Source organism: Eschrichtius robustus, chromosome 2 (assembly GCF_028021215.1).
Source record: "Eschrichtius robustus isolate mEscRob2 chromosome 2, mEscRob2.pri, whole genome shotgun sequence".
NCBI lineage: Eukaryota > Metazoa > Chordata > Mammalia > Artiodactyla > Eschrichtiidae > Eschrichtius > Eschrichtius robustus.
In genome coordinates, this window is record NC_090825.1 from 164,451,407 (window position 1) to 164,589,465 (window position 138,059).

A 138,059-nucleotide genomic window follows, 5' to 3' on the forward strand; every position below is an offset into this window, starting at 1 on the left:
ACTTCCTGAGTTCAAAGCTGTAGTAATTCAAGGAGATCAAGATGGCAGAATAGGAGGACCTGAGGTTCACCTCTCCCCACAAATACATCAAGAATACTACTATGAGTGGAAAAATTTGCACAGAGCACCTGCTGAACACTAGCAGAGGGCCTTGGAGACCTAAAAGGACAGGAAAAGATCCCAGCATAACTGGGTAGGATGAAGGAGAGAAAGGGAAGAAAAAGAAAAGAGGAAACAGGATGGGACCCACACCCTTGGTGGGAAGCTGAAGGAAAGGAGGGGTTACCACACCCAGAGAGAACCCCTCATCAGTTGCGAGATATGCTGAAATAGAGAGGGGGCTTTGGAGGCTAGTGTAAGAAAGTACAGAGGCCAGTCTGTGGCAGGCAGGACAGAGTGAGACATGCACAGGCAGTCTGTGCCACAGCCCTAGGTGCCCCAGCCTGAGATGGTTGTCCACCAATGCTGGCAGGGGCTGGGTGCTGAAGTGTGGGATTAGGAGAGTGGACCAGAGAGAGGACTGATGTTGGCAGCACGGAGAGAGCCTGAGGGGTCAGGAGTGAGGAATTCCACAGCTGGGAATGCTCCTGGAGGAAGCAATGTCTGCCTTGGGAGTGAGGGACCATTGTTGAATGCTGCACAAGGGATGCAGCCACCACTGCAGACTCTCTCCCCACACGCCAGCCCCGCCTCTGCAGGCACTGGGAGAGATTTCCACCAGAGCGAGCACGCCTCAGTCTGTCTCAGCCTCCAACCAGCCCCTGCCTCCTCAGGCACTAGAGGCGGAATCCCATTGGAGTGAGTGTGTGCACCTCAGTCGTGGCTGCCTTATCCCTCTCTCACCTGAGAAAGCATGCACGCCCCCGTGTGTAGCAGCCTCTTGATGCTCACACCTAAGCAAGCAAGTGTGCCCCAGTCATCTGCTGCCTTTGACCCCTTCTCGCCTGGGCAGGGAAGAGAGGCCTGAGGGTGACCCACATGCAGAGGTGGGGCCAAAACCAAAGGTGAGCCCCAAGCTCAGCAGCTGTGCAACTAAAGAAGAGGAACTAAAATCTCTCTGTACCACTGCACAAGCCACAGGTTAAACCCAAGTGATCGGCCTGGTAAACCCAGCGTCTGCTGAATATATGAATGGACAATGAGTGCTCTCACAACTGAGACTGGTCTAGCTTTAGCAGCTGTGGATTTTGGTGGCACATACATGCTGGAGTTGGGTCAGGTCAGAGTCTGAGCTGCCCCCAAAGTACCCACAGTGGGTCTAGACACATACGTAGAGGTCTTGGAGGGTGTCGTCGGGAGGCGGGGGTTGGCTGTGGCTCCTGTGGGGTCAAGAACACTGATAGCAGAGGCCCCAGGGAATTTTTTTTCTTATTTTAAAAATTTTTACTTTTTGGTTTTGTTTTGTTTTGTTTTTCTGTGGTTGTTTTATTTATTTTATTTATTTATTTTTAAATATATTTTTTATTTTTCTATTTTTATTTTATTTATTTGTTGTCTTGTTGCTTTGTTTTTTGGGTTTTTTAATTTTTTGTATTGTTTTTTGTATTTGTTTTGTTTTCAATTTTTTTGTCGTTTTTGTGTGTTTGTTTTTTCTTTGCTTTAAAAATTTTTTGTTTGTTTTTTTAGTTTTGTTTTTATTGTTTGTTTTGGTTTTTGTGTTTAGTTGTTTGCTTGTTTTTTGTTTTCTTTTTTGTGTGGTATGTTTGTTGTTTCTGTTTGGTTGTGATTTTAGTATTTGTCTTGGGTTTTGTTTTTCTGTTTGTTTTCTTTTATTTTTTGTTGTTTGTCTCTGTTTTTGTTTGTTTAGTTTGTTTTTATTATTTGTCTTGGGTTTTGTTTGTCTCTTTGTTTGTTATTTTATTTATTTATTTTTTTTGCCATACTACATAGCTTTCAGGGTCTTTGTTCCCTGGCCAGGGTTCAAGCCTGAACCCCCATGGTGGGAGTTCTGAGTCCAGGCTGCTGGACCACCAGAGAATTCCTGGGCACAGGTAATATCATTTGGTGTGAGCTTTCCCAGAGGTCCTATCTCAGCACCAAGACCCAGCTCCTCCCAACAGCCTGCAAGCTCCAGTGCTGGATGTCTCAGGCCAAACAACCAGCAAGACAGGAACACAGCCCCACCCATCAGCAGACAGGCTGCCTAAAGTTGTACTAAGCTCACAGACACCCAAAACACACCCCCTGTTGTGGCATTGGCCCCAGAAGGAGAAGAAACAGCTCTACCCACCAGAACATAGGCACCAGTCCCTCCAACCAGGAAGCCTACACAAGCCCCTTGACCAACCTCACCCACCAAGGGGCAGACACCAGAAGCAAGAGGAACTACAACCCTGCAACCTGTAGAAAGGAGACCACAAACAGAGTAAGTTAAACAAAATGGGATAACAGAAAAATATTTTGCAGATGAAGGAGCAAGGTAAAAACCCACAAGACAAAAAATGAAGAGGAAATAGGTAATCTAATGGAAAAAGAATTCAGAGTAATGATAGTAAATATGATCCAAGATCTTAGAAACAGAATGGAGGCACGGATGAAGAAGATACAAGAAATGTTTAACAAGGACGTAGAAGAAGTAAAGACAAAAAAAAAAAAGAACAATACAGTAACTGAAAAGAAAAATACACTAGAAGGAATCAATAGCAGGATAACTGAAGCAGAATGGATAAGTGAGCTGGAAGATAGAATGGTGGAAATAAATAACGTGGGACAGAATAAATAAAAAGAATGAAAAGAAATGAGGACAGTCTCAGAGACCTCTGGGACAGCATTAAACGTAGCAACATTAGAATTATAGGGGCCCCAGAAGAAGAAGAGAAAGAGAAAAGGTCTGAGAAAATATTTGAAGAGATTATAGTTGACAACTTCCCTAAAGTGGGAAAGGAAATAGTCAGCCAGGTACAGGAAGCACAGAGAATCCCATATAAGTAAACCCAAAGAGAAACACACTGAGACACATATTACTCAAACTAACAAAAATTAAATACAAAGAAAAAATATTAAAAGCAGCAAGGGAAAAGCAACAAGTAACATACAAGGGAATCCCCATAAGGTTATCAGCTGATTTTTCAGCAGAAACTCTGCAGGCCAGAAGGGAGTGGCATGATATATTTAAAGTGATGAACGGGAAAAACCTACAACCAAGATTACTATAACCAGCAAGGATCTCATTCAGATTTGACAGAGAAATCAAAAGCTTTACAGACAAGCAAAAGCTAAGAGAATTCAGCACCACCAAACCAGCTCTACAAAAAATGCTAAAGGAAATTCTCCAGGATAGATCACAACTTGGGACACAAATCAAGCCTAAGTAAATTTAAGAAAATTGAAATCATATCAAGTATCTTTTCTGACCACAACGCTATGAGGCTACATATGAATTACAGGAGAAAGTCTGTAAAAAATACAAAATTATGAAGGCTAAACAATACACTACTAAATAACCAAGAGATCACTGAAGAAATCAAAGAGGAAATCAAAAAATACCTAGAAACAAATGACAATGAAAACACGATGACCCAAAACCTATGGGATGCAGCAAAAGCAGTTCTAAGAGGGAACTTTATAGCAATACAGTCCTACCTCAAGAAACAAGAAACATCTCATATAAACAACCTACCTTACACCGAAAACAATTATAGAGAGAAGAACAAAAAAAACCCCAAAGTTAGCAGAAGGAAAGAAATAATAAAAATCATATCAGAAATAAATGAAAAAGAAATGATGGAAACAATAGCAAAGATCAATAAAACTAAAGGCTGGTTCTTTGAGAAGATAAATAAAATGGATAAACCATTAACCAGACTCATCAAGAAAAAAAAGGAGGAGACTCAGATGAATAGAATTAGAAATGAAAACGGAGGAGTATCAACTGACACTGCAGAAATACAAAGGATCATGAGGGATTACTACAAACAACTATATGCCAATACAATGGACAACATGGAAGAAATGGAAATTCTTAGAAAAGCACAACCTTCCAAGATTGAACCAGGAAGAAATAGAAAATATAAACAGACCAATCACAAGCACTGAAATTGAGACTGTGATTAAAAATCTTCCAACAAACAAAAGCCCAGGATCAGATGGCTTCACAGGCGAATTCTATCAAACATTTAGAGAAGAGATAACACCTATCCTTCTCAAACTCTTCCAAAATATTGCAGAGGGAGGAACACTCCCAAACTCATTCTACGAGGCCACCATCACCCTGATACCAAAACCAGACAAAGATGTCACAAAGAAAGAAAACTACAGGCCAATATCACTGATGAACATAGATGCAAAAATCCTCAACAAAATACTAAGAAACAGAATCCAACAGCACATTAAAAGGATCATGCACCATGATCAAGTGGGGTTTATCCCAGGAATGCAAAGATTCCTCAATATACGCAAATCAATCAATGCGATAAAACATAGTAACAAATTGAAGCAGAAAAATCATATGATTATCTCAATAGAGGCAAAAAAAGCTTTCGACAAAATTCAACACCTGTTTATTATATAAACCCTCCAGAAAGTAGGCACAGAGGAAACTTACCTCAACATAACAAAGGCCATATATGACAAACCCACAGCCAACAATGTTCTCAATGGTGAAAAACGGAAACCATTTCCTCTAAGATCAGGAACAAGACAAGGTTGTCCACTCTCACCACTATTATTCAACATAGTTTTGGAAGTTTTAGCCACAGCAATCAGAGAAGAAAAAGAAATAAAAGGAATCCAAATCGGAAAAGAAGAAGTAAAACTGTCACTGTTTGCAGATGATATGATACTATACATAGAGAATCCTAAAGATGCTAACAGAAAACTACCAGAGCTAATCAATGAATTTGGTAAAGTAGCACGGTACAAAATTAATGCACTGAAATCTCTTGCATTCCTATACACTAATGATGAAAAATCTGACAAAAGACCTGTATGTATAAAACTATAAGACATTGATGAAAGAAATTAAAGGTGATACAAACAGATGGAGAGATATACCATGTTCTTGGATTGGAAGAATCAACATTGTGAAAATGATTATACTACCCAAAGCAATCTACAGATTCAATGCAATCCCTATCAAACTACCAATGGCATTTTTCACAGAACTAGAACAAAATTTCACAATTTGTATGGAAACACAAAAGACCCTGAATAGCCAAATCAATCTTGAGAAAGAAAAACAGAGCTGGAGGAATCAGGTTCCCGGACTTGAAACTATACTCCAAAGCTACAGTAATCAAGACAATATGGTACTGGCACAAAAACAGAAATATAGATCAATGGAACAGTATAGAAAGCCCAGAGATAAACCCATGCACATATGGTCACTTTATCTTTGATAAAGGAGGCAAGAATATACAATGGAGAAAAGACAGCCTCTTCAATAAGTGGTGCTGGGAAAACTGGACAGGTATGTGTAAAAGAATGAAATTAGAACACTCCCTAACACCATACACAAAAATAAACTCAAAATGGATTAAAGACCTAAATGTAAAGCCAGACCCTATAAAACTCTTAGAGGAAAACATAGGCAGAACACTCTATGACATAAATCACAGCAAGATCCTTTTGACCCACCTCCTAGAGAAATGGAAATAAAAACAAAAATAAACAAATGGGACCTAATGAAACTTAAAAGCTTTTGCACAGCAAAGGAAACCATAAACAAGATTAAAAGACAACCCTCAGAATGGGAGAAAACATTTGTAAATGAAGCAACTGACAAAGGATTAATCTCCAAAATTTACAAGCAGCTCATGCAGCTCAATATCAAAAAAACAAACAACCGAATCCAAAAATGAGCAGGAGACCTAAATAGACATTTCTCCAAATAAGATATACAGATTTCCAACAAACACATGAAAGGATGCTCAACATCACTAATCATTAGAGAAATGCAAATCAAAACTACAATGGGGTATCACCTCACATCAGTCAGAATGACCATCAACAAAAAATCTACAAACAATAAATGCTGGATAGGGTGTGGAGAAAAGGGAACCCTCTTGCACTGTTGGTGGGAATGTAAATTGATACAGCCACTATGGAGAACAGTATGGAGGTTCCTTAGAAAACTAAACACAGAACTACCATACGACCCAGCAATCCCACTACTGGGCATATACCCTGAGAAAACCATAATTCAAAAAGAGTCATGTACCACAGTGTTCATTGCAGCTCTATTTACAAGAGCCAGGACATGGAAGCAACCTAAGTGTCCATTGACAGATGAATGGATAAAGAAGATGTGGCATATATATACAATGCGATATTACTCAGCCATTAAAAGAAACGAAATTGAGTTATTTGTAGTGAGGTGGATGGATCTAGAGACTGTCATACAGAGTGAAGTAAGTCAGAAAGAGAAAAACAAATACCGTATGCTAACACATATATACGGAATCTAAAAAAAAAAAAAGGTTATGAAGAACCTAGGGGTAGGACAGGAAAAAAGATGCAGACGTAGAGAATGGACTTGAGGACACAGGGAGGAGGAAGGGTAAGCTGGGATGAAGTGAGAAAGTGGCATGGACATATATACACTACCAAATGTAAAATAGATAGCTAGTGGGAAGCAGCCACATAGCACAGAGAGATCAGATCGGTGCTTTGTGACCACCTAGAGGGGTGGGATAGGGAGGGTGGGAGGGAGACACAGAGGGAGGGGATATGGGGATATATGTATATGTATAGCTGATTCACTTTGTTATAAAGCAGAAACTAACACACCATTGTAAAGTAATTATACTCCAATAAAGATGTTAAAAAAAAATGTTTACCAGACTCCTGAGTTATGAGGCAAATGCAAATCTGTGCACAATGAGATGACATTGTACATCAATTCAACTGGAGTATTAGGGAGAATGTGGATCAATAGGATTTCTGAAATATAGCTACTGGGAATGTAAATTAATACAATCACTTTAGAAAAACAATGTGGCTTAACTGTGTAAAAGTGTACATTCATGCACCTTGGAACATTTGCACTCCTAAGGTAGTTCCTATGAGTCACTATGCAAAAATTTACAGGGGACATGTAAAAAGTGTTTCTAACAGCAGTCTTCATAATTGTGAAAAAGGAGAGGATAGCCATTGCAGAGAATGGATAAATAAATTGAGTTCTACAGCATTGAAAGGAATGATCCATTTTTATAAATAAATCTTAGTAACACAATACTGAGTTTAAAATAAATAGAATTTAGTAGAATTAGTAGAAAAAATAGTAGGAAAAAGTAGAATACTCTTTAAAGAAATCTTCAAGAAAATACAACAAAATATTGTTTAGGCATGCATATGTAAGTGATAACACAACGAATGAAAGAAAGGAATCACAAATTAATACTTCATGAAGTTGTTACCCAAGGGCTGGTGACAGACCATGGAATAAATAGGAACACATTAGTAGGTATAAGTCATTGAAGATGTTCTATTTCTGGGCATGGTTTTTCACTGTGTAGGTGATCATTATATTATACATATAACTAAAGTGTTTTCTTTTCTTTTTTTTTTTTTTTTTAATCTAAGTATTTTCCAAATGTATATATATTCTTTTGTCAGCAGCCAGTCATACATCTCTCCCTCCTGCGTTAGTTTAGCGACATCAGAGAAATATTTGATCTGACATGTAGAGACAATATTAGGATGGGAGAAAAATTGAGAAATCCTTAAGGGTGGAGGTGGGCACAAGAGAGACTGGCATTCCAGGTAGAAAGAACTGCAGGGCAAAGACAAGCTCACAAATGAACTTGACAACTAGCTGTGGATGCAGATGAACACTCACAGACACCCAGTTAAAGATCTTAGTAGTAAAATAAAACATACCACTAAATCTAGGGGACTCTTGCAGTGATGAGGACATTTGTGGTGGGTGACAGAAAGCTCCACCCATTCCTGGGTTCCCCAGGGTTGGGCTGTTCCCCATGGTGAGGGTCACTCTGAGTCTGGCATCCCATTTGATAGGCTCTGGGCTGGAGTGGCCACAGTGCCCAGTGTGGGCTGAGGCCTGATGCCCTTGAATGCATAACTCACAGTCAGACATTTTGGTCCTAGGTCCCCTGTGATCACGTGAACCTTTGTCAGGACAGGAGTCTGAGAACAAACCTGGGATGGTCACTACAGGGCCAGTAAAATTGGGTGAAAGTGGTCAAAAGGTACACACTTCCAGTAATAAAATAAATAAACCATGGCTATGTAATGTGCAGCATGGTGACTATAGTGAATAATACTGTATATGTATTGGAAAGCTGCTAAGAGACTAGATCTTAAAAGTTCTCAACAAAGGAAAAAATTGTAACTGTGTGGTGACACAATGTGGTGATCGTGTTGCAATATACAAAATATCAAATCATTATGTTGTACATCTGAATATTATGTGTCAATTATAATCTCAATAAAATATAAATTATGTAAAGTTAAATAAAAGATCCATCTTGTTGGGCTCACAGGAGAAGGAAGTGAGTTCAGAGGGGAAAAATAAACTTTGATATATTTTAGGGAAGTTGGTGACGGGCATGTGATCACGACGACATACAGCACAGCCTGCAGGACAGTTCGCCTGGGGGCCCCTTGGGTGATACTGAGCCTTCTCAGGGCTTGTTAGAAATGTGCAGCTGAAGGAGGCGAGTGGCTCTCTGCAGGGGGAAGCAGCGTCTGTAGATTGTGGCCATGAAGGGATGCCCGTGCCAAAGCACAGCCCAGAGGTTTGCCTGGTGGACTCTGAGAAAGGAAATGCCCACTGGCTAGGTCAGAGTTCAGCTGGGTTGTTCTAGACCCAGTTTCCTGGTGGCTGAGGGAGAATGTAAAGCCAGCATTAGGAGCAGTTGGGAAGGAGTGGACAATTGACAAAACCTTCACCTAGAAACAATCATGGAGAAGTCCTGTGAAATTAGGGATTTCTCCACATGTCACTTTCTGTCTGCTTGTTGTAAAATTTATTAAAAAAATTTTTTTATTGAAGTATAGTTGATTTACAGTGTTGTGTTCCTTTCAGGTGTATAGTAAAGTGATTTAGTTATACATATGTATATGAATATATATTCTTTCTTTACATTCTCTTCCCTTATAGGTTATTACAAGTTATTGACTATAATTCTCCATGCTATACAGTAGGTCCTTGTTGGTTACCTATTTTGTATATAGTAGTGTGTATATTTTAATCCCAAACTCCTAATTTATCCCTCCCACCCTTTCCCTTCTGGTAACCATAAGTTTATTTTTTATGTCTGTGAGTCTATTTCTGTTTTGTAAATAAGTTCATTTGTATCATTTTTTAGATTCCACTTATAAGTGATATCATACGATGTTTTGTCTTTGTCTGGCTTACTTCACTTAGTGTGATAATTTCTAAGTCCATACATGTTGCTGCAAATGGCATTATTTCATTCTTTTTTATGGCTGGGTAATATTCCATTGTGTATATATACCAGATCTTTATCCACTCATCTGTTGATGGACATCTAGGTTGCTTCCGTGTCTAGGCTATTGTAAATAGTGCTGTTATGAACACTGGGGTGCATGTATCTTTTCAAATTATGTTTATCTCTGAATATATGCCTAGGAGTGGGATTGCAGGATCATATGGTAGCTCTATTTGTAGTTTTTTAAGGAACATCCATACTGTTCTCCATAGTGGCTGAACCAAATTTAAAATTTACTTTAAATTGGTGTATCCACATGTTAGTTTATGAACAAACTCTTAGATGGTGACCAATCCTACTATTTCAAGAAAAATTTAGTGGAGGCTTAGCTCTCAAGTGGTGTCAAAGATGACACTGGTGCTGTGAATGGCTCTGAGCTTACTGAAAAGTCCTGTATCCATGGCTCACATTGAGACTGACTGCAAACCACAGTTATTAACTTGAGACTCTGTGTGGCCTCAATTTAACTGCTTAAACAGAGAATAACTGTGTTTAAGGATATTTGTATTCCATCTCACTCTACTGACTAAAACCTAGCCTTTCCTCCCCTCTACTGTGAAGGCTCTGTGATTTGTGAAAACATAGTATCAGCAATATTGAGATCATATCTTCAGAAACTATCACTTGCTTACAAAGGGGGTCTCAATAAGCTCAAAGCAATCACAGGGGAAATGAAAACAGCATGTGAACTGTCAAATAATTCCTTCCTTTACTTCTTTATTCTAGAAGCAAATCCTCCCTTTATTCTCTGAGCAAAATCATTCTCTATTCTTTCCTTTATTCTCTAATCAAATTCTTACTGAGTGTCTGCTCTGTGCCAGGCACTGTCCCAGCCCTGGAGCTCCAGGAATAGAAATCCTTGATTTCATAGAACTTGTTTTCCAGGGGAGAGACAAAGGAGTGAGAGAACCAAGTGAAATGTGGGCCAAGCTTGATGTGATAATCAGAGAAGATTAGATTGCTCCCCTAGAGACAAGCACACAGGTGGGGACAAGGGCATGGAGATGGTGGATTGTGAAGATGGGAAGGGCCTGAGCTCTACCTGACCAAGACGAAACCAGCACCCGGCTGTGCAGTCTGCTAACCTCTGCACTGCCCTCAGAGGGAGGGTAAGGCTTCCCTGGTGTTCCATCTCTGTGTTTGGGTCCCTCTTTTACAGCAGCTTTGCCTGTATTCTAGGTAATATCGTGTCCTTTTTATAATTAATAAATAGTGGGATATACATTTGACTGACTGCTGTGTCAGAGAAAATAAAATAGACATATGAGCATCAACATAGATGCCCTAAATAATATTGAGTTTAGAAAGTCAGAAACTGATCTTGTTAGGGGTTTTGTTACACAGGCATGGTTGATTAAGCCATTGACCATTGATGACTGAACTCAATCTCCAGCCCTCCTCCCCTCCCTGGAGGTTGTGGGGAAGGAAGGGAAGGAAGGGGCTGAAAGTTCCAACCCTCTAACTCTGGCTTGGTCTTTCTGGCCCCCAGCCCCCATCCTGGTGCTCTGTAGTCTCCCCACCCCAGTCATCTCATTAGATTAACAAAGAAATTCCTATCACTCTGGAAATTTCAAGGGTTTTAGGAGCTCCTTCCAGGAACTGGAGACAAAGATCAAATAGGTATTTTTAGTATAACACAGACTTTAAGCTCAATACCTTTTGTGGACACCTTAAGGGATCCACATAAAGCTTTACTATATAGTTCTCATGGATACATGTATACATTAATATACACCAATAAACATATTGAAGATGAATTGTGGAGAACTATGTTAAATTGAAAAGACTGTGGTGGTCTGTGATGGGGAGAGTAATGGGCTTAGGAACAGGAGAGAGAGAGTGTCAAGGTGGGATTTAGAGTCACAAAAACAAGGTAATTTGAAAACGGGCACTCCTGTCATTTCCCTAGAAGAAACTAACCAATCCAGGGGCTAAGCACAGCCTTCCCAACAGCCCTTTACAAACAATGTCTCCCCTTGGGAACCCTAAAGAGAGGTGAGATGTGCAGCCTTAGGGAAGTGTACTTGTTCCGTATACCCACCGACAACTTCTAGGTTTGCATGCACATCCCACACTTCTCTCATCAACTCCACACTCCAGACTGGTCCCTCCTGCAGGTAGCCCTCTGAGAAGGACACTGAGGTGACCCCACACCAGCTTTCTCCTGCGTGTGGCCTGGATCAGACGTATGGGCCACACATCACACCCTTCACCCTAACATAGTCTCTGCCCAGCTCCTTCTTGGGCTTGCCTGCCACATCTTGCTAACCTGACTTGCTAACCTGACTTTCACATTTAGATTTCTCAGGCTTGTGACAAACCCAATTCCCTGTCCTCTAGCTGCTCTCCCTAAGCTCCTGCTAAAACCCTCATTCTGAGTTTGAGGTGAGGGGCAGGCACCACCCTCCATCTTTGCCCTGGGGATCCCATACCCTAACATCTTCCTCAAAATATCCCTTCACAAATTCCCTCACCCCAACCCTTTTGTACCTGCTATACAGGTGAGAGCTTTGACAGTGGTCTAACTAGTTTGTGGCCGCCTGATTTGAAATATCTATGTGGTGGTTTACCTTGAAATGGCGCAGCAATTATTGCCATGTATCAGCCAATAGGGAGAAAGAAAGAATGCGTCCCATTCTGATGTTCTGTTACACTTAGCATCAGCGACCTCAGCGTGGAGAGAGGGTATTTTGAATGTATTTGAAATGTGACCTTTAAGCCAGGAAAAGGAAAGATACCTTGTTACCAAGGCTGTTGCCCCAGAATCATATCCCTGCCCCTCCCTTGAATGGAAACCAATTGCTCTTATTTAAGTTTCTGGAGGAAGCTGCAAAGAAAATTTCAAGATCTGGTTAGAACCAACTAGGCCCAAGATGGCAAAAGATTTGACTTCCAATGGACCTTGAGCCTCATTATATGCTCATTGTAATGCATTAGCATGCTAAATGACACATCCACCAGCAACAGGACAGTTGACTATTGCCATAACAACAACCGGAAAAACCCATACAAGGACTGAAAAGGAGTGTTGCCTCAGTTTCCCATCCAAACCACATCCCTGTTCTCTGGTAAGTAATGAATATTCCTCCCTCTCTTTCCCGTTCCCTCCTGTTTATCCCGACCCTCCAAAACATATGGCATCTCCACCCAAATTGGGTTGAGAAGTTGATTTGCAAGCTAAAAGTTGCTGCTTCTCCATCCTTTAGCCCTTGAATAAAGCTTGTGCTGTTCAAGGGGTCTCACCCAGGCTAGGGTCCAGGCAAGCAATTCAGTAACAAATTGAACAATGAGAAGCCATTTCATTTCAAATGTGAAAGAAAAATCAGAAGAGTGACCAGTGTAGGGGAGCACATATTGCCACCCCAAAATGTTTCTCTGGTGTAAGGATTATTTGGGGTTGGTTAGTTTTAAGAAACAGAACACTCAGAAAGTCTTCCTTTTTACCTCCCCCTTAAATACTTAAAAGCATTTAGATGGCGGGCTTGTTCCAAGAAGGGAGCTGTCACCAGAGGTAACTAAAAAGAATATGAGCTAGGCATGTAGACTGTGAAATTTACCAAGGTCTATATTTTCACATTCCTGTCTGTGTCCCATTGTCTCCACATGGCAAGGCAAATACTTGTTTACCAAGCATTTGCTCTTCCCATTACCCTGTGAATTGTCTTCCTCTGCTCTGAAGTCCTAGACCCCTAGCCTCAGCTCTTTAGCTCAGAATGAATACATAAGCCTTGATTGCCTGACTGACTCTGGGCCTCATATTCTTCTGGAGCCCCCTGACATGGGGACAGTAATTAAATTTGGTTTTTCTCCTATTAATCTGTCTCATGTCAATTTACTTCTTAGACCAGCCACAAGAAACTAGAAGGGGAGAAGAAAAACTTTTCCTCCCCAACATCATTTTATGAAACTAAAGCAGGAAGTGGATGTGGTTGACCACTCCTTGCTTTGTGTGCACCTTCCCCGCACAGTGACATCTAAAATTGGAGTGTCCATGATGTAAGGGAACAAAATTTTTTGCCCCAAGTGTGTCTGTTTGGCACAAGGATTATCTTAGGATGATTATTTTTAAGAAACCAAAGACTCAGAAAGAGCTTTTACCTTCCCCTTAACTGCATAAAAGAACTTAGATAAAGGGCCTATACCGAGAAGAAGAGCTATCACCAGAGATTTCTACAAAGACTATGAGCTAGTGTGGTAGACTTGGGGAAACCTAGCAAGGCCTGTTTGATCAAAGTCCTCTCTGTTTCCCATTGTTTCTGCCTGGCATGGCAAACATTTGTGTACCAAACATTTGTTTTTCCATCTTCCTGTAAATTGATTTTCTCTTTCGTTGTCCCAGACTCCTACCCCTTCTAAACTCCAAATGACAAATTAGCCCTAATTGCCTGAACTCCTGTTTACCTCATATTATGGAGGTCCCTTACATATGAAACTAAATTTGGTTTTTGCTCTTATTAATCTGTCTCATGTTATTTTAATTCTGCAACCAGCCATAAGAACCTACAAGGGTAGAGGAAAATTATTTCCTCCCCTATGACAGACTCAGTCGGCCCTTCTGCACCTTTAAGTTCCTTAACCTGTCCCATGTTGTCCAGCACCACCTATGTGCTGGCAACTCTTAAATTTATATCTCTACTGTAGGCCTCTCCTCTGACCTCAGACCCAAATATCCCATTGTTTATACAACATCTCCTGCTTGTATATCTAGGATGATCTTTAGTAACTGAACAAGGCCAAACCTGTCTCAAGCCCCCATCCCTCTCTTCCCATAGTCTTATCCCTTTCAGGTAATATCAATGCCACCCCTCATTTGCACATGGGGCTGTCCACATAATCTTCTCTCTTACACTTCACAGCCCCAATCCTGCAACCTAACAAATCTATCCAGAATCCAGTCATTTCTCTCATTCTCACCACTATTGCCCTAGCCCTGGGCAGTTCTTAGCCCTCCCTCACTCTCTTAACCACCTGAGACGGATGACCAGGCCTTCTGCACCAAACCACAGCTCTCCACCAGCCAAGGCTACCTCTCAGACCTCCAAACACAAAACAAGCATCCCATCACTGCAAGTGCAAAGAGTTTGCTTACTCACCAGTGCCAGAGAGGAAAGACATTTCTGGTGTCAGAGATCAGATTGGAATGTTTTCACTAAAACAGCAGAAAATGTTGAGTCTGATGAAGTGCTCCCTGCAGCCCCTAGCACAGGACACCACACAGAACTCTTCTCATCCAGGGAAATGCAGACACAGTAGAGAGCAAGGACTGGCAAACCTCTGTCCTGCCTGGGAAATGAGGCCCAGGGTGGGAGGCAGCAGGGAGTACAACAGCCTCTGACTTGCACCCCTCTTGCAAGAAGATCTGGTTGAGAGTTCAGAACTCACATTTCCAGGAAATGAGGATGAAACCATAGCAACCATATTTACATCCTTCTCTACAGCACAAGCATTTCCCAAAAAAGAAAAATACAAGACTGTGACTTCCAGAGGCTCAGTGACTAAGGAGAGGGCAGGGAGGTACTAGGGGTCAGGAAAGGCTGGTCTCCAAGGACCCCTGGGAGGTCACCTAGCCAAGACACCTAGGGGAGTACAGAGGACAGGGAAGGAGGAAGGCTGTGAGCAACTTTTCAAAGCTTCCAGTGAATGAGGGAGAAGCATTTCTCTAAATTTTCTTTGTCTTTCTGATTTTTCATTGTTAGGAGAGTTATACTTGACTGCCACATTTTCAACCTTGGGCATGGATCACTCTGGTGGGTCATGGGGTCACATCTGATGAGTGAATCAAACTACCAGAAGGGGCTCTGGGGACACAAGGCAAGACAGCAAGGAGGGGGACACAGAGAGGGAGGAAGGAACCTGGAACCTTAAATTTATATGGAAGATCAAGGGGAAAATACCAAAGTTTCTTTAGAAGAAGAAGAAATGGGAGGGTTTCCCATACCGTACATGGTATATTTCATACATTATAAAAATAAACAAAATATCCTTTAATGCTATAGTTGGGTCCTGGCACAGAGCCCTGTGTTAGAGTCTGGCATGAATGAAATTCTGTTGAATGGAAGAAGTACATAGCGTGTTAGTGGGTAAAGAAGGCACTGTCTAGTAAATGGAGCTGGACAAACTAGTTATCCATATGGAAAAAGGTTACTGATTCTCTATCTATATCACTTTTGACAATCAACTCCAAAAGGAGAGTAAAGACCTAAACTTCAAATGGAATATTCTAGAAGAAAATATAGTGAATCTTAGGGTACAGAAAAATTTCTTATATGAGATATCCTGATGATAACTGTACAAAAAAGGAGTGCTTCTGACTACATTAAAATGAATAGCTCATGAAAAGAAAAAAAAGCTCATGAAAAGAAAAATAAGTTCATGAAAAGAAATACCTAAGGAAAGTAAAAAAGGTACACAAGTCTGGAGAAGATGTTTGCACAAATGTTGTCAACTAAGGATCAATGGAAAGGAGGTATTTAAAAAATTTTAGAAATTGCTAAAGAGATGGGAAATAATCCAGGATGGAAGTGGGCAAAAGACATAAACAGACCTTTCTCAGAAAAAAACAAAAACAAAAACACGTGTGGCCCGTAGGCACACAGAGGTTTAGCAGCCTCCTTATTAATGAGGAAAATGCAAATCTGTGCACAATGAGATGACATTGTACATCAATCCAATCAGAAAAATAAAAGTTGCATAACACTGAGTATTGATGAGAATGTGGATCAACAGTATCTCTGAAACATGGCTGCTGAGAATGTAAGTCAATACAATCACTTTGGAAAAGCAATATGGCTTAATTGTATAAAATTGCACATTCATGAACCTTGGGACCCAGCATTTCCACTCCTAAGAGGGTACCTATAAGTCACTGTGAAAAATGTACAAGGGACGTGTAAAAAAGTGTTCCTAATAACAGTCTTCATAATTGTGAGGAAGGAGAAGATAGCCATTGACAGAGAATACATAAATAAATTGAGCTCTGCAGCACTGAAAGGAATGAGTCATAGCTATACATAGATAAATAAATATTAGTAGCATAATGTGGAGTTTTTAAATTAAGAACCGGTAAAATGACCTTTAAATAAAGCTTCAGGTGAACTCAACAAGATATTGTTTAGGGCTGTATATGTTAGTGATAAGACAACAAATGAAAAAAAGAAACATAAATACATACTTCATGAAATTGTTACCCAAGGGCTGGTGACAGGGCATGTGAGTAAATAGGAGGTATAGTTATTGAAGATGTTCTATTTTGGGGGATGGTTGTTCAGTGTGTAGGTAATCATTATATTATAGATGTAAAGATTTTAAAAAGAAAAATATCTCAGTTCTTTCCATACTGATGCTGCGTATATTCTCTTATCTGCAGTCAGTCATGAATCTTTCCCTTCTTCCATAGTTTGAGGACATGAGAGAAATACTCTGTCTGACATATAGAGACAATCAATGCTATGGACGAAGAAAGACTGAGAAATCATTAAGGGAGGAAGCAGGGACAAGAGAGACTTGCATTCCATGTACAAAGGAATGCAAGACAAAGATGAAAGCTCACAAATGAACTTGACAACCAGCTGTGGATACAGATGGACACACACAGACAGCCACTGAAAACCCTTAGTAGTAAAATAAGAAATAGTAAAATAAGAGAACCAAGTTCACACCTTCTCCTTCTCTGGTCTGAACTGCATGTGGGCTGGGACCTGATGCCCTGAATGCACACCTCACATTCCATAGTCTGACCTTCATTTCCTAAGTGCCCTGTGATCACATAAACCTTCTTCCGGACAACAAGTGACACAGACATGTCATGGTGACTACTGGGCACCTACCAAGTGGAATTATTCATTGGATACTAGCACAGCTGCTGCCTCTGCAGGAGAAACTCCTAACTGGCCCCATTGGAGGTCTGTGAACCTCTGCAAAGGGGTCTTCTCCCCACACAAGGTAGGAACCCAAAGTAGAATCTGGGCAGAGTCTACAAGAGACATAAAAAAGTTGCTGATTGCACTTTAGGGCCACACTTTGAAAAACTTTTCTAGGTTTGGGTTCTGCTTTCAGGATAATCTGTCTATCCGATGCCTGAAACAGGTTGGAATTGGGTTCAAAGGAATTCACAAGGTCCAGTAAGACAGCGAAATTCAGTATTTTTTGGTCGTACCACCTCCTCTCATGTTCCTCCATTTTCTGGCAGACCCTCAACCAATGTGATGTGTGCATGGTCAGACCTTCACCACCAGACACTGGGTAGGCTAGACTGTTGACCAAGAGGCTGAGTGCCAGGCCTCCATCTGAGACCAGACTAAGTCTGGGGATCCAGGTAAGCAAAACAGGGAACAGGAGAAAAGGGAAGGAAGACAGACATTAAATGTCTTGCCTAAAGCCCTCAGGCTGTTGTGTGGACCAGCAGGGTTCAGGCTGAGTACCTCCTGAAAACCCCCTGCAATTGGCTTAACTATAAAAGCAGTTGCTGAAGTTGAAAATGGGTGTGGTCCTTCTGTTACCCTGCAAATGTTTGCTAAGCTTTTCAGTTGCAGTTGCGCACTGATCTGTGGTGATTAACAAGACTTGGCCTCTCATATCTCGGTCTCCTTAGGGCATCACATGTTCAGGACAAGGCCGGTATTCCTGGACATCAATAAGGTCTCTAAAATGCACAGAGGCAAAGCACACATTTCCTGGTTGGAGGAGGGGAGGACTGGCTCAGGAAATAGTCTGTCTCCTGGTCCCACTCAGGTAAGCAAAAGTCCAATTGGTCTCATAAACAATCTCCAGACTCATAGAATTGTAATCTCCCCTCCTCTGGCTCCGTCCCTCCTCCAACTGAGATAGCTGCAGCAGGGACAGGAAAAGAGTTAGCTTCTCCCTCTTTCTTCCTCCCACTGACCCCATTATAAGAATTGGGGCTGGCTGAGGAGAGCTATAAAGTGTAGGAAAGACACACTCAGGTGAGACAATTACAGTCCTGCTGAGGCCCCTGGTGTGGTGAATGTCCCTCACATAGCAGGGACCATGGTAGGGGCTGGAGTGGCTCACATTGACATCCCCATTGGAATCTCATGGACAGGTACAGCCCAGACCCACAGGCCTCCTACTTCCTCTTCAGTGTTTACAAATGGTGAAGAAATCCACGTGTTTTTTTTGGATGAGGTCCTCTTACTCAGGAAGACTAAGCCCAGCTCTCATGGTTGACTTAAAGTGAAAGCACACTCCCTTGCATAGGGGTCACTAAAAAGTGATCCCTGCCTTCCCTTCTCCTCAGTCTGTCAGCCATTCTTTTCCGACCCAGGGAAGGAATCAAGGGTGGCAAAGCCAGGTTCACAATCTCTTAGCCTGGTAAGATTTTCCTAGCTTGTTATTGACATTGCAATCTCTGTCAACCTTGGAAAACAGACTCACTCTACCACGCTGTTACAGTAAAAGCTCTCAGAACATGTCCGGCAGCTGCCTGGGCACCTTTGGCTCAGGGACAGCCCCAAGCACTGCCACGGACCAGGCATCATTGGCCCACAGTGCTTTCAATTCCAGGGTGAAAGAAACAAGGCTCTGGTCCTGGTCTGGTCTGTGATACATCTCTGGTAACTGGTGGAACCTCACATGTGATGACACCAGGGTATTCTGACTTACCGGTTGCCTTAATTGGAGGTTTCCTTTTGGGGAAAAAGGCATAAGATTTGGTCATCTGGTTTTGAGCCTACTGCCACTTTAATTGGACTTTTCCTTCTGGGTCAAGGAGTCCCTCGCCATCTGACGCTGCCTGATTGGTAACTGGAAAACTCCCTGTTGGACCAAGTCTTGTTGGTACCCCCATCTGCAATGGTAGGTAGACAATCCTCCATTCTCTTGCTAGGGAACTGTGGCCCTGAGATACTACTGAGTATTGGTTCATCTGGTCCTGGTCTGTCTGTTTCTGGTAATATTGACCATAAATAAGAATAATGGATAATCAGAGCTCTGTTCCATCTTGTAGTTCTATAGGGTGTACCTTACACATTGGGAAATTTTCATCTATTCTTCCATGAAAAGAAAAAAGATGATTTTTTTTTTAACACTGTGTGACCAAAGTATTGTTTAGGCACTGGAAGAAAACAGCCAACATGACACTCTTTTGATATTCCAAAATATTTTTGCATATATGTTTAGAGAAAGCTGGCTTGATAAAGTATCTTTTCAAAATCCTGACCCTAAAAAAGTAAAAGTATTGCTAAGTTATAACTCTTATGTCATGTCCTTGAAATGCAAACACAGCCCACATTGCCTGAGACTATGGCCTTAGCTAAATTAGTAAAACTCTAAGAAAAAAGAATCCTTTTAAACTTGAGTGAGTAAACTTAACTTATTCCAACTATTATTTATAAACTAATAAGTTTTATATTAAAATATCTGGTTCATGACTAAGAGTTTTTCTTTTTTAGTTTAAAAATTTTTTTGAAATATAGTTGATTTACAATGTTGTGTTAGTTTCAGGTGTACAGCAAAGTGATTCAGCTATACATCTATATTCTTTTTTATATTCTCTTCCATTATAGGCTATTACAAGATATTGAGTAGAGTTCCCTGTGCTATACAATAGGCCCTAGTTGGTTATCTATTTTATACATAGTAGTGTGTATATTTTAATCCCAAACTCCTAATTTATCCCTTCCCCCTTCCCCTTTTTCACCTTCCTATACTGAAACACTGTCCCCATTAAACAAGTTTTTAAATGAAGCTACGAAATCTCTGGTTCTCTCTGACCTCATGTAAAAATTAATTTGTAAATGGGCTCTATTTAGTTGGCTTAAAGGAAAGTAAGTGCTTACAAATAAAATATTTCTAAGTACAACAGAAACTAACCCAAATTTTTAAAGGATCATGTGATCTAGGACTAATTTTTAATGAATAAAAACAAGTTTAAGATTGTAGGTTTAATTAATATAGACATGTTTTTATAGTCATCAATGTTAAGTATAATACTTTAATTGTACCTAAGTTTACTGAAATCAACTAAGTTCATATTATTTCTGTTGCAAATTTGTCAGCAAGAAAAATAACTTGATATGATGAAAAATTAAATGTATATGAGGTAAGAGTATTGGGGTGAACTCTTCGGGAATAATTATGTTTTAGGAATGTCTACTAGTCTTGTTACCAAATCAAACTGGGTTCCCTCACCCATGTGCAGTAAAGTCAATCTACTGACTCTGGGTTGTGGTGAAGAAAAGTGCAGCATTTATTGCAGGGCGCCAAGCAAGTGTCCCAGGTAGGTAGTGGTCAAAAGACCCAAACTCCCTGATAGCATTCAGGGAATGGTTTTTAAAGCCAGGGTGAGGGAGGGGCGTCTGAGGTGCATGATCAGCTAATGGACATTCTACTGATTGGTGGGTGGTGAGGTAATTTGGAGTCAACATCATCAACCTTTTGGTTCCAACCAGTCTAGGATCTACATACTTGTGAGCACCATACACTTAACTGAAAAACAATAGAGGTCATTACTGATAGTCCCTCATTATGTGCCCACCTGATGTTTCTTCTGGTCTCCTTTTGAATTTATGTTATTCTACAAGCCTGTGCAACATGAACATGAGCAGGACATAAGGTCAGAAGAAGTGAAGGGTGAAACAGAGCCAAGGGAAAGCTTGTAACTAGGGTACTGTGAGAGGAGAGTGTCTTTGGCAGGAAAGTAGCCTGGGAATCTTCCATATTAGAACCCTGGAAGCTATTCATCTGCCATCACCCATGGCTTCTGGTGATCAAGGCAGGGAAGAAGCCTATGTTGGAGAGAGTCAGGATGACTTGCAGATTCCTAACAGGGGTTCTCCAGTTTCAATCTGTTCACCAAACTGAGAGCCCTCTGAACCACATAATTTTGGGATTTTTATGGAGGCATCATCATGTAGGCATAATCAATTATTAACTCTATTTCCAGCCCCTCTCCCCTGTCTAGAGGATGGGGGGTGGCGCTGAAAATTCCAAGCTTCTAATAATGGCTTGGTCTTCCTGGTGACCAGCCCCCACCCAGGAGCCATCCAGGAGCCCACCCAGATTGCCTCAAAGTATTTAGGAGTTTGTGTCCAGGAAGGGGTCAAAGAATATATTAGAACAAGAGTTGCTCCTAGTGTTCTTATCACTTAGGAAATAACAAGGATTTCAGAAGTTCTGTGCCAGGAACTGGGTGCAGAGAACAATATATATTTTTTATTATCTCACAACCCTGGAACCCATCTGAAAACTAGCTCCAATACTGAGACTCTGTGTGTCCCCTCAGAGCCTGATGTTCTCTCTGGGAAGGGAGTAATCACAATACAGTCTCGAAAATGTCTTGATACAATTCGATAAGAAAGCACATATAAGTTACTTCATTAATGTATAGTGCACTATATGATATAAGGTCTTCTTCATATCAGTCCTTAAGAGGTAATCCATGCCTCTCACAGCCCCTGTCTCCTCCTGTCCTGCTGACTCCCAGCACTTGGGGGGACCCAGGTCAGTTGGTGATTATGGGGGAAGGAGAACTGACCCTGCCCGAAACCTCTTCTTCTGGGTCCTGGGCCACAGGCACCAAGCCAGCCACAGCTGGTCTCCTGTGTGATCCTCCTTCCCTTCCTCTTCCCCTTGGTCATGTGGGCCCCAAGCTCTCCACGTTCCCAACCTCCCAGTTAGTCAGATCACAGACTTTTGCAGGGGGTTCTCATTGCTCCAAAAACGACACTGATCCCCCAATGGTGCAAAGGCCACATGCAGTTAGTGCCTGGGTGGGGACCAGAGCTGGAGTTCCTGTCTCCTTGTCACATTCCTGACCCTTTGGTTCCCTCCACAGGGCCTCCTCCCTCAACACCCACTAGAACTAACATTTCAGAAGATCCCGTGTTAACCCTGAGGAGTTTCCAGGGGGGAAGCTGTGAGTAAGAGATAAAGGAGGAATCTGGGAGAGGAAGAGCTGAGGATGTGGGAGATGTGAGAACAGAGGAGCAGTTTATGACCCAAACCCACCCTTGCCCTGGAAGGGGGCTGGGGTAACAGAGTGGGTGGTCAGCGGGAATGTCCCCTCTGAGAATGCTGAAGGAAAGCCCATGTGCCCAGGCTCTTGGTTTCATGTTCGGTTTCATGACAGTTGACAATCCCACTGGCCACCTCACACAGAAGTCCTCCCAGCTCATAGCAGGGCTTTACATGCAGCCACCACTGGGCTTCACAGCCCCAGAGAAGAATCCTCTCCCTCCTTAACTTTTAAGCTGATTTTTTTTTTCTTTCTTTTAAAACTGTTACCAAATTAGGACATATGGACCCCCCCCACTCAGGCCATAGACTGGCCGAGGTCCTCTGTCTCGGCGGGGAACGTACTTTTTCTGTTTCAGTTCTCATAGCCAAAATGAAACTGAAGCTGAGATTGAAGCGGCGCAAGCTTTATTCAATGGCCAGAGAATAAAGAAGAGGGAACTTGTTTACAACTATCAACTTAGTTTACAACTATCACCTTAATGGTGAGAGGGATTTGCTTTTAATGAGTAAGGACAATGGGTGGGAGGAGTGAGACTAATGATGGGGAGGCATATACATTAGTTTTCTGGAAGAGAGGCAGGGCTTTCCTGGAAATGGGATGTCATCCCTTTTCTGTCCTTTTTGGTCCATGACTTCCCATCATGGCCGCTGGTAGGTGTGTCGTTTAGTACCTAATGCACTAAAATCAGGGTAGAATGAAACTCAGGGTCTGTCTGCTATCTATTTGACCTATGGTAGTGTATATATGTCAATCCTAATCTCCCAATTCATCCCACCTTCCCCTTCCCCCGCTGTGTCCACATGTCTGTTCTCTATGTCTACATCTCTATTCCTGCCCTACAAATAGGTTCATCTGTACCATTTTTCTAGATTCCACATATATGCATTATTATATTTGTTTTTCTCTTTCTGGCTTACTTCACTCTGTATGACAGACTCTGGGTCCATCCACATCTCTACAAATGACCCAGTTTCGTTCCTTTTTATGGCTAAGTAATATTCCATTGTATATATGTACCACACCTTCTTCATCCACTCATCTGTTGTTGGGCATTTAGGTTGTTTCCATGTCCTGGCTATTGTAAATAGTGCTGCAATGAACATTGGGGTGCATGTGTCCTTTTGAATTATGGTTTTCTCAGGGCATATGCCCAGTAGTGGGATTGCTGGGTCATATGGTAGTTCTATTTTTAGTTTTTGAAGGAACCTCCATACTGTTCTCCATAGTGGCTGTATCAATTTACATTCCTACCAACAGTGCAAGAGGGTTGCCTTTTCTCCACACCCTATCCAGCATTTATTGTTTGTACATTTTTTGATGATGGCCATTCTGACCTGTGTGAGGTGATACCTCATTGTAGTTTTGATTTGCATTTCTCTAATAATTAGTGATGTTGAGCAGTTTTCATGTGCCTCTTGGCCATCTGTATGTCTTCTTTGGTGAAATGTCTATTTAGGTCTTCCACCGATACACCCTAGGGGACTACAGGATGGAACAGAGCCCTGATTATCCATTATTCTTATTTATGGTCAATATTACCAGAAACAGACAGACCAGGACCAGATGAACCAATACTCAGTAGTCTCTCAGGGCCACAGTTCCCTAGCAAGAGAATGGAGGATTGTCTGCCTACCACTGCAGATGGGGATACCAACAAGACTTGGTCTAACAGGGAGTTTCCCAGTTACCAATCAGGCAGCATCAGATGGTGAGGGACTCCTTGACCCAGAAGGAAAAGTCCAATTAAAGTGGGAGTATGCTCAAAAACAGTTGACCAAATTTTATGCCTTTTCCCCCAAAAGGAAACCTCCAATCAAGGCAACCAGTAGATAAGAATACCCTGGTGTCATCACATGCGATATTCCACCACCTACCGGAGACATATCATAGACCAGACCAGGACCAGGACCTTGTTTCTTTCACCCTGCAATTGAAAGCACTGTGGGCCAGTGATGCCTGGTCCGTGGCAGTGCTTGGGGCTGTCCCTGAGCCAAAGGTGCCCAGGCAGCTGCTGGACATGTTCTGAGAGCTTCCACTGTAACAGGGTGATAGAGTGGGTCTGTTTTCTGAGGTTTGGGCAGAGATTGCAATGTCGATAACAGGTTAGGAAACACTTACCCAGCTAAGAGAATGTGAACCTGGCTTTACCACCCTTGATTCCATCCCTGGGTCAGAAAACAATGACTGACAAGTGAGGAGAAGGGAAGGCAAGGATCACTTTTTAGTGAGCCCTTTGCAAGAGAATGTGCTTTCACTTTAAGCCAACTATGGGTCTGGACTTGGTCTTCCTGGGTAAGATATCCTCATTCAAAAAAAGGTGGATTTCTTCACCATTTGTAAACCCTGAACAGGAAGTAGGAGGCCTGTGGGTCTGGGCTGTGCCTGTCCCTGAGATTCTAATGGGGATGTTAGTGTGAGCCACTCCCACCCCTACCATGGTCCCTCCTATGTGAGGGACAATCCACTACACCAGGGGTCATCAGTAGGACTGTAATTGTCTCACCCAAGTATGTCGTTCCTACCCTTTATATTTCCTCTCAGCCAGCTCTTATCCTTGTAATGGGGTCAAGTGTGATGAAGAAAGGGGAAGGAGCTGACTCTTTTCCTAACCCCACTGCAGCTATCTCAGTTGAAGGAAGGACTGAGCCAGGGCAGGGGAGATTTCAACTTTATAAGAGTCTGGAGATCGTTTATTAGACTAACTGGACTTTTGCTTACCTGAGTGGAACCAGGAGACAGGATATTTCCTGAGCCATTCCTTCCCTCTGTCAACCAGGAAATGTGTGCTTTGCCTCTGTGCATTTCAGAGACCATATTGATATCCAGGAATGTCTGCCCCATCCTGAACATGTCATGCCCTGAGGAGACCAAGATATTAGAGACCTAGTCTTGTCAGTCACCACAGAACATTGCCCAATGTCAACTGAAAAGCTTAGTAAACATTTGCAGGGTAAAGGAAGGACCACACCCATTTTCCACTTCAGCTACTGCTTTTACAGTTAAGGCACTTTCAGAGGGTTTTCTGGACAAACTCAGCCATTCTAGGCAACCCATTTTCTGCCTGTCCTCCTTCCCTTTACTCCTGTTCCCTGCTTTGCTTACCTGCACCCCCAGTCCTAGCCTGGTCTCTGATGGAGGCCTGGCACTCAGCTTCTTTGTCCACACTCTAGCCTGCTCAGTGTCTGGTGGTGAAAGTCTTAACATGCAAGCATCACATGGGTTGAGGCTCTACCAGAGGTGGAGGAACATGAGAGGAGGTGGTACAACCAAAAGAGGCTGCTTCGTGGACCTTGTGAATTCCTTTGAGCCCAGTTCCAAACCATTTCAGGCATCTAATAGACAGATTAGCCTGAAAGGAGAGCCCAAACCTAGGAAAGGTTTCCAAAGGGTGGCCCTAAAGTGCAATCAGCAACCTTTGTATGTCTCTTGTAGACTCTGCCCAGATTCTACTTTGGTTCCTACTCTGTGCGGGGACAAAGCATCTTTGCAGAGGCTCACAGACCTATGACAGAGCCAGTTAGGAGTTTCTCCTGCAGAGGCTGCAGGTGTCCAGGTGCCCAAGGAACAATTCCACTTGGTAGGTGACCAGTAGTAACCATGACAGGTCTGTGTCACCTGTGGTCCTGAAGAAGATTCATGTGATCACAGGGCACTTAGGAGAAGAAGGTCAGACTGTGGACTGTGAGATGTGTATTCAGGGCATCAGGTCCCAGCCTGTGGACACTTCAGAGCAAAGATGGAGAAGGCATGAACTTGGTTTTCTTATTTTACTTATTTCTTATTTTACTACTGAGGTCTTTAATTAGCTGTTTGGCTGTGTTTATCTGCATGCACAGCTTGTTGTCAAGTTCATTTGTGAGTTTTCATCTTTGCCTTGCAGTTCTTTCTACCTGGGATGCCAGTCTCTCTTGTCCCCACAATGATTTCTCAGTCTTTCTTCCATCATAGCATTGATCGTCTCTATATGTCAGACAGAGTATTTCTCTGATGTACCCAAATTATGGAAGGAGGGAAAGATTCATGACTGACTGCAGAGAAAAGAATATATGCAACATCAATTTGGAAAGAACTGAGATAATTTTCTGTTTAGAATCCTCTAGTTACTTACATAATATAATGATTACCTACACACTGAACAACTATCCCAAGAAACAGAACATCTTCAATAATTATACCTATCTATGTGGTCTTATTTACTCCATGCTCTGGCACCAGCCCTTGGATAACAACTTCATGAAGTATGTATTTACAATTCCTTTCTTTCATTTGTTGTTTTATCACTGACATATTCATGCCTTAACAATATTTTGTTGTGTTCTCCTGAAACTTTATTTAAACGGCATTATACTGGTTCTTAATTTAAAAACTTGGCATTATGCTACTAATATTTATTTATCTATTATATCTATGACCCATTGTTTACAATGCTGTAGAGCTCAATTTATTTATCCCTTCTCTGTCATTGGCTATCCTCTCCTTTTTCACAGTTATGAAGACTGCTGTTAGGAACACACTTCTACATATCTTCTGGACATTTGTGCATAGTGACTCTTAGGTGTCATCTTAGGAGCGGAAATGTTTGTTCCCAAGGTGCATGAAAGTACAGTTTTATAAAATTAAGCCATATCAGTTTTTCAAAGTGATTGTGTTTTTAAAATTTTTATTATTTTTTATTGATCAAAGTGATTGTGTTGATTTACATTCCCAGCAGCAATGTTTCAGAGATCCAATTGATCCACATTCCTCACCAATACTTGATATTTTCCAACTTTTAATCTTTCCAATTGAATTGATGCACAATATCATCTCATTGTGCCCAGATTTTCATTTTCCTTGTTACTAAGGAGGTGCTAAAACTTCTGAGTGCTTACTGGCCAGACGTGTTTTTGCTTTTGTTTTTTCTGAGAAAGGTCTATTTATGTCTTTTGCCCACTTCCACACTAGATTGTTTCCCATCTCCTTAGTGATTTGTAAAATCTAAAAACTACCTTGTTTCCATTGACCCTTAGCTGACAACATTTGTGCAAATATATTCTCCAGGTTTTTGAAGATTTTTTTTTTTACTGTCAATAAGCATTTCTTTTCATGAACAGAATCTTTTCATTTTAATGTAGTCAAAGTCACCCTGTTTGTTAATCTTTTCTATCCAGTTATCATCTGGGTATCTTGTTGAAGAAAATTTTCTGAACCCTAAGATCAGCTATAGTTTCTTCCAGAGTTTTCCATTTGAAATTTAGGCCTTTCCTCCTCTAGAGTTGATTATCAAAAGTGATATAGGTAGGGAATCAGTAACGTTTTTCCATACGGATAATTAGTTTGTCCAACTCCATTTACTAAACAGTGCCTTCTTTACCCACTGACATATGACGTACTTCTTCCATTCAACACAATTCTGTAAATCCTGAGTCTAATACAGTGTTCTGTGCTGTGTTCTGTGGGTCAGTTCATTCATCTCTGTGCCAGCAGCCAAGTACAGCATTAAAGTGTACTTTATTTTTACAATGTATAAAATATACATGAAAAATGCCATATATGGTACTGCAAACCCTCCCATTTCTTCTTCTTCTAAAGAAAATTTGGTATTTTCTCCTTAATCTTCCATGTAAATTTAGGAATCCAGGCTCCTCCCTCCTCTCTGTGCCCAGCTCCTTGCGGTTTTGCCTTGTGTCCCCAGAGCCCCTTCTGGTAGTTTGATTCGCTCATCAGCTGTGATCCCATGACCCGCCAGAGTGATCCAGGCCCTGGGTTGACAAAGTGGCAGTCAGGTATAGGGCTTCTAATGATGAAAGAACAAAAAGACAGAGAAAAGTTAGAGAAATGCTTCTCCCTCATTCACTGGACGCTTTGAAAAGTTTCTCACAGCCTTCCTTCTTCCCTGTTGTCTGTACTCCCCTGGGTGTCTTGGCTAGGTGACCTCCCAGGGGTCCTAAGAGACCTGCCTTTCCTGGCCTTTAGTACCTCTCTGCCCTCTCCTTACTCACTGATCCTCTGGAAGTCACACTCTTGTATTTTCTTTACTGGAAAATGTGGTGCTGTAGAGAAAGACATAAACATGATTTCCCTGGTTTCATTTTCATTTCTGGAAATGTTAGTTTCAACTATCAATCTTTTCTTCCTAAGGGAGGGGCTCAAGTCAGAGGCTATTGCACTTCCTACTGCCTCCCATCCTGGGCCTCATTTCCCAGGCAGGACCGAAGTTTGCCAGTCCTTGCTCTCTACTGTGTCTGCCTTTATCTGGATGAGGACAGTTCTCCGGATTGTTCCTGTGCTGGGGGCTGCAGGGAGCACTTCACCAGACTCTGCATTTTCTACTGTTTTAGTGGAAACATTCGGGTCGGAGCTCTGACCAGAAATGTCTTTTCTCTCTTGAACTGGTGAGTGAGCAAGCTTTTTGCACTTGCAGGGATGGGATGCTTGTTTTTTGTTTGGAGGCCTGAGGGGCAGGGCTGGCTGTTGGAGACCTGTGGCTTGGTGCAGAAAGCCTGCTCATCCTTCTCAGGTGGTTAAGAGAGGGAGGGAGGGCTGAGAGCTGCCCAGGGCTAGGGCAATAGTGGTGAGAATGGGAGGAGTGACTGGATTCTGGATAAATTTGGTCAGGTTGCAGGACTGGGGGTGTGAAGTGTGAGAGAAAGAAGATTATGCGGACAGCCCCCATGTGCAAATGAGGGGTGGCATTGACATTGTCTGGCAGGGAGAAGTCTATGGGAGGAGAGAGATGGGGGCTTGAGATAGGTTTGGCCTTGTTCAGTTACTAAAGATCATCCTAGACATACAAACGGGAGATGTTGTATAAGCAATAGGATATTTAGGTCCGAGGTCAGGGCAGATGCCTGGGGTAGAGATATACCTTTGGGAGTTGCCAGCACGTAGATGGTGCTGGACAACATGGGACAGGTTAGGATAACCTAAAGGGTGCATGTATCTGGAACAGGGTCAGGACTGAGCCTGTTGTAGGGGAGGAAATAATTTTCCTCTACCCTTGTAGCTTCTTACGTCTGGTTTCAGAATTAAAATGACATGAGGCAGATTAATAGAAGAAAAAAACAAATTTAACTTTGTATGTGCAGGGGTTCCATAATATGAGGCACACCTGCGTTCAGGCAGTTGAGGCTTATATGCTATTCAGATTTCAGGAGAAGGGGTAGGAGTCTGGGACTTCAAAGAGGGAAGTCAATTTACAGGAAGATGGAAAAATAAATGTTTGATAAACAAATGTTTGCCATGCCATGCAGAAACGATGGGAAACAGAGAGGACTTTGATCAAACAGGCCTTGCTAGCTTTCCCCAAGTCTACCACACTAGCTCATAGTCTTTGTAGAAATCTCTGGTGATAGCTCTTCTTCCTGAAATAGGCCCTTTATCTAAGTTCTTTTAGGCAGTTAAGGGGAAGGTAAAAGCTCTTTCTGAGTCTTTGGTTTCTTAAAAATAATCATCCTAAAATAATCCTATGCCAAAGAGATACATTTTGGGACAGCAAATTTTTGCTCCCCTATGCTATGGGCACCCCAACTTCAGATCACACTGTGTGGGGGGGACGTGCACACAAAGCAAGGAGTGGTCGGCCACACCCACTTCCTGCTTTAGTTTAACAAAATGGTGTTGGGGAGGAGAAATTCTTCCTCTACCCTTCTAGGTTTTTGTGGCTGGTCTAAGAATTAAATTGACATGAGACAGATTAACAGGAGAAAAAACAAATTTAATTACTATACCTATGAAAGAGGGCTCCAGAAGAATATGGGGCACAGAGGCAGTCAGACAATCAAGGCTATGTATTCATTCTGAGCAAAGGAGTTGGGGCTAAGGGTGTAGGACTTCAAAGGTGAGGAAGATAAGGCACAGGGTAATGGGAAGAGGAAATGTTTGGTAAACAAGTATTTGCCTTGCCACGTAGAGACAATGGGACACAGAGGAATGGGAACAAATAGGCCTTGGTAAATTTCCCGGTCTACATGTCTAGCTCATATTTTTTTAGTTATCTCTGGTGACAGCTCCCTTCTTGGAACAAGCGCCCCATCTAAATGCTTTTAAGCAGTTAAGGGGAAGGTAAAAAGGAAAACTTCCTGAGTCTTCTGTTTCTTAAAAATAACCAACCTAAAATAATCCTCATACTAGAGAAGCATTTCGTGGTGGCAATTTTATCCCCTACACTGGTCATTTATCTGACTTTTCTTTCACCTTTGAAACAAAATGTCTTCTCATTGCTCTAGTACCCTTCGTTTTTATGACTTAAAGGTCACATTTCAAATACATTCAAAATACCCTCTCTCCACGCTGAGGTCGCTGATGCTAAGTGTAACAGAACATCAGAATGGGACTCATTCTTTCTTTCTCCCTATTGGCTGATACATGGCAATAATTGCTGCGCCATTTCAAGGTAAACCACCACATAGATATTTCAAATCAGGTGGCCACAAACTAGTTAGACCACTGTCAAAGCTCTCACCTGTATAGCAGGTACAAAAGGGTTGGGGTGAGGGAATTTGTGAAGGGATATTTTGAGGGAGATGTTAGGGTATGGGATCCCCAGGGCAAAGATGCAGAGTGATGTCTGCCCCTCACCTCAAACTCAGAATGAGGGTTTTAGCAGGAGCTTAGGGAGAACAGCTAGAGGACAGGGAATTGGGTTTGTCACAAGCCTGAGAAATCTAAATGTGAAAGTCAGGTTAGCAAGTCAGGTTAGCAAGATGTGACAGGCAAGCCCAAGAATGAGTTGGGGTGAAGGGAGTGATGTGTGGTCCATACATCTGATCCAGGCCAAGTGCAGGAGAGCGCTTGTGTGAGGTCACCTCAGGGCATTTCTCAGAGGGCTGTCTGCAGGAGGGACCAGTCTGGAGTGTGGAGCTGAGGAGAGACGTGGGCAATGTGCATGCAAACCTAGGAGTCATCAGTGAGTATGTGGTCTTGTATCGTTGGGGCTGGAGGAGATGTGGGGGAACTGAGTAGATGGAACAAGGAGGTTCCCTAAGGCTGCACATCTCACCTCTCTTTAGGGTTCCCAAGGGGAGACTGTGTTTGTAAAGGGCTTCACCCCTGGATTGGGTAGTTTTACTTCTAGGGAAGTGACAGGAGTGCCCGTTTTCAAATTATCTTGCCTTTCGTGACTCTAAAGCCCACCTTAAAAATCTCTCTCCTCTTTCCCTTAGTTCATTTCTCTTCCCATCACAGACTACCGCAGTCTTTTCAATTTAATATGTGTCAGGATATTCATCTTGAACATATTTATTAATGCATATTAATGTATATATATATCCATGAAAGCTATAGAGTAGTGCTTTATGTTTATCCCTTTAATTGTCCACAAAAAGTATTGAGCTTGAAGTCTGTTTTATAATAAAAATACCTATTTGGTCTTTGTCCACAATTCCTGAAAGGAGCTCCAAAAACGTTGAAATTTCCTCAGTGATAGGCATGTCTTTTGTAAGATAATGAGATTATTGGGGCAGGGATCCTACAGAGCATCAGGATGGGGGCTGGTGGCCAGAAAGATCGAGCCAGAATTAAAGGGTTGGCAGTTTCAGTTCCTTCCTACCCTTCCTCCCTCCAAACTCCAGGGAGGGGAGGAGGGCTGGAGACTGAGTTCAATCATCAGTGGTCAATGACTTATTCAACCGTGCCTATGTAACAAAACATTAAAACCCCTAACAAGGTCAGTTTCTTACTTCCTAAACTCAATATCATTTGGGGCATCTCTCTATGTTGATGTGCATAGGTCTACTTTATATTTTCTGACACAGCAGTCAGTCAAATGTATATCCCATTATTTATTAATTATAAAAAGGACACAGTATTACGCAGGGTACAGACAACGCTGTTGTAAAAGAGGGACTCAAACACGGAGACAGAACATCAGGGAAGGCTTTCCCTCCCTCTGAGGGCAGTGCAGAGGTTAGCAGACTGCACAGCCGGGTGCTGGTTTCGTCTTGGTCTGGTAGAGCTCAGGCCCTTCCCATCTTCACAATCCACCATCTCCATGCCCTTGTCCCCACCTGTGTGCTTGTCTCTAGGGGAGCAATCTAGTCTTCTCTGATTATCACATCAAGCTTGGCCCACATTTCACTTGGTTCTCTCACTCCTCTGTCTCTCCCCTGGAAAGCAATCTCTATGAAATCAATGATTTCCATTCCTGAAGCTCCAGGGCTGGGACACTGCCTGGCACAGAGCAGACACCCAGTAAGAATTTGATTAGAGAATAAAGGAAAGAATAAAGAATGATTGTGCTTAGAAAATAAAGGGAGGATTTGCTTCTAGAATAAAGAAATAAAGGAAGGAATTATTTGACAGTTCACATGCTGTTTTCATTCCCCCTGTGATTGCTTTGGGCTTAATTGAGACCCCTTTTGTAAGCAAGTGATAGTTCTGAAGATATGAACTCAATATTACTGGTACTATATTTTCACAAGTCCTAAAGCCTTCACATCAGAGGGGAGGCTAGGCTAGGTTTTAGGCAGTGGAGTAAGATGGGGTACAATTATGCTTAAGCACAGTTACTCTCTGCTTAAACAACTAAATTGAGGCCACACAGAATCTTAATACCTGTGGTTTGCGGTCAGTTTGAATGTTAGCCATGGATACAGGACTTTTCAGTAAGCTCAGAGCCATTCACAGCACTAATGTCACCTTTGCCACCACTTAAGAGCTAAGCATCCATTCAATTTCTCTTGAAATAGTAGGAATGGTCACCATCTTAGAGTTTGGTTATAAAATAGCATGGGGATACATCAATTTAAAGTAAATTTTACAACAAGCAGACAGAAAGTGACATGTGGAGAAATCCCTAATTTCACAGGACTGCTCCATGATTGCTCCTAGGTGAAGGTTTGGGCAATTGTCCACTCTTTCCCAACTGCTCCTAATGCTGGCTTACATTCTCCCTCAGCCACCAGTCTTATGAATGAGCCCAGGAGTAAAAGATGCATTTTACACAGGAACCAAGTATACTCAACACACATGCACAGACACAGGCACATACCTGAAAAAGAGATTTTACCACAGAATTTGCCATCTCTTCACTTTATTCAATTCCAGTGGGTAACTTAAAAAAAAAAACAACTCCTGTTATAACCCACAAAATAGATTTCACAACTTCAGACAAGCAGAATGAAAACCACTCATTAGTGGATTTCCCATGCTGGTTTCTATATAGCTCCCAACATGCCCAATTATCCCAAGTCCCAACCAAAGGGACCCATGGAGAAGTGTGGCCCACCTTGCACCAGATGTGGAATCCGAGGCATCAAGGACTTCTGTGAGCCCAGAATCCAATGTACATCAAGCCCCAAGTTTGTCCCCCATTTGGTCATTATCATGAAAGGCTGACAGAAAATCAACATGCTCGTTTATTGCAGGAAAGTATGATAAGCCTCAACATCATCAAAGGGCCTGGTACTGAACAGGACACATCTGGGAAGATGGTGTTTGAAAAGTTCCCACCTCACTAACATCATCTGTAAAGGGAAGAGTTGGTGCCCTGCAGTAGACATAGTTTCTCCAATGCTAATACACAATTAAACTGAGGAGGACTGAAAAGTCCCATTAGACATCTCATCCTTGAAAGCCCACCTAAGGTCCCTATTCCATGCGAGGTCCACCCTGGGGAACTAGTGGACTCACAATTCCAGATGCCCCAGAAATGACCAGTGGCTCCTTCTCCAGTTTAGACACTAAGAGTGTATGAGTGGCACATCCTGCCCTCCTTCTACACATGTGGTCTCCATCAGAAGACCCCGAATGCCAGGAACATGGAGATGAGAGGCACACTGCCTCCACACTGGAGGGCTGGATGGGTTTGGAGCAGCAAAGTGTTTGTGTGCTGATGTGGTCCCTGAAGAATGTCAGAGAGGGGTCCTGCTATGAAAACTCACTGAAATGAGTAAGCCAGGTGTCAAGTTCTCCTGTCCTGGTGTGGGCTCCACCTTTCATGTCCTTACAGTAGCTCAGTTATCAAACACGTTCCATCTTAGGAGCCCTCTCACTTACACACTCCATGGAAGCAGAGGGTGACGGTGATCAGATAGATGTCAGTGGGCCTCCTGGCATGTCATCCCTCCCTGGGGAACAGTCCTCTCCTCAAACAGAGGCAATTCCTTCTGGGACCATCCAAGCTCAGGTTGCTCCAGAAGGAAGAAATGGAATTGTGGAGGGTTGGGGTTGCCCTAGGGAGAGCTGAGGGGAAGGAGGGAAGAGGAGCTGGGAAGGACAGTTGGTTGTCCTGCAGTTTTCTCCTTCAGCGACCCCTTGGGGACACTGGAGCTCTCAGCTGGGTTATTTCTAGATCTGAATGCTGGCAGGGTCCCAGCTCCAGGGGGACTCAGGCAGCGGAAGTTTCAGTTCTATTCCTGGAAATGACTCTAGTTGTCCAGGAAAGGGAGCGCCAGTTTCCTTTCTGCATTCCATAGTGGAGGGGGCACTGGCCTGAGCCAGACTCTAAGGCCTCAGTGTCAAATCAGTGCACAGAGGCCAAGCACAGAGTTGGGGAGTCCTGGGTCCAGCCCTGCTGCTTCCCTCCAGAGCCATGTCCTCGGATGTTGGTCCTCAGCTCAGTCTTTTTTTTTTTTTAAATTAATTAATTTATTTATTTAATTTATTTATTTTTGGCTGTGTTGGGTCTTCGTTTCTGTGCGAGGGCTTTCTCTAGTTGCGGCAAGTGGGGGCCACTCTTCATCGCGGTGCGCGGGCCTCTCGCTATCGCGGCCTCTCATTGCGGAGCACAGGCTCCAGATGCGCAGGCTCAGCAGTTGTGGCTCACGGACCTAGTTGCTCCGCGGCATGTGGGATCTTCCCAGACCAGGGCTCGAACCCGTGTCCCCTGCATTGGCAGGCAGATTCTCAACCACTGCGCCACCAGGGAAGTCCCCTCAGCTCAGTCTTATGTCCACATTCAGCTTCACCATCACCCAAACCCTGCCCCTTCCTGAGGCTCAAGACACTGTCTGCAGAGATGCTCTCTGGTGTTGCCCAGCTCACTCAGCACTTGGGTTCACTTGCTACCACCAGCTTTGCTCGGAGTGCATATTCTCCATCCATCACGGACCTCCCTGCCAACTCTAAGCTCTGACCCCTACCTGCTGTCAATGCACCTGCTGGGCGCCTGAGACCCAGCAATGCTCACCACTGGCCAGGTGACCCTGGGCATCTGCCTAACATCCTAGTGATTGTCATGTGCTTGCTCTCAGATCAGAAGGAAAAGATCTGAAGGGATCAGAAGGAAAAGCTCCCCAAGTCTTCTGTGGTCAGGAGAGAGGCCCCAGACAGAGGACTGTGTGAGTGTAACAGAGTTAGAAATTTTTCAAGGCTTACAATGCTTCCAAGGTTTGGGCAGAGATTGCAAACGTCAATAATAGGATAGGAAATTCTTATGCATCTAAGAGATTGTGAATTCAGTTTAGCCACCATTGATTCCTTCCCTGGGTCAGAAAAAGACAGTTGACAGGTTGAGGAAACGGGAAGGCAAAGATCACTTTAGTGAACTTGTTGCAAGGGGTGTGGCCAACAGTGAAGGCTGGATGTTCTTTTCTGGGTAAGATGATATCAGGAGGTAAGAGGCTGGGGCTACCCACCTTGCCCAACTCTAAGGAGGAGGTAGCAGGCCTGCAGGTCTGGGCTGTGCCTGTCCCTGAGATCCCAATGGGGATGTCAGTGTGAGCCACCGATGGTCCCACCTACGTGAGGGACAGTCACCGCACCAGGGGCTTCAGCAGGATTGCACCTGTCCCACCTGAGTGTGTCTTTCCTACTCTTTATTGTTCCCATCCTTGTAATAGGGTCCGTAGGAGGAAGAAAGAGGGAGAAGCTGACTCTTTTCCTGTCCCTGCTGCAGCTATCTCACGTGGTGGAGGGACTGAGCCAGGGCAGGGGAGATTTCAACGCTGTAAGAGTCTGCAGATTGTTTATGAGACCAATTGGACTTTTGCTTACCTGAGTGGGACCAAGAGACAGGATATTTCCTGAGACATTCCTCCCCTCCTCCAACCAGGAAATGTGTGCTTTGCCTCTGTGCATTTCAGAGACCTTATTGATGTCCAGGAGTAACTTCCCTGTCCTGAAGGTGTGATGCCCTAAGGAGACCGAGATATTAGAGGCCTAGTCTTGTCAATCACCCACAGAACAGGGCCGAATTGCAACTGAAAAGCTCAGTAAATATTTGCAAGGTGACGGAAGGACTACACCCATTTTCAACTTTAGCAACACTTTTATAGTTAAGCCACTTGCAGAGGATTTTTCTGGAGGAACTCAGCCTGAACCCTGCTGGCCCACACCCCAGCCTGAGGGCTTTAGGCAAGGCATTTAAGGCCTGTCCTCCTTCCCTTTTCTCCTGTTCTCTGCTTTGCTTTGCTAGTGTTCCCAGGCCTAGTCTGGTCTCAGATACAGGCCTGACACAGCCTCTTGTTCAGCTCTCCAGCCTGCCCAGTTCCTGGTGGTGAAGTGAGGACCATGCAAACCATCACATGGGTTGAGGGCCTGCCAGAAGATGGAGAAACATGAGAGGAGGTGGCTCAACCAAAAAAGAGGCTGAATTGGGCTGCCTGCCTGGACCTTGTGAATTCCTTTGAGCCCAGGTTCAAACGATTTCAGGCATCTAATAGACAGATTAGCCTGAAAGCAGAACCCAAACCTAGAAAAGGTTTTCAAAGTGTGGCCCTAAAGTGCAATCAGCAACCTTTATATGTCTCTTGTGGACTCTGCCCAGATCCTACTTTGGGTTCCTACTCTGTGCGGGGAGAAGGCACCTTGCCAGAGACTCACAGACTTCTGATGGGGCCTGTTAGGAGTTTCTCCTGCAAAGGCAGAAGCCATGCTTGAGTCCAAGGAACAATTCCATTTGGTAGGTGCACAGTAGTGACCATGACATGCTGTGTCACCTCTTGTCCTGAGGAAGGTTCATGTGATCTCAGCAGATTTAGGGCTAGAAAGTCTGACTATGGACCATGAGGTGTACATTGAGGGACATCACTGAGCAATGGCCACTCCAGGCCAGAGACTATGAAATGGGACACCAGACTCAGAGTGACCCTCACAGTGAGGACCAGCCCAGCCCTGGGGAACTCTGAGTGGTGTTTTTAATTAATACTGAGGTCTTTATTTATTTAATTTAATCTATTTTTTGGCTACGTCGGGTCTTAGTTGTGGCACGTGGTATCTTTGCTGAGGCATGCGAGATCTTTAACTGTGGTGCACAGTCTCTTCGTTGTGGCGCGCAGGTTTTCTCTTTTCTATCTGTGGTGTGCAGGTTTTCTCTTTTCTATTTGTGGCACACAGGCTCCAGGGTGCGTGGGCTCTGTAGTTTGTGGCATGCAGGCTCTCTAGTTGAGGTGCGCGAGCTCAGTAGTTATGGCACGCAGGCTTAGTTGCCCCACGGCATGTGGTATCTTAGTACCCTGACCAGGGATCGAACCTGTGTCCCCTGCATTGGAAGGTGGATTCTCTACCATTGGACCACCAGGGAAGTCCCAAAACTGAAGTTTTTAATTGGGTGTCTATATGTGTTCATCTGCATCTACAGCTAGCTGTCAAATTCATTTGTGATCTTTCATCTTTGCCTTGCAGTTCTTTCTGCCTGGAATGACAATCTCTCTTGTCCCCACCTCCTCCCTCAATGATTTCTCTGTCTTTCTTCCATCATAGCATTGATTGTCTCTATGTGTCAGACAGAGTATTTCTCTGATGTCCCCAAACTATGGAAGTAGGGAGAGATTCATGACTGACTACAGAGAAAAGAATATATGCAGCACCAATTTGAAAGAACTGAGATATTTTTCTCTTTAAAATCCTTTGTTTACTTATATAATATGATGATCACCTACACACTGAACAACCATCCCAAGAAACAGAACATCTTCAATAACTATACTTACCTGTGTGTTCCTATTTACTCCATACTCTGTCACCAGCCCTTGTTTAGCAACTTCATGAAGTATGTATTTACGATTCCTTTCTGTCATTTGTTGTGTTATCACTTACATATGCATGCCTAAACAATATTTTGTGGTGTTTTCTTGAAGATTTATTTAAAGAGTATGGTTCAGTGTTTTAGAGCTCAATTTATTTATCCATTCTCTGTCAATGGCTATCCTCTCCTTTCTCACAATAATGAAGACTGCTGTTAGAAACACATTTTACATGTCCCCTGTACATTTTTGCACAGTGACTCCTAGGTACCATGTTAGGAGTGGAAATGCTGGGTCTTAAGGTGCATGAATGTACAATTTAATAAAATTAATCAATTTTTTTTTCATAGTGATTGTATTGATTTTACATTCCCAGCAGCTATATTTCAGAGATTCTACTGATTCACATTCTCCCTAGTACTCGATATCGTCCAACTTAAAAATTTTTCCAATTGAATTGATGTACAATGTCATCTCACTGTGCACAGTTTTGCATTTGCCTCATTACTGAGGAGGATGTTAAACTTTCTGTGTGCTTATTGGCCACACCTGTTTTTGTTTTTTGTTTTTTTGTTTTTTGTTTTTTTTTTTCCTGAGAAAGATCTGTTCATTCCCCCCCATGCCCTGCACTTCCATACTGGATTGTTTTGCTTCTTAGTGATCTCTAGCATTTTAAAAATACCTTCTTAGTATTGATTTTTAGTTTACGACATTTGTGCCAATATCTTCTCCACACGTCTGGAGAATTTTTTACTGCCCTGAAGCATTTCTTTTCATGAACAGAAACTTTTCATTTTAATGTACTCTAAGGCACCCCATTTGTCAATCTTATTTATACAGTTATCTTCTGGGTATCTTGTTTAAAATTTTTTTCTGTACCCTAAGATCTGCTATATTTTCTAATATAGTTTTCTATTTGAAGTTTAGATCTTTACTCTTCCTCTAGAGTTGATTATCAAAAGTGATATAGGTAGGGAATCAGTAACATTCTCCAAATGGAAAACCAGTTTTTCCAGCTCCATTTACTTGATAGTGCCTTCTTTACTCACTGACATTCCATGTACTGAGTTGGCCAAAAAATGCCTTCGGTTTTTAAGTAAAAATAAAAGACACATTTTTCATTTTCACCAAGAACTTTATTGAACAACATAGTCACCCTTTTGTTCCACTACCTTCTGCCATTTTTCAGACAACTTCATAATTCCATCTGCCCAAAAGTTTGTCATCTTTTTGAACAAAGAACTGCTCCAGGTGTCTTTTACAGTCTTCCAGGGAATTGAAATTTTTTCCATTAAAAGAATTTTGCAAAGACCTAAATAATGGAAACCTGAAGATGTACTGTCTGGTGAATATGGCGGATGAATCAGAACTCCCCAGCTGAGCTGTAACAGTTTTTGCCTGGTCATCAAAGAAACATGCGGTCTTGCATTATCCTGATGGAAGAGTACGCGTTTTCTGTTGACTAATTCTGGACGCTTTCGTCGAGTGCTGCTTTCAGTTGGTCTAACTGGGAGCAGTACTTGTTGGAATTAATCGTTTGGTTTTCCAAAAGGAGCTCATAATAGAGGACTCCCTTCCAATCTCACCATATACACAACATCACCTTCTTTGGATGAAGACCAGCCTTTGGTGCGGTTGGTGGAGGTTCATTTCACTTGCCCCACGATCTCTTCCGTTCCACATTATTGTACAGTACTTTTACTGTACACTTTTCATCGCCCATCACAATTTACTTTTAAAAAGGTATGCTTAAGTAGAGAATTACATGTGGAAATATGGTCAAGAAGGTTTATTTTAGCATAAGTTATGTAAGGATCCTACACATCAAAGCGCTTAACATAACCAAGCTGGTGCAAATGATTTTCAACACTTGATTTGGATATTTTGAGTATGTCGGCTATCTCCCGCAGGCATAACATTGGTTGTTCTCACTTAATGTCTCGATTTGATCACTATCAACTTCAACTGGTCTATCCAACTGTGGAGCATTGTCCAGCGAGAAATCTCCAGCACGAAACTTCGCAAACCACTTTTGACATGTTCAATCAGTCACAGCACCTTCTCCATACACTGTACAAATCTTTTTTTTTTTTGCATTTCAGCTTCATTTTTACCCTTCTTGAAATAATAAAGAATAATATGCCAAAAATGTTGCTTTTTTCTTCCATCTTCAATATTAAAATGGCTACACAAAACTTCATCAATTTTGATGTCATTTTTAAAATGCATGCTGATATGACAGCTGTCACATGCACTCTAGCAAAATTTTTTCAAATGAAGTTAAAGACAACTAAGTGCTACTAGAGCCATTTTATGGAAAAAACCGAACGAACTTTTTGGCCAACCCATATGTCTCCCTTTCAACATAATTCCACACATGCCTGAGTCCAAGACAGGGATTGGTATTGTGTTCTGTGGGTCAGTTGGTTTATCCCTATGCCAGCACCCAAGTACAGCATTAAATATACTTTGTTTATTTTTATAATGTATAAAATATACATGAAAATATACCATACAGGGTATGGCAGGTCCTCCCATTTCCTCCTTGAAATGTGGGTTCTCAAATATCAATCAGATCTTCCAGAGGGAGAGGCTCAGGTTAGAAGGTATTGTACTTCCTGACGCCTCCCCCTTCTGGGCCTCATTACCCAGGCAGCAGAGGCTTGCTAACCTTTGTTCTCTACAGTGAGCACAGGAGCACACTGTGTCTGCATTTCCTGGTGAGAACAGTTCTGAGGAGTGTCCCTGCACAGTCTCAGCATTTTCTGCTGTTTTAGTGGAAACATTTGGATCTGATCTCTGTCATAGGAAGTCTGTTTTCTCTCTGGAAAACATGCTCTATACCTGCAGTGGCCAAGGCCAGCTTTGTGCTTGGAGGGCTGAGGACAGGGCTGGCTGGTGGAGAGCTGGAATTCCATCCAGCAGTTCATGCCAACCTCTTTGAAGAATAGACAACTCCTGTGTCTGAAGATGCCTTTCCTTTCTTTCTTTCTTTCTTTCTTTCTTTTTCTTTCTTTCTTTCTTTCTTTCTTTCTTTCTTTCTTTCTTTCTTTCTTTCTTTCTTTCTTTCTTTCCTTCTTTCTTTCTTTCTTTGAGAAAGTTGTAAGAAAATTTGGGGCAACAGAAGGTTTACTGGTTTCTCCAGTAGTAAACTATGTACTGTTTAATGCACACTCAGGGTTTTCTGATTCTAGCCTTTCATTACCATAAAGATATTTAAATCTCTTTGAGTTTTGGTAATTAATAGCAATGCAAAATAATTAGTTTCTTTGCCATTTCCCTACTCTGTGCAGGCTATAACCAAATACCACAGACTGGGTGCCTTATGAAGAAAAATCTGTTTCTCATACTTCTGGAGGATGAAAGACCAAGATCAAGGCACATGTAGGTTAGGTGTCTGATGAGAACACACTTCCTAGATGAATGTCTTTTCTGTTAAAGCTCACATGTCAGAAGGGTTAAGCTAGCTCTTTGGGGTCTCTTTTAATCCATTCATGATGGCTCTGCCCGCATGACCTAGGCACATTCGAAGTGTCCACTTACTAATAAAATCACTTTGAGCATTACATTTTATCTATGAATTTATGGGGACACATTTAGTCCATAGCCCATATAGAAATACAATCTGTCTGTTGAGGTTCAATAGTCTTCCCACTCTCTTCTTAGAAGACAGCACTCTTGTCTCACTTTGACATTCATTTCAGTATTCCTGAGCTATAAACGTGTCTCTTCTTTGGTATTCTCCTCTCAACTAGCATTAACATCTGCTTACTTCCTTCATTAGTGATCAGTTAAATAAAATCCTTAACATGTATTCATTTAATATTTTTTGAGAGTCATGATTTTATTTTTTTAAAAAAATTGTCTTTGCACAATATGTAGAATGGGGGTGGAGGGCATACAGCACACCCCTACTGGACAGAGCCCACTGGTAATACGTGAAACAATCTTATGGTATAAATATTCTTTAAATCACAGTTTCTTGGTATGACTTTCCTCACTCATAGTGAATGAGAGGAGGTCCCATCAGTATCATATTAATAATTTCTTTAAATTGCCTTGGTTTAATCAGATGCCCATGTTTCAAAACTGTGCTGAATTGGATAGGGAAAATTAGAGCTCTTATTTACTTCCTCTGCAACTTCCTGTCACATGTTTTAAGTTCCACCCAATGTGGTCCATAAAGTGAGGTAAATAGACATTAAGCTGCCATGGGGTAACTATTACCACAATGACTATGTTCTTGGTTGTCTGCCTTATGGAACATACATCCTGGCATACAGGCCACCTGGTGGGCTTGTCTCTGTCTCCTGCCTCTCCCACAATGCAAGTCCTGTCCTGATTTGCTGCAGGGTATTGGAAGTGAGGGTCTTTCTGGAAGTCGTCTGTGCTCACTAACATGTTGGCCTAAGTGATTCTTCCTGCTGAATGGAAAGGTGCTGGGCTCTGTATTCAGGTTTCAGGAAAATACAGACAGTCTATATTAGCTTCCCATTGCTCTGTAACAAATTACCACAAACTTAGTGGCTTAAGACAATATACGTTCATTCTTTTATAGTTTTGGAGGTGAGCAGTCAAAATGAATCTTAAGGGGCTACAATTAAAGTGTCAGTAGGACTGGTTCCTTCTGGAGGCTCCAGGAGGTAATTCATTTTCTTGTCTTTTCCAGGCTCGAGACGCTGCCTGGCATTCCTTGGCTCATTGCCCTCCCTCCATCTTCACAACCTTTGTTCCTATTATCCCATCTTCTTTTCTGCATTTGGCCATGCCTTACTCTTACAGGGATGCCTGTGATTATATTTAACCCATGTGGACAAACCAAGGTAATCTTTCCATCTGAAGATCATTAACATAATCACATCTGCAAAGTGCTTTTCACTATGTAAGGTAACATATTCACAGGTTCTGGGGTTCAGGATGTGGACATCTTAGGGGCCATTATTCTGTCTCTACATTGTCCTGACTGCTGGGACATATAAATCATCAGCTTAGAAAACAGGTAGTCTTTACTGTAGCAATGGAAACAAAAGTCATCAGGAAAAATAAATTAACTGTAGTAACATGAGTAAGTGTGAGAGATGGGACTGATCTGTTGAGACCAGTGTTTCCTCAGCTGAACTTGCCTGTTCTGCTGCTTCATTCACCTTACCTCCTTGTTCTCTTTCCTTTTCCACAGATCATCCAGAGTTAACTGGCATGGATTGGTTCACCTCATATTTCCTGTCAGGAAAGAATTTTGAGCAATTGGCCCAAAAATTTGTCCCTCACTACTCCACATTGATCAGCAAGGCAGGGGGGATCCTCACTCAGGAAAGCGTTGAACGTATTCGAAGAGTCTTTCAGGAGGGGACTTTAAAAGAGGTGGTTGAAGAGATTCAGGAAGCACTTCAGAAGTCTGAGAATGCTCCCTTGGATGTGGCTGTGATTGGGCAATCTGGTTCTGGGAAGTCCAGTTTCATCAATGCCCTGCTAGGTCTTGGTCATGAAGAGGAGGGGTCTGCTCATGTTGGAGTTGTGCCAACCACCATGAAGAAAACCCCCTATCAACATCCAAAATATCCCAGTGTGACCTTCTGGGACCTGCCTGGAACTGGGACTCCCAATTCCCTTCCAGATTCTTATCTAGAAATTGTGGGAGATGATGACTATGACTTTTTCATCATTATTTCTTCCTCACGGTTCAGCTCAAATGATGCTCTCCTGGCCCAGAAAATCAAGGAGAAGGGGAAGAATTTCTACTTTGTTAGAACAATGGTGGATGTTGAATTACATAGTGAAGAGAAAAGCAAACCCATAACCTTCAAAAAGGAGAGAGTCCTTCAGCAGATCCGAGATGACTACCTGGCTATTCTCAGCAACATCGGAGTATCTAATCCGTGTGTCTTCCTGGTCTCCAACTTTCACCCGGATAAGTTTGATTTCCCAAGACTGCAGGAGACACTGCTGCAGGATCTCCCTGCTCATAAGCGTTACACCTTTGTGCTCCAGTTGTCCAATTTGTCTGATGCTTTCATTGAGGTGAAGAGAGTTATCCTCAAAGAGAAGATCTGGCTGAATGCCCTGAAATCAGCCGCTTTGGCCATCATCCCTTTCATGGCCTTCTTCAGTGGCTTTGATTTGCCTAAACAGGAGAAGTGCTTGAACCTTTATCGAAGCTATTTTGGTTTGGATGAGCACTCAGTCAAAGAGATTGCCCAGAAGCTGGGCACATCTGTGCAAGAGATCAAGAGCTCCACAAAGTCCTTGGATTTCTGGTTATTTGTGAAGAATGACAGTATAGCAGCAAAGGCCATGAAATGTGCTGAATCCTTTTGCTCAGTGAACGGAGGACTCCGATCTTCTATCTTTCAATTTTTGAAAGTATATTTTCTACGTTTGAAATTCATCAATACTGTGGCTGATGATGTTAAAATGCTGTTGCATAAGACTTTAGAGAGCTGAAGTCTAAGAGAATGAGGCAGAGATGGGTATAGAGTTGCCTAACTGAATAACAAAAGGGCCTCAGGTCTTGTGTTCTCTGGGTGGGAGCAGGATCCTCTTCTACCCACCACCAAGGCCAACACTACCCTAAAGTAAAAAGATTGTCTCACTGTTGGAAAAAGACCATTGCTCCACATTGATGCTACACTGCTAAGTAAAGGGGATTTGGCCATAACCTTTTTTCTGTACTCTCTAAGCTATTTTGCTCTAATCATGACAGAAATGCACCATATAACTTTCATTAATCTCCTGGTGTTATAAGGTATTTTTCATTTGCAAGTTTTCCTCTGATAATAAACATTTGGTAATCATTAAGATAACTGTTATCTATTGGCTTTTTATGAATTATTATCCCCAGTCATCATTTCAATACCATCCTCACCAAAATAAGGGAAAATACACAACTGTGGGAATATGGCCAAGTGAATAGTTGATGATGTGTATGGGGAACCACAGCAGGTAGAAGAAGAGAGGATTAGAGAAATGGTTTAGAATGTAATATTTCTAGATACTGTTAGAGATTAAAGGGAGGGAAACCAAGTCAGCGTTTATATCTCTAGGACTTTTTCAACACTGGATAGGTTAAGAGACCAGTGAACAGGGCACAATGAGGGACAGGAGATTTGAGAGAGTGAAGTTGAATTAGGAAGGAAAGAAAAGATTAACTGAACTGGGATAAACGAGAGAATAGAGTGTTTTTTTCTCTCACCCAAAATTTTACATCAAACAGAAGCACACAACAACAGTACCTGTCTCAAGTCTTGGGGATTCTCACTCCTGCTGTAACTGTAATTGTACATGCGACTTTCTTCTCTTCTTCCCTATATCACTGGTATAGGGTGGATGCTGTACGGTCTAAGAGATGTACATGGCTGAGGCCTTGCCTTAGATCCCCACACTCTGAAGGCTCTCTCAGTGGGTGGAGGGCACTGAGATGTGAAGTAGGACATGAGGTGTCCACAATCACCCTACTCCTCCCTGTTCCCCCACTGCTCAGCAGAGGACTCCTGTAGGGCAGAAGCAGTCAGTGGGGGATGAAGCAGATCACTATGTGTGCTGCCTCATATTCAACAGATATGTGAAATGATAAAAGGGAAGGAGCTCTTGACTTTCTGTTATGGACAGATTGCATTAAAAAAATTTTGTTCGTCAGATGTGACCAACATTGGGACTCACACGACCTTCCCCTTCTCCAGAAATTATGACTTTCCACATTCCCCAGGCTTTTTCACTTCATTTCAGTGACTTTCCATCAAGATAGCAAAGGACAAATCAAATAGGTCTTGTGTGGGTCCCAGTGGAAACACCCTTGCTACAAAACAAGAGTTATCAAATATTTACATCTGTGGTTTTTGTTTTCAAAGTTCCCTTATTCCCAAATAAGACAGGCAGGGTTAATGAGTCTTTCTCTCTGGGAAGAAAGAACTAGGAGGAGGAAAATAGAGAATCTGTTCTGGTGCCTTGTTTTCAACATCCAGAGTGAACACGAGGGTTCATGTACCTAGGAGAACATTCAGGAAGTGCCTGAATGATTCCCCTCGCAGGGAAAAAAGTGGGGAAATGGGAGGAGGCTGTGAAGAAGAAGAGAGGTCTCAGGGTCTGGTAGGAGAGGACAGAACTGTGTGGTGCCTCTAAACTGAGACCTTTGAGCCTAGCACATCAATACGTGTGAGCATCAGGCTCTTATAAGAGCAGTTTCTGAAGTCCAGCCAGACTCTGTCAGCAGAAGCTTCAGAAGTTCCTGTGGGTGGTGCTGTAATGGTTAACCGCCACATTAGGCATTGGGTGAGCCTCTTTCATTCAGCAGTCTGCAGCCCATAGCCTGAAACACCACTTCATTGTGCCATTCACTTCCTTGGTCCCCATATGTCTTACCTTGTGAGCACAAAACTCCTTTTCATGACCACTAGAGGGTTGGTGTTACTGAGAAAGGGAAGCCCCTCTTTTCCCCTCATCCCTGCCCCTCAGGGTTACTGGTTGAAAGCATCTTCCTGGATGCTGGATCCTACCGCTGGATTAGTGGTAAAACAGTTCCTATCCTGTCTTCTCTCCCAAATCAGTGTCTAGTAGATACAAATTGGTTCTCTGCACTGGGACACTTTTGAAAAGCGTGTTGTGAATGGTACAGTTTCCTGGATACCTGACACTTGAGCAGAGACAAAAAAATGTGCATATATGTTGGAAGAGTGTCCCCAGTAAAGGGAACAGCAAATGTAAGGTTGTGAAAATGGGAGGAACTTGCCATGTCCACTGAGTAGGTAGTAAGCCCCAGTGGTGGAGTAGTGACCAATGGGAGAGTGGTAGGATATGAAGGGTGAGGAGTAATCAGGGAACAGGAATGTACGACAATGGTGGGCATGGTCTTTTCTTCAGAATTTATTCTAAGTATGATGGAAACACTGAAGGTGTTAGGCATGACTTAATTTAGGCTTGGCAAATAGATTACAGTGGAGGCTGAAAGGATAGGTCTAAAGCACCTAAAGGTGATTATTCATTCCTTCTTGTTAGAGATGATGGTGGCTTGGACAATAGTGAGAGAGACAGAGAGTGTGAGAAGAAACTGGGTTCAGAATGTATTTTGAAGATAGACCTGCCAGGTTTGCTGACTAACTAGATGAGGATGTTAGAGGGAGACGATAAGAATCACCTGATGATTCCTTCTGAGCAACTAAGTAAAGGGGGTGCCGTTCAAAGAGATGGGGAAGTCTCTGGGAGAGTAGACCTGGGGGTAGGGGTGGGGTTGGGGAATTAAGAGTCGAGATCTAAGAAAAGGACTGTTAGACTTGAGGTGTCCGTTGGAACTCTGAGTGGAGGTGCCATGTGGACAGGTGGAGGTTTGAGTCTGAGGGTCAGCAGAGATCATGGTTGTGCTGCTTTCTATCTGTCTGACGTTTGGCAAATCACTGAGAAGCACTTCCCTTTACCCTCAAAATGGGGATCAACTTATCCACTCAAGGACCTTTTGGGGAATACAAGTCCTGGGATGATTTAATATTTACATGAAAGGAGTATGGTGCCGTGAAAGTGCTCCACGGAGTGACAGAATTTATTAGGAGGTGAACCACAGGCAAATTAACTTGGGAGAGAAAAATTTATCATTATAAACCTGTCTCCAGGGAACAAATGAGGAGGGGAATGCAGGCAAACTGGTAAGGTAATCACCATACTTCCCCCTGAATCTGGGGCTCCATTAGGTTCCCTCGACGTCTCCGTTTTATTGACTACTTTTTTTCCTGTCAATGAGTTAATTTGTTCATTTTCCCCCATATTGATATTCACTTGTTGTAGCAACATTTGTTGAAAAGGCATTCGTTTTTCCATTGAATGTTATCTTAGCAACTTGTTAAAGAATTATATGATTATTTTTGGGTTAATTTCTGTCCTCACTATTCTATTTCATTGTTCTGTAGGTCTATCCTTTCTTCAGTGCCTCAGTGTCCTGATTATGGAAATTTTCTAGCAAGTTTGGAATAGGATAAGTTTACAGTGTGAGTCTTCAAACTTTATTCTTCTTTTTCAAATTGTTTAGTCTATTCTGTTCCTCTTGTCTTTCCTGTATAAATGTAGAATTAGTTTATCAATATCTATGAAAAAAGCTTGCTGGGATTTTGATTGGGATTTTTTTCAATTTATAGATCAAACTGAGGAAAACTGACACCAGCACACTATTGAGGCCGTCAATCCATGAACACAATATGTCTCTATGTGTATTTGAATCTTCTTTTATTTCTTTCTTCTGTGTTGTGTAGTTTTCAGTGTATATCTCCTGCATATATTTTGTTGTTTATATCTAAGTATTTTATTTATTTAGTGCAATTATAAATGATACTTTTTTTAAAAAACAAATTTCAATTGTTCTTTGCTGGAAAATAGGAGTACTTTTGTATACTGATCTTGTATTTTGCAACATTTCCACTCACTTATTAGTTCTAGGAGTTTTTTGTGCATTTGTTGGGATTTTTTAATGCAGAATATTACACCCTGTGAACAGAGACATTCCTATTTTTTCCTTTTCAACAAGTATATCTTTCTTTTTCTTGTCTTATTGCACTAGCTAGGACTTCAATATTATGTATCATAGAGTGGTGAGAGAGGGTATTTTTGTCTTGTTCCTTACCTTAGGGAAAAACATTCAGTCTTTCATTATTAAGAATGATGGGGCTTCCCTGGTGGTGCAGTGGTTGAGAGTCCGCCTGCCAATGCAGGGGACATGGGTTTGGGCCCTGGTTGGGGAGGATCCCACATGCCACGGAGCAACTGGGCCCATGTGCCACAACTACTGAGCCTGCGCTCTGGAGCCCGTGAGCCACAACTACTGAAGCCAGCATGCCTAGAGCCTCTGCTCTGCAACAGGAGAGGCCGCCACAGTGAGAGGCCCATGCACCGCACGAAGAGTGGCCTCCGCTCTCTGCAACTAGAGAAAGCCCATGTGCAGCAACGGAGACCCAACGCAGCCAAAAATAAATTAAAAAAAAAAAAAAAAAAAGAATGATGCTAGCTGTGGCGGGCAGTGGGGGAGGGGGGTTGTTTTTTAATATAAATGGTTTTTACTAGGCTAAGAAAATTCTCTTCTTAGTTTCTGTAAGTTTTTATCATGAATAAATGGTAAATACTATTGAAAGATTTTTATGCATCTATTGAGATGATCGTATGGTTTTCTTATTTATTATGCTAATCTAGTGAAATTACGATTGATTTTTCCATTGTTCAAACAGGTTTGCTTTCCTGAAGTGAATCTCACTTGGTTGTGATGTATTATTCTTTCCATATATTGCTGTAATTGTGTATGTAACCTTGTATTCATTGTTTTTGCAGATATATGCATATATATATATAGATAAATTACTTCTTTATGGTTTTCTGTTGTAATTGTGTTTACTTTTCTTTGTCAGGCTTTGGTATTGGAGTGCACTGGCCTCATGAAATGAATTGGAAAGTCTGCCTTACTTTTCTGGAAGAGCTTTGTAAAATTAGAATGATTTCTTCCTTACACGTTTGGTAGGATTCACCAGTGAAGCAATCTGGGCCTGGCATTTTGTTTCTATTCTATGGTGAATTTTAATAATTTCAATTTCTTTAATAGATGCAGAATTCTTACATCCTCTATTTTTCTTGTGAGTTTTGGTAGTTTATGTCTCCCAAGGAATTAGTCCATTTCACCTAAGTTGTTGAATTTATGAGGGTACAGTTCTTAGTATTCTCTTACTACCCTTTTAATGTCCATGGGATCAGTATTGATGTCCCTTGTTTCATTCATTATTGGTAATTTTTGTCTTCTATCTTTGTTTTTGGCCAGTGTGAATAGAGGTTTATCAATTTTATTTATCTTTCCGGAAGAAACAAATAAAAGAGTTGAAAATGGTTGTGTCTGGGTGTTGGAATCTATTGTGAGGCAGGGAATACTCTATCTGGTCATAAGTCTTTTAGAACCATTTGACTTTTAAAGTTACTCTTCTCTCTCTTATTCTTACATCCTTAGGTGTACAATGTATTGATTTGATACATTTATTTTGCAATGTGATTGCCATAGTAGTGTTAATTAACACCTCGTCACATCACACAATTATCATTTCTTCTAGTAGTAGAAAAATTAAGATCTAATCTCTCAGCAGTGTAATGTTTATAATACAGCTCTGTGTTTATAATCACTGTACTGTGTATTATATCTCCAACTTATTTATTTACTAGTTGTAAATATTATGTACCTTTAAACATCATCTCTTCCATTCCTCCACTCCTCAACCCCTGGTAACCACAATTTCACTTTCTGTTTTTTTGAGTTTGGTGTTTTTATTTTTTTTTTATTGTTTTTTTTAAAATTTTTATTATTATTTTTTTTTAAAAGGCTGCTTATTTTTTAAATTTATTTATTTATGGCTGTGTTGGGTCTTCGTTTCTGTGTGAGGGCTTTCTCTAGTTGTGGCAAGCGGGGGCCACTCTTCATTGCGGTGCGCGGGCCTCTCACTATCGCGGCCTCTCTTGTTGCAGAGCACAGGCTCCAGACGCGCAGGCTCAGTAATTGTGGCTCACGGGCCTAGTTGTTCCGTGGCATGTGGGATCTTCCCAGACCAGGGCTCGAACCCATGTCCCCTGCATTGGCAGGCAGATTCTCAACCACTGCGCCACCAGGGAAGCCCGAGTTTGGTGTTTTTAGAATTAAGATACATGATACATCATACAGTATTTGTCTTTCTCTGTCTCTTTTTCACTTACACTCGTGTCCTCAAGGTTCATCCATGTTGTTGCAAATAGTGGAATTTCCTTTTTCCACATGGCTGAAGTGGATTCCACTGTACCTACATACCACGTCTTCCTCATTCATCTGTTAATGAACACTTCTTCAGTTGTTTCAGTATGTTGGCTATTGTGAATAGTGAAGCAATAAACACAGGAGTGCATGTATCTCTTCAACAACCTGTTTTCATTTCTTTTAAATATATACCCGGAAGTATGATTGCCAGATTATATGGCAGTTCTGTTTTTAATATTTTCAGGAACCTCTACTGTTTTCGATAGTTGGTTACACCGATTTACATTCCCACTAATGATGCACGAGTGTTCCCTTTTCTCCAAATCCTCGCCAACACTTTTTATTTGTTGTCTCTTTGATAATAGCCATTCTGAAAGATGTAAGGTGATATCTCGTTGTACTTTTGGCTTGCATTTCCTGATGATTAGTGATGTGGAGCATCTTTTTTGGTGTCTGTTGGCAATTTGTATGTCTTCTTTGGAAAAATGTTTATTTAGGTCCTCTGCTCATTTTTAAATTCAGGTTTTTTAATGTTGAGTTTTATGAGTTCTTTGTATATTTTTGATATTAACCGCTTATCATATATATAATTTGCAAATAACTTCTCCCATTCAGTAGACTGCCTTTTTTGTTGATATTTCCTTCACTGTACAAAGCTTTTTAGTTTGATGCTGTCCTAAATGTTTATTCTACTTTTTTCCCCTTGCCTGAGGAGAGAGATGGAAAAAGAATGTTGCTAAAAGTGAAGTCAACCAGCTTACTATTTATGCTTTCTTCTAAGAGTTTTATGACTGCAGTTCTTATATTTATGTAATTAATTCATTTTAAGTTTATTTTCGTATACATTGTAAGAAAATGAACTAGTTTCATTCTTTTGCATGTAGCTGTCAAGTTTTCCCAACACCATTTTTGAAGAGGTTCTCTTATCCATATTGTATATTCTTGCCTTCTTTGTCATAGATTAATTGACTGTAGGGGCGTGGGTTTATTTCTGGGGCTCTGTATTCTGTTCCATTGATGTATGTGCCTGTTTCTGAGCCACTACCAGACTGCTTTGATTACTATTGCTTTGTAGTCTAGTTTGAAATTAAGGAGTGTAATACCTGCAGCTTGGTTCTTCTTTCTCAAGATTGCTTTGGGTATTCAGGGTCTTTTTTGTTTCCATACAAATTTTAGAATTATTTTTTCTAGTTCTGTGAAAAATGTCATTGGGTATTTGATAGGGATTGCATTGAATCTGTAGGTTGCTTTAGGTAGTATGGATATTTTAACAATATTTATTCTTCCAATCCCTGATCATAACTTTCCGTTTATTTGTGTTGTCTTCAACTTTTTTCATCCAAGTCTTCTAGCTTTCAGAGGACTTGTCTTTCACCTCCTTGGTTAGATTTATTCCTAGGTATTTCATTTTTTTAATGAACATATAAATGGGTTTTCTTCATTTCTCTTTCTGATAGATTGTTGTTATTGTATAGAAATGCAACCTTTTTCTGTATGTTAATTTTGTATTCTTTTTTTTAAAATTAATTAATTAATTAATTAAATTTTTGGCTGTGTTGGGTCTTCGTTTCTGTGCGAGGGCTTTCTCCAGTTGCGGAGAGCAGGGGCCACTCTTCATCGCAGTGTGCGGGCCTCTCACCATCGCGGCCTCTCTTGTTGCAGAGCACAGGCTCCAGACACGCAGGCTCAGCAATTGTGGCTCAAGGGCCCAGCCGCTCCACAGCATGCGGGATGCGGGATGCGGGATCCTCCCAGACCAGGGTTCGAACCCGCGTGCCCTGCATTGGCAGGCAGACTCTCAGCCACTGCGCCACAAGGGAAGCCCAATTTTGTATTCTTTAATTTTACTGAATTCATTTATTAGTTCTAATAGTTTTTGTTTTTGTAGAGCCTTTAGGGTTTTATATATATATATATATATATATATATATATATATATATATATATATATATAAAATCATGTTATCTGCCAATAGTGATAGTTTTGTTTCTTCCTTTTCAATTTGAATTCCTTCTATTTGCTTTTACTCTCTGATTGCTATGCCTGTAACATAGAATACTATTTTGAATAAAAGTGGTGAGAGTGGGCATTCTTGTCTTATTCCTGATTATAGAGGGAAAGCTTTCCTCTTTTCATCATTGAGTATTATGTTGGCTACGGGTTTGTCATATATGGCCTTTATTATGTTGAGGCTCCTTCTGTATTCACTTTGTGGCAAGTTTTTATTATAAATACATATTGAATTTTCTCAAATGCTTTTTCTGCATCTATTGAGTTTATTGTGATGATTTTTCACCTTTGTTTTGTTAATGTGGTATACCACATTGATTGATTTGTAGATATTGAACCATCCTTGCATCCCTGGAATTAATCCCACTCGATCATTCTGTATTATCTTATAATATGTTGTTGTTTTGTTTGATAATACTTGTTGAGGATTTTTGCATTTGTGTTCATCAGGGATATTGGCCTGTGATATCTTTTTTTGTGGTGTTTCTGTCTGGTTTTGGTATCAGGGTGATGTTGACCCTGTAGAATGAGTTTGTAAGCATTCCTTCCTCTTCAATTTTTTGAAATAGTTTGAGAAGGACTGGTATTAACTTTTCTTTAAATGTTTGGTAGAATACCCTTGTGAAGCTGTTCGGTCCTGGACATTTGTTTCTGGGAGTTTTTGGATCACTGATTTAATTTCATTACTAATAATTGGTCTATTCATGTTTTCATTTCTTTCCTGATTCAGTCTTAGAAGATGGCATGGTTCTAGAAAGTTACCCTTTTCTTCTAGTTTGTGTAATTTGTTGGCATATCATTGTTTGTAGTAGACTTTTGTGATTGTAAGTATTTCTATGGTAAGTTTGTAACTTCTCTTTTATTTATTTTGCCCTTCTCTTTTCCTGATGAGTCTGTATAAAGTCTAATCAATTTTGTTTATCTTTTCAAAGAACTAGTTCTTAGTTTCATTGATCTTCCTATATTTTGGTCTCTCTTTTTTTTTTTATTGGAGTATAGTTGCTTTTCAATATTGTGTTAGTTTCTGCTGTACAAAGAAAGTGAATCAGCTATATGTATACATATATCCCCTTTTATTTCTGCTCTGATCTTCATTATTTCCTTCTTTCTACTAACTTTGGGCTTTGCTTGTTTTTCTTTTCCTAGTTTGTTTAGGTGGAAAGTTGGATTGTTTATTTAAGACTTTTCTTGTTTCCTAAGGTAGGCCTGTATTGAAATGAACTTCCCTCCTAAAACTGCTTTTGCTGCATCCCACAGATTTTAGAAAGTTGTGTTTCATTTTTATTTGTTGCAAGGTATTTTTGGATATCCTCTTTGATTTCTTCATTGACCTATTGGTTGTTTAATAGCATGTTGTTTAGGATCCATGTGTTTATGTTTTTCCCAGATTTCTTTTTGTAATTGATTTCTAGTTTCATACTGTTGTGGTCAGAAAAGATGCTTAATATTTTCAATTTTCTTAAATTTATTGAGACTTGTTTTGTGACCTAAAATGTGATCTATCCTGGGGAATGGTCCTTCTGCAATTGAAAAGATTGTGTATTCTGCAGTTTTTGGATGGAATATTCTGTATATATCTCTAAAGCAATCTGGTCTATTTTGTCTTTTAAGGCCTTTGTTTCCTTATTGATATCTGTCTGGATGATCAGTCCATTGATGCAAATGTGGTGTTAAAGTCCACTACTATCATTGTATTACTGTCAATTTTCCCCTTTACACCTGTTAATATTATCTTTCTATATTTAATGCTCCTATGATCAGTGAATACATTTTTACAAAGTTTATATCCACTTCTTGGATTGACTCTTTTATCATTATTTACTGCCCTCTTTTTCTTTTGCTACATTCATAGTTTTAATATCTATTTTGTCTGATATGACTTTTGCTATGCCAGCTTTCTTTTAACTTCCATTTAATTGGAATATCTTTTGGCATCTTTCACTTTGTCTGTGCGTGTTTAAGATCTGACGTGAGTCTTGTAGCAGCATATAGATGGGTTTTGTTTGTTTATCCATTCATCCACCGTATTTTTGATTGGAACATTTAGTCCATTTATATTTACTTTTTTTTTTTTAGGCCATACCATGCGGCTTGTGAGATCTTAGTTCCTTGACCAGGGATTGAACTCTGGTCCTCAGCAGTGAAAGCATGGAGTCCTAACCATTGGACAAACAAGGAATTCCTTAGTCCATTTATATTTAAAGTGATTATTGATAGATATGAACTTATTGCTATTAAAAAGAGTTTTGTGATTTTCTTGTAGTTTTCCTCTTCTTTTAGTGTTTTCCCTTGTGGTTTGGTAATTTTTTTTTTTTTAGTGTTATAGTTTGATTGTTTCTCTTTATTTTTTGTGTCTCTAGTGTAGGTCTTTGGTTTGTGGTTACTGTGAGGTTCATACATATCAATCTCTCTCTCTCTCTATATATATATATATGTATATATATATATATATATATGTACGCACACACACATACATATACAGTTATATATACCTATATATATAGTTATAGTTACATATATTAGTTTACATTAGCAGATAGTTACTTGAGTTCAAAGACATTCTAAAATCAGTACATTTTTACTCCCTTATCCCACGTTTTTTATGTAATAGATGTTATATTTTACATCTTTTTACTCAATGTAGTTATAGTTTCTTTTACACTTTTGTCTTTGAACCTTTGCACTAGCATTTTAAGTGCCTGATCCACTGACTTTATTATATATTTTCCTTTACCAGTGAGATTTTTTTCTTTTGTACATTTTCATATATCTATTTATTGTCTTTTCTTTTCCACTTAAAGAAGATACTTAACATCCCTGGTTTGGCCTGGTTAGTGGTGATGAACCCCTTTAATTTTGCTTTTGTGGGAAATACTTTATCTTTCCTTCAAGTCTCAGTGATAACCTTGCTGAATAGAGTAGTCTTTGTTGTAAAGTTTTTCCTTACAGCACTTTAAATACATCATATGTCTCCATCTGGCCTGGTTCTTGCTGAAAAATCAGCTGATAGCCTCATCAGTTTTTCCTTGCATGTGACTAGCTCGGTTTCTCTGGCTACCTTTAAAATTCTTCCTTTATCTTTAACTTTTGCCATTTTAATTATGATATGTCTTCGTGTGGATCTCTTTGGGTTCGTCATGTTTGGGACTCTGTGCTTCTTGGACCTAGGTATTCTCCCCACATTAGGGAAGTTTTTAGCTATTATTTCTTCAAATAAAAATTTTTGCCACTTTCTCTCTCTCTTCTCTTTCTGGGATTTCTATAATGCATATGTTGACATTTTTGACATTCTCTCAGAAGTCCCTTAAACTATTCCTCAAATTTTAGTTTGGTTTTTTTTTTTTTTTCCTGTTCTGATTGGGGATTTCCCACTATTGTCTTCCAAGTAGCTTATGAATTCTTCCATATCATCCAATCTGCTGTTTTCACAGTGTATTTTTCACTTCAGTTATTATATTCTTCAGCTGGTTTGGTTCTAACTCAGTTGAAGTTCTCACTGAGTTCCTGTATTTTCTCCTGAGTTTGGTGAACATCTTTATGATCATTACTGAAACCCTTTATTAGGCATATTACTTATCTCCATTTCATTAGATTATCTTTTTCTTTTGTTTGGAACATATTCCTCTGCCTCCTCATTTTGTTTGACTTTCTGTGTTTGTTTCTATGAACTTGGTAAACTAGTTTCCTTTTCTAGTCTTGAAGGCATGGCCTTGTGTAGGAACACCCCATATGCAGACTACATGTTCCTGATTCTCATCAGGCTGGATGGGGCTGGAGCAGGCACAAGCCAGTGTTTCCTGGGATGTGCAAGGCCTGAGTCACCTTTGTAGGACAACTGTTTCTGAAGTGGTTACGAATGGGGGGTTGGTCACTAAGGTCACCTTTGTGGGATGGATGTAGCTGGAGTAGGTGCAGTCTGGAGGAGCTTTCTCAAGGTGTGCTGGAATGAGCCAGGGCTGCCTTGGTGGACATTGCATCTGGAGTGGGCACAAGTCAGGTTTTTCACGGGGTGTGCTGAGCTGAGACAGGGCCACATTGGCAGAATGGCTGGAGCTAGAATGGGCACTAGTTGGGGTTTTTCACAGGGTATACTGGGCCAGCCTGGTGAGAGTGAAACTTGGTTGGGTGGCTGTAGCTGAGCAAGTGCAGGCCGGACTTTTCTCAGAGTGCACTGGGCTGGGCTGAGTTTGCCTTGTGCACTCAGGTTGCCATGGCTGGAGCTAGAGTGAGCATGAGTGATAGAGGTCCCTGGATATGCCAGGCCAGCTGTGGTTGTCTTGATGGGGTGGCTGGTGCTGAAGCAGGCACAGGCTTTGAGGCGTGCTGGGGCAGCCTTGTCAGGGTTGCTGGAGCACCAGGAACCTTTCAAACTACTGCCTCTGTGTTGGGACTTGGAGTGAGTTGGTTTGTGCACAAGCCCTTTAATAGCAGGATCCTGGTTTCCTACAACTTTCTGGCTCTCCTGAGTGTAAGCCCTGCTGCTTTCAAAGCCAGGCATTTTGGAGGCTCAACTTCTGGGCCAGGCCCCCAGGGCCGGTATGCATGATGCAAACTTCCTAGTTCATGATATCCTCTCCTGCTTGTGGGTCAATGCACCAGGGATGTGCGTCCTGACTAGATTGTGCCTTTGTCCTTCCTACCTGTCTCCATGTGTTTTTTTCTTAATATCCTTAATCGTAGATATTTGCTCTACCAATCTTCAAGTCATTCTCAGAGACAGTCATTCTATATGTATTTGTAGTTTTGGTGTGTCCATGGGAGGAAATCAGCTCAGGATATTTCTACTCTGTCATTCAGATCCTACCCATATATGTTTCCTTTTCATTTTGTTGTTTCTTTTGCAGGGCAGAAGCTTTTTATTTTGGTGTAGTTCTACTCATTGATTTGTTTCTTTCATTCTTTTTACTTTTGGTGTCATAGTCAAAAAAATCACTGCCAATGTTGAAGAGCTTTCCCCCCATGTTTGCTTTTAGGTGTTTTGTGGTATCAAGTTTTATGTTTAAGTCTTTGATCTATGTTGAGTCAATTTTTGTGAGTGGTGCAAGATAAGAGTCCAATTTTATTTTTCTTCATGTTTTCACCACACCATTTGTTGAAGAGACTATCCTTTCCCCCTTGGGTGTTCTTCACTCTCTTGTCAAATATAGGTTGCCTGCATTTATTGGGGTTTAATTCTGAGGCCTCTATTCAGTTCTAATGGTCTCTGGGTCTATTTTTATGTCAGTACCGTGCTGTTTTAAATTCTATAGCTTTGAAAGCAGGAAGTGTGATATCTGTTTTTCTTCTTCTTTCTCATGATTGCTTTGGCTATTTGGGGTCTTTTGTGGTTCCATACACATTTAGCATTCTTTTTTTCTATTTGTGTGATAAATGTCATTGGGCCCTTTGGTTTTGGATAGGTGAGGTTGTCAGGGAAGCAAGTGATGAGGACCAGTTAGTAAGAAATTGGAGGCATGGCAGCAGAGACAGATGGCAAGAAGCATGAGGACAAGGAAATTTCCCAGGAGCTTGCTTTCCTTCCAGCCACCCATTTCTGGTTCTGACCCCCATGCATCCCTCATGACTATGTCCAGAGCTTTTCTAGTGACCACGGTCTGTGATTCTCATTTCCACTCAGCCTTAAGTCAGTGAGTTTTTCCAACTTGATCTTTCTCAGCTGCTCCTGGCTTGAGCTGGCTTGGCTCCTGGGGCTTGGATGTATCAAAGAAGGGCCTGGGATGTGATTTTTTTAGCCCTGCTTGGTGCTGAGGCCTCAAGCTGCATTCAGTCCAGGCTTCTTTCCTTAGGCTCCTGGGGAGGGCAAAGCCTAGAGGAGGCTACCAGGAGAGCCCAGGCCTAAGTGAAAGAAACATCTGGAAGAAATGCACAGGGAATTTTGAAGGGAAAAAAGAGGAAGAGGACAAAGCAAACAAAAAAATGATAGTGATTGCATTGAATCTATAGATGGTTTTGGGCAGCATGGATATTTTAACAATATTAACTCTTCCAATTCATGAACACAGATATTTTTCTATTTGTTTCTGTCTTTGGTTTCTTTCAACAAAGTCTTGTAGTTTTCATTGTACAAAACTTTTCACTTCTTTGTATTCCTAAGTATTTTATTGTTTTTGATGTTATTGTGAATATGATAGCTTTTTAAAATTTTTTTTTCAGATGTTTCATTGCTGTTATATAGAAATGCAACTGATTTCTGTGTATTGATCTTATATGCTGCAACTTGACTGAATTCATTGATTAGATCCTATAGCTTTTTCATTGAGTCTTCGAGATTTTCAATATGTAAGATCATGTCATCTGCAAATAATGGCAATTTTATTTCTTTCTTTCCGGTTTGAAAACCTTTTATTTCTTTGCCTTGCCTGATTGCTATAGCTAGGACTTCCTTCAATACTATGTTGAATAATAGTGGTAAGCCTGGGCACCCTCGTCTTGTTCCTAACCTTACAGGAAAATCTTTCAATTTTTCTGTTTTATAATTAAAAAATAAATTATACTCCATTGAGTATGTTAGCTCTGGCATTGTCATATAGTATTTATTATGTTGATATATGTTTCTTCTATATCTAATATGTTGAGGGGTTTTGTCATGAAAAGATGTATTTTCTCAAATACTTTTCTGCATCTATTGAGGTGATCCTGTAATTTTTATCTTTCATTCCACTAACGCAGGGTATCACATTTATTGATTTACATATGTTGAATTATCCTTGCATCCTAGGGATAAATTCTACTCGGTTATGGTGTATAATCTTTTTAATGAGTTTTCAAATTTTGTTTGTTAGTATTTTGTTGAGAATTTTTCATCTATGTTAATCAGGGATAATGGTCTATAGTTTTCCATTCTTTTAGTGCTCTTATCAGGCTTTGGTGTCAGGATAATTCTGGCTTTATAAATTGAGTTTGGAAGTGTTCCCTCCTCTTCAGTGTTTTGGAAGAGTTTGAGAAGGATTGTCATTACTTCTTTAAATGTTTGGTAGAATTTGCCAGTAAAGCCATCTGGTTCCGGTGGTTTCTGTGTTAGGAGGTTTCTGGACTGTTCTAGAGACGTTTGTTAGTTCCATTTATTATATTGTACAGTTTAAGTGTATTTTTTCCATTCTGATTTCTGTCGGGATGATCTATCCATTGTTGAAGGTGAGATATTTAAGTCCCCTACTATTTTTTTAACATCATTATTTTTTATTTATTTATTTATTTTTAATTTACTTTGTACACAGCAGGTTCTGTTGGTTACCGATTTTATACATATTAGTGTATATATGTCAATCCCAATCTCCCAATTCATCCCCCAACCATCACCCCCCACCCCTGCTTTCCCCTTTTGGTGTCCATATGTTTGTTTTCTACATCTGTGTCTCTATTTCTACCTTGAAAACTGGTTCATCTGTAACATTTTTCTAGATTTCACATATATGCGTTAATATATGATATTTGTTTTTCTCTTTCTGACGTACTTCACTTTGTATGACAATGTCTAGGTCCATCCACGTGTCTACAAATGACTCAATTTCATTCCTTTTTTATGGCTGAGTAATATTCCATTGTATATATGTACCACAGCTTCTTTATCTATTTGTCTGTCAATGGGCATTTAGGTTGCTTCCATGACCTGGCTACTGTAAATAGTGCTGCAATGAACACTGGGGTGCATGTGCCTTTTTGAATTATGGTTTTCTCTGGGTATGTGCCCATTTCCTGTCTCTATACTTTGTTTATACCACATTCTCTACCTAGAGGCCTGGAAGACCTATTGAAATCACCTGCCTTTCACATCCAGAGCAACCTGTTTCTGATGATCAGAGATAAAAGAGATCAGACTTCACAGTTAACATGACCAGTTTTGTTTTGGAAATTTGTGTCTTCCTAAATTTACAACTCTTTAGACATAACTGTAAGTTCCTTTAATAATCACTCTCTCTTTTCTAACCACTGCTTCTTAACTATCATGTTATCTCCATTCTTGGACTTACTACTTGACATACAATAGTACCTAATTGAGCAAATCTTTAAAAGAAGCTCTAAACCTGGTAGGTATAATGTCAGCATCCTTAGACATCTAAAAATATACTTATTTTCTTTCATATATTAATGATAATTGCCTGGATAATAAATTCTAGGTTCTTGCTTGCCTTTTTTAGGACTTTGAAAAGAAACTTCATTTTCTTCTGTATTCATTATTAAAGATGAGCTCTTTGAAGTCCACCTATTTTTTATCCTTTTAAAAAAGAAAAATGGTAGATAGCTTTCTGTATCCTTGGGGTTGTAACACTTTTTCCAGGGTCTGTATAAGTGCTAGTCTTTTCTCAGTTATGTTGCTCAATCCACAGAGCTCCTTTAAGTATAAAAAAGTATGTTTTCTTCAAAGCAAGAAGATTCTTTTCTTATTTTTTAATTTTTTCCCTACTCCTACCTTTTAATCTATTTCCATCTGCAACTCTCTTTAGGAAGAGCTGAGGCTCAGGCTTCGGAGTTCAGATCCCAGGGAGAGGACTGGGGTTGGCTGCGTGAACACCGCCTGAAGGGAGCTAGTGTGCCACACTTAGCAGGGAGGGAGTCCGGGAAAAAGTCTGGAACTGCCTAAGAGGCAAGAGACAATTGTTTCAGGGTGCACAAAGGGTGGGGATTCAGAGCAATGCCTAAACCAGCTCCAGAGAGGGGCGTGAGCTGCGGCTATCAGTGTGTACACCAGAGATGGGCATTAAACGATAAGGCTGTTGCTGCAGCCACCAAGAAGCCTGTGTGCAAGCACAGGTCACTATCCACACCTCCCCTCCCAGGATCCTGTGCAGCCTGCCACTGGCTGAGTCCCATGATCCAGGGACAACTTCCCCAGGAGAACGCACAGCATGCCTCAGGCTGTTGCAACGTAATGCCGGCCTCTGCCACCACAGGCTCGCCCTGCATCCTGTACCCCTCCGTCCCCCCGGCCTGAGTGAGCAACAGCACCCTAATCAACTGCTACTTTAACCCCGTCCAGTCTGGTGGGGAACAGACGCCCTCAGGTGACCTACATGTAGAGACGGGGCCAAATCCAAAGCTGAACACCAGGAGGTGTGTGAACAAACAAGAGAAAGGGAAATTTCCCCCAGCAGCCTCAGGAGCAGCAGATTAAATTGCCACAATCAACTGGATATACCCTGCATCTGTGGAATACCTGAATAGACAACGAATCATCCCAAAATTGAGGCTGTGGACTTTGGGAGCAACTGTAGACTTGGGGCTTGCTTTCTACATCTAATTAGCCTCTGGTTTTTTGTTTAAATTACTTTAGTACTTACAACTTATTATCATTGGTAGACTTATTTATTGATTTGGTTGTTCTCTTTATTTATATATATATATATATATTTTTTTTTTTTCCTTTTTCTCTTTTTCTGAGTGTGTATGTGTATGCTTCTCTGTGTGATTCTGTCTATATAGCTTTCCTTTTGCCATTTGCCCTAGGGTTCTGACTGTCCCTTTTTTTTTTTTTTTGATAGTTTTTAGTGCTTTTTATCATTGGTGGATTTGTTTTTTGGATTGGTGCTCTCTTTCTTTTTTTCTTTTTTGTATTTTATTTTTAATATTTTTTTCTAGTTTAATAACTTTATTTCCTTTTATTTATTTATTTGTTTTTCTTTCTTTCTTTCTTTCTTTCTTTCTTTCTTTCTTTCTTTCTTTCTTTCTTTCATTCTTTTTCTCCCTTTTCTTCTGAGCCATGTTGCTGACAGGGTCTTAGTGCTCTGCCCTGGTGTCAAGCTTGAGCCTCTGAGGTGGGAGAGCCGAGTTCAGGACACGGGTCCACCAGAGACCTCCTGGCCCTGCATAATACCAAATGGCAAAAGCTCTCCCAGAGATCTCCATCTCAATGCTAAGATCCAGCTCCACTCAACGACCAGCAAGCTACAGTACTGGACACCCTATGCCAAACAACTAGCAGGACAGGAACAAAAAACACACCCATTAGAAGAGAGGCTGCTTAAAATCATAACAAGTTCACATACAACCAAAAACACACCACGGGATGTGGTCCTGCCCACCAGAAAGAAAAGTTCAAACCTCATCCACCAGAACACAGGCATCAGTCCCCTCCACCAGGAAGCCTACACAACCCACTGAAACAAATTTACCCACTGGGGGAAGACAGCAAAAACAATGGGAACTACGAACCTGCAGCCTGTGAAAAGGAGACCCCAAACACAGTAAGTTAAGCAAAATGAGAAGACAGAGAAATACACAGCAGATGAAGGAGCAAGGCAAAAACTCACCAGACCAAACAAATGTAGAGGAAATAGGCAGTCTACCTGAAAAAGAATTCAGAGTGATGATAGTAAAGATGATCCAAAATCTTGGAAATAGAATGGAAAAAATACAACAAACGTTTAACAAAGACCTAGAAGAACTGAAGAGCAAACAAACAATGATGAACAACACAATAAATGAAATTAAAAATTCTGTAGAAGGAATCAATACCAGAATAACTGAGGCAGAAAACAGAGAAGTGACCTGGAAGATAAAATAGTGGAAATAACTACCACAGAGCAGAATAAAGAAAAAAGAAGGAAAAGAATTGAGGACAATCACAGAGACCTCTGGGACAACATTGAATACACCAACATTCAAATTATAGTGGTCTCAGAAGAAGAAGAGAAAACAAAAGGGACTGAGAAAATATTTGAAGTGATTATAGTTCAAAATTTCCCTAATATGGGTAAGAAAATAGTTAATCAAGTCCAGGAATGGCAGAGAGCCCCATACAGGATAAATATAAGGATAAACACTCCAAGACACATATTAATCAAACTTCCAAAATTAAATACAAAGAAAAAATATTAAAAGCAGCAAGGGAAAATCAACAACTAACATACAAGGGAATCCCCATAAGGTTAACAGCTTATCTTTCAGCAGAAACTCTGCAAGCCAGAAGGGAGTGGCAGGACATATTTAAAGTGATGAAAGGGAAAAACCTACAACCATCATTACTCTACCCAGCAAGGATCTCATTCAGATTCAATGGAGATATTAAAATCTTTACAGACAAGCAAAAGCTAAGAGAATTCAGCACCACCAAACCAGCTTTACAACAAATGCTAAAGGAATTTCTCTAGACAGGAAACAAAAGGGAAGGAAAAGACTTACAATAACAAACCCAAAACAATTAAGAAAACAGTAATAGGAACATATATATCGATAATTACCATAAATGTAAATAGATTAAATGTTCCAACCAAAAGACACAATCTCACTGAGTGGATACAAAAACAAGATCCATATATATGCTGTCTACAAGAGACCCACTTCAGACCTAGGGACACATACAGTCTGAAATTGAGGGGATGGAAAAAGATATTCCATGCAAGTGGAAATCAAAAGAAAGCTGGAGTAGCAATTCTCATAACAGACAAAATAGACTTTAAAATAAAGACTATTACAAGAGACAAAGAAGGATACTACATAATGATCAAGGGATCAATCCAAGAAGAAGGTATAACAATTGTAAATATTTATGCACCCAACACAGGAACACCTCAATACATAAGGCAAATGCTAACAGCCATAAAAGGGGAAATCAACAGTAACACAATCATAGTAGGGGACTTTAACACCCCACTTTCACCAATAGACAGATCATCCAAAATGAAAATAAATAAGGAAACACAAGCTTTAAATGATACATTAAACAAGATGGACTTAATTGATATTTATAGGACATTCCATCCAAAAGCAACAGAATACACTTTCTTCTCAAGTGCTCATGGAACATTCTCCAGCATAGATCATATCTTGGGTCACAAATCAAGCCTTGGTAAATTTAAGAAAATTGAAATCGTATCAAGTATCTTTTCCGACTACAACGCTATGAGACTACATATCGATTACAGGAAAAAATCTGTAAAAAAATACAAACACATGGAAGCTAAACAATACACTATTAAATAACCAAGACATCACTGAAGAAATCAAAGAGGAAATCAAAAAATACCTAGAAACAAATGACAATGAAAACACGATGACCCAAAACCTATGGGATGTAGCAAAAGCGGTTCTAAGAGGGAAGTTTATAGCAGTACAATCCTACCTTAAGAAACAAGAAACATCTGAAATAAACAACCTAACCTTACACCTAAAGCAATTGGAGAAAGAAGAACAAAAAACCCCCAAAGTTAGAAGGAAAGGAATCATAAAGATCAGATCGGAAATAAATGAAAAAGACATGAAGGAAACGATAGCAAAGATCAATAAAACTTAAAGCTGGTTCTTTGAGAAGAAAAACAAAATTGATAAACCATTAGCCAGACTCATCAAGAAAAAAATGGAGAAGACTCAAATCAATAGAATTAGAAATTAAAAAGGAGAAGTAACAACTGACACTGAAGAAATACAAAGGATCATGAGAGATTACTGCAAGCAACTATATGCCAATAAAATGGAAAACCTGGTAGAAATGGACAAATTCTTAGAAAAGCACAATGTTCCGAGACTGAACCAGGAAGGAATAGAAGACATAAACAGACAAGTCACAAGCACTGAAATTGAAACTGTGATTAAAAATCTTCCAACAGGGACTTCCCTGGTGGCGCAGTGGTTAAGAATCCACCTGCCAATGTACGGGACATGGGTTCAAGCCCTGGTCCAGGAAGATCCCACATGCCATGGAACAGCTAAGCCTGTGCGCCATAGCTGCTGAGCCTGTGCTCTAGAGCCCGTGAGCCACGGTTGCTGAGCCCATGTGCCACAACTGCTGAGGCCCACGTGCCTAGAGTCCATGCTCCGCAGCAGAAGAGGCCACTGCAGTGAGAGGCCTGTGCACTGCAGCGAAGAGTGGGCCACACTCGCCACAACTAGAGAAAGCCCACGCAGCAACAAAGACCCAATGCAGCCAAAAATAAATAAATAAATTAATTAAAAAAAAATCTTCCAACAAACAAAAGCCCAGGACCAGATGGCTTCACAGGCGAATTCTATCAAATATTTAGAGAAGAGATAACACCTATCCTTCTCAAATTCTTCCAAAATATAGCAGAGGGAGGAACACTCCCAAACTCATTCTACGAGGCCAGCATCATCCTGATACCAAAACCAGACAAAGATGTCACAAAGAAAGAAAACTACAGGCCAATATCACTGATGAACATAGATGCAAAAATCCTCAACAGAGCACTAGCAAATAGAATCCAACAGCACATTAAAAGGATCATACACCATGATCAAGTGGGGTTTATCCCAGGAATGCAAGGATTCTTCAATATATGCAAATCAATGTGATAAACCATATTAACAAAAGGAAGGAGAAAAACCATATGATTGTCTCAATAGATGCAGAAAAAGCTTTTGACAAAATTCAACACCATTTATGATAAAAACCCTCCAGAAAGTAGGCATAGAGGGAACTTACCTCAACATAATAAAGGCCATATATGACAAACACACAGCCAACATTGTTCTCAATGGTGAAAAACTGAAACCATTTCCACTAAGATCAGGAAAAAGACAAGATTTGCCCACTCTCACTACTATTATACAAAATAGTTTTGGAAATTTTAGCCACAGCAATCAGAGAAGAAAAAGAAATAAAAGGGATCCAAATTGGAAAAGAAGAACTAAAGCTGTCATTGTTTGCCGATGACATGGTAATATACGTAGAGAATCCTAAAGATGCTACCAGAAAACTACTAGAGCTAATCAATGAATTTGGTAAAGTAGCAGGATACAAAATTAATGCTCAGAAATCTCTTGCATTCCTATACACTGATGATGAAAAATATGAAAGAGAAATTAAGGAAACACTCCCATTTACCACTGAAACAAAAAGCATAAAATACCTGGGAATAAACCTACCTAAGGACATAAAAAACCTGTACGCAGAAAACTATGACACTGATGAACGAAATTAAAAATGATACGAACACATGGAGAGATATACCATGTTCTTGGACTGGAAGAATCAACATTGTGAAAATGACTGTACTACCCAAAGCAATCTACAGATTTATTGCAATCCCTATCAAACTACCACTGGCATTTTTCACAGAACTAGAACAAAAAATTTCACAATTTGTATGGAAACACAAAAGACCCTGAATAGCCAAAGCAATCTTGAGAAAGAAAAAAGAAGCTGGAGCAATCAGGCTCCCTGACTTCAGACTATACTACAAAGCTACTGTAATCAAGAGAGTATGGTACTGGCACAAAACAGGAATATAGATCAATGGAATAGGATAGAAAGCCCAGAGATAAACCCACACACATATGGTCACCTTATCTTTGATAAAGGAGGCAAGAATATACAATGGAGAAGAGACAGCCTCTTCAATAAGTGGTGCTGGGAAAACTGGACAGCTACATGTAAAAAAATGAAATTAGACCACTCCTTAACACCATACACAAAAATAAAGTCAAAATGGATTAAAGCCCTAAAGGTAAGGCCAGACACTATCAAACTCTTAGAGGAAAACCTAGGCAGAACACTCTATGACATAAATCACAGTAAGATCCTTTTTGACCCGTCTCCAAGAGAAATGGAAATAAAAACAAAAATAAGCAAATGGGACCTAATGAAACTTAAAAGCTTTTGCACAGCAAAAGAAACCATAAACAAGACAAAAAGACAAACCTCAGAATGGGAGAAAATATTTGCTAATGAAGCATCTGACAAAGGATTAATCTCCAAAATATACAAACAGCTCATGCAGCTCAATATCAAAAAAATAAACAACCTAATCCAAAAATGGGCAGAAGACCTAAATAGACATTTCTCCAAAGAAGATATACACATTGCCAATAAACACATGAAAGGATGCCCAACATCACTAATCATTACAGAAATGCAAATCAAAACTACAATGAGGTATCACCCCACACCAGTCAGAATCCCCATCATCAAAATATCTACAAGCAATAAATGTGAAAGTGAGTGTGGAGAAAAGGGAACCCCCTTGCACTATTAGTGGGAATATAAATTGATACAGCCATTATGGAGAACATTATGGAGGTTTCTCAAAAAACTAAAAATAGAACTAACATATGACCCAGCAATCCCACTACTGGTCATATACCCTGAGAAAACCATAATTCAAAAAGAGTCATGTACCACAATGTCCATTGCAGCTCTATTTACAATAGCCAGGACATGGAAGCAACCTAAGTGTCCATCGACTGATGAATGGTTAAAGATGTGGCACATATGTACAATGGAATATTACTCAACCATAAAAATAAATGAAATTGAGTTATTTGTAGTGAGGTGGATGGACCTAGAGACTGTCATACAGAATGAAGTAAGTCAGAAAGAGAAAAATAATACCATATGCTAACACATATATATAGAATCTAAAAAAAAAAATAAAGGTTCTGAAGAACCTAGGAGCAGGACAGTATAAAGACGCAGACATAGAGAATGGACTTGAGGACAGGGGGAGGGGGAAGGGTAAGCTGGGATGAAGTGAGAAGTGGCATGGACATATATACATTACCAAGTGTAAAATAGATAGCTAGTGGGAAGCAGCCACATAGCTCAGGGAGATCAACTTGGGGGAGATCAGCTTTGTGCTTTGTGACCACCTAGAGGGGTGGGATAGGGAGGGTAGGAGGGAGATGCAAAAGGGAGGAGATACGGGGATATATGTATATGTATAGCTGATTCACTTTGTTATACAGCAGAAACTAACACACACACACCATTGGAAAGCAATTATACTCCAATAAAAATGTTAAAAAATACCAATTAAATCATCTGTTCTACTGTGTCATTTAAAGCTTGTGTTTCCTTATTAATTTTCTGTCTTGATGATCTGTCCATTGGTGAAAGTGAGGTGTTAAAGTCCCCCACTATTATTGTGTTACTGTCGATTTCCTCTTTTATAGCTGTTAGCATTTGCCTTATGTATTGAGGTACTCCTATGTTGGGTGCATATATATTTATAATTGTTATATCTTCTTCTTGGATTGATCCTTGTTCATTATGTAATGTCCTTCCTTTTCTCTTGTAACATTCTTCATTTTAAAGTCTATTTTATCTGAAATGAGTATTTCTAATCCGGCTTTCTTTTGATTTCCATCTGCATGAAATATTTTTTCCATCCTCTCACTTTCAGTCTGTATGTGTTCCTAGGTCTGAAGTTGGTGTCTTGTAGACAGCATATATATGAGTCTTGTTTTTATATCCATTCAGCAAACCTATGTCTTTTGGTTGGAGCCTTTAATCCATTCACATTTAAGGTAATTATCAATATGCATGTTTCTATTACCATTTTCTTAATTGTTTTGGGTTCGTTTTTGTAGGTCCTTTTCTTCTCTGTGTTTCCCGCCTATAGAATTCCTTTAGAATTTGTTGTAGAGCTGGTTTGGTGGCTTTTAGTTTTTGCTTGTCTGTAAAGCTTTTGATTTCTTTGTCAAATCTGAATGAGATCCTTGCCGGGTAGAGTAATCTTGGTTGTAGGTTCTTCCCTTTCATCACTTTAAATATATTGTGCCACTCCCTTCTGGCTTGTAGAGTTTCTGCTGAGAAACTAGCTGTTAACTTTATGGGAGTTCCCTTGTATGGTATTTGTTGCTTTTCCCTTGTTGATTTTAAGAATTTCTCTTTGTCTTTAAGTTTTGTCAGTTTGATTACTATATGTCTCAGTGTGTTTCTCCTTGGGTTTATCCTGCCTGGGTCTCTCTGCGTTTTCTGGACTTGGGTGGCTATTTTCTTTCCCATGTTAGGGAAGTTTTCAACTATAATCTCTTCAAATATTTTCTCGGGTCCTTTCTCTCTCTCTTCTCCTTCTGGGATCCCTATAATGTGAATGTTGTTGCGTTTAATATTGTCCCAGAGGTCTCTTAGGCTGTCTTCATTTCTTTTCATTCTTTCTTCTTTATTCTGTTCTGTGGCAGTGAATTCTACGATTCTGTCTTCCAGGTCACTTATCCTTTCTTCTGCCTCAGTTTTTCTGCCATTGATTCCTTCTAGTGTATTTTTCATTTCAGTTATTGTATTGTTCATCTCTGTTTGTTCTTTAATCCTTCTAGGTGTTTGTTCTTTAATTCTTCTAGGTGTTTGTTCTTTAATTCTTCTGGGTCTTTGTTAATCATTTCTTGCATCTTCTTGATCTTTGCCTCCATTCTTTTTCTGAGGTCCTGGATCATTTTCACTATCATTATTCTGAATTCTTTTTCTGGAAGGTTGCTTATCTCCACTTCATTTAGTTTTTCTGGGCTTTTATCTTGTTCCTTCATCTGCTACATAGTCCTCTGTCTTTTCATTTTGTTTATCTTTCTGTGAATGTGGTTTTTATTCCACAGGCTGCAGGATTGTAGTTCCTGTTTCTACGGTCTGCTCTCTGGTGGATGAGGCTCTCTAAGAGGTTTGTGCAAGCTTCTTGATGGGCGGGACTGGTGGTGGGTAGAGCTGGGTGTTGCTCTGGTAGATAGAGCTCCGTAAAACTTTAATCCACTTTTCTGCTGATGGGAGGGGCTGAGTTCCCTCCCTCTTGGTTGTTTGGCCTGAGGCCACCCAGCACTGGAACCCACAGGCTCCTCAGTGGGGCTAATGACAGACTCCAGGAGGGCTCACACCAAGGAGTACTTCCCAGCACTTCCGCTGCCAGTGTCCTTGTGCCTGTGGTGAGCCACAGCCGCCCCCGCCCACCTCTGCAGAAGACCCTCCAACACTAGCAGGTAAGTCCGGTTCAGTCTCCTATGGGGTCACTGCTCCTTCCCCCTGGGTCCTGAGGCGCACACTACATTGTGTGTGCCATCCAAGAGTGGAGTCTCTGTTTCCCCTAGTCCTGTCAAAGTCCTGCAATCAAATCCCACTAGCCTTCAAAATCTGATTCTCTGGGAATTCCTCCTCCTATTGCTGGACCCACAGGTTGGGAAGCCTGATGTGGGGCTCAGAACCTTCACTCCAGTGGGTGGACTTCTGTGGTATAATTTTTCTCCAGTTTGTGAGTCACCCATCCAGCAGATATGAGATTTGATTTTAAGGTGATTCTGACCCTCCTACCATCTCATTGTGGCTTCTCCTTTTATAATAACGTATAATGGAAAATAACCTGAAAAAAATATGTATAAAACCAAATCACTTTGTTATACACCTGAAACTAATACAATGTTGAAAATCAACTATACTTCAATTGAAAAAAAGTTTAAAAAATGCACAAAATATAAATCTTTAATGTTCTCACCATAACAACAACAAAATTGTAAATATGTGAGGTGCATGATTTGTTGACTTACCTTATTGAGGTAAACATTTTGCAATATATATGTGTATCAAATTATCATATTGTACACATTAAATACACACAATGTTATATGTCAATTATATCTCAATAATGCTTGAAAAAATATTATTGAATACACTTAAAACACTAATGTACACGTATATAGCAATGCTGGGGACACTGTTAATTTTTCCATAATACAGATTTTTATTATAACATTCCCCCCCAAACGTCGTGTTCTTCTCCCAAAATTTCTTCTGGGGATCCTTCTAATTATCTAGAATATTTTTTACTCATTCTTTATAGTAGCTGTGCAGTTTCCATGATATGGATGTACCACAATTTATTCAGTCATTATCACATTTGTTGTTGCTAATCTTTGAGAAAATAATTCCACAAAAAACATGAAAGCACATATTTTAAGTTTTGATACTTTTATTTCATTTATTTTGGAAAGTTCCTAAAAGGAGAATTCCTGAAAAGAACACAATTTAATTTTAATAAATTGGATTCCAAAAAAGCCATAACAGTGCACATTTATACCTGCGAAGCACATAAATGCCCTTTTCTACACATCATACCCACCAATAGATTTTAGAGTGCTTTTTGGCTTCTGATGAGCTGAAGGTTGTTAAATAATATATATCACAATTTAATTTTTGTCTTTGTGGGGCATAACTGGTTATTGTTGACACTGGATTTTGCAATTTATTTCAATCACAAAGTTTTATTATGATTCATATGGCCTGCTATCAAGGACAATTTCCTTAGTCACAGAAAACTAAAGAAAATCTTTTCTACATCAAGAGAATCTTGACTTGGACCTTATTACTGAGACTCACAATTACAACAAAACTTTATCCTCTTTTGTCATGTGAAATGTGGGATTGCCCCAGATGGCACTTTCACAATGTCAGAGAAGAGCCTTACCTGGATGTCTTTCACAGCCATTGTTCTCAGTAGCAGCTGGTCAGCCTTCCTGCTTGTATTCTGTGTTCTAAGCAATAGAGGCATCATCCACTCTGGCCTTAGGTAGCCATCTGGGTTTGCATGTGTTTCCACATGCAGTCATGGATCTCCTCTTGGGAGTCCAGTACAACACCTCTCTAATATTCATATAACCAACTGTGAAATGTTGTTTATCTCTATTGGTTACTTCAGCCTTATTCATAGTTCAATCTGTTTCATTTTTTGATGAACCTTATGATTACTTTACATAGACTACCAAACTCAAAAACACTCCAATTATTTTTAAATCTGTGCATCAAATTTCACCTATTTATGCATTCATTATAGATCAATGACAGTGACTCCTAAGAGCTTAAAAGTATCCCATAAGGAAAAAGACAGCTATGAATATGCACTGATTCCAGAGAATCTGGGGAATATTTGGCATGAGCAGAGGGTACCTTCTCTAAATAGGTGACAGGTAGGTGTAGCTTTTTGAGACCCTTATTTCCACTTTCTATCTTGAGTTACCAGTGCACTTACTGGATGAAGGATCTGAAGCTAGACCAAAAAAAGCTTCCATCCAAGACAGGCAGGGAGAATAGAGCCAAAATATTGAGTTTTCTAGGGTATTTAAGAGAAAAAAAATTGTTTTTATTGTCCATGATAAAACCAATTCTTTTTTTACATTGTCAGTCACATATGTCTTTCACAGGAACTTGGTACTTCTAACAATGGAAATTAACAAGACCTGAAGCACCAATAATATCAAATAAAGCTGAGTCTCAAGGACACTGAAAAATGTCTAAATATTTCAGATATAAAAAAAGAAGATTGGAACTTTGTGTTTATGAACTGGTTTGATGAATAACAATTGAATTGATCCATTTTGAAAACACATTATTAGAAACTGATTGAGAAAAAGCTCCTTACAAACTATTTATGATTGAATTAATATTGCCAATCGAATTCAACCATGTGGTTTGCCTATAGGGCTACAGCAAAGTACCTCATGCTGGAAAATGCGAATGTGATGCTCCTGGAGTCTTTGTTCTTGACCCTCTAGATAACTGTTTTCCACCTTGATATGTATGTGTTCCATTTAGAGACTGGATGTTTCCTCAAGACCTTCTGGAAATCTCCTAACACATCTTTGTTTCTCAAGCTGTAGATGAGTGGATTGAGCATGGGTGTGAGGACAGTGCAAAATACAGACACAGCCTGCTTCTGATCAGGGGTATGAGAGGAACCAGGTGTCATGTACATAGAAACATATGGTCCTAGATAAAAGCTTACCACTGTTAAGATGGGAGAAGCAGGTGGCCAAGGCTTTGTTCCTGCCTTGGGGGGATTTCATATGCAGGACAGTGAGGAAGATGAAGGTGTATGAAGCCATAATAAATCCAAAAGGGATGATGATAAATGTGATGCCCATCACAGAGACCACTACTTCATAGGTGGAAGTGTCTTTGCATGAGATCTTCATGATTGCTGGTATCTCACAGAAGAAATGGTGGCTTTCTCTGGAGCCACAGATAGGCAGATTCATAGCATAGAATGTGTGGGCTGTAGAAGCTAAAATGCCCCCAGTCCAAGACACTATGACCATTTGCACAGACCCCTTGGTTTATAATGACTGCATATCTCAAGGGGTTACAAACAGCTACCTATCAATCATAAGCCATGAGGGTCAAGAGGATATATTCAGCACCCCCAAGAGTAAAAAAGAAAAATAGCTGGGTTCCACAGCCAACACGAGTGATGTCCTTCCTTCCAGAGAAAAAGTTTACCATCATCTTTGCAACAGTGCCGCTGATGAGGGCCAGGTCTATGAGAGAATGGTGGCTGAGCAGGAAGTACATTGGAGTGCGGAGCCTCAAGTCCATCCATATCAGGAGGAGCAGGATGAAGTTCCCAATTACTGCAGCAAGGTAGATCAGGATGATAAGGTAGATAAGAATACTGACATACTTCATATTGGGGAAGAGTCCTGAGAGAACAACACCTGTTGTTAATGTCTCATTTTCTTCCTCAATGGCTATGACTGATCTGGTTGAACCAAAAGAAGAAGGAAAGGGGAACAAAAGTCAAATTAAATGCCTTAAATCCTTTAAAAATATTTTTATGGGTCAAGTATTGCTGTAATAATGTGAGATAAAAAATGACTCCACAAATGTCAATGGCTTATGACAATAAACATGTATTTTCTTGCTGCCATGTCTGTAAGTCAGGTGGAGCATTTTGCTTTAGGCTGCCAATCAAGTACAGATATATTCCACCAATACTTCTCTCATTCTGGGGCTTGCTCTTCTTAAGGAAGATGGCAGAAACCAAAAATGGGCAAGAAAAACTACATGATTCCCCCTAATGCCTGAACTTAGAACTGACTCTGTTACTTGCTACCACATTCCCCTGACTAAAGCAAGTCACACGTAGAAGCCCAACATCAATGTGGTGGGGAAATAAACTCCACCCACAGTGAACCACAAAAGGATGAGGCATGAAGAGAGAAACGGAAACAACTAACATGATCTATTATATTTCTCATAGTTCCTACCTCCACCATCCTCAATTTCATGATTTTGATGCTGGGTTTTCAGAGGTTTCATAAGTTAATTTTTAGTCTTCTGTTTAATGTGTTCTGTTAAGCCTCAGTAATAAAGATCTATGGGTTTCCTATGATCACAAACTATTTTCACTATGGAGAATGCCTTGAGATCATAGGCAGCCATTTCTTATAGCCACGGCTAGATATGCAACAGGTAAACACACAAACTTTTTTTCTTAGCAGTCCTCTACCTATGGATCTGGTTACATAAATCCATGGAAGAAACCATAGATAAATGTGAAATAGAGTGCAGCAAAATGAATCTGTTGTCCTTGTACTTGAATCTAGGAGGTCATTTTCTAAAACAACACACATCAGCCAAGGAATGAACCGATATAGTCAGTGGTGTGTTTTCCTTTAGATTTATTCATAGAAACTTATATAAACCACATCAGGATAAATTCAGAAATAATAACTAAATCAGATTTCATAAGCTCTAAATGAGAAATAAGATTGTGCCTGCATTCAAGAGGAAACATATTCCTCCCTAAAAGTTTGTGGAAATAGAAATGGAGAATTTTCTACTCTAAGCAGCTTGAAACAGGCTAGAAGCAACTAAGCATGAAATGTAATTTTTATGACCATGTCACTAGTTTCGCAGATTGTATTTAGGCATTAAGAAAACATCAATCTACAACAAATCTGTAGGGTAGGAAAATGCAGTTAAGGGGTGGGGTAAGGGACAAATTTCAAAAGGAAAACTCTGATTGGTACATGAAAAGTTCATTAAGATTTCCCACTTTCCCAACCAACATTGCCAAGTGGTACCACCTGGTGGCAACAGTGGTGATGTGTCAATTCCCACTGAAAAATGAAGATGACACTGAGGATTTACTCTTAATGCTGCTTCATTGATGTTTACTAGGTTTACTTACTTCTGGGACCCAATAATTATGTTTTCCCATGAGCTGACTACTAAATTTCCAGATAGAGGTTATGGAAAGCTCTTAAGAACAGTGGGACAAGGAGGTGAAAGTTGAAGAAAGAACCAGATCCAAAAGGTGATTTAATTTAGTAAAAATGTCCTTAACATTTGTCCTGTATCCTTAAAGTTGCACCAGGTTAATTGAAATAAATATTCCCCCTTGGCTTTTCAAGTTGCTACAAAGGACTCTATTAAGGGGAAATATTACCCCGAAGAGAGGTAAAACAGTAGATATAATTATTGGAAGCCAGGCCAGTCTCTTCATCATTATACCTGCGCTTGTTTACCTATACACACTGGATTTTCCTCAAAAAAACATGCTTTCCCAAAGTAGTGATGTTCCTGGTTGCTTCCTGAAGAAGGCTTGGTGTTAGGAGACTGGAGCATTTTGTTTTCCACCTGCAAGTGGTATTTCTGAGATCATATAGACAATTACATGTACACATGACAACAGCAAGTGCCCCAGAGGATCCTTGAGGCAAATAGGAAACCACAGAGGGAGTGAGTCCTTAGATACCCATTAAGTGATATGTTTTTCTCTATTGCACTGGGTTTTCCTTAAAACAAGACTCTGGGGTGGGGAGGATTACCGTGTTTATCCTGGATTTTATTCTCCTGTGTTGCTTAAATACGTCCCACATTTTGGGTTCTCATGAAGCCTCATTTATTTGGGATGGATTTTCTGACTCATCAACAAGAAATTATGTTCTGGTAAATCATTACTGAATTTACCTGAAGATAGTAAATTTTACTTTCTCCAGTAGCAGTCACATACAGAAGGGATTTTTCTCTCTCGCAGATTCAAAACACGTTGTCGCTCAGGACAAACATAGCTCTTCATCATCATGAAAACTGGCCATCTTCGCTTTCAAATAATTTCTTTCCTAATGGTTTTCCACAAGTAATATATAAATATATTATCAGTGATAAAGCTTTTTAAAAATACACAGTTACAAGAAGTAACTAGTGAAATCTACTTATTCTCCTATCTCTTCCCATACCCTCCCTGGAGGTAGTTATTGATAACAAATTGTTGTGCATCTTTCCAACCATATATGAGATTTCTCTCTGTTTCATTTCCAGCTTTTCAAAATAAATTTTTATTTTGAAATGATTTTAGATTTACAGAAAAGATGCAAGAATAATACAGAGCATTCCCATATACCAGCTTCACTTAATGTTAATGTGTTTGTTAAAACTAAGAAATTAGCATTGGTATATTACTATTAACTAAACTCCAGACCTCATTTGGGTTTCACCAATTTTTCCACTAATGTTATCTTTTTCCCTTCCAGGATTCAATCCACGATACCATGTTTCATTTAGTCATCATGCTTCCTCATCACCTCCTATCTGTGACATTTTCTGTGTTTCCATTTTTAAAGACTTTGAAAATTTAAAGAGTATTGGTCAGATATTATGTACAATATCCCTCAATTTGAGTTTCTCAGATGTTTTGCTATGACTAGATTAGAGTTATGTATTTAGAGAAGATTATTACATAGATAATATTATGTCTTATCAAGGGATACGTGACGTCAACATGAGTTATTGGTGGCTTGTTAACATTCACCACTTAGTTAAGGTAGTGTTAGCCAGGACGTTTCCATTTTAAAGCTACTATTTTTCCCCTTCTGTACTCTATTTTTGGAAGTGAATCTTTTAAATCCAGTTCACACTTAAGGGGATAAGGGCTTAAGCTCCACTTTCAGGGAGTGAGTATCCACATATTTATTATTTGGAATCCTGTAAGGAAGTTTTATCCCTTCTTCCCCATTTGTTTATTAAACCATTTATTTTTATCAGTATGCTCTCACGTATATGTATATTCAACTTTGTGTTATAATCCAACACCATGTTATTTATTATTCACTGTGTAAATACCTAGAAGGAGAATTGTTGGCTTTTAGCAAGTCTGTATTTAACTTGATAAACATTTGTGAAAATGCTTTTGAAAGTGCTGTACCATTTTGTATTCCCACTCTGGCCAGCAGTTGGTATTGTCAGTTATTTGACTTTTAGCTATTCTAACAAATACGTAGGGCTATGCTATGTGATTTAAATGTCATTTCTATTACTCACATTACTAACAGATTTGATCATCTTTTAATTGATTTTGGGTAAAGTTTCAGGTCAAATCTTTTATATATATATATTCTAGTTATTGATAATTCAGAGTTTAAATTTTTTTTTTAATTTTTAAATTTTGATTTATTTATTTATTTATTTGGCTGTGCTGCAGAGCTTGCAGGATCTTTTTTTTTTTTTTCCTTAACTTTTTTTTAACATCTATATTGGAGTATAATTGCTTTACAATGGTGTGTTAGTTTCTGCTTTATAACAAAGTGAATCAGTTATACATATACATATGTCCCCATATCTCTTCCCTCTTCCCTCTCTCCTCCTCCCACCCTCCCTATCCCACTCCTCTAGGTGGACACAAAGCACCGAGCTGATCTCCCTGTGCTATGCTGCTGCTTCCCACTAGCTATCTATTTTATGTTTGGTAGTGTATACATGTCCAGGCCACTCTCTCACTTTGTCCCAGCTTACCCTTCCCCCTCCCCGTATCCTCAAGTCCATTCTCTAGTAGGTCTGTGTCTTTATTTCCATATTCCGCCTAGGTTTGTCATGACCATTTTTTTTTTTTTTTAGATTCCATATATATGTGTTAGCATACAGTATTTGTTTTTCTCTTTCTGACTTACTTCACTCTGTATGACAGACTCTAGGTCCATCCACCTCACTACGAATAACTCAATTTCGTTTCCTTTTATGGCTGAGTAATATTCCATTGTATATATGTGCCAAATCTTCTTTATCCATTCATCTGTTGATGGACACTTAGGTTGCTTCCATGTCCTGGCTATTGTAAATAGAGCTGCAATGAACATTGTGGTACATGACTCTTTTTGAATTATGGTTTTCTCAGGGTATATGCCCAGTAGTGGGATTGCTGGGTCGTATGGTAGTTCTAGTTTTAGTTTTTTAAGGAACCTCCATACTGTTCTTCATAGTGGCTGTATCAATTTACATTCTCACCAACAGTGCAAGAGGGTTCCCTTTTCTCCACACCCTCTCCAGAATTTATTGTTTGTAGATCTTTTGATGATGGACATTCTGACTGGTGTGAGATGATATCTCATTGCAGTTTTGATTTGCATTTCACTAATGATTAATGATGTTGAGCATTCTTTCATGTGCTAGTTGACAATGTGTATATCTTCTTTGGAGAAATGTCTATTTAGGTCTTCTGCCCATTTTTGGATTGGGTTGCTTGTTTTTTTGTTATTGAGGTGCATGAGCTGCTTGTAAACTTTGGAGATTAATCCTTTGTCAGTTGCTTCATTTGCAAATATTTTCTCCCATTCTGAGGGTTGTCTTTTCATCTTGTTTATGGTGTCCTTTGCTGTGCAAAAGCTATTAAGTTTCATTAGGTCCCATTTGTTTATTTATTTTTTTATTTCCATTTCTCTAGGAGGTGGGTCAAAAAGGATCTTGCTGTGATTTATGTCATAGAGTGCTCTGCCTATGTTTTCCTCTAAGAGTTTTATAGTGTCTGGCCTTACCTTTAGGGCTTTAATCCATTTTGAGTTTATTTTTGTGTATAGTGTTAGGGAGTGTTCTAATTTCATTCTTTTACATGTGGCTGTGCAGTTGTCCCAGCACCATTTATTGAAGAGGCTGTCTTTTCTCCACTGTACATTCTTGCCTCCTTTATCAAAGATAAGGTGACCATATGTCCATGGGTTTATCTCTGGGCTTTCTATCCTGTTCCATTGATCTATATTCCTGTTTTTTGCCAGTAGCATGCTGTCTTGATTACTGTAGCTTTGTAGTATAGTCTGAAGCCAGGGAGCCTGATTGCTCCAGCTCCATTTTTCTTTCTCAAGATTGCTTTGGGTATTTGGGGTCTTTTGTGTTTCCATACAAATTGTGAAATTTTTTGTTCTAGTTCTGTGAAAAATGTCAGTGGTAATTTGATAGGGATTGCATTGAATCTGTAGATTGCTTTGGGTAGTATAGTCATTTTCACAATGTTGATTCTTCCAATCCAAGAAAATGGTATATCACTCCATCTATTTGTATCATCTTTAATTCCTTTCATCAGTATCTTATAATTGTCTGCATACAGGTCTTTGTCCCCTTAAGTAGGTTTATTCCTAGATATTTTATTCTTTTTGTTGCAGTGGTAAATGGGAGTGTTTTCCTAATTTCTCTTTCAGATTTTTCATCATTAGTGTGTAGGAATGCAAGAGATTTCTGAGCATTAATTTTGTATCCTGCTACTTTACCAAATTCATTGATTAGCTCTAGTAGTTTTCTTTAGGATTCTCTATGTATAGTATCATGTCATCTGCAAACAGTGACAGCTTTACTTCTTCTTTTCCGATTTGGATTCCTTTTATTTCTTTTTCTTCTCTGATTGCTGTGGCTAAAACTCCCAAAACTATGTTGAATCATAGTGGTGAGAGTGGGCAACTTTGTCTTGTTCTTGATCTTAGTGGAAATGGTTTCAGTTTTTCACCATTGAGGATGATGTTGGCTGTGGGTTTGTCATATATGGTCTTTATTAGGTTGAGGTAAGTTCCCTCTATGCCTACTTTCTGGAGGGTTTTTATCATAAATGGGTGTTGAATTTTGTCGAAAGCTTTCTCTGCATCTATTGAGGTGATCATACGGTTTTTCTCCTTCAATTTGTTAATATGGTGTATCACATTGATTGATTTGCATTTATTGAAGAATCCTTGCATTTCTGGGATAAACCCCACTTGATCATGGTGTATGATCCTTTTAATGTCCTGTTGGATTCTGTTTGCTAGTATTTTGTTGAGGATTTTTGCATCTATGTTCATCAGTGATATTGGCCTGTAGTTTTCTTTCTTTGTGACATCTTTGTCTGGTTTTGGTATCAGGGTGATGGTGGCCTCATAGAATGAGTTTTGGAGTGTTCCTCCCTCTGCTATATTTTGGAAGAGTTTGAGAAGGATAGGTGTTAGCTCTTCTCTAAATGTTTGATAGAATTCGCCTCTGAAGCCATCTGGTCCTGGGCTTTTGTCTGTTGGAAGGTTTTTAAACACAGTTTCAATTTCAGTGCTTGTGATTGGTCTGTTCATATTTTCTATTTCTTCCTGGTTCACTCTCGGAAGGTTGTGCATTTCTAAGAATTTGTCCATTCCTCCAGGTTTTCCATTTTATTGGCATATAGTTGCTTGTAGTAATCTCTCATGAGCCTTTGTATTTTTGCAGTGTCAGTTGTTACTTCTCCTTTTTCATTTCTAATTCTATTGATTGGAGTCTTCTCCCTTTTTTTCTTGATGAGTTTGGCTAATGGTTTATCAATTTTCTTTATCTTCTCAAAGAACAAGCTTTTAGTTTTATTGATCTTTACTATTATTTCCTTCATTTCTTTTTCATTTATTTCTGATCTGATTTTTATGATTTCTTTCCTTCTGCTAACTTTGGGGGTTTTTTTGTTCTTCTTTCTCTAATTGCTTTAGGTGTAAGGTTAGGTTGTTTATTTGAGATGTTTCTTGTTTCTTAAGGTAGGATTGTACTATTATAAGCTTCCCTCTTAGAACTACTTTTGCTGCATCCCATAGGTTTTGGGTCATCGTGCTTTCATTGTCATTTGTTTCTAGGTATTTTTTGATTTCCTCTTTGATTTCTTCAGTGATCTCTTGGTTATTTAGTAGTGTATTGTTTAGCCTCCATGTGTATGTGGGTTTTTTACAGATTTTTTCCTGTAATTGATATCTAGTCTCATAGCATTGTAGTCGGAAAAGTTACTTGATACGATTTCAATTTTCTTAAATTTACCAAGGCTTGATTTGTGACCCAAGATATGATCTATGCTGGAGAATGTTCCATGAGCACTTGAGAAGAAAGTGTATTCTGTTGCTTTTGGATGGAATGTCCTATAAATATCAGTTAAGTCCATCTTGTTTAATGTATCATTTAAAGCTTGTGTTTCCTTATTTATTTTCGTTTTGGATGATCTGCCCATTGGTGAAAGTGGGGTGTTAAAGTCCCCTACTATGATTGTGTTACTGTCGATTTCCCCTTTTATGGCTGTTTGCATTTGCCTTACGTATTGAGGTGCCCCTATGTTGGGTGCATAAATATTTACAATTGTTTTATCTTCTTCTTGGATTGATCCCTTGATCATTATGTAGTATCCTTCTTTGTCTCTTATAATAGTCTTTATTTTAAAGTCTATTTTGTCTGTTATGAGAATTGCTACTCCAGCTTTCTTTTGATTTCCACTTGCATGGAATATCTTTTTCCATCCCCTCAATTTCAGACTGTATGTGTCCCTAGGTCTGAAGTGGGTCTCTTGTAGACAGCATATATATGGGTCTTGTTTTTGTATTCATTCAGCCAGTGTCTGTCTTTTGGTTGGAGCATTTAATCCATTTACATTTAAAGTAATTATCAATATGTATGTTCCTATTACCATTTTCTTAATTTTGGGGGGTTTGTTACGGTAGGTCTTTTCCTTCTCTTGTGTTTCCTGCGTAGAGAAGTTCCTTTAACATTTGCTGTAAAGCTGGTTTGGTGATGCTGAATTCTTTTAGTTTTTGCTTGTCTGTAAAGGTTTTAATTTCTCTGTCAAATCTGAATAAGATCCTTGCTGGGTAGAGTAATCTTGGTTGTAGGTTTTCCCCTTCATCATTTTAAATATGTCCAGCTTGCAGGATCTTAGTTCCCCAGCCAGGGAGCGAACCCAGGCCCCAGCAGTGGATGCACTGAGTCCTAACCACTGGAACACCAGGGAATAACCTTTTATATGTTTTCTGCATATAAGTTCTTTATCAGCTATATGTTTTGAAAATATATTTTTCCCGGTTTATGGCTTGTAATTTTCTTATTCATGAATTTTTAAAAACATTTTTATAGATATATAATTCAAATATTGTAAATTCACCTATGTAAAATAGATACAATTAAATTGTTTTTAGTAATTTAGAGTTGTACAACTATCATCACAATCTAATGTTAGAGCATTTCATCATTGCAAAAAGAAACACTATACCAAGTAATAGTCAATCTTCATCCTCCCTTTCCCCAGCCATAAGCCCTCACTAATTTACTTTGCTTCCATACATTTGCCTAATCTGGAAAATTCATAGACATTAAATCATATAATGTGCGGTTTTTTGTAGTTTGTTTTTTTCACTTAGCACAATGTTTTCAGCGTTTATGTGTTATAGCACAAATCAGTACTTCATTCCTTTTTAATGCTAAATAATAATCTATTTTATTGATATAACACAGTTTGTTATACATTCATCAGATTATGTGTATTTGGTTTTCATTTTTGTCTATTATAAATAATTTGTTATGAAAAAATTTGTGCTCAAGTTTTTGTGTGGACATATAATTCTATTTATCTCAGGTATATAACTAAAAGTAAAATTGCTTGATCGAATGGTAACTCTATGTTAAACATTTTGAGAAAGTGATACACAGTTTTTAAAAGTGACCACACCGTTTTACACTCCCACCAGCAATGTATGAGGGTTATAATTACATCTTTGCATACACTTGTTGTCTGTTTTTTCTGTCTTAGACACCCTAGCAGGTATGAAGTGATATTTTATTGTGGTTTTGATTTGCGTTTCTGTAATGACTACTGATGTCAACCATCATTTCAGTGCTTGTGTAGCCTTTGTATATCTTCTTTAGAGAAATGTCTATTCAAATCCTTTGCACATTTCAATGGGTTTTTTCATCTTTTTATTATTATTTTCCAAGTTTAATGAGGAATAATTGACAAATATAATCATATATATTTAAAGTGCACAATGTGATGATTTGATTAACATATAGATTATGAAAATATTATCAAGATCAAGATACATGCCCATCACCTCACATAGTTAAATCCTGTGTGTGTGTGTTTTGTGTGTGTATGTTCGTACGTGTGTGTGTGGTGAGAATGCTTAATATCTACTCTCAGCAATTTTCAAGTATTCAGTACCATATTATTAACTATAATCGCCATGCTGTACACTGTCCTCAGAATGAGTTGTCTCAAACTCTTCCCAGAGGAAGAAATACTCCCATACTCATGCTATGAGGCCACCATCACCCTGATACTAAAACCAGACAAAGATATCACAAAAAAAGAAAATTACAGACCAATATCACTGATGAATATAGACACAAAAATCCTCAACAAAATACTAGCAAACAGAATTCAACAACAAATTAAAAGGATCATAAACCATGATCAATAGGGATTTATCCCAGGGATGCAAGGATTCTTCGATATATGCAAATCATTCAGTGGGATATACCATATTAACAAACTGAAGAATAAAAAACAAATGATCATCTCAAATGATGCAGAAAAAGCTTTTGAGAATATTCAACACCAATTTAGAATAAAAAGTCTCCAGAAAGTGGGCAGAGAGGGAACCTACCTCAACATAATAAAGGTCATATACAACAAACTCACAGCAAACATCATTCTCAGTGGTGGAAAACTGAAACCATTTCCTCTAAGATCAGGAACAAGACGAGGATGTCCACTCTCACCACTATGATTCAACATAGTTTTGGAAGTCCTGGCCACAGCAATCAGAGAAGAAATAGAAATAAAAGGAATCAAAATTGGAAAAGAAGAAGTGAAGCTCTCACTGTTTGCAGATGACATGATACTATACATAGAAAATCCTAAAGATGCCACCAGAAAACTACTAGAGCTAATCAATGAATCTGGTAAAGTTGCAGGATACAAAATTAATGCACAGAAATCTCTTGCATTTCTATACACTAACAACGAAAGATAAGAAAGAGAAATTAAGGAAACACTCCCATTTACCACTGCAACAAAAAGAATAAAATACCTAGGAATAAACCTACCTAAGGAGGCAAAAGACCTGTACTCAGAAAACTATAAGACACTGATGAAAGAAATCAAAGATGACGCAAACAGATGAAGAGATATACCATGTTCTTGGATTGGAAGAATCAATATTGTGAAAATGACTATACTATCCAAAGCAATCTACAGATTCAATGCAGCCCCTATCAAATTACCAATGGCATTTTTCACAGAACTAGAACAAAAAATCTTAACATTTGTATAGAAGCACATAAGACCGTGAATAACCAAAGCAATCTTGAGGAAAAAAAAAATAACCACAAAAAAAACGGAGTTGGAGGAAACAGGCTCCCTGACTTCAGACTATACTACAAAGGTACAGTAATCAAGAAACTATGGTACTGGCACAAAAACAGAAATATAGATCAATGGAACAGGATAGAAAGCCCAGAGATATATGCACGCACCCACCCACCTATGGTCAACTAATCTATGAAAAAGTAGGCAAGAATATACAATGGAGAAAAGACGGCCTCTTTAATAAGTCATGCTAGGAAAACTGGACAGCTACATGTAAAAGAATGATATTAGAACACTCCCTAACTCCATACACAAAAATAAACTCAAAATGGATGAAAGACCTAAATGTAAGATTGGACACTATAAAACTGTTAGAGGAAAACATAGGAAGAACACTCTTTGACATAAATCACAAGAAGATCTTTTTTGACCCACCTCCTAGAGTAATGGAAATAAAAACAAAAATAAACAAATGGGACATAATGAAACTTAAAAGCTTTTGCACAACAAAGGAAACCATAAACAAGATGAAAAGACAACTCTCAAAATGGAAGAGAATATTTGCCAACAAAGCAACTGACAAAGGATTAATCTCCAAAATATACAAAGAGCTCAGGCAGCTCAACATCAAAAAACCAAACAACCGAATAAAAAATGGGCGGAAGACCTAGATACACATTTCTCCAAAGAAGATATACAGATGGTCAACAAACATGTGAAAAGATGCTCAATAACACTAATTATTAGAGAATTGCAAATCAAAACTACAATGAGGTATCACCTTACACCAGTCAGAATGGCCATCGTCAAAAATTCTACAAACAATAAATGCTGGACAGGGTGTGAAGAAAAGGGAACCCTCTTGCACTGTTGGTGGGAATGTAAATTGATACAGCCACTATGGAGTACAGTATGGAGGTTACTTAAAAAACTAAAAATAGAACTACCATATGACCCTTCAATCCCACCAATGGGCACATACCCAGAGAAAACCATAATTCAAAGTGACACATGCACCCCAATATTCATTGCAGCACTATTTGCAGTAGCCAGGTCACGGAAGCAACCTAAATGCCCATTGACAGACGAATGGATAAAGAACATGTGGTACATATATACAATGGAATATTACTCAGCCATAAAAAGGAACGAAATTAGCTCATTTGTAGAGACGTGGATGGACCTATAGGCTGTCATACAGAGTGAAGTAAGTCAGAAAGAGAAACACAAATATCATATATTAACACATATGTGTGGAATGTAGAAAAATGGTACAGATGAACCCGTCTGCAAGGCAGAAATAGGGACACAGACTTAGAGAACAAACGTATGGACACCAAGGCAGGAAAGAGAGGCTGGAATGAATTGGGAGATTGGGGTTGACATATATACACTAATATGTATAAAATAGGTAACTAATGAAAACCTGCTGTATAGCACAGGGAACTCTACTTCACTTCGCTATACTGTAGAAATTAACACAACATTGTAAACAACTATACCTCCCCCCTCCCAAAAGAACTAGTTTATCTTATAACTGAAAGTTTTTGTGCTTTGACCTACATCTCCCCATTTTCCCTACCCACAGCCCTTCAGTATTATGCACCCTTTTTTCATAAAATCAGCTTTTTAAATTACTTTTAAGTAACATCAAATAGTATTTGTCATTCTCTTTCTGGCTTATTTCACTTAGCATAATGCCCTCCAGATTCATCAATGTTGTCACAAATGACAAGATTTTCTTCTATTTTGAATAATATTTCTTTGTGTGTGTTTGTATGTATCATCACATTTCCTTTATCCATTCATGTGTTGAAGAGCACTTCACCTTTGAACACTTTAAACCACTTTTTTTTTTAATTTTAAGTTTTATTTTCACTTCTTTTTGTCATTAGGCTGTATCCCACTGGGGATATACAGCTAAATTACTGCATTTTATTTATTTATTTATTTATTTATTTATTTATTTATTTATTTATTTATTTATTTATGACTGTGTTGGGTCTTCGTGTCTGTGCAAGGGCTTTCTCTAGTTGTGGCAAGTGGGGGCCACTCTTCATCACGGTGCATGGGCCTCTCACTATCGCGGCCTCTCCCTTTGCGGAGCACAGGCTCCAGATGCGCAGGCTCAGTAGTTGTAGCACACGGGCCTAGTTGCTCCGCGGCATGTGGATCTTCCCAAACCAGGGCTCGAACCCATGTCCCCTGCATTGGCAGGCAGATTCTCAACCACTGCGCCACCAGGGAAGCCCTAAACCACTTTTTTAACCCATTTCAATTTTTTTCCCGTATCTTAGCTATGTGAAAAATGCCACAATGAACATGGGAGTACAGATATTTCTTCAAGATACTGATTTTGTTTCCTTTGGACAATACCAGGCGTGGGATTGCTTGATCATATGATAGTTCTAATTTTAATTTTTTAAGGAACATATGTATTAATATATTGCCATAATGGTTTTACTGACACATTCCCACCAAGAGTCCGTAAATATTCTCTTTTCGTCACATTCTCTCCAACACTTTTTATCTCTTGTCAGTTTGACAAGAGACATCCTAACATGTGTGAGTTGATACCTCATTGAGGTTTTAATTTGCAGTTCCCTGATAGTAAAATTGAGCATTTTTTCAAGTACTGGTTGGATATTTGGATTTCTATTTTAGAAAAATGTCTATTCAAGTCCTTTGCCCATTTTTAGTTGGATTATATTGGTGGTTGCTATTGGGTTATATATGTTCTTTATATTTTTTTGATATTAACCTGTTATCAGATATATGGTTTGAAAATATTTTCATCCATTCTGTAGGTTACCTTTTCAATTTGTTGGTTGTTTTCTTTGCTGTACAGAAGCTTTTTAGTTTGATGAATTCCCACTTGTTTATTTTAGCTATTGTTTTCTGTGCTTAGGGCATCCTATCAAAAAAAATTTATTGCCAAGACCAATGTCAAAGAGATTTTTTCCCTATGTTTTCTTCTAGGAGTTTTACAATTTCTGGTCTTATATTTAAGTCCTTAATCCATTTTGAGTTAATTTTTATGAGTTATGTAAGATAGGGGTCTAGTTTTATTCATTTGCATGTGGATATCCAATTTTTCAACATTATTTATTAAAGAGGATATCATTTCGCCATTGAGTGTTTTTTGAGCCATTGTCAAAGATTAGCTGAACATGTATGTGTAGGTTTACTGCTGGGCTCTCAATGTGTTCCATAGGTCTAAGTGCCTGCTTTTATTCCAGTACCATACTGTTTTGATTACTATAGCTTTCTAATACAGTTTGAAAAAGGGAATTGTGATGTCTCCAGTTTTGTTCTTCTTGCTTAAGAGGGCTTTACCTATTTGTGTTCTTTTGTGCTTTCATACAAATTTTAAGATAGTTTTTTTTCTATTTCTGTTTAAAATGCCATTGGGATTTTGATAGGAATTTTACTGAACCTGTGGATTGCTTCAGGTAGTATGAACATTTTAGCAATATTAATTCTTCCAACCCAAGAACGTGGGATTTTTTTTTCCATTTATCTTTGTCCCCTTCAATTTCTTTTGTAAAAGTCTTATAGTTTTGGTGTACAGATCTTTCAACTCCTTGGTTAAATTCATTTCTATGTATCTTAATGTTTTGATGCAATTGTAAATGGTATTGATTTTTAAATTTCTCTTTCAGATAGTTCATTGTTAGTTTACAGAAATGCAACTGCTTTTTGTATATTGATTTTTTTTTCTGCCACTTTACTGAATTCATTTTTTAGTCCTAAGAGTTTTTTTTTGTGAAGTCTTTAGTATTTTCTAGATACAAGATCATGTCATCTACAAAGACAATTTTACTTCTTCCTCTCGAGTGTGAATGTCATTTATTTCTTTTTCTTGGCTGATTATTCTGGCTAGGACATCGAGTACTATGCTGAATAGAAGTGGTAAGAGTGAGCATTCTTATTTCTGACCTAAGAGAAAAAGTTTATAATCCTTCATCATTGAGTATGATATTAGCAGTCAGTTTGTCATATATGACCTTTATTATGTTTAGTTATGTTTCTTCTATACTCAATTTATTGAGAGTTTTGTAATAAAAGGGTGTTAAATATTGTCAAATACTTTTTCTGCACCTACTGAGATGATCATATGAATTTATCCTTTATTCTGTTAATGACGTATATCACAACTTGATTTTTGTGTATTGAAGCCTCACTGCATTTGAAGCATAAATCTCACTTGATCATGGTGTATAATGCATTTAATATGCTCTTGAATTAGGTTTTCCAGTACTTTGTTGAAGATTTTAGCATCTATTGTCATCAGGGAATAAATATTGGCCTATAATTTTATTTCTTATGTGTCCTTATCTGGTTTTGCATCCGGATAATATTGACCTTATAAAATAAGTTTGGAACGGCCTCCACCTTCAAGTTTTTGGAAAAGTTTCAGAAGGAATACATTTTCCATCCCTTCACTTTCAGCAGATGTGTGTCCTTAAATCTTATGTGTGTGTCTTGTAGACAATAGATAATTGAATCGTTTTTTTTTTTCTATTCAACATTCTATGTCTCTTGAGAAATTTAAACTATTTCCATTTAGAATAATTATTGATAAGTAAGGGTTTACAATTACCATTTTAAAATTGTTTTCTGATTATTTTGTAGTTGGCTTTGTCCTTTTTATTCACTCTTGCTGATATTCCAATGAAGATCTCTTTTAGTTGAGTCTGTTTGGGGATCTTTGAGCTTCATGTACATGGATATCCATATATCACCGAAGATTTTTGAAGTTTTCCACATTAGTTCTTAAATAAGCTTTCTGCCTCTTCTCCGTCTCTCCCTTCTCCTTCTGGAACTCCCATAATGCAAACATTATTTCACTTACTGATGTCCCACAATTCACATAGACTGTCTCCACTTTTCTCATTCTTATTTCGTTTTTCTCCTCTGACTAGATAATTTCAAAAGATCTGTATTCAAGTTCACAGATTCTGCATGAGTAAGCCTGCTGTTGAATCTCCTTACTGTATTTTTCATTTCAATATATTGTTTTCCTGAGTTATTGAGTTGTCTGTGTTTTCTTGAATCTCATTGCACCTCCTTAATATAATCATTTGGAATTCTTTTTTTTTTTTTTTTTTAGGTAACTCACAGATCTAAATTTCTTTGGGGTTGTTTACTTAAAAATTATTCTGTTCCTTTGGTGATGTCATGTTTCCTTGTTTTTTCATGTTTCTAATGCCTTTGCATTGATATCTGTGCATTTGAGTGAGCAGTCACCTCTTCCAGTCTTTATGGACTAACTTCAGTTTGGAAAGACCTTCAGTTGAAGGTGGCTGTGAGGACACCTGTGAGGTGGGGTGTAACATCTCTGGTTCCAGGGAGGGTGCAGTGTTATGGTCTCCTTGAATCTCCATCAGCTGAGGTCAACTTTGGGAAAGACTCTAGGATTCCATGGTGACCAAGACTAAGGTAATACTGCAGGTGTGTGTGGTGACAGTGGAGGCTAAATCTATTGAGGTCGTCAGTGCAAAAAGCTACTGGGGTCCTCTTGTTCTCCTTTTTGCCCATTGGGAAAGTTCTAGCTGAGTAAATTCCTCTTAGTGCCAGGTCTGGGACACAGGTACTCAGAGCATCAGCAGATTCATGTCCTGGACTCAAGGTTTTGCAGAGCTATAGTGACACCTGGGGCCTGTGGCACAGGAGCACCTGCTGTGGCAGTGGTGGTGGTATGTGAAATGTAGACATGTGAAAGTCACTATGGAATGAGAGTCTGAGTCACTGGAGCTCGTAGTAGTGCCTCGTTCCTTGGGGGGAAGCAGGATGAAGCAGCATGGGGCCAGGGATTAAAAGGCATAGCAATGGCCTGGACCAGCTATGGGGTGCAATGGAAGCATGCCCTGGGGATGGCAGGTCAGAGTCCTGACTCAGGCCCCAGGGTGTAGGACACAGAGCAACAACATCATAGCTCAGTGATGGTGGCTTAAAGACCCAACTCAGGACCCTGGGGGCAGGGCATAGAGAAACAACAGTGTGGCTTCTGTGATAGTAGGTCGAAGTTGTAACTTAGAACACTGGGGGCAGTGTGCAGCACAGTGGCAAGGCATTTTGGCATCCAAATAACTAAGAGAGAGGTGCATCAGGAACTTGGATCCCTGGAGCCATATCCAGCCCCAGAGAAGAGACAGGGCAGAGGCAGTGTCATGATAAGCAGGGTTTCCACACAACAAGGACATTCTCAGGAGGTACATGCAGTACCCCTGGAAACAAAGAGTTAACAATGTTAGGGCACCTCAAAAAGGCATGTATTAGTCAATCAGGTTAACAAGGCTCCCAGTGTGGTCTCCTATCCTAGGGAGTTCTACCCTGGGGTGGCCAGTGCAGCCTGAATAAATTAGTTTAGTCCTTAGTTTCTCAGGGCCTGATCAAGGCAGTTAGATTCAAATGATATTGTCTATGACATCAATTTATCCTTCTCATGAGTGTGGGTGATATCCAGAGATGTTTTGGGTAGAACGTGCAGGAGCTCAAGGCTTCCTGTGCTGTTTCATAGTCAATAATGTCTGGTATGTCTCAGTTAGTAATTAAAACTTTACATTTTCTAAGACATTGTTTATTTTTACTCAGATCTTTTATCCAAAAAGGTTGTATGCAAGGAAAAAATATTTTTATTTAACCTAACCAGAAACACACATTGTGTTTAAGAATTGGTTAGCATAAAATCTTGAATTTTTAAACGATTTTTAAATGAATTTACATAATCTCCCACCCATTGATTTTTTTTTTTTTTTAATTTATTTATGGCTGTGTTGGGTCTTCGTTTCTGTGCGAGGGCTTTCTCTAGTTGTGGCAAGCGGGGGCCACTCTTCATCGCGGTGCGCGGGCCTCTCACTATTGCGGCCTCTCTTGTTGCGGAGCACAGGCTCCAGACGCGCAGGCTCAGTAATTGTGGCTCACAGGCCCAGTTGCTCCGCGGCATGTGGGATCTTCCCAGACCAGGGCTTGAACCCGTGTCCCCTGCATTGGCAGGCAGATTCTCAACCACTGCGCTACCAGGGAAGCCCCCACCCATTGATTATTAATAGCCATCTTAACTTTTCATCTTTTCAAGCCTTTGGAAAAGAGGTTGATGATGATGGAAGGCCTTTTCAGGGTACCCCATGGAGACAGAAGTATCAATGAATGTGAGAAGAATGTACAGTTGAAGGAAATGAAGATAAACTTGCTTACCTTACAATGCCCTGTTCAGCAAAATTATTTTTATAAAGAGGATACTGGTACATGACACGTTTGGACAATGGTAACTAATATTATCAGGGAATATCACACACTGTAGGAAAATTGAATTTCTAAAATGTTTGCCTATCTAACAAAGTTGCTTCTTAGTTCTGTTAAAATGAGCACTCTTCTTATATGCAACACATTTCTCTGTTGCCCAAACAGAAGAAGGTAAGGAAGTATGCGACTTGTTCTGACCAATCAAAGACCTCATTGTTTTCTCAACAGTGACCAGATCAATAGTGTGCTCCTGACCAGAATAGGGCAGACCTTGATGACCACATGAGTCTTTTTGCTAAAATTATTAAGATGGATTCTTTGCTGATGGCATTCCCTAACCACCTGTAGGGTGAGTGTCTTAGGTGTGTGACACATAACGTTCCCCTAAAAAGTCAGTTCAGCTAAGCTGGTTTCTATTATAACTGGAAAAAAAAATCTTAAAGCACAAGCTTGGCTGATATAGTTCTTTAGAAGATAAGCTCTTTGAAAACATTATATCTGTGACTTTAGTGTTACTGGTTAGAAGAGTGGCAAGAGAGAGACTTTTTCAGGAGGATACAAGACAAGGCAATGCCTGGATTCAGTCAGCCTTAGAGCTGGGGCTCTGGACTAATATCTAGAACTATCTAAAAAGCACAAGTCACCAGTTCCACTCAGAAACAGCCCTAGTGTAGAAGTGATGTCACCAAGATGATAAAGTAGGAAACCCCAACCTCTATCTCTCCACAAAGATCAGCAATTAGACAGCTATCCATAAACAAAACAGCTCTGGGAGAGCTCAGGACTCCACTTAAGAAAGTTCAGCAACACAGTGAAACAAACAAACAAACAAACCCTGGGAATAACTGTATAAAAATAGAAAGAACAGTTTTATTTTGCCTGCATCATCCCAACCCCAGACTGGCACTGCTCATTGCCAAGAGAAAACTCCCCATCTGGAAAGAGTTTCTTTCACTGACAAGGGAAGAGTGGAGGAAGCAACCAGCTTCCCAAGCTGGCACCACCTTAGGTCTCATTTAGGTTACATCCTACCCACAGAATGACAAAGTTGAGACGTATAAGGATGGCTAGAAACAAGAATGAATATCAGGGGATACCAATAACAGCCATGCAACAAGAGTAACCACAATTCCTAGGGACCTGCTCTGCAGAGAAACCCATCAACTTTTGCCACTGAAGAAACCAATGGCCAGCAGAGCTGCTGTGGCCCACCTTCAGATTTAACTGGCTTTCACCCCACAAATACCAGTCACTGAGTCTCTTCCCACTCTCTCTCCCACACCCACACCCAACAGTTGCTTGTAGGCCTAGATCTGGCTCTGTCTCCTGTCACTGGCCTGCACCACAGGGCTCACCTGCATCTAGCATCTTCAGCTGTATATCTGCATGATCAGGTTCAACTTCAGTCACTGACACCCACTGCCATGCACACATGGCAAGAACTTGCAGTCACAGGAATGCACGCTGACAGCTAGGGCCCCCACAGCTGCCAGTGTGCCCACAGTTGGACCAGGCCCTTGTTATTGGCCACTGCCTACCACTATGTGTACATTAGAAGTCGGCCACTGCTACTCATAGGCACTTAGAGCTGGCATCCACAAATGAGTATGTGCACACCACTATTCTGACAACCACTGCCTACTCTGGTCCTAGCCACTAGACTGGGAGCAAAGTTGAGGATCACAAACACCCTTGCAGCCACTGCAGACCCCTGGCAGTGCTTGCCAAGGACCACAGAGTTGTTGATGCTGTGGATCACAGCAACGTGACCCAACAAAATATTACACACGTCCCAGACTCAGAGCCACAACACACCAAACTGCACTTGGTGATGTGTACCACTAAACCTAGGGTCACTGGATGCTCCAGCATGTTCCAACATACAGGTAAAGGTTTTTCATCACAGAAATCAGTCCATAAAGTCAGAGGTGACTGCTTTGTCAAATACATAGGTAACTATACAAGGTGACAAGAAGTTTAAAAATCAGAGAAAATGACACCATGAAAGGAACACAGTAAACTTACAATAACTGACCCAAAGAAATGGAGATACATAAATAGCCCAACAAAGTATTCAAAATAATTTTTCTAAAGAAGTTCAGAAAGCTACAAGAAAACACAGATGCACAAGTTAACAAAGTCAGGAAAACAATACAAAAACAAAATGAGAAGTCAATAATGAGATAGAAAACATTAAAAAGCACTAAAAAGAAATTTTGGAGCTGAAGAATACAATGACTGGCTTGGAGAATTTAATAGAGTGATTCAACATCAGATAGGAAAAAGCAGAAGGAAGAATAAGTCAGCTGATGCTTTTGAAATTATCCAGTCAGAGAAGCAAAAAGAAAAATGAAAACAAATGAAAAAAGTCTATAGGACTTATGGGACACCATTAGTACAACTAATCTAGGTATCCGTGGAATCCCAGAAGGAGCAGAGAGGGAGATTAATAATTTAAAGAAATAATGGTGGAAAACTTTGTAAACCTAGGGAGAGATTTGAACATCAAAGTTTGTAAACTAATAAGTGACCCCAAAAATACAATCCCAAACAATATTCTCAGGTGACTTCAGCATCATGTTGGTATGTGTCATTCCTCTTTTCTTCCCCCTTTGATTAACAACTAAATGAAGATCCATAACCAAACATAAATGCCTCTACACATTACATCAGGGCACCTGGAAGATTTCTATCCCCCTGTGCAACCTAAAGTGGGAGCATAGGACCTTGGGGGGAGCTACAGAACGATGGGAGTTGGTGAGCCTGCCCCACTCCCACTTGCTGCAATCAGAAAAAAGGGAAGCTAGAGAGTACAAAATTGGGTGAATACCTACAGGCAATAGAGAATTCGTGGAGGTCCAGCCTGCCTGAGAGGAGAATTTGGCATGCCATCAGAGCAGAATAGAGATAAGTTTGGAGGCAGAGGAGAGGGTGGACACTTGCCAAGTGTCACCCAGGGTGACACTGCAAGGGGCTGAGCTTTTAGCAGCAGCTTCTCCAGCAGAGGTGGTGGGAAGCAGCAGCCTCTCCTACAGAGCAAGAAGAAAGCAAAATTGGTGAGCTGCAACAGTTGTGTGAGTTGCAGGTAGAAGGACCTATTTTTCTCCAGCAGCACCCATATTTCTGAGGAAAAAATTCCGTGGCTGAGAGGAGTGAGAGAAAAAGAAGGAAAGCAGATAAAAATAGCAAAGGAAATTGAAGGAACACATTTCCTTCGGATGCATTTCCTCCTGTCTGCTTTGGGACTTCAACAGGAGGTCTGCCCATGGACTTCTAGATGTGCCCCACTCAACGATCCCCCCACCAGTCCATGTGCACCCACAAAGCTTCAGGTTCTAAACCCACACCTCCCCACACTCTGCTGCTGGCTCTGTGTGTGCACTCAAGGGCATCCACAAGAGCCAGCTCTGGAAAAAGGAACAACAAACTTGCACATATAGCACCACCACCTGGAATAGAAAAGAAAAGTTTCTAATAGCCAATCTGTTGAATTGTAAGAAAAAAAGAAGACATTAAAAAATCTTAAGGAGTTGTCTACTACTTCATTTGTGAAAGCAGAAGGACATACTTTCAAAAAGAATTTTTAAAATCAAGGAAACATGGTATCACAAAAGGAAAATGATCATTCTCCAGCAACCAAACCCAAGGCATGAAATATTTTGATCTAACTGATAAAGAATTCAAAATAGCCGTTATGAAGAAATTCAGTGAGCTACAAGAAAACTCAGAAAGACATTTTAGTAAACTCAGGAATAAAATTAATAAAATTAATGAAGGGGAGTTTTACTAAAGGTATTGAAATTATTAAGAGCAAAACAAAGAACCAAACAGAAATTCTGAAGCTGAAGAATTCAATGCTGAGATAAAGATTGAAATAGAGAATATTGCTAACAGGGCAGACCAGATCAGACAAAGAAAAAGTGAGTTGGAGGATAGGAATATAGAAATAATTCAATTATAAGAGGAGAGAAAACTCAGATTTTTAAAAAGTAAAGAAATTCTGTGAGAGCTATTGGATTGAATCAGAAGAGCAAATATAAGAATAACTGGTGTACCAGAAGAGAAGTAGAAAGAGACAGAAAGTTTATTTAAAGAAATAATAGCTGAGAACTTCCCAAACATGGAGAAGGACTTGGATATCCAAGCCCATGAAGATAATAGAACACCTTATTATCTCAATGCAAAAAGACCTTCTCCAAGGCATATTATAATAAAACTGTCAAAAATCAATGATTAAGAAAGGATCTTTACCGAGAAATTCTAGTTCTGGGTATTTATCCAAAGAAAACAAAAACACTAGCTCAAAAAGATATATACACCCCCATGTTCATTGCAGCATCATTTACAATAATCAGACCATGAAAATCTAAATTTCCATTTGACAGATGAATGGGTAAGGAAAATGTGATACACAGACATATAGACATAAATATTATTCAGCCATTTAAAAAGATGAAATCTTGTCATTTGTGGCAACATGGATAGACCTCAAGGACATTATGCTAAGTGAAATAAGTCAAACAGAGAAAGACAAAACCATATGATTTCTCTTATATGTGGAGTTAAAAGAAAAAAACTCATAGACACAGAAAACAGATAGGTAATTGCCATAAGCTAGAGTAGGGGAGTAGGATGGGGGAGGGAATTGATGAAAGGAATCAAAAGGTTAAAAAAAAAGAAAAAGAATCTTAAAGGCAGTGAAAGAAAAAAAGAAAGTAACTGACAAAGGAATTCCCATTAGGCTATCAGTGGATTTCTCAGCAGAAATCCTACAAGCCAGGAGAGAGTGAAATGACATATTCAGAGTGTTAGAAGATAAAAATTGCCTGTCAAGAATATTTTATCCAGAAAAGTTATCCTTCAGATATGAAAAAGAAATAAAGGCTTCCCATATAAACAAAAGTTGAGAGAGTTCACCACCACTAGATCTGCCTTGAAAGAAATGCTAAAAGGAGTTCTATAAGCTGAAGTGAAAAGACATCAATCAGCAACATAAAGACATATGACAGTACACAACACTCTGGTAATGGTGAAAATAGACAGTCATAATTAGAAAACTATAACTCTATTAGAATGGCATGTCAACCACCTACTTATAGTATAAATGTTAAAGGATAAGATCATTATAAATAACTACGAATACTATAATTTGTTAATGAATACACAGTATAAAAAGAGGTAAATTTTTACATCAAAAATATATAAGGGGCGCAGTAAAAGGGTGGAACCTTTATTAGATAAACAAATATATGTTGCTATCTGCATAAAATGGGCAGTTTTATGTATGAGATGTTTTATGTAAGCCTTATGGTAACCACAAAGCAAAATTCTAGAGTAGATTCACTAGACATAAAAAAGAGGAGATAGAGTGTACCATCATAGAAAACCACCAATTTACAAAGGTAGGCAGAAACATAGGGGGTAAAAAAAACCACTGGAGATACAAAACAAAGGAGAAGGCAAACAATAAGATGGCAGTGGTAGGTCCTTACATATCAATAATTACTCTAAATGAAAATGGATTTAATTCAATCCAAAGGCACAGAGTGGCTGGATGGATAAGAAAAGCAAGACCCAAGTATGTATTGCCTACAGGAGACCTGTTTCATCTGGGGAAATGGGTTGATAATATTTCCCAAAAAAGGGATGGAAGATAATATTCCAAATAAGTGGCAACCAAAAATGGTGACAAGAGACAAAGAAGGTCATTATATAATGATAAATGGGTCAATACATCAAAAAGATACAAGAGTTATGAATATATACACACCCTATCTGAAGGGAGAAATGGACAATACAGTAATAGCAGGGGGCTTAAATACCCCACTATCAACAATGGATAGAACATGAGACAGAAAATCAACAAGGAAATATTGGAATTGAACCCTCCTTTGGACCAAATAGGATCAACAGACATATACAGAATAGTCCATCCAACAGCAACAGAATATACATTCTTATCAAGTCCACATGGAATATTCTCCAGGATAGATTGTATGACAGGACATAAAACAAGACTCAGAAAATTTAAGAAAATTGAAGTCATACCAACAATCTTTTCTGACCACAATAGTATGAAGCTAGACATCAAAAACAAGAGGAAAGATGGAAAAATCTACAAATATATGGAAATTAAACAACACAATATTGAACAACGTATGAGTCAAAGAAGAATTCAAACGGAAAAATTTTAAATATCTTGGAAAAACACAAAGGAAGCACAATATACCAAAATATATGGGACGCAGCAAAAGCAATTCTAAGAGGAAAGTTCATAGTGATAAAGATCTTCCTTAAGAAAAAAGAAAGATCTCAAATAACCTAACTTTACACTTCAAGGAACTAGAAAAAGAAGAAAAAGTAAGACCAAAGTTAGCTGAAGGAAAGAGATAACAAAGATCAAAGCAGAAATAAATGAAAAGAGGGGAGAAAGCAATAGAAAATATCAATCTAATTATGAGTTGGGGTTTTTTGAAAAGAAAGTATCAGAACTTTAGCTAGACTTACCAAGAAGAAAAAAGAGAGAGAGAGAAGACTCAGATGAAATCAGAAACGAGAGAGGAGACATTCCAACTGATACCAAAGAAATACAAAGGATCACAAGAAACTACTATAAACAATTATACACCAACAACAGGACAACCTAGAAGAAATGGATAAATTCCTAGAATCATACAACCTACCAAGACATAAGCATGATTTTTAAAGTTGGGTATTCATAAACGGACACAGCATAGTTAATAGGAACACCAATGTTTAGAGAAAAAATGAATTTAGGCAAAACAGAGGAAAGCAAGCTACCTAAAAAAATATCGTGAGTTTCAGTACAATTTACAAAATCTCTAATGGAAGCCAAGAGAAAAGAAAATATTATCTTAAAACTGTAAGAAATTTTAAACATAAAACTATATATAGCAAACCTCTTTACCTGTGTAATCATATTTGTAGTTTTACTTATTAAAATTTATTTATAACCCCCAAAACAATATTCACAGTATTTCCATAATGATTCAGAAATGTGCATAGAAAAGCAAAAAACTTGAGCTATCTGATATGCACATTCCCCACAAAAGTCAACAAGGCAATGCTCCATCTTCTTGTTTCAGCTTTTATACAGTAAACAAGGTCATTTTTGTGAAATATTTAGAGCCACAATTTTGCGTTTTGGTGATTTTCCTGTTTAAGATCGCCCCCAAGTGTAGTGCTGATGTGCTGTCTAGTGTGACTAAGCATGGATGTCTGTGATGTGCCTTACCAAAAACATTATATGTTACACTCACCTTGAGGCATGAGTTACAGTGCTGTTGGCCATGAGTTCAATGTTAATTAATAATAAATATTAAATAATAAAAATAAATACCAAAAAATAAACATATTAAAGACAATAAATTGTCTTTAAACAGAAATACACATAAAACACGGTTATGTATTAATCAATTGATAAAAATGTTGTGACCCCAGGGCCACATTAACCTAACCTTGCATTTCTTCTAGGAACAATGCATCAGTATCTGCTAATTCAGTGTTTTAAAGAACATTGTAGAACATAACTCCCACAAATAATGAGAATCAACTATACTTTTTGACTTTAAGAAATCAAGAAAAGGGACTTCCCTGGAGGTCCAGTGTTTAAGACTCTGCACTTTCACTGCAGGGGGCACGGGCTCGACCCCTGGTTGGGGAAATAAGCTCCTGCATGTTGCAGTTCCCCATGCTGTGTGGCATGGACAAAAAAAACAAAACAAAACAAGAAAAGTTAGACACTTTAGATCAAGAGGGAGCATTTATCTATAATCAATGTTTAATAAAATACTTTCCAATAATTTAATTGAAGAAAAAGACAAAGATTCCAGAAGTCTAGTCTGAGATGCAAAAATGAATGGAAAGCAAAAAATTAAAAGCCTATAGATATAATTGGTGTGTACAATTGACTCAAATGTATTTGCCAACAACATTACAAAGGTTAATATAACAAATACAACAGAGAATTTGTAATAACTCTCAGTGAATTTATTCAGAAAAATAACCTGTAAAATTATTTGGAGACTATCAAATTATATTAGTTGTAATTTTCCATTAATTTTTTTTGAACTTTATTACTTCTTCCCCCAAAGAGTTTGCACAATCTTTTTTTTTTAATTTTATTTTTTTATACAGCTGGTTCTTATTAGTCATCAATTTTATACACATCAGTGTATACATGTCAATCCCAATCGCCCAATTCATCACACACCCCCCCTGTGGCTTTCCCCTCTTGGTGTCCATACGTTTGTTCTCTACATCTTTGTCTCAATTTCTGCCCTGAAAACTGGTTCATCTGTACCATTTTTCTAGGTTCCACATATATGCGTTAATATACGATATTTATTTTTCTCTTTCTGGCTTACTTCACTCTGTATGACAGTCTCTAGATCCATCCACGTCTCAAAAAAAGACCCAATTTCATTCCTTTTTATGGCTGAGTAATATTCCATTGCATATATGTACCACATCTTCTTTATCCATTCGTCTGTCGATGGGCATTTAGGTTGCTTCCATGACCTGGCTATTGTAAATAGTGTTGCAATGAACATTTGGGTGCATGTGTCTTTTTGAATTGTGGTTTTCTCTGGGTATATGTCCAGTAGTGGGATTGCTGGATCATGTGGTAATTCTATTGTTCATTTTTTAAGGAACCTCCATACTGTTCTCCATAGTTGCTGTATCAGTTTACATTCCCACCAACAGTGCAAGAGGGTTCCCTTTTCTCCACACCCTCTCCAGCATTTGTTGTTTGTAGATTTTCTGATGAAGCCCATTCTAACTGGTGTGAGGTGATACCTCATTGTAGTTTTGATCTATATTTCTCTAATAATTAGTAATGTTGAGCAGCTTTTCATGTGCTTCTTGGCCATCTGTATGTCTTCTTTGGAGAAATGTCTATTTAGGTCTTCTGTCCATTTTTGGATTGGGTTGTTTGTTTTTTTAATATTGAGCTGCATGAGCTCTTTATATATTTTGGAGATTAATCCTCTTTCCATTGATTCATTTGTAAATATTTTCTCCCATTCTGAGGGTTGCCTTTTCATTTTGTTTATGGTTTCCTTTGCTGTGTAAAAGCTTTTAAATGTCATTAGGTCCCATTTGTTTATTTTTGTTTTTATTTCCATTACTCTACGAGGTGAATCAAAAAAGATCTTGCTGGGATTTATGTCAAAGAGTTTTCTTCCTATGTTTGCTCTAAGAGTTTTATAGTGTCCAGTCTTACATTTAGGTCTCGAATCCATTTTGAGTTTATTTTTGTGTCTGGTGTTAGGGAGTGTTCTAATTTCATTCTTTTACATGTAGCTGTCCAGTTTTCCCAGCACCACTTATTGAAGAGACTGTCTTTTCTCCATTGTATATCTTTGCCTCCTTTGTCATAGATTAGTTGACCATAGGTGCGTGGGTTTACCTCTGGGCTTTCTATCTTGTTCCATTGATCTATTTCTGTTTCTGTGCCAGTACCATATTGTCTTGATTACTGTAGCTTTGTAGTATAGTCTGAAGTCAGGGAGTCTGATTCCTCCAGCTCCGCTTTTTTCCCTCAAGACTGCTTTGGCTATTCGGGGTCTTTTGTGTCTCCATACAGATTTTAAGATTTTTTGTCCTAGTTCTGTAAAAAATGCCATTGGTAATTTGATAGGGATTGCATTGAATCTGTAGATTGCTTTGGGTAGTATAGTCATTTTCACAATATTGATTCTTCCAATCCAAGAACATGGTATATCCCTCCATCTGTTGGTATCATCTTTAATTTCTTTAATCAGTGTCTTATAGTTTTCTGCATACAGGTCTTTTGTCTCCCTAGGTAGGTTTATTCCTAGGTATTTTATTCTTTTTGTTGCAATGGTAAATGGGAGTGTTTCCATAATTTCTCTTTCAGATTTTTCATCATTAGTGTATAGGAATGCAAGAGATTTCTGTGCATTAATTTTGTATCCTGCAACTTTACCAAATTCATTGATTAGCTCTAGTAGTTTTCTGGTGGCATCTTTAGGATTCTCTATGTATACTATCATGTCATCCACAAACAGTGACAGTTTTACTTCTTCTTTTCCAATTTGTATTCATTTTATTTCTTTTTCTTCTCTGATTGCTGTGGCTAGGACTTCCAAAACTATGTTGAATAATAGTGGTGAGAGTGGACATCCTCGTCTTGTTCCTGATCTTAGAGGGAATGCTTTCAGTTTTCCACCATTGAGAATGATGTTTGCTATGGGTTTGTCGTATATGGCCTTTATTATGTTGAGGTAGGTTCCCTCTATGTCCACTTTCAGGGGAGTTTTTATGATAAATGTGTGTTGAATTTTGTCAAAAGCGTTTTCTGCATCTATTGAGATGATCATATGGTTTTTATTCTTCAATTTGTTAATATGGTGTATCACATTGATTGATTTACGTATATTGAAGAATCCTTGCGTCCCTGGGATAAATCCCACTTTCTCATGGTGTATGATCCTTTTAATGTGCTGTTGGATTCTGTTTGCTAGTATTTTGTTGAGGATATTTGCATCTATATTCATCAGTGATATTGGTCTGTAATTTTCTTTTTTTGTAGTGTCTTTGTCTGGTTTTGGTATCAGGGTGATGGTGGCCTCATAGAATGATTTTGGGAGTGTTCCTTCCTCTGCAATTTTTTGGAAGAGTTTGAGAAGGATGGGTGTTAGCTCTTCTCTAAATGTTTGGTAGAATTCACCTGTGACGCCATCTGGTCCTGGACTCTTGTTTGTTGGAAGATTTTAAATCACAGCTTCAATTTCATTACTTGTGATTGGTCTGTTCATATTTTCTATTTCTTCCTGGTTCAGTCTTGGAAGGTTATACCTTTCTAAGAATTTGTCCATTTCTTCCAGGTTGTCCATTTTATTGGCATAGAGTTGCTTGCAGTAGTCTCTTAGGATGCTTTGTATTTCTGTGGTGTCTGTTGTAACTTCTCCTTTTTCATTTCTAATTTTAGTGATTTGAGTCCTCTCCCTCTTTTTCTTGATGAGTCTGGCTAATGGTTTATCAATTTTGTTTATCTACTCAAAGAACCAGCTCTTAGTTTTATTGATCTTTGCTATTGTTTTCTTTGTTTCTATTTCATTTATTTCTGCTCTGATCTTTATGATTTCTTTCCTTCTGCTAACTTTGGGTTTTGTTTGTTCTTCTTTCTTTAGTTCCTTTAGGTGTAAGGTTAGATTGTTTATTTGAGATTTTTCTTGTTTCTCGAGGTAGGCTTGTATAGCTATAAACTTCCCTCTTAGAACTGCTTTAGCTGCATCCCATAGGTTTTGGGTCGTCGTGTTTTCATTGTCATTTGTCTCTACGTATTTTTTGATTCTTCTTTGATTTCCTCAGTGATCTCTTGTGTAGTTAGTAACGTAGAGTTTAACTTCCATGTGTTTGTGTTTTTTACATTTTCCCCCTGTAATTCATTTCTAATCTCATCGCGTTGTGGTCAGAAAAGATGCTTGATGTGATTTCAATTTTCTTAAATTTACTGAGGCTTGATTTGTAACCCAAGATGTGATCTATCCTGGAAAATGTTCCATGCGCACTTGAGAAGAAAGTGTAATCTGCAGTTTTTGGATGGAATGTCCTGTAAATATCAGTTAAATCTATCTAGTCTATTGTGCCATTTAAAGCTTCTGTTTCCTTATTTATTTTCATTTTGGATGATCTCTCCATTGGTGTAAGTGAGGTGTTAAAGTCCCCCACTATTATTGTGTTACTGTTGATTTCCTCTTTTACAGCTATTAGCAGTTGCCTTATGTATTGAAGTGCTCCTATATTGGGTGCATATATATTTAGAATTGTTATATCTTCTTCTTGGATTGATCCCTTGATCATTATGTAGTGTCCTTCCTTGTCTCTTGTAACATTCTTTATTTTAAAGTCTATATTATGTGATATGAGTATTGTTACTCCAGCTTCCTTTTGATTTCCATTTGCATGGAATATCTTTTTCCATCCCCTCACTTTCAGTCTGTATGTGTCCCTAGGTCTGAAGTGGGTCTCTTGTAGACAACATATATATGGGTCTTGTTTTGGTGTCCATTCAGCAAGCCTATGTCTTTTGGTTGGAGCATTTAATCCATTCACGTTTAAAGTAATTATCAATATGTATGTTCCTATGACCATTTTCTTAATTGTTTTGGGTTTGTTTTGTAGGTCTTTTTCTTCTCTTGTGTTTCCCACTTAGAGAAGTTCTTTTAGCATTTGTTGTAGAGCTGGTTTGGTGGTGCTGAATTCTCTTAGCTTTTGCTTGTCTGTAAAGCTTTTGATTTCTCCATTGAATCTGAATGAGATCCTTGCCGGGTAGAGTAATCTTGGTTGTAAGTTCTTCCCTTTCATCACTTTAAGTATATCATGCCACTCCATTCTGACTTGTAGAGTTTCTGCTGAGAAATCAGCTGTTAACCTTATGGGAGTTCCCTTGTATGTTATTTGTCGTTTTTCCCTTATTGCTTTCAATAATTTTTCTTTGTCCTTAATTTTTGCCAATTTGATTACTATGTGTCTCAGTGTGTTTCTCCTTGGGTTTATCCTGTATGGAACTCGCTGTGCTTCCTGGACTTGGGTGGCTATTTTCTTTCCCATGTTAGGGAAGTTTTCAACTATAACCTGTGCAAATATTTTCTCTGGTCCTTTCTCTTTCTCTTCTCCTTCTGGGACCCTTATAATGCGAATGTTGTTGCATTTAATGTTGTCCCAGGAGTCTCTTAGGCTGTCTTCATTTCTTTTCAATCCATTTTCTTTATTCTGTTCTGCAGCAGTGAATTCCACCCTTCTGTCTTCCAGGTCACTTATCCATTCTTCTGCCTCAGTTTTTCTGCTATTGATTCCTTCTAGTGTAGTTTTCATTTTCGTTATTGTATTGTTCATCTCTGTTTGTTTGTTCTTTAATTCTTCTAGGTCTTTGTTAAACATTTCTTGCATCTTCTCTATCGTTTCCTCCATTCATTTTCCGAGGTCCTGGATCATCTTCACTATCATTATTCTGAATTCTTTTTCTGGAAGGTTGCCTATCTCCACTTCATTTAGTTGTTTTTCTGTGGTTTTATCTTGTTCCTTCATCTGGTACATAGCCCTCTGCCTTTTCATCTTGTCTATCTTTATGTGAATCTGCACAATCTTGAATATTTGCTTATCTGCATGGATTAGCACCAAAGGACAAACTGTGGCATAGTTATTGACCCCAATAATCTGGAACCACACCAATAGAGGGTTACTTCTCCATGTCACAACTACTGATAATGAGAAGATAAAGTCCACCCAATATATGAAGACAAAACAACTCACCACCAGCAAGATGGTCTGGGAAGCCCTTTTCAGTGGTGAGACTCTTGGGAAGAGACTGGTGCTATAAAAGTGCTGGGAGAATCTCTTATGTCTCTGCAAAATAATCACTATGTAGCCACTAGAGAGGACCATTAGCCCTATGAAGTAACATCTTTCAATGTCATTAGTGTGAAAAATAAGTTTCTGTGCATATAGCTCATGGGCTAAACAGAACAGTGGTCGGTAATAAACAGAAGACTGGCTTCAGTCCCATTAGGAGTGACCACAGTAGAGTAGAAGGTTACTTATTGACAGACAGGTTGAGAACCCATGAGAAGATGCAGAATCCTAGGGGGTGATTTGGAGAAATATGTTTGAACTTTGCCAAGGAGGAACTGTTGGGGCTGATGATGATGGCCTGGACCATGCTCAGGAAGCAGGTTGTACAAATGGAGAGACCCCTCAGCACCTTGTTTAAAAAGACAATTATACCTTACATCATTCTGAATATTCTGTGACCCAAACAAGTCTGAGGACACCAGTATTGTCATGGTGAAGAGCAGCAGTATGTGGATCAAGGACACGTGACTAATTGTCATGTCAAGGTGCTTAAACCTGTGAGTAAAAACAATGGTGAGGATGTGGAAGAGAAGAAGAAAAATGTTTGCTGAGATTCCACAGCTGGCTTGTGAATAAAAGGAGTTTCTCATGACAATGTAACTAGGAAGTTTGGTCATCTTCATAAAATATTTAAATGATATCTGTGGAGAAAAACAAGAGATCTGATGATAATAACATTATTTCTGCATGTTCCAAATTATCATCAACAATGTTCAACAATCTCTGTGATCTGGAGTCAACAGTTTCTATACCTAAAAATATACATTGAAAATATCTATTCATTTTTACTGAACAGTAATTATTGACAATAGGATAGTGACTTCTCACATATATCTTGGCACTTAGCCTATATGGATTCTGAAGTAAAACAACAAAACCTTAAGATCTGAAAACAACTAAAGCTTTCAGATTCAAATTTGGGCACTCATTTTAGTAAATGAAGCCTGGACTTCATGATGATGGTGAATGTTGCAGGAATATGCCCCAGTGTTCACCAAGGTCCCACCTTGATGGCAGCAATCAGCCCTTTTCTCCATGGCAAACCATTTACCCAATTCTGGACACCAGAGTTGGTCCTCAATCATGTCCAATCATGTGATTCAGAAGCTAGTAAGTCGTTCTGCTTCAGTGGGAAGGGGAAATAAAGGAAGAAAAGGAAGGGATATAAAGTAAAATATATCCACTCAGCAGTTCCAGGGTGAGCTTGACAGGGGTGATTGTGTTGGGACATCAAGAAAAGCAAGGAAATGAGTTGTGTGCATCTGTGTCCACAGTTGTAAAATTAGAAAATAAGAATATCCCTAGAGTCCTAGTACAGTATGAAATATATAAATTATATAAAGCATGTAAGTCAGTGTCAGAATAAAGAGATAAATCACATTAACCATGAAGTAACAGACCATTTTCTCATTATCCTTTTGGTCTATATCATCATCATTTTGTTATTTACACTATTATCTATGGGAAAAACTCTTGTTCAACAAAATAATGAGTACAAAGGTCTAAAGAATATTTGAGAGATAAAAGTAACAGTGTGAAAAGAGGGTTATAGTGGCTCAGGGAAATAAGTGGTGTGTACTTCCTCAAAACAAGAAAAGCATGGAGGGAATTATTTTAAAAATCCCTGTGGCATGTGTGGAGAAGGTAAAGCTGTGCTAATTTGTTTGTGAAATATTCAACTGCAATGCACTACCAATAAATGAATGAAATCTAATTCTCAAAACCATGGCACAGGTTTTGATAATTGAATTGAATGCAAGGTTTAGTTCATAGTTCTCTCCTGTTACTAAGATGTTTACAATCCCAAGGCATCTATATTATTGTGGAGAAAAAGTAGGAAAACAGAGACAGGGAAAAAGAAAACAGAGGAGTTCCACCACAAATAGAAAATAACACTAATGGAAAACCTACATTCTAGTTTTGCTTATGTTTTTCTAAACACTACAAAACTTACAAATTTTACAAAAATTACTGTGAAAGCAAAGTGTGATATCTTTTGTCAAACCATTTGCATAGTCTTATGCCCTCATTTTCTTTGCTCACAAGTGTAGTAAAATGGCATAGAGTATAATCACTTTTTCACATTAGGGCCTTGAAAGTCAGCTGAAGGAAAACAAAAGATTTTAAATCTATAATTCAGAACCAGTCAAACTCAATCTTTCCTCTCTTCTTAATGAGATCAGCTGGCATGTACATTAGCAGAGAAAGAGAAAAGAATTTTCCACTTTGAATCAGTTTAAGAACTAATGAATCTTAAAAGCTTTTGCACAGCAAAGGAAACCATAAACAAGACAAAAAGACAACCCTCAGAATGGGAGAAAATATTTGCAAATGAAGCAACTGACAAAGGATTAATCTCCAAAATTTACAAGCAGCTCATGCAGCTCAATAACAGAAAAACAAACAACCCAATCCAAAAATGGGCAGAAGACCTAAATAGACATTTCTCCAAAGAAGATATACAGATCACCAACAAACACATAAAAAGATGCTCAACATCACTAATCATTAGAGAAATGCAAATCAAAACTACAATGAGGTATCACCTCACACCAGTCAGAATGGCCATCATCAAAAAATCTACAAACAATGAATGCTGGAGAGGGCGTGGAGAAAAGGGAACCCTCTTGCACTGTTGGTGGGAATGTAAATTGATACAGCCACTATGGAGAACAGTACGGAGGTTCCTTAAAAAAGTAAAAATAGAACTACCATACGACCCAGCAATCCCACTACTGGGCATATACCCTGAGAAAACCATAATTCAAAAAGGGTCCTGTACCACAATGTTCATTGCAGCTGTATTTACAATATCCAGGACATGGAAGCAACCTAAGTTGCTTGGTTACAGGAACCTAAGTTCCATTCATCCACCGACAGATGAGTGGATAAAGAAGGTGTGGCACGTATATACAATGGAATATTACTCAGCCATAAAAAGAAATGAAATTGAGTTATTTGTAGTGAGATGGATGGACCTAGAGTCTGTCATGCAGAGTGAAGTAAGTCAGAAAGAGAAAGACAAATACCATATGCTAACACATATATATGGAATCTAAAAAAAAAAAAAAAAAAGGTTCTGATGAATCTAGGGGCAGGACAGGAATAAAGACGCAGACATAGAGAATGGACTTGAGGACATGGGGAGGGGGAAGGGTAAGCTGGGACGAAGTGAAAGAGTATCACTGACATATATACACAACCAAATGTAAAATAGATAGCTAGTGGGAAGCAGCTGCATAACACATGGAGATCAGCTCGGTGTTTTTTGACCACCTAGAGGGGTGGGATAGGGAGGGTGGGAGGGAGACACAAGAGGGAGGAGTTATGGGGATATATGTATACATATATACATACAGCAGAAACTAACCCAACATTGTAAAGCAGTTATACTCTAATAAAGATGTTTTTAAAAAAAAGAACAACTGGAAATTTTCTTATTGTGTGCCCTTAAATGTAAGTTTTCTTTTATGTGAGTTCTATGATATTTTGTCATTTATTTTTCAGAGCCAAGAAGGAAAATTTTCTGCTATACCAAATCTGTCTTTTTATTCACCATATTTGTGGACAAGCTACAATTTTCTTCTCCTTTGGAAGCATAAAATATAGAGGATACGTAGTATTTAGTTAATTGTGGATGCCTAAAATTGACATTTGTGATAAATCACCTGATTTTATGAATAATATTTTGATAATTAAATTACAATCTGAGTTTGAAGTACATTAAAATTTATCAATAAATAAAATATTTTGAACAAGAGAAAGGAAATTTACCTAATTATTTTGACTTACTTTTATCCATTAATTGTGAAAACAAACTGAAATATAAAAAGTAATGGAAAGTACTTTGTCAGTCATACCTTAGAGCTTTACATAATTTAAATAGTAAAATTAAAATGTTTCATTAAAATCTGTGGTTGATATTTTATGCTCTTTTCTAATTAAATATGAATTACTTTTCTAACTGTGCAATCAACTATATCACCAGAAAGAAGATACCTCAAGTTATATGTCATAAGCAATAAGAATTTGTTCACTAATTACAGTGATTTAAAAAATAAAAATATGATCACCTGTTAAAATCATATTATACCATGAATTTTTAAAAATATGAAACACTATTTTGCCACATAAGTAAAATAATTCTACCACTTTCCTCCCCTCTCACAACATCTTTGGGACATTTCAAATCGAATATAATGCTCTAAAATTATAAATAATTAAGCGAGAAGGAAGGGACACATATATAGGTCTTAGAATTTGAGGAAGTAAACATTTTTTTTTAATTATGAAATTCACCGTATTCTTCTACTCTCAAACATTTTGGATTTTTTTTTATTTTATAAATTTATTCATTTATTTATTTTTGGCTGAGTTGGATCTTTGTTGCTGCACGAGGGCTTTCTCTAGTTGCGGAGATGGGGGGTTACTCTTCGTTGCGGTGCACAGGTTTCTCCTTGCAGTGGCTTCTCTTGTTGCAGAGCATGGGCTGTAGACACGTGGGCTTCAGTAGTTGTGGCTCGCAGGTTCTAGAGTGCAGGCTCAGTAGTTGTGGCACACGGGCTTATTTGCTCTGCGGCATGTGGGATCTTCCTGGACCAGGGCTCGAACCCATGTCCCCTGCATTGGCAGGCGGATCCTTAACCACTCCACCACCAGGGAAGCCCGGAAATAAACATTTTAAAGAAACATAGTGGCCTACATTTAGTATAACCAGATTCTACGAAAGATACCAGAAATAAGTACTCAAAAATAATTAAAGTCAAACGTTGTTTTTAAAGTAGCATAAAAAGAGTATAAGATTTCATTCATATAAATAAATAGAAATTTAGAAATTAATGGTTTCTAAAAAGTTTTTGCTTAAGTGAGCCTTTCATCTAAAGTATACCAAATTTATTCTGAGTATTCTCATAAGTCATTCTACACCTTAAGATAAAATCCTGCCACCTACATTTGCCTGGGTAGACGCTGGAGAGCAAATCACTGAAATCAAAGACTTGGATCTAAGCTTCTTTTCCCCTGCCTCCTCCTCACTGTTTCCCAGACTGGGAAATAAAGTGACACTTACCAAGCGGTCCTTGAGGATGTGTCTGTCTTGAAAAATGAGAGTCAAGCTGCAGTTACATGGAGAGGATATCATTACCTCATTTTTTCCCAATGAGCAATTTTCATGTTACCTTTAAAGCATAGCAATGTCTGTTTGTTTTGGAAAAAAGGAGTCTCAAAAGGGGAAAAATACTTCGTTTTCAAAGTAGAGCAAAGTAAGTAGGGACACCTCAGTTGAAAACTTTTTAATGTTGTAACCCACAATGTACAAACCTGGGATGTTCATGTGGCTATATCATGGCAAGCAAAACAAAATCCCCACACTTTGATTCTACTTTCTACATGGATATAATGTAAGATAAACTCGAACACATTGAGAACTGGAAATAGCAATATGAAATCATAGATTTTGACATATATTACCTAGCTTTTCTCACTGAAGTAGCTGAAAGTAAAGAGACAAGAACAATGAGCATGCTCCACAGCCCGATTTTTTATTGCTAAATATCCATTTCCCTGTAAGACTAACCATAAATCCTTGAGTAAGGAATGCACAAAGTACACTCTTATCAAAAATGAATAAATTATGCCAACACTAGTGAGACTGTTCCAAAAAAAGACAGGAAAGAATTCCGGCAGAGAGCACGGCGAGAAGTGGATCACGGCCTTCTACCCTGGGGCCCTCCAGGCCCTCTGGCCTCCGGTGGGCAGGTGATCTGGAGGGACCCCTGGGACAGGCTCAGGCTGTGCCTTGTGGAGCCCTAGAGCCCTCGCCACAGCTGCCCACGGGCAGGGCCCAAGCCTGGAAGCAGCAACGAACCTCTCCCCCACCCCCACCTCTGCAACCTAATGGCGGCGGCCCCTCAGAGCCCCGATCCCGTCCACCACCGGGTGTCTTGACTCAACGCTGCAGGGCTTATGCAAAACCTCTACCAGGCCACAAAGGACATGGTGCCTTTGGGCGTCGGGAGTGGCAGAGTGAGAAGAATGGCAGCCACTCGAACGCCGCAGAGGGCCCGGGAAGGCGGGTCTACATGGACACCAGCTCGGCCACCCTTAGGCCTTGGAGCCCACACGGATCCAGGACCTGAGGTGAACTCTCTGTCCCAGTTGGACGAGACCTCACCTCATCCGGACAACGATGGACAAAGGCCTTAATGGGCCCAGAAGGTGAGCAGAGCCCTGGTTGACGACGGGCAGAATATTAGCGGGTCATCGGGAGGTTGGTCATCGTTCTACCAAGACTTTGATGTCGGGAGATAGAAATGGTAGAATAATGTACCACATGTGGCCAATAGGAAGTGCCCACCACCCTTTGGGAAGATTTACTGGCCGTTTATAGAAGGCCTGTGTATATAGTATGAAAAAGCTGCTCTCAGCTTTCCCCCCAACCTTTCAAAAGAAAACTTTCATTACATCTAGGCCTTCTAGATGTAAAGAGGTTGCCTACGTATGATAGAGTTAGAAAGTCACATGTCTTGTAAATGCCCATTTGATTTTTTAAAAAAACCATAGAAAAGAAATGTCTTCTGGAAATGACTTTTCGAAATGGAGTTGTTTGACCACCTCTAGAAGCTACATCAGGAGCTACAGAGGTCCACATTTATTCAGTGGGTTAGAGGACATGGAATTGAAGATGTTGAGGAGGAAGAAAAGAAGGTTCTATGCCAGACTGGTCACACTTAGAATACATTTCCATATTAGAACCATTGTTTTGTGTGTGCATTTTACTCCTCACTACTGTATATATAGTTGACAATAAGTACTTTTTTGAAATATCTAGTCTTTCTAGATGTTCTGAAGTGTCTGATATATGTTCAAAATAGAGGTAGTAAAAAGACATTTTGTAAATATCTTTTTGTTAAAGTTCGTAAGAAATGTTGTTTTGGTGGAGGGAGTTGGCCAAACCACCTTTTTGAACAGTACGCATTGTGTTTGTTTGTGCAGTGGTTCAAGGTTGGGGGGAGGAGAAGGAAAGTGCAAAGATTGACTTTATGGAGCCAATAAAGACCCTTGGAAAAATCGGCCTGTGCCTTGGTTACAGGGTTCCCAGCAGCCTTACCAGGTGAGTAAGGAAGGTCATTTCCTGGCAGGTGCAGAAACCTCAGGATATTTGGGGGAACTAGAGAAGAGAGAAATTCACCTAAATTTATACTTATTGTAGGCGAAATCTGATGACAAGTCCTTGGCTTGGCTTCTTATCTTCAAGAGCCTTTTGAAAGTTCAAGTTAAGATTCTGTATGAAAAGTTTCAGCAAACCAAAAGTACAAGAGCCTGTATGGTCAATTGCTATTCTTTCTGCACTTATGTAGATAATCAGGCCAAATTTATTGAAATGACTTGATCTACAAACAAATTAGTCTTACTATGGTTATCTTTGATAGAAATTGGAGTGATTCTAAAGAGAAATATTATGTGTTTTCTGGAAATTATAATACACACTTGTGGATATTACATTCTAGTTCTGCTAATTGCCTTCGAGATTTTGTTTTCTATCTGTAAACTGAACTGGATCCTGAATTCTTTTAGTTTCTCCAATATTTGGCTACAACTCTCCATATTAATATTTTCAATTTTTATTCCACCATTCTGCCTTGGAATCATTGAGAAGCAAACCTTCCCTTTTTCCAAAGCCATACAAGCTAAAGTTGAACAACTTGATGTAAACTTAAGAGAAATTACTACAACAACCTATGTATAACCAATTTTCATGCCTGTTGCTATATGGGCCACTCAGAAAGATCACTCAAGACATTCAAACTGCAAACCTGGAAAATCTGTCAGATTGCCACTATTTTCCCTCACTCTATTTGCAGATGCTTTGAGCCTCACATCTAGAAATCTTCTTGACCAGCTACCCTCAGAACTCAGAAACTGGTTTATAATTGGTTCCAATCACTAACTATTATTTTTTCTTTTTTTTCCATAGAAAGCACTTATTAAGTTCCAAGCTTCTTGCACAACACAGGCCTAACTTTGGGAGTTGTCTCCTGAAATTACATATAACTGTTTAACTGGACTGACTTATTCTCTGGACCAAGAGACTGATTCAGTGAGATGTGGAGCAATCTATCAACTTAGCTTCTAAAAAAGGAACTGATGGGGTTCAGGGAAGGCCACTGCAAAACATGACACTTTGGCATATTAATTGTTTTGAATTAAAGTTACTTAAGAAACAAGTGAAGAAGGACACTCTGACTCTACTTTGTCCCCCTGAAAGAAGAAAATAAATTTCCCACATGAAGGGTACCCTCCCGGCACCTGGAAGATTGAGAGAATTCTTATTGCCAGAGATAGGAAATTCAGGGCCAGAAAGGCTGTGTAAGTATACCTCATTTTATTGTGCTTTCCTTTGTTGCAAAATGCAGATAAAGCATTTCTTTCTTTTTCTTTTTTTGCAGATTGAAGGTTTGTGGCTACCCTGCATTGTCAGATAATTGTTATCATTTTTTAGCAAGAAAACATTTTTAAGTTCATGTATGTACATTTTATTTTTAGACATAATGCTATCACAGACTTAATAGACTACAGTATAGTGTAAACATAACTTTTATATGCGCTGGGAAACAAACACGTTTGTGTGACTTGCTTTATTGTGATATTCCCTATACTGTAGTGGTCTGGAATGGAACCTGCAATATCACTGAGGTATGCCTGTATAAACAAACATTTTTACCTCTTCATTAATTTGGTACTCCAAGCCCAAACCCCTCTGTCTTGTCAGTTCTTTACAAATATATTATTCCTTTGTGTAAAAGGTATAAAAGCTACCTGCTTTGGTCACTTCTTCGGGTCACATATCTGTGGGACCCCTACCCATACATAATTAAATTTGTTTTTCTCCTGGTAGTCTTTCTTTTATTAGAGAGGTGTCTCAGCCAAGAACCTAGAAGGGTAAAGGGAAAATCATCTTTCCTATTCTAATCAATAAAACTGGGGAAAAAAATAAAAGGGCGTTCCTTTTTAGGCATACCCCATCTTACTTCCAACAGAAACCATTCTATAGACACTTTCACACCTTCTTGCCTCTGTAACCACAAGCATGCTCACAGATGCACCTCCTACTCTCCTGCCCAGAGTGCAATGGTTTTCCCTCTTCACATGGCCCATACCCACCCTCCTAATGTTTTTCAAGACTCTCTACACCCTTATATCATCACTTTGATGAATTTTCCTCCTCTCTATGACATTTTTTAAACAACTTTTTTGTTTTTCAGGAAGATGTACATGCATTTTATTTTTCAAAATGCCACTCTGCCAAGATACGCACAGCTGGTAAAAAGTTATTTATGACCCATTTTAAAGACAGTAACAAACAGTATTCAAGGGCCATCATCACAATAGGTATAGAGAGGAGCTGCTACAGTGAGGTTTTGTAGTAGAGGAGAGGAATTAGGCTCAATTCCAAATACAATAAGGAAAAGTGAGGATTTATAGTCAAGGAGCAGGGTTCGGGGGTGGGGGGTGGGCTGTTGGTGGATGGAAAATTAGTAAGAGAAAACATCAGGAATAAGGAGGGTTCTGGCCAAGCTAAGCTAACAGGATCCTTGCTTAAGGCAGGCTCAGGTGATCAGATATTGCCTGAGTTATATTGGGGAATGAGGAACCTACTCAGATAGTGAGGGTGATCTCAAGGGTGGGAATTCTGGTCAAACTGACTTAGCAATGCTAAAATTGGACTTACTAAAATTAGACAATGAAGAGATGAACACAGAACTTCAAAAGGCAGGCCTAGTTGAAAAAGAGGAGTTCAGAGGAGACTGAGTAGAGTTTGGATGAGGAGAGAATTGTCAGGAAAATTGAAAATTTCCTCTACCATTTTATGTTCTTCTGTCTGTCTAAGAATTAAATTGACATGAGACAGATCAGCAGGAGAAAATCAAACAAAATCTAATAACATGTACACAAGGGAGAGAACCAGAAAACTGAGTAACTCACCACAGTGCCTGAAGCCCTCACCTTAAATACTATGCCTTAAAACAGAACAAGGGAGGGTGGAATGTCAATTATGGAAGGTTACCAGGAAAAGCACAGTAAACAAGGGTAAGGTTGTTATGCAAATATAAGTCATTGCCTTCTCCATTGATGAGAGTTTCTAGAGATTTGGCCATCCCCTTCTGGTACAGCAAGGGAGACCCCCCACCAAATGGAGATTTCCCTAATATATGTAAATGTCTCTTACAAAAGGGCAACTTTTACTCAGTTTTCAGAGCTTCTATATTTGCAGTTTCTTTAAAATAACCAATATAAGATAATCCCAATAAAATAAAATTTATATTTTATAAGACAAAAATTTAAACATAAAACTTTTCTACGCCAACTTAGGCCTCTTTCCTCCCCTTTGGTGTGTATTGTGCATCTGCATTAATCAGCCCTCCATAGGAGAAAACATTCCTTCTTAATTCAGTAAGGGGTCACAATGACCCACTACTCACTTTGTAGTGCAAATCTGGATTGTGTAAACTGTCAATACAGTGTTTAATATATAACCCTTTGTATCAAAAAACGTATAAAACTGTTCTTTGACCTCTAATGGGTGGAACAGGCCTCAGAGCTTTCTGAAAGACTGTTCCTTGGTTATAATCCTCAGGTTGGCTAAATAAAATTTGCCATTTCTATCTTAGATTGACTATTATATTGATTAAATATTTGGTCTACATTTGCATGGCAGAGCCAGCAGGATATCAAAGACACCCAGCAAAGAACATCTAGAGTCTACCCTGAACTGGTACTTGGTACCAGCATGGGCCCTTTGAGCCCCACCAGCTTCTCGGTACCCCTTAGGTGTTCTGATGAGTTCCCCTGATATCTGAATTTCATTTTTTTTAAATGATGATCTTAAAATTTTTTTTTGAGCTGTTTTTACTTGAGTCTTGGAGTCTCACGGGCCACCGATGCATTTCCTAGGCAGGGACCTGGGGAGATCTGGGTAGGAGGCCCAGGGAAACAGAGGTGGCTGGGTTTTTTTAAAATTTGGCTTAAATTGGAAAACAAAATGTTGAATTATAGTCTGAACAAACCGTTTACTAGTGAAATGAGAGACTGAATTATTCAGCCCCAAAGAATAAGGGACATTTGCTCCTTCCAGCCACAAGTTGTCCACAGGTGACTGAGAACCTAGTGGAAGTGTCTGAGGATCAATCTTTTTGACATGGAGCCGTCCCACCAGGTACCCCACTACAACCATTAAGTAAATACTCCTCTTTCAGGGATACACAATAGAGGCTGATCACCTAGTACTCCAAGCACTCACAGTGGTTTTAGACTGTCAGAGGGAGAAGCCGAAACATGTAAAAGAGTCTAGTGGACCCAAGGGTGATTCCTTGGGGAGCTAGACTCAGAAGCAACACAGGTTTGATCTACCACACTGTCCTCAGAAAGTTTTTCAGATCATATCTCATATCTGAATTAGACTACCAAATTAATACTGGCAAATTTTGCCTCAAAGGCCAAATAGCTCCCTGATGGACAGCCACCTATGAGGATACCAGCTGGATTTATGTATAACATAGAACTGATAATTGCAAGTACTTAATTGGGAATTAAAGTAAATCCTGTCCTGAAATGGCTGAGATAGGGGGTCCTTTGGCATTTCAAAACTGATTTTTGTGTGTACAGTTAGAGAAAGCCAGCAGAAGGTAAGACTTCTTACCATGTCAGTCAGTCTCCTGGACCCCTGCCTGCAGGGTCTATTGGAAACAAGAGTGGTAAGAGTTTTTTCTCTTTTCTAAAATTAGATTAGCAGGAGAAGATATTTGTAGGACTAACTCCTTGGATACTTTGAATTGGAATGACAGTTGTTAAAATTTTACAGCGCTCTTATCTTAAACTACTGTACCCATTTGAATTGGTATGCAGAAGTCTCCAAAAGCCTCCAAAATTTCAAAATTATCTCATTGAAGGATTTGTTGTAGAAGGCTAATCAAAGATTAATGATATAAAATGTACCTAAAACAAAAAACTATAAGACTGATGTAACTACTGCTCCCCTCTATCTTCCTTTATTTGAGTACTCATTCTACTAATCGTCTGTCTGAATTGCCTTTCCACTCTGAAAAGACGATTAAAAAGTTATCTATAGAAATGGGACCATGTGAGGTTGTAGGTGATCCTATTTAGGACAAGGCCAAACTGAGGGGCATAGTTAAAGAATTTCATAAACCCAGGGAGGATCCTCAAAACTTTTTGTGAATGGATTACAAAATGGGATGCCACAGGTCAAACTAAAGTCATGACCATAGCTAATATTCAGAGCATGATAGAAATTGTTTTTTGGCCTTCATCCCTAAGCTAAATGAGGGAAAGAAAAACATTCCATCATAGGTTGATGGGCATGTCAGTCCTATGATATTATTGGGGTGGCCATCCAATTCTTTGAGGAATCAAAAACAGCTATCCTTGTTTTACAAATCTAGTCATTACAGGACAAGAGGTGTGGCTCCAGAAAAAATTCAAAGCCCACTAACTTTTTGTAACACTCCCAAAACCAAAACCTCCTCTGTTTACCAATTTTTTTTTTTTTTTTTTGGCTGTGCAGTACAGCTTGTGAGATCTTAGTTACCCGACCAGGGATCAAGCCCAGGAACTTAGCAGTGAAAGAGCAGATTCCTAACCACTGGACCTCTAGGGAATTCCCTAGGCTATCTTTTTAAAATGCAAATTTCAGGAAGGTAAAACAAAAAGGGGGTAGGTCATATGGAATTTGACTTGTCAAGGACAAATAAAAATCTTAAGTGACTTCCCTTTAAATATCAGCAAAAAGAGTTTCGCCATCTAAACAGGTGATGTTGATTTGTTCTATCTGCCAGAAACCAAATTTGAATTCAACCTCTTTTGTAACTAATGGGTTTTCTATTATTGTACCTGATTCATGGCTGAAAATTTGAAATGAGAACTATGAGGTCTCTGGGTCTGTTTGTGTGTTTTTATACATGTATGTATCTATCTATATCTATGTCTATATCTATATCTATCTATATATGTATGTGTGTGTGTTATATAGATGTGTGGTATTGCCAGAAGTGATTTGTAAAAGAGCTTTATTTAATTGGCTTAAAGGAAATTAAGTGCTTATATAAATACTCAGAAATATAAAAGAAACTGACCAAAATGAATTTCAGGATTCTGTGTTCTAGGACTAATTTTTAATGAATAAAAAAATTTGTTTGGTGGTCTAAATATTATAGACATGACTTTAGAGTCATTATTATAATTTCATTGTACCAAGGTTTACTAAAAGTCAAATCAGATCTTATTATTTCATTACAAAATTTGTCAGCAAGAAAAATAACTTGGTATAATAAAATTTTTTATAAGTAAATTAAATGTAAGTGGGTTAAGAGTTTTTAGGTAAACCCTTTAAGAAAAATTATGTTTTATGATGTGTCTACTTAAAAATAGTTTGCAGTACTAAAATTGAATTAGTAATTAAAAACTCCCAACAAACAAAACACCAGGACCAGATGGCTTCACAGGTGAATTCTACCAAACATTTACAGAAAAGTTAACACCTAACCTTCTGAAACTATTCCAAAAATTTGCAGAGGAAGGAACACTTCTGAACTCATTCTATGAGGTCACCATCACCCTGATACAAAAACCAAAGATACCACACACACACACACAAAAGATAGAGATAATTACAGGCCAATATCACTGATGTACATAGATGCAAAACCATCAACAAAATACTAGCAATCCAAATCCAACAATACATTAAAAGGATCATACACCATAATCAAGTGAGATTTATCCCAGGGATGCAAGGATTTTTTTCAATATCCACAAATCAATCAATGTAATACACCACATCAACAAATTAAAGAATAAAAACCATATGATCACCTCAATAGATACAGAAAAATCTTTTGACAAATTCAACATCCATGTATGATAATAACTATTCAGAAAGTGGGTGTAGAGGGAACATACCACAACATAATAAAGGCCATATATGAGAAACCCACAGTTAACATTGTACTCCAAGGTGAAAAGCTTAAAGGATTTCCTCTAAGATCAGGAACAAGACAAGGATGTCCACTTTCACCACTTTTATTCAATATAGTTTTGGAAGTCCTAGCCACAGTAATCAGTGAAGAAAAAGAATAAAAGGAATCCAAACTGGAAAAGAAGTAAAACTGTCATTGTTTGCAGATGACATGATTCTATACATAGAAAATCATAAAGATGCCACCAGAAAATTACTAGAGTTCATCAATGAATTTAGCAAAGTTGCTGGATACAGCATTAATATACAGAAATCTGTTGTATTTCTATACACTAACAACAAATGTTCAGAAAGAGAAATTAAGAATACAATCCCATTTACCATTGTATCAAAAAGGATAAAATACAGAGGAATGGACCTACCTAAGGAGGCAAAAACCTGTACTAGGAAAACTATAAGACACTAATGAAAGAAGTCAAAGATGACACAAACAGATGGAAAGATATACCACATTCTTGGAATGGAAGAATCAATATAGTTAAAATGACCCAAAGCAATCTACAGAATCAATGCAATCCCTATCAAATTACCAATGGCATTTTTTTATAGAACTAGAACAACAAATTTAAAAATTTGTATGGAAACACAGAAGACCCCAAACAGCCAAAACAATCTTGAGAAAGAAAAACAGACCTGAAGGAATCATGCTCCCTGACTTCAGACTATACTACAAAACTACAGTAATCAAAACAGTATGGTACTGGCACAGAAACAGACGTTAGATCAATGGAACAGAATAGAAAGCCCAGAAATAAAACCATATATGTATGGTCAATATACAATGGAGAAAATATGGTCTCTTCAATAAGTGGTGCTGGGAAAACTGGACAGCTACATGTAAAAGAAGAAATTAGAACATTCTATAACATCATATACAAAACTAAATTCAAAATGGATTAAAGATCTAGAAGTAATACCAGATACTATAAAACTAATAGATGAAAACATAGGCAGAACACTTTGACATAAATTACAGCAATATATTTTTCATAGATCTCACTCCTAGAGTAATAGAAATAAAAACAAAAACAAACAATGGGACCTAATTAAACTTAAAAGCTTTTGCACAGCAAAGGAAACCATAAACAAGACAAAAAGACAACTTATGGACTAAAGCAAAATACTTTCAAACAATGCTATCGACAAGGGATTAATTTCCAAAATACACAAACAGCTCACACAGTTTAATATTAAAAAACCAAAAAATCCAATAAAAAAATTGGCAGAAGACCTAAACAGACATTTCTCAAAAGAAGACATACAGATGACCAGCAGGCACATGAAAAAATGCTTAATATCGATAATTATTAGAGAAACGCAAATTAAAACTACCATGAGATATCACCTCACACCAGTCAGAATGGCATTCTTCAAAAAGTCTACAAACAAGAAATGCAGGAGAAGGTGTGGAGTAAAGGGAACCCTTCTACAGTGTTGGTGGGAATGGAAATTGGTGCAGCCACTGTAGAGAACAGTATGGAGGTTCCTTAGAAAACTAAAAATAGAGTTACCATATGATCCTGCAATGTCACTCCTGGGCATATATCTGGAAAACACTATAATTCAAAAAGATACATGCACCTGAATGTTCATAGCAGCACTATTTACAGTAGTTAAGACATGGAAGCAACCTAAATGTCTATTGACAAATGAATGGATAAAGAAGATGTGGTGTACATATATATATAATGGAATATTACTCAGCCATAAAAAAGAATGAAATAATACCATTTGCAGCAACATTGTTGGACTTAGAGATTATTCTATTAAATGAAGTAAATCAAAGACAAATACTATACAATATCACTTATATATGGAATCTAAAACAATGATACAGATGAACTTATTTACAAAACAGAAATAGACTCACAGACATAGAAAACAAACTTATGGTTACCAAAGGGAACAGTGGGGGTATGGGGGGAGAGACAAATTAGGAGTATGGGATTAACATATACACACTAATATATATAAAATAGATAAACAACAAAGAACTACTGTATAACACAGGGAACTATATTCAATATCTTGTAGTAACCTACAGTGGAAAAGAATCTGAAAAAGAATATATAACTTAATCATTTTGCTGTACACCTGAAACTAACACAACATTGTAAATTACCTATTCTTCAATTTTTAAAGTGGCAAAAAAAATAGTTTCCAGAATTTTGGTAGCTTGAAACTTTGTTTTGCTAAGTTAAGTTAAAGATGGAGGTACTGGAGGTTCCCTGGTGGCCTAGTGGCTAGGATTCTGGGCTTTCACTGCCATGGCCCATGTTAAATCCCTGGTTGGGGAACTGAGCTCCCACAAGCTCTGTGGTGTAGCTGAAAAAAAAAAAAGATGGAAGTCCTCTTGGCCAAATCAGAGTGTTATTTTCTTTAGTTCCCAATTAGTAAATACTTGCAAGTATTAGTTCAGTAAGTGTTATACATAAACCCAGCTCGTGTTCCCCATAAGCTGCTGTCCATCAGGGAGCTGTTTGGCCTTTGTTTCAAAAATGTATATAACTGTGCCTCTGACTTCTAACAGGTGGAACTGTTCTCAAAGAGGCTCTCAAAGAGGCTTTTTAAACTCAAGCAGGAAAACTATGAGGTCTCTGTCTGTGTCTATCTGGATGGATGCATACCTGTATGTATGTTATAAATATGATATGTCCCTACCTCCAAATGGTATTATCAAAATTAATTTGTAAAAGAACTGTATTTAACTGACTTAAAAGTAAAAGTTTAAAAATCAAATATTTCTAAATGTAACTTAAACTAACCCCAATTTTTAAGGGATTATGTGATCTAGAATTAACTTTAATGAATAAAAACAAGTTTAAATTGGTGATTTACTTAATATAAACATGTCTTTAGAGTCATCAAAAATTAAGTATAATACTTGTATTGTACCTAGGTTTACTGAAAGTCAATAAGCTCATATTATCTATGTCATAAAATTTGTCAACAAGATAATTAATGGTAAGATGATATTTTCATAAGTAATAAAATAGAGATAAATGGGATGAAAGCTTTAGGGTGAACTCTTTAAGAATAATTATTTTTTGTGGTATGTCCACCTAAAAACAGTTTCTCCCAATTTTTGGTAACTTGAAACTTTAGAGTTCTGCTAAATTAAGTTAAATAATGGAAATTTATTAAAAGTCTAGATCATTTTCAATAAGATTAAATACTGAAATATTAATTGCTAAAGAAATCTATGTTTACCTACTTTAAAAAATATATATATATATTTATTTATTTGGTTGTGCAGTGTCCTAGTTACAGCATGCGTGATCTCCATTGCCATGGGCGGGATCTTTGTTGTGGCACTCGGGATATTCGTTGCAGCGTGCGAGATCTTTAATTGCAGTATGAAGGATTTTTAGTTGCAGCATGTGGGACCTAGCTCCCTGACCAGGGATTGAACACGGGCCCCCTGCATTGGGAGCACAGAGTCTAAGCCACTGGACCACCAGGGAAGTCCCCATGTTTACCTACTTTTGACCTTTTATTATAGAGACACTAAATATATTTGAAAGTATTAATAAATATATTTTATGCTTTCTTGAAAGATTATAGTATGAAATGATATATATTTCTAGAAATTAGTTTTTAAAATAGAATCTTGAGAAAAGAATTTTATTCATGGTCAAGACTAAGAGTAGATTGAATTTAATTAAGTAAATACATTTTAAATATTAAGTGAAATTATGTAGAACTAGAATTATGTAGAATTTTGGTTATTTTCTCTGTTAAGAGACAAAGTTTTCTTGAAATGTTAATCTAATTTTCATAACAGATTGTGAAGTTTCTTTACTAGTAACTTTCTGCACTTGCCTTTGAAATCTTTTATTGTCATTTTGGTTATGTGAATAAATATTGTTTCACAGTGACTTATGATCCTACTTGGCCAACCATTTAAAACATTTTGATACCTTTGACAGACTTTCTAAAATCAAATTTTAAAAGAAGTTTTTTTGACCTCAAGCTAACTTTGGAATGTTTCAGACAGTCACTGGATGTCTCAAAGAAATGCATTAAACTAATTAGGCTTAGCTGGTATATTAAATTACATGGGAAATATTGTTGAGTGAATAATGATAAACTTTCTCAAGTTATATTGTATGGGTAAATATTATCAATACAAACATTTTAGAAATTATAGAAAATAAAATTTGAAATGCCCAGGTATGTTATCAGTCATAATACTAGTTATTATCTTAAAATGTTGTATGTCAAGAAATAGCCAAATTTCCTTGACAAGTGCATTATAATCAAGTCTTTATCAAGCTTTTTAAGTCCTTTGTCATTTATAGAGAGTTATTGTCTTACTCTGATGCTTTTACAAAATGCTTATAGATAATTTGCTTTTATGCTCCAAAATTAATTAGACTTGGTAACAAAAGGACTTCCACCTTATAGGAGGGCAATTTCAGCAATGGCTTTTCTTATGTAAGGCTACTACAGAAATAGTAATAGAGTCTCCTTGAACTATTTATGTCCCACACTCAGTTGAATCTCTTCTAAACTCTCACCACACTCAACACTCTTCTGTTAGCTGTAACTTCTTATGAGGTATTTTTGCTTTCTTCACCTAATACTTCCTTGACTCCATGTAATAACCTTAACCTCACAACTTTGCTTCCAGCACAACAGAAAGGAAACAACCATGACTGTATTTTGTTAACAGATTAACTTCTTGCTCCCAGGAATGACTTACAAAAGTCCATATTGATAAGATTGACCTAATTTTAAATACAGATGGTTTCTACTTAAGGGATGAGAAAAGCCATTACCCAGCTGGATATACAATAACATTCACAGTGGACATAATTGAAACCTCTTACTTACCAGAAGCAAAATGAGCACAACAATCCAAATTAATTGCCTTAACCTGAGCTTGTCAACTAGCTAAAGACCAGATAACATTTATACTGACAAGCACTATGCCTCTGGAGTGGCACACAAATTTGGAATGCTACGAAAGCAATGAAGTTTTTAACCTCTACAGGATAACCTATTTAAAAAAATAGAAAATAGGTTGCAGAGTCATTAATTGTTATACAACTGCCAAAACAGCAATAATTAAAACACCAGGGCATTCCAAATCTGATGTTATGGAAGCTTAAGGAGCTTAAATCTCTTCTTCTGAATTTGTTATTGTTGTTGGCTATATTAATTGTGTCATATTATTTATAGAATAATAATCTCTTGTGCCTCTCCATAAAGATTCAAAACACCAACTGAAATAATGATATCTAAGTGACTTGAAACTTTGATAATATATATAGTTCTATATAAAATAATGGGCATACACAATGCACATACAGGGTAAAATAGGCATAAGTCCTATTGGACAACCTAGAATTGACTATCAGTCCCTACCAAACATTCTATTAGCCTAATGCCCTAAAAGGAAACAAAGAACTGGGCTACTAAGACCTGACATCAAGAGACATAATGGATCGAGGGCAGGCAAGCAACCATCCTGGCATTGGATTACCAAATATTTGATCACCTAATGCTATCAAAAGATTAATGATCAAAAAGGGGAAATGATGAAACAAAATTTGTATGTTAATGCAGGACAAGAAAAAATTAAACATAAAATTCTCTCTTTGCCTTTGTTTGGGCCTCCTCTCTCTTTCCCTAATGTGCATGGTGCATCTCTATTACAAATTAACTAGAGCTCCACAAAGATGGGATTGCCTGCTCTACCATAAAGATCATTTCTTTTTCCTTTCTTCTGATGCTAGCAGTGTAAAGTCTTAAAAGAATAGTGTTTTTTTTCAAGCTCTGTAGGAGGTCATAGTGACTTGCTGCTCACTTTGTAGTGCTTACCTGGACAGGTGTCATTCATGAACTTTATGTAAAATATCAGTATGTCATTTTGATGTATGATCCTTTGTCTAGAAAACGTATATAATTGTGCTTTTGACTTCTAACAGGCAGAACAGTTCTCAGAGCTTACTGAGAATCTTCTTCCTGGTTATAATCCTAAATTTGGCTCACAGAAAATTCTTTTTTTTTTCTTCTTGATAGTTAATTCAATTTTCATCAACACAATGAAAAATTTTTTTCCATAAAATAGCACGTTTTTTAGAAACCATAAATAGTATTTATTAGTTTACAAATCTCAGAATGCTAATGTAAAACACAGTCTATAATTGATTACTTCTCAATTTTTGCTAGAAAGTAAGGTTTTTTAGTTAAGAGTTGTAGGGACTTCCCTGGTGGCTCAGTGGTTAAGAATCCTCCTGCCAATGCAGGGGACACAGGTTCAATCCCTGGTCTGGGAATATCCCACATGCCGTGGAGCAACTAAGCTTGTGCACCAAAACTACTGAGCCTGCACTCTAGAGCCCATGAGCCACAACTACAGAGCCCGCATGCCACAACTACTGAAGCCCATGTGCCTAGAGCCCATGCTCCACAACAAGAGAAGCCACCACAATAAGAAGCCTGTGTACTGCAACAAAGAGTAGCCCCCACTCGCTGCAACTAGAGAAAGCCCATGCATAGCAATGAAGACCCAACGCAGCCAAAAATAAATAAATAAAATTTTTAAAAAGTTAAGAATTATAATTAAAATAGGAAATTAAAGCAACTAAAAATTGATAAGAAAAATATCTTTGTATGAAAGTTGGGAGAAGGCATAAGGAATGGAAATGCATTTTGTTAAGGGAAAAGAAAGTAATTTTGTCCTAAAGCCAGTTATTTCTAAATGGGATAGAAAATAAGGGACAAATTAATATGAATACAGAAAGTTGTAGAAGGCTTGTGAGGGAAAAAAAAATCTTATAAAGGAATTCTATGTGTGATCAGGATTGGCTAAGATTAGAATAAATTTAATAAAGTAAATTAATTTTAATATACAAGGTTACATGATGCAAAACCTGAATTTGGTTTCTTTCTCTGTTAAGGGGGCAAAGTTTTCTTACAATATTGATTTGCTTTTGATGATAGATTGTAAAATTTCTTTACCTTTTAATTAATGTGTTGTAACTTTCTATGTTTGTCTTTGAAATAGTTTGTCACTTTGGTTAAGTGAATAAGTATTTTTTCACAGTGACCTGTGACCCTATTTGACCAAGTGTTTTTAAATGCTTCACCTTCAGGAAGACTCATAGAAAGGACATTTTGACAAGTACAGGTTTCTGATAACTTTCAGGTCATACTGCCAAACTAGGTAAGAAATTAAAGAATTCTTCTTTTTTTTTTTTTCTGGCCTCACCATGCAGCATGTGGGATCTTAGTTCTCTGACCAGGGATCAAACCTGTGCCCCATGCAGTGAAAGCACAGAGTCTTAACCGTGGGTCCACCAGGGAAGTCCCAGAAATTAAAGACTTCTAATAGAAAACCTGATAGCTTCATAACTTCTAACAAAAGAGCAAAAAGAATTAGTTACACAAAGCTGTTTAATTTTTGTTTTCCAGATATAAGGAAAAATTTCCCCTCAAGCTAATTATGACTTAACCTTTGTGAAAAGAATTGAAAGATTTATCTTTTCTCTCTACCTGATCCATCCAGAAATTGGAAACTCTTTCCCAGCATCCTTATCAGATGAATAAAGAAAGTTACCTCCTGGCAGGTGCTGGAATCTCAAGATATTCGTGGGACCTCAAGAAGAGAGGAATTTACTTAAATCTATAGATAGCACAGGCAGAATCTGAAGGCAAGCCTTTGGAATGGCTTTCCTGGCCTTGAGAGGCCTTTTAAAAGTTCAATTTGAGATACCATATAAAAAGTTCCAGGGACTTCCCTAGAGGTCCAGTGGTTAAGACTCCACACTTCCACTGCAGGGAATGCAGGTTCAATCCCTGGTCAGGGAACTAAGATCCCACATGTTGCACAGCATGGCCAAAAGAAAGAAAGAAAAAAAAAATTCCAGCACAGCCAACTTAAAAGAGCCTGTATGATTTATTACACTTATGTAAGCAATCAGGCCAAGTTTATTGAAACCAGACTTATTTTGCAAACAAATTAGTCTTAATTTGGCTATATTTGGTAGAAATGGGATAATTTTAAAATGAAAAAATATGTAGTAAATATTAATTTCTGTCATTGTATTTGAGGTTTTTGTATTTACTGCCTAAGACTCACTTCCCAGATGGCTCCTTGTTGCTATGTTACATTATTGTAAAGTTTAATTAAATTATTAGAAGGACATTCTAAGTTTGTTTCTGAAGCTTATCCCAGCAATTTTTCTTTGGATGGAGATGTCCCATGACTGACAATGAGGAGATTATACATACTGGGAAAGAAATCAGATAAATGATTCTTCATAGCCACGTTGAAAGGGATGATATCAGACCTCCTTTCATGAATGCAACTCCTGTTTCTGACACCCAACTTCAACTAATACCAGCGCCACCAGACCAGGATGAGAATAAGATGACATCTGACCCAAGATGCCAGACCAGGCCTGTACACTAATTACTTTGATGATTGCTTATGCTTTTCTTATGAACCAAATATATTTCTTTTTTGGGCTCAGTCATATACAAGTTTCAAAAATCAATCCAAAATTTCTGGATTTGTGGCCAATTACTCATGTCTAGTACTCCTGGGTTACCTTGGTGGATTTCTCCTCTCCAAAGTTTTAATTAGATGACAGAAATTTTATAAGAAAGAAACTCTAGTACCATGCATGCTACCATCAATATCACTAAGTAGAACCATCTTATCTTGCCAATGAATGACACCAGTTCTGAACCTGGCCATAAATACTCCTTTTCACCAGATGTTAAATATTGGGTAGCTCCTAATGGGACCCAGTAGATTTATAGAACAAGTTTATAGCCTTGACTCTCCACAGGTTGGTTAGGAAGTTGCACAGTTGGTTTCCCTTGGGCTCAAGGTCACCTATGGGTAGCCTTGGAAACAGCTCCTGCCAATCTGACTTTAATGTGAGCACTCTGGGTTCAATCAGTTTTCCAATGGCATGACCCTTTGGCTGCAATATTTGTTCCTTCACCTGGAATAGAAGATATCATTACTTACACAGAGGCTTTAACAAAATTTACTCAACAAGCTTTGAATGATAGCAATCAAGCCACTAGCTTGCTCAATTCAGTAATCTCCATGATGAGAAAAGTGTTCCTACAGAATCTCATGGCCTTTGGTATACTAACTGCTTCCCAAGGGGTAACTTGTGCTAAAAAAACACATGCTGAATGTTGTGTTTTTATACCTGATGAGTATTCTAATGTAACTCATCTGATGACACATATAAAGAATCAGATATCTGTTCTGAATGATCCTCTTCCCAGTTTGAGAAAATACTAGGAAAATAGTTTGATTTAGGAGGATCTCAGCTTAAATCTTTATTAATAACATTGTTACTCCTATTAGCAATTCTCATTACAGTTTGTGTAACCTATAAAGTGATAGTTTCTTGCCTTTTGCACTGTGTATCTCCTACTCCTACTAAGAGGATATCAAAACAACTTGAAACTATTGATCACATCTATAGTTATTTATAAATTAAAGAACATGCACAATGTACATGCAAGGCAAAATTGACATAAGACCTATTGGACAATTTGGAATTGACCTTTAGTCTTTTCCAAACATCTTACAACCCCTAAAAGGAAAGAAAGAACCAGGCTACTAAATTGCGGGACATGATGGACCCAGGGCAGGTAAGCAACCACCCTGGCATTGAAGGACCATATATTTGATCCCTTAATGCTTACTATTGAAAGATTAATAATTGAAAGAGAAAATTTGATAAAATAAAACTCATATTTTATGGCAAGACAAGAAAAATTTGAGCATAAAATTTTCCCCTGCCTATATGAGCCTCTTCCAATCCCTCTACTGTATATTGGTCATATGCATTAACCAGACTGCCTAAGGAGATAACATTCCTTCTTAATCCTGTAAAGGATCACAGTGACCAAGTACTCACTTAATATGGGCAAATCTGGATTGTGTAAACTGTAAATGTATCATTTAATGTATAACCATTTGTCTCAAAAACATATATAACTCTGCTTTGACCTCTAATGTGTGGAACAGGTTCCAGAGCTTTGTGATAGTCTGTCTCCCTGGTTATAATCCTCAGTTTAGCTTGAATTAAATTTTCTACTTCTCTCTTAAATTGACTGTTGTTTATTTTTTTTCATCAATAATACCTACCCCATAAAGGCATATTGTGGGGTGGCAAATTTCACTCCCCTACAGAATCCTTGTCACAATGCAAGATAGTGAGTAGGATGAGTTTATTGAACATATTTATTAAGCATCTACAATATCCAGGACCTGTAGACTTTGATGCTGCAAAAGTGAGTGACAGAAACATGGCACTCTTAATGAACAAAATTCAAATGAGAACATATTAAAGATATTATTAGCTTTATTCAGTGGTTTGTGAATCAGGTAGCATCCAATCCAACAGTTCAAAGGAGCTTCGAATACAAAATGACAATGTACAAATGTACAAAATGACAGACTTTTATAGGTAGAAGGGAACAGGAACAGGGCAGTCATACCAGGCAAAAATGGATTGCTTTTTGCAAGTTTTCTTTCCTTATAGAGGATGGCAGTGGTTTCTCAGGGAGAGTACCTAACTAATGCTTATCAGGTGATTTCTGATTGGCTGGTTTAAGATTCTGTTTCTGGGAGAGCCAAAAGTGTAATTAAGTCTCAGGTGATGTGGGGAATAGCATAAGCGACTTCATTTTGGGCCCATTGTCTTGTCTTTAACAGGGCTTATAGTAATTACAGCATGGAATTGAACAGCAAGGACTTCAAAATGAATGCAGGACATTCTCTCCAAAAACTACAGACTTGTTCTGTTTCATGAATATAGCACTTCTGATTCTTCATTTCTTCACAGACCACTTTCATGATACTGCCATTTTCTGATACCCTATATAAAAAGCATTTAACATAAATCCAGATTTATTAAGGAGAGACTTTATTCAAAAAGATTATTTCAAGGGCTGGGGTAATGAACAATGGCATTAGGGAGAATATTTTCATCATGAGATATGCCAGCACCTCAGAGGTCAGACAGAAAGGGGCTTTTCTCCTACAGGGAGGAGCGAATAAAGACTAAAAATAACCTGACTGTGGAAGTGGGATGAAAGTGTAGCCTGAGGGGACAGTTGATCAGAGAATGTTTTACCCTAAGGCTAGACTATTTTCAGGAGAAGGCTCTGCTGGCTCAGCCTGAAGGAGGGTCGAAATTCCAGGGAAGGAAGAAATTTAATTAAAGACTGATTCACAAGGATTTTGTGCTGAACAATCAGTGAAGGCAAACACTTCATCTAATCCTTTATGGGACAAAGAATGTGAATTTTGAAGGTTCATGTCTGACTTTATCCTAGGTAAACTAGGGTGCATACACAGATCTTCTCTAAGTCATATGCAGAAGGGTTTCTTTGTTGGAAGCCATTTCCAGAAAACAAAGCATGGGGGAATTTCTTCAACCCTCACTAACAGGGCTGAGGAAAGATTCAATATGCTCAACTATGATGCTTAATGTTTTTCTTTAAAACTTTTAATCAAGTTATTTAAAGAAAACTTCACAACACTAGTGCAAAAAGAAAGCTTCATATCACTAGCATAATTTGCCATAAAAAAGAGTGCCTGAGGATGAGCTCAAAGAAAACAAAACAGTATTATTAAACAGTAAATAATACTGCTTCTGCCTAGGATTATGATTTTGTCTTTATTAAATAATGGGAGATTACAAAGTGTCATAGAAACAATAAAGACATCCTATAATTGAAGGTAGGTTTTCTTTGTGGTATAATGAGAAGGATTGATTTTTTAAATAAAAAGAGTAATTTCAGTTAATGATTTGATGTCTTTAATGCTAAGTAACTTTGATACTTTATTCAGATTTACTTAGTTTTTTTCTAATTCCCTTTTTCTGTCCTAGGATCCCTCCAGGACTCCACATGCCATTCAGTTATCAGTATGGAGAAAGAAAATTCAAACTGGAATTGGTATTGCTAAGAGAGCTCTTTATTATTCCTCAATAATTTTGACCAATTATTGTCTAAATGCAGGCATCCAGAACATATGCCAGAAACTCAAGATATTTATCAGACCATCACCCTAAATAACTCATGACAGCCTATCTACTTATCACACCCTTACCCTAAATAACTCATGACAGTATATCCCTTAAGGACAAATGTTTCCCTTATTGCATCAATCATAATTCTTGCCAGACAACTCTAACAGGCATGTGACTATTGCCTTTATAAGCCCCTTACTTTCTCTCTCTCTTCCACACAGCACTCTCAGTTTTTACCTAAATCTGTCTCCTGAATTGCAATTCCTAAGAACCCCAAATAAACTATTTTCTTATTTGTAGCCTTCTGTGTTTTTGGGGGGGAGGGGTCAACATTACATGGTGTCAGAAGTGAGATACAGAGCAACCTGCCCCCTCCTCCAGCAACACCACTGATTTGAGTAAGGTACTTATAAGAGCTCATTGATAAAATATTATAGCGAGTCTCCTCAGTGATCCTGGGTCATAGTGGTGACCCCTCCTGTACCTAAGCCTCCTGCCTTGGTAGAGGTTCTAGTTTCTTTTGGTGTACTCTGTGGTGGTTTATGTTCTTGGGGCTTTATCTCCTGTGTTGTCTTGGTGAGTAATTACTTTTGGAATAATGTAATGGTAAGTTCACTCTATAAGGGGAAGGCTGCAAAGCAGCTTCTTTCTGGAACTCCTGCTAGTTTTAGGTACAAGAACTATGGGCACTCATACTGCAAGTATTTATCTCACTAAACTATAATTACCTGAGATGATTTACAGTTAAAGTGGCCACCTTGCGGTTCATTTGAGAGTGCTGAATTAGTTTATTTGTGCACTCAATAGAATAAGACAACAAGAATGGGAGGCATTTTTTAAATTGAAGTACAATTGGTCTACAACCAGGTGCACAAAATAATGTGTTGATATCTCTATACATTACAAATGATCACCATGGGAAGCATTATTTCAGTTGCCATTTTGAGGTCTCCAAATGTAATAATAAATCCATTATTGCTTCCCTTGGAGAAAGCAATAACTCACAATTATCTCAAAGGATTTCCAAATTGGAAAAATCCTGAAGCTTCTGAGAACTCTCTCTCTCTTTCTAGCTCCCTCTAGTTGGAAGGGTGGATCAACATATGATGTCATTTAAGTTACATATTACAAATCTTTTCAAGACTGGAGATGCAGCTCTAGAGGCAATTCAAATTCCATTTATTTCTTTTTATCCAAAACCTCCCTTATTTATCTCCAAAGTTTTATAAACTCTCTGGGAACTCTTATCTCAACCATCTCCAATTCATAAGACTGATGGGAGGGAGGGGGGGAAAAGTCTTTTAAAACACAAACTACTAAAAGAACTCTCTTGCCCAAACAGCCTCCTTAAAATTGCTTGGCAAGGACAAATACGTATCTTAAAAATCTTCTCCACAAATAATAAAAGACTTTAGCCGAGCAAGTAGATTTAGTTTATTCCAACTGTTATTTATAAGATAGTGAATTCTGTATCATACCTGACTCTTGAGGGATTTTAGTTCCCCAACCAAGGATTGAACCCAGACCCTCAGCAGTGTGAGCACAGAATCCTAACCACTGGGCTGCTGGGGAATTCCCCTCATGACTACAGTTTTAAAATGAAAACAGATCTCTGTCTGTGTTTATCTGTACGTATGTATACCGTAGATATCGTATTTTTCTACCTCCAGATGGTGTTACCAAAATTAATTTGTAAAAACAAAAAGTGTTGTATAAATTGAATATACTCTCAGAAATATAATAAAAACTAACCCAAATGAATTTCAGGTTCACGTGACCTGGGGAAATATTTGGTATTAAAGACAGTTTAAGTTTGTTGATTTAATTAATATGGACATATCTTTAGAGTTATCAACATTAAGTATAATAGTTTGAGTGTACTTAGGTTTACTAAAAGTCAAATAAGTTCACTGTATCTCTGTTATAAAATTTGTCAGCAAGAAAACTAACATGGTGTGATGAAACTTTCATGAGTCAATTAAATGTAATTGGTATAAGAGTTTTTAGGTGAACTCTTTAAGAATAATTATGTTTTATGGTATGTCTACTGAAAAATAGCTTCCAAAATCATGTGGTAACTTGAAATTTTAGACTTTTGCTAAATTAAATAATGGGAATTCATTGAATGGCTAGATCATTTCCAAATAAGAAAAATACTGAAATATTAATTGCTAAACAAGTCTAAGTTGACTTTGTCTTCTTATAACAGAAAAATTGAAGATGTTTGTGTCCCTAAGAAACATGTCTTGTAACACATTGTAAAAAATATATATATGCTATGAGGAAATGTGTGTTTTTAGAATTTTAAAATGTATTCACAAGTTTGCCAATCCAACAAAATACTAGCATAACAGTTCACAATTGTTTACTTCTTAGTTTTTACTAGAAATTAAGGTTTCTAAGGGTTAAAAATCTTAATTAATATATATAATTAAAACTACTAAAACTAATAAGGACAATATCTTTGTAATCAAGGATTTTTTTTTTAAAGGGATAAGGAAAAGAAATGAATTTTGTTAAGGGGGAAAAAAAGGGATTTTGTCCTAAAGCTGGTTATTTCTAAAAACAAGGTACAAATAAAATGGATATAAAAAGATATATAAAATCTTGTAAAAGATTTGTGGAAAAAAACCCCAGAATCTTTAGAAAGGAATTGTATGTGTCATCAGGACTGGCTAGAGCTGGAATAAATTTAATTAAGTAAATGAATTTTAATATCAAAAGTAAGCTGGTGTAAAATTAAAATCTGGTTTTTCTCTCTGTTAAAAGAAAAAACAATTTTCTTAGACAAATACATATCTTTACCTTTAAGTAATATGCCTAGGGGGAAAAAAATTCTTATGTTTTGTCAAAATACTCATGTTCTATGTTGTTTCATCAGGTCTTTGATTACCTAAGTAAACCTAGTTCTCTTGATATTAAAAGAGTTAATTTTTTCTCAGAACTATATAACCTTCTATATTTGCTTATGAAGTCTTTGTCATTTTGGTTAAATGGATAACTAAGCATTGTTTCACAGTGACCTATGATCCTATTTGGCTAAGTGTTTTTAAAATTTTTTTAAAGATTTTTCCATGACATTGATGAAAAAGACTTTGACACTCTAAAGTACAGGTTTCTGAAACTAACATAACATTGTAAATCAACTATATTCCAATAAATTTTTTTTTTAATTTTTTGATATTTTTGAAAATTTTCTCAAAATCTAATTTTCCAAAATCTGAATTCTAAGTGAAGACTTTTTGACTTAGAAATAACTTTGAGATATGAGAGATTTCAGAGGGTCCTGCTATATCTCAAAGATCTGTTCCTCTCCTTATAAAACGAAAGATGTTAGAATAATTAGGCTTATTTTATCTGTTAAATCACATGGGATGCATTATCAAATAGAAGTAAACAAGTTTTCTTTATGTTGTGTCTGTATAGGTATATGTTATAAGTATTTCAGAAAGTATGTGCAATTCCTGAAAATCTGATATGTCCTGGTATGTTATTATTCATAATTCTAGTTATTATCTTAAAATTTTGTGTGCCACAGAAATAACCAAATTTCCTTGTCAATTCCATTATAATAAACTCTCAGGTATTCAGTGTCAGAAATTTTTAAGTTTTTGTCATTTATAGAGAGTTATTATTTAACTCTGATGCTTTTACAAATGTTTTCTCTTCAGTAAGATTCATGAAAAAGACTCTGGCACTCTAAACTACAGGTTTCTGGTAAACTTTTGGATAATACCATTAAACTGATTAAGAATTTATAGAACTCAAAGAAACTGATGGCTTCATAAAACTGCTAATAAAAGATCAAGATCAAGAATTAATTACATGAAACTGAATGAACTAATGAAGATGATTGTAAATTTTATGACTTCTTGTTTTAAACATTGCTGGTTCTTTTGCATTTTGCTCTCCCAGATTTAAGGAAATGGTTTCTCTCAAGCTATGACATGAAGCAATTTGATAAAGCATATCTTTGTAAACAAATATAAAACATTTATCTTTTTCTCCCTGCCTGACTCCTCCAGAATTTGGAAACTTTTAGTGAGTATTTTTATTTTCATGGCAATATAGTTATTTGTATTAGTTCAATAAGAACCTGTTCTTACAACAGAACACAATTGGAAACATTGGGTATATTACCAAGGCTTTGACTGGAATGTCATATTTGACCAAGACATGCCTTGACTCAGATATGACCAGACAGCTTTAAGGAAATAAGACTGACTTTATGAAGCCAATAAAGACCCTTGAAAAGTTGGCCTGGTACTTTGCTTACAGGGTTCCCAGCAGCCTAACAGTGTAAGTGAAGAAGGTCACTTTATGCCAGGTCCAAGAACATGAAGATCTTTGTGAACCTAAAGAAGAAAGGAATTCTCCTAAATCTATAGGTATTGCAGGTGAAGTCTGAAGGTAACCATTGGCTTGTCTTTCCTGGCCTTGAGAGGCCTTTAAAAGTTCAATCTGAGATTCTTTATGAAAAGTTCCCATTAAGCAGATTTAAAAGAGCCTATATGATAAATCACTATTCTTGGTACACTTATGTAAATAATCAGGTCAATTTTATTGAAACTAGACTTATTTTGAAATCAAATTAGTCTTAATTTGGCTATATTTGGTAGAAATAGGGTAATTTTAGAGAGAAAATATTATATTTCGGTATTATCCACATTTGTGGATATTACATTCTAGTGCTGTTATTGTCTTTGAGGTTTTGGTATTTACCTGTAAGCTGGAAGAGGTCCTGAATACTTCTAGTTTTCTCCACTATCTGGCTATGACTATCCAAATGAATGTCTCCAGTTTTTCTCCCATTCTTTTGACTTGGAATCATTAAGAACTAAGACTGCTTTTTTTCTGAAGCCATTCAAGCTAAAATTGGATAATGTGATATAAACTTCAGAGAAATCGCCATAACAGCTCATGTACAGACAATCTTCATGCCTAAAGCTGTATGAGTCACTCAGAAAGTTTACCTAAACACACAGTGACGTAATCAGAGATATTTCAAACTGCAAAAGATGCTTCGATCCTGGAAATCTTCTTCAGTTGCTGTTCTCTGGACCTGGTGTCTTATTGTGATCTGGACTGCAACTAGTTATACTGACTATTTAAAAAATTTGTTCTCTATTTGCTGCTTTTAAACTATTTATGCTTTGTATGTCTCACTGCTGTACTAGGACACACTCCATAGCAATAATGATAGTGGCCATCTGGAGATGATTGAGCACTTCTATAAAGTTCCTCCTTATGAAGATTCATTAACTCCTCCTATTTCTTTTTTTTTTATAATTTATTTATTTATTTTTTGCTGTGTCGGGTCTTCATTGCTGCATGCAGGCTTTTCTCTAGTTGTGGCGAGCTGGGGCTGCTCTTTGTTGTGGTGCATGGGCTTCTCAATGCAGTGGCTTCTCTTGTTGCAGAGGAAGGGCTCTAGGTATGCAGGCTTTAGTAGTTTTGGCACATGGGCTCAGTAGTTGTGGCTCGAGAGCTCTAGAGCTCAGCCTCAGTAGTTGTGGCACATGGGCTTAGTTGTTCCATGGCAGGTGGTACCTTCCTGGACCAGGGCTCAAACTCATGTCCCCTGCATTGGCAGGCAGATTCTTAACCACTGCACCACCAGGGAAGTCCATCTCCTCCTATTTCGAATACCACCTAAGACTCACTTCTTAGATGGCTGCTTGTTGCTCTAATGTGGCCAAAACCTCTCTAAGAGCACAACCTCTTGCACACCACCTCTTTCTCTCCTCCATGGTACATGACTCTCTGGGAATGAGCATTCCCAGGGCCAAAGAAGTAGATGCCAGTGACAAATAACAAAATGGTTGATCATCAATACTTTCCACAAAGAAAGATCTATATCAAAAGTGAGAATGTGAAAGGAAAACCAAAATGGGGTCAGTATTGCTGAGAGCTGTCTAAAATAGAGCTAGGAGGCCACTGAGGAAGTGTGATTTATGCACATATCATCTCAGAGGGACTCTGAACTTTGACCACTGATTGTCTTAATGTAGGCATCTGCCGGAAGCCCAAACTACTTATTGGATGCTTACCCGAAATGACTCATGACACTTTATCTTTAAAAGACAAATATTTTCTTTCTTTTTTAAACTTTTTATTTTATATTGGAGTATAGCTGATTAACAATGTTGTGATAGTTTCAGGTGTACAGCAAAGTGATTCAGTTACACATATACATGTATCTATTCTTAGTCAAATTTTTTCCCATCTGGTTGTCACATAATATAGCATAATATAGCAGAGCTCCCTGTGCTATACAGTAGGTTCTTGTTGGTTATCCATTTTAAATATAGCGGTGTGTACATGTCAATCCCAAACTCCCTAACTATCCCTTCCCCCCACCTTTCCAACCTGGTATCCATAAATTCATTCTCTAAGGCATGAGTCTCTTTCTATTTTGTAAATAAGATCAATTGAATCATTTCTTTTTTACAATCTGCATATAAGGAGTATCGTATGATATTTCTTTTTCTCTGTCTGACTTGCTTCACTCAGTATGATAA

At 38.6% G+C, this 138,059-nt stretch overlaps 1 protein-coding gene and 2 pseudogenes across 1 annotated transcript; 1 reads left to right on the forward strand and 2 right to left on the reverse strand.

The window, feature by feature from the left end:
• The first annotated feature begins 28,585 nt into the window (after positions 1 to 28,585).
• Positions 28,586 to 45,009, forward strand: LOC137759885 (interferon-gamma-inducible GTPase 10-like). The gene is made up of 2 exons (XM_068536626.1): positions 28,586 to 28,763; positions 43,450 to 45,009. The coding sequence occupies exon 2, from the start codon at positions 43,470 to 43,472 to the stop codon at positions 44,712 to 44,714; it is 1,245 nt and encodes a 414-aa protein (XP_068392727.1). The 5' UTR covers positions 28,586 to 28,763; positions 43,450 to 43,469; the 3' UTR covers positions 44,715 to 45,009.
• A 28,200-nt stretch (positions 45,010 to 73,209) lies between these two features.
• LOC137759021 (olfactory receptor 2T27-like) lies at positions 73,210 to 90,200 on the reverse strand (annotated as a pseudogene).
• Positions 90,201 to 90,561: 361 nt separating this feature from the next.
• On the reverse strand, positions 90,562 to 106,550 carry LOC137759022 (vomeronasal type-1 receptor 5-like; annotated as a pseudogene).
• Positions 106,551 to 138,059: the final 31,509 nt, after the last annotated feature.

What these genes read in the sequence shown, in the direction of transcription:
- LOC137759885 (XM_068536626.1), top strand. Translation starts at nt 43,470, where the DNA reads ATGGATTGGTTCACCTCATATTTCCTGTCAGGAAAGAATTTTGAGCAA.